The sequence below is a fragment of the Mercenaria mercenaria genome, chromosome 18 (assembly GCF_021730395.1).
Source record: "Mercenaria mercenaria strain notata chromosome 18, MADL_Memer_1, whole genome shotgun sequence".
Lineage (NCBI taxonomy): Eukaryota > Metazoa > Mollusca > Bivalvia > Venerida > Veneridae > Mercenaria > Mercenaria mercenaria.
The window spans coordinates 52,110,512-52,212,229 of NC_069378.1; the positions used below are offsets into that span (position 1 = coordinate 52,110,512).

Genomic DNA, 101,718 nt, shown 5'->3' on the forward strand with positions numbered 1-101,718 from the left:
GACTGATGCCAGTCTAAGAAAAGTCGAGCGTGCTGTCTTACGGACAGCTCTTGTTATATAAGCGTATACTACAAGCACCCACTCGTGAAAAAAAAAATCGGTCACTCTTTTTTGCTGGGGTATACGTATAAATCAACTTCTTGGAGATGAAAGAATGAAAACGACAAAAAAATTCCAATCTTATTTGATCTACAAGTTTCAATTATTTCATTAGCAGACCGATTTGCCAGGAAAAAATAACGTTTCTCAAATAATTGCACAAATCTTAGTTCCTCCCAGACTAATTACAATAAAGTTATGTAGCCCGAATTTATTGCGTTTCCTCTACAAGCACTCAGCACGAGTGCTTTGAGCTCGCAGCGGGATACGACTCCAGTACAAGTTTTGGGGATTCGGAAGATATTAACTAAAGGGTAAGTGTTATTTCAGACAGCCTTAGAACAACATCTACTGTAATCATTGTGGGAACAAATTGTCTCTCGTTACATTTCTATTCATTAAGGTATTAAATCATTTTTCGAAACCTGGATCCAACTTAAAATGATTTAATACCGGAAGCGGTATTTACATTTTTCTGCGAACAAATGCAGGGAGGATAAAAATTGCCAAGAAAATTAAGAGTTTTTGTTTTTCTCGTATGCGCCCGCTTAGCTCAATAGGGAAAGCGCAGATCTATGGGTCGCGTGTTCGATCCCCTGGCGGGTTATAATATGTTCTCAGTGACGATTTGATAAAAGACAATGTGTCTGAAATCATTCGTCCTCCGCCTCTGATTCATGTGGGGAAGTTGGTAGTTACTTGCGGAGAACAGGTTTGTACTGGTACAGACCCCAAGAACACTGGTTAGGTTATATTGTAATCACATGCTATTTGTTGAATAAAATATTTTTTTAAACCAAGAACACTGGTTAGGTTAACTGCCTGCCGTTACATAACTGAAACACTGTTGAAAAAAAACGGTGTTTAACCCAAAACAAACAAACGAAAATAAACACGACTATTTCGACGTCTAAGTTTAGTTGAAATGCATTAGTACTTCTAGTAACAATTACATTTTTCGTAACATCTACATATTTGTTTGAAGATTTATACAGTCTTACCTCGTTTCGCGAGACCACTGCAAATGCAGATATTTACCTCTTTACACAAAATACATTCTCTTTCCAAATACAGTCACACCTGTCTAATACAGTCAGCCAACGGAGCAACACAATCTGTCCGCTTAATGCAAGTGTTCGCTTTATAAAGGTGGGCGATAAGACAGGTTTAACTCTATATCAGCTTCTTAGGAAGGGACCTCTTCACTGCAATATGGGACAGGTCGCGCAAGGTGTGCATTTTGGACCAATTTTGCCTCAAAAGTTAGTGTCCTGAAACTGGAGTTTTACTCATTTTTATCATCAAAACAACGAAATCGGCTGGCTGAAAATGTCACATGATGATGTGCTAAGTATACTTAATACATTCACTCTACACTTTCCTGACATTTCTCTAAGTAGTATTTATATACTTTTGCACTGTTATCAACGCTTTGTGGACTTTTCAAATTTACTGTCCCCTGTCCCCATTACGGATGATATGTAAATACCCGATGTTTCGCAAAATGCTTGGTACGAAGATTTGCGTGTACGCCCAGTTTGACGTCCCACAAGGGTACAGCGCGCTATTTTTTTCATAAATTCCATATGAATGGTAAATCTGTCCAGCGCAACATTTTTCTCTATGGGAAATCTTAAGATTGCCGTTAACGGCTGTAGAATCCAAATATGTATAATAAATACCGGCTCGCATTCACTTCAAGGTCAGAAAAATGTCAGAGGATCTTCATAAGCTCATCATGATTGTGACTTCAGCAACAACAAATAACACGGAAATTAAATAGAAAATATCAATTTACTGCTCTTCAGAGCTAGAGAATAAAAGAAAATACAAAGAACAACCAGATGTTTTCGTCTTTTTGACAAGGCTGATTACCGAAACAAAACCAGTGTGCCAGTATATGCGGACGTGGTAAAAGGTTTCTTATATGAAATGAACAGTCAATGGACGTCTCCATCTGGAATGGTTGGAATGCCGAGACTACACCTTCCCAGCATCGAGTCTGTCGGCTGCTGGGAAAATTATCAATCGCCAAGCAATGAATTCTTGACAGAGATTCAGTAGAGATCGGAAATTGAACGCAAGTCCTGTTGTCAAAATTATTACATACTTATTTCAAAACTCCTGAAACGTCAATATTTTTCCATTTCATATAGGGTGTGTGACGTCGTTTGTCTCGCCAGTTTCATGTATGTCGTTCTTTAACGACGATAGTTTCAATTTCTCTCAGGCTTACTGACAAATTTGAATCATTGATAAAGTGATTTAAATGTCGATCTCTGTGCGTGTAATAAAATAATTATTAGATTTGCATCGACAAACTTTCGCGGAGGATATTGCGCTTCTAAAGTCTCGCAATAATTCCGCTGCAGAACTCGTGCATATTTCTCGATGTACAAATGTAATAACCTATAAATGTTAACCATTGTGCCACTGAATGCCTTTATATTGGGTGTAGAGTTCAAGCTAACTGGAGCCAGACATCTTTCCAGGCAACCGTGGCTACCTTTTGTCTCGAGGCTATGTCGAACATCTGGTGAATGAGCATTTTCATTCTCTTTTGCCAATTTTCACAGATCCAAGATTGCACTTATTGCCCTTTTCTTACATATCATACAACATCTAAACACCCATAAGGTTTGAAAGAACAATCTGTATAGTTTTCCCAACCCTTGCATCTAGATCTATTTAGCACTTGAAAGACATTCAAGTTTTAAAGTGGCGTGCTTCAGATGTTTCAAAGCTCTGAAAACACTTTCATTTGTTAATAATTGAAAAGTAAAAAATAAAAAAAAGTTTAAGTGTATCGTTTAATTATATTTATAAAAGCAAACACACATCCATAATGAAGGAAAGCTATCTACAACGTTGCTCACGCAGTAAAATCATATTGTAAGTAGACGATACTTAGCTGTATAAATATCTTCAAATAAAATATCGAGTTCATTAATTTTGGTATAATGTTTTATTTATTTATTTATTTATTTATTTATTTATTTATTTATTTATTTATTTATTTATTTATTTATTTATTTCTCATAGACTTCAATTACAATATTATGGCCTTTATGGCCTTCAATAAATTGAAACAAGTATATCTAATCAACAATCTTAGTTCGACCAAATTAATAGATGAAAAAACATATGAATAGAGATACTGAATTTGAGTATTTTTCGCGTGAAGGATATGACCCCCTGGTCACATCGCTGGCATTTCGGGAGAAAACAGTTATGAAACTGTTTTCAATACTCACCAAATGTAGCAAGGGGAGCGATGGCCTAGTGGTTAAGGTGTCGACCGCTCAACGCAGGGGTCGTAGGTTCGAGCCCTACTGGGTTCACGACTATGACTTCTCATATAACACCAGTATTGGATTTTCGAGGAAGCGGATTCGAGGGTGGTTCAGATAAGCTTAAAGCTCTCATCACAATCGAGCTAAAATGAATTAGCATAAACTAAGCTAAATATTAACAAAATGTGCAAACACATTTCAACGGTTCAATTTCGAAAAAAAAATCACTTCTGGGTTTGTTTACATCACTGACCACTCAGAACGGATTAAAATTAACCTTATTCGCAGGTATACGATACTTTTATTCCCAGTAGTTCGTTTACTGTACTTTTATGTTACGACGTTCAAATTTCATATCAGGTGTGTGATGCCGTTTTTGATGTCAGTTTCACATGCGTCGTCGCGTTCAAATGTTCTTTAACGAAGATTTTATTTTTTTATTTTTACGCAGGATCATGCACTAACCTATATTTCAACACGACCTTATTCATTTTCCTATTAAACAAAGAAGGCTGAATATTGTGTGTTTTATTCAACAATTCATTTTTCTGACGTCACAATTATTTCGTTATAGCGTCAAACGGCATAGCGCAATGTAGCGGCGCGCTGGGAAATATACCAAGGGAAAACAGGCAAATATTTGATTGATATCGTTTAGGATGTACTTAAAATCTTTGGTAACGTATTAGAATCGAAATATAATGTCGTTTAGATGCGTATTATTTTATCACTCTGGCTGCGCCCTCGTGATAGATTCCTATAATTCCTTCGCGTCTGACCTCCATACAACGATTTTCTTCAACGACAAATCACATTTCACAAATCTCATTTTGAGATACAAATCATTTCTAAATCAATTATGTTATGGTTTGTTAGTGTAGATGCATATGTTACGAAAAATATCATAGAATTTATATCGAGAAAGATCCACTTATTCTTTCGCGCAATATTTCTTCTGCAGACCTCGTGTAAATTTTCTTTATACAAATGGAAAAAAAAATCTTTAAACATGTATCTAAACGTAACTTGTATATTAAGCAGTTTTTATTTCCTCTTGCGAAGTCATACTTTTAAAGATATGAAGAAAGAAAAACAAAGAAAAGGCTTTAAACAGCACATGCGGTCTGCTCTAATCATACTTTTAATTTTTAGAAGATTTATAAGAAATTTTCAATTCAACATTTTGATGTCTAACATTTAATCCCTTCATTCCATTTTCTTTTTATCAGTCAATCTTTAAGATTATTATTTCATCCGTTTTTCCAATAGAGATATTACACATAGTGTTTAAACTGGAAAACTTCTAAGCTTTTCAGATCTTTTTGAAGTTTTTGAATAGGTTCTTTTATCTTAAAACTTAAAAGTTCCGTCTCTAAGTGATCGCTGACGCCGGCATAAACTAAACAGCGCTAATAGATATAGGTGGTTTAATTAACCATTATATTGCAAAGTACGGCCCTATTTTATAAGTAGGTGGGATTTTGAATTATAGCTTATTAAGCCAAGTGCTCATAGAATTGAATACCAACGACTGGTTCTGGATATGTTTTATATGAGAAAATGTTGAGAACGGCGGAAGCGAAAATGTTAACTAGAATTTAATTTTCAAAAAAAAAATGAAAGTAATAGGTTTTTGTGATATATTGTCATTCTAGTAATTACTGCAGTGATATACTCTATATATGAAATGTGTCTTGCTAATTCTGAAGTTAGTCAAGTGCCATTGAATTTTATTATATATATAATAATTATATGATTTAATTTGTATGAAGAAGATACACTGTACTGTACACGTTAATGAAATATCTATTCCGTAAGGTTATATTTACCTTGATTTTTGTTGTTGTTGTTGTTTTAGGTGGAATGGGGTGGGATGGAGTGCGGACTTTAACACGCTTTCTCCACAGCTGAATATAATTCTTTTCTTTTACTCACCAATAGTTCATATGCGGCTATAAACTGTAGGCCTATATTATTTAATGCCGTAATAAATTGTATTGTATTGTGTTGTGTTGTGTTGTGTTGTGTTGTGATGTGATGTGATGTGATGTGTTGTGTTGTGTTGGGTTGGGTTGGGTTGTATTGCATTGTATTGTATTGCATTGTATTGTATTGTGTTGTATTGTATTGTATTGTATTGGGATGTATTGTATTGTATTGTATTGTATTGTATTGTATTGTATTGTATTGTGTGTTGTGTGTTGTGTATTGTGTTGTGTTGTGTTGTGTTGTGTTGGTATGGGTATGGGTATGGGTATGGGTATGGGTATTGGTATTGGTATGGTATTGTATTGTATTGTATTTTTTGTGTATTTTGTATTGTGTATCGTATTGTATTGTGTATTGTATTGTAAAGTGTTGTATTGTAGTGTATTGTGTGTTGTGTTGTGTTGTGTTGTGTTGTGTTGTGTTGTATCGTATTGTATTGTATTGTATTGTATTGTATTGTATTGTATTGTATTGTATTGTATTGTATTGTGGCATAAGGCTTTATTGTCTTCAGTAAGACAACTACTTTAGGATCTGAAGTTTTATGCTTTATCTTTTGAATATTCGCGGTCAGCAGCATGTTTATGTAGATATTTCTAAATATACTCGGTACTTTTTGTCGAGATTTCAGTGAATTTCTCTGGTTTCCCTTAATCCATGCATGTATAATCGACATTTGTTATTCAAAAGCTGTTTATTCAAACAAGGTGCAAAGTGATATGATCAATGGCAATGCCTCTAAAAAACCACAGCATGGCTATCCTATCTGTAAAATAATACTGACCAGATATTCATTTGAGCCGTGCCATGAGAAAAACAACATAGTGGCTTTGCGACCAGCATGGATCCAGACCAGCCTGCGCATCCGCGCAGTCTGGTCAGGCTCCATGCTGTTCGCTAACAGTTTCTCCAATTCCAATAGGCTTTAAAAGCGAACAGCATGGAGCCTGACCAGACTGCGCGGATGCGCAGGCTGGTCTGGATCCATGCTGGTCGCACACCCACTATGTTGGTTTTCTCATGGCGCGGCTCATTTATTCACTTGTTGAAAGATTCCAACAATGTTGCACATTTGTTTTCCAGTCTGTCTGAGTAAATAATTTTTTATGTTTATTTTATTATTATTCTTTATGAACACAGCACTGTTTCTAAAAATAATATTAACATCTTAAATTTATCTTTAGTCAGCATAAAGTTACTGGAATTATAGCTGGAAAAACTATATAAAAAGGTTTTATGTACTGGATTTCTAGAATTATTTCCGATAAACTCGTATTTCATTAAAGTTTGTTCATATTTTTGCGCGCAGTTGTATATGAAATATACATCGAACAGCCATTGTGAAGTAAAGTATCTCCCCAATTGTCTGTTTACACAATAAAAGGATATTTCGCTTCAAATTTCTATCATTTCCCCTTCCTCTCTAGCACTTTTATTTAAAACAACAACAACAACAACAAAAAACCATAATATTATAGAAGGTATTTTATTTCTTTCAGTAAAAGGTTGAAACATTCTTCACCGAGAGAACACCATGCAGGTGTATTTTATCTTCAGCGTGATCATAAGTGAAAGTTAGAAAGATATCTTGACTTTACACAGCTTTTTTCTGCTCATTGATTTTTCCGTGGTAAATACCCCCATTAGTTTTAACAATTTATAGATTTGTATTATAGAAAACTATATTTTTCACTGTAAAGTTACCGTCTACATTTCACTGTAATATTTGAATTAATCACTTAAAACATTTAATAAATAATTTATATTTGTTCTTCACGTATTCCACTCATGACATTGGATTTTCTTACACTACATACCTAACAAAACGTCTAAAGCAACACTTGATATTTTGTCAATATATTCAAAACTACTGAAAGTAAACTTTTGAAATTTAAGATGTACTAGTATTCATTATTATTGACAGACTGAATTTTAGACATTTTCGCTATAAAATTTTAAGCGTTTTTCCTGGTTTTTTTTTCTCTCTCTCTTTTTTATTGTTGTTTCTGTTTTGATTTACAATCCCGCTTCTGTAAAGATAAGCTTAATGTGTAGGCTTTTGTTCTGATTTTGAATTACTTATATTGAAATTTCACCGTTTCGAGACATTTTATATTTTCTTAGACTGGGATCAATCGTGAGAGTCCTTTTAAAATAAGTATATTATCTGCCATAAAATCCTCCAGAAGAAAATTTACCATGTCTCTTATCTCTGACTCTAACTGTTGAGATGAGGCTAGAGAGAAAATGGTTTTCTTAGAAAATATCAGTGTTATCATAATGAAGAAAGAAATATACTGTATTATAGGTTACTTATCTCAACATACTTTGTAAGTCTAAATTTTTCATTGTGATTTTTTTAGATAAAAATAAGCATAACAATAATTATGACATGATTGAACTTTGTCAAAATTCTACAAGTATGCCAGCTTTTTGTTTCGAAATGCCCGGTCGTGTTGGTTCGGTTCAGTTCAGTCCTTTTCTGTGAGGTGCAGTAAAGTGCAGGTATATTCTGTATGATGCAGTGCAGCGCAAGTTAAATTAGTTCAGTTCAGTTTCTCTGGCTTATCTTACAGGAAGCGGCTGGTAATTTTTTACGGATCTGAAGCTTCCGAGTTCATACCCCGACCACTCCTATTGCGACGTGTCCTTAGGAGAAACACACAATCGCGACTGCGTTGGTCGATCCAGCAATAAATGGGTACCAGCAAATCGGTTGGGATATCGTATGGATTTAACTGTTTTTAAAATACGGTATAAGACCACTGAACTTGATTTAAGGGCTTGATCATTCGCTTGATTTCTGATAAGATAGCTGTATATTCACCCAGTAACTTTCGGAGTTATTACAGAAAATCGAGAGGTTGCTAACTCATACTTGTTCGTGTACACATACGCCGGGCAAATAATATTAATAAACGTACATAATTGTCTTTACAACTGTACGACTAGAATGTGCTGATCGATCCTACACGCACACGTATACATATATGAAATTTTGATTTGAGATTTGTTAAGAAGAAGTATACCTTATTCGGTCTTTGGAGAACCATGTACGTTTCAGTCCTAAGTGTTTTATCTTTAGTGCACACATATCTCATCATATAGTTTTCAGTAAAGTAGCCCAAACATAACCCTATTAAACGATCTTTCGAAATATGATAGGTTTGAAGTAAGGACTGTCGACCCCCAGAGTTAGCTTATAGAGAGATAATCTTACAATTGATAATTACCCTTAATTACTGGTTTGAGAAACATCAAGGAGGGACGAAATAACGCTAAAATGGCGAAGAACAATTAACAATGATACAAAACATTGATAGTTATTTCACATTTACGACAACAACAAAGGCCGCGGGTTGGACGTAAGATCTTGAAAAATGATGAGTTGATATCTAACAGATAAGCTGTCTTTAAGAATAAGATCGTATTTCTGGTTCAAGGGTTAATAAGGTCAAATAATTGACCATTATTGTCGACTTAAAATCAACAAAATAGTTATGAGTAAGACTTGTTCAATACATTAGTTGAATATAAAAGTCCTGTTTAATTCATCAATTTCATCTTGACCGTGTAGAGATTTTGTATGATACGTTTTTAAAGTAACTATCCAGCAGTGAGATTTCCAATGCTCACATTATGTTTCGCCAATGCTTGTGTTCATTTCGTATTTGGAATAAAGTTAAAAGATGTGTTCAGTTTATGATGCATTATAGTTCTCATACCAGCATAATTTTTTATCAAAGTATTAGCGAAAATGACAAGAACACGGTCAATTATACGCACATAGATTTTAAGTTTAGGCGATATTTGTTTCTCTTTCAAGTGAAAAGTCAATAGCTAGTCTTTTTTCTTTTGATAAACCGTATTTTCTCGTTCTTTAAAAAAACAACTTATATCTGATATCTTTAAAAAAAAAATGGACAGTTGCATGTTTCGATTTTCCTCAAATTTTGATGTATTTTTCAAAATATATTGTTCCAATAGTAAGAAAAAAAATATAAATGTTTTTTCAGAAATTTTGAATATTTTTTTTTAAGTGTTACGTTAGAAGTAAAGAGTATATAATTGTTGTACATAGTCAAAAATAAAGCATTTCTTTGGACCTGGATATTACAAATTATGCTTATGAAATGAATTACGTAATAACTTTTATCTTTTAGCTCCAGTGAGGTTTGAGCTCGCGCAATCGACACCGTCTGAAATTAATTCTATTTCTTCTTTTCAGATCTCAGATAAATTAAAGAAGTATTTTCAGTTTATACTCTCTAAAAATAGTCTGCTTTAGATCTACCGGAAAGGTGTAGCATTAAAAGGGAATTATTCTATAGACTTTTCACCTCACTGGACAAATGTTCTTATTCGTGCCCATCATATTGCGAAATAGGGGTCTTTGATATCTCGTTTTGATGCTGCTTTCTCCCTTTATACCTACAGGAAAAGCCAGAGACATTGAGCCGACTGCGTTAAGTGTTTTGAACCGTAGAATCAAAAAGGCGCCGTCAGATAAACTTTTTCATGTCGATCTACTTTACGGACGCGCTTTAAACGAAATAAAGATATCAAAGTGAAAGAATTTCCAGCAATTAAAACCAATTAGACGCAACAGATCATTATACGAAACGTTTGAATTTCAATGGGGCAACAATATCACACGATAAATTGCTCAGGGATATAATTTTCTGTCATAGAGGGGAGAAATAGTTTACTCCAACCTTTCATCTCCAACTCTTTTGAAGATCTATGAATAATTCTTTGAAATAAAGCTATCTGTTTTTAAGTTGCTTGATAATGAACTTAGAGCACCTTTTCTTGAAAAGAACAAACATGACTAAAATAATTTATGAATTTGCCTGATTCAAGTCGCAGGGAGGCCATGGTTTCCCTCCGCCTCTTTCCGCTCGTTCCTCAGTGTTCTGGACATAATTTAGTTTAGTTTAAACATATTTTTATTCCGAAAAGCATGAAATATTTACAATACAGCATTCCAGGAATTGGACAGAAAGCTATATTAGCTTACAGTTGTCCTCTCCTTATTACATAAAATTACATGTTTATTCATGGCACAATTATTTACCAGTTAATACAGTATTATATATAATACATGAAAAGATGATACATTTCAATAAACCAAAAAGTGCTTTTGTAAAGTACAATTAGAGTTTAAATATGAAAACATATTTCAGACATATAGCAATGAATTTGAATAGTAGAATTCAGAAACACTTTATATGAAATAGCAAGCAAATCTCGTTTAAAGAGATATTTGATACTGATTTAAATGGTAAGTGTAAAATGTAAATTAAACACCAAACTAAATTTTGAGTAGTAAAAAACTTAAACACTTAAAAGAAAAAGGATAAACGGATGAACGATAAGGATAAAGTGTGAAGAAAATAGCTGAATCAGTCAAATAATCAACATGTTTAGATAATGATAATGTTTAGATATGACGTGTATACATATACAGATGCAATTGTATTTTATGCAACATTACATCTTAACTAGCTATTGCTAAAATCGTTTTGTTTCTCTAATGTATTTTTGAACGGCATTAAAAATTATTATATTGGAATCGAGAGATAATGAAATATCACCGTTTAAGATAACATTAATAGAGGGGTTACAATGTTGGGAGATCGTAGTAAGTAGTTCAGGTCGAAGATCTGTGTATTTTGGACAAATTAGGAAATAGTGGTAAGAATTTTCTATTTCCCCGCAATCACACAAAGGAGAGTCGATAATATTTTTCTCAAATAAATCAGAGGAAAGAGAGCTGCAGTGAGTGCGTAATCTTGTGTGAAGGATCTGCAGTTTACGGTCACAAGAAAAGAAGAAGCTGGGGACAACTGGTAGGTCGTTATTTAGCATTCGTTTGAATGATGCAACCGTTGGAGCATTTTGTGTCTGAAGTGGGAGCGCATTGAAATCTCTGATAACAGAAGGCAAAAATGATTTGTAATAAAAGTCAGTATGTGTGAGGATGTTTTGCGTGTCGTTTGCATTCCTGAGTGGATAGCGATGCTCACTGCCAACTGACGAAGGGACAAGATCTGAAAGATACTGTGGGGTAAGATTGTTTTTCATTTTAAAAAAAAGAATAAGTTTGTGTTTGTATCGCCGTTTCTCCAAGGATTCTAAACCAACCTCTGTCATGAGTTTATCAATGGATACAAGTTTTATTGTTCCAGTAATTATTCTTGCCGCTTCCTGTTGAATTTGCTCAAGCTCTCGTTTTTCATTTTGTGTACAGTTATCAAATAATACATCTCCATACTCTAGAATTGGTCTTATAAAAGATATATATATGACTTCAAGTGATTTTCTATCAAGCTGAAATTTTAGTTTTTTCATAATATTGATTCTTTTCCAAGCCTTACTTTTAATGTATTCTATGTGTGTGGACCACCGCAGATCATGCGAGAGATTGATACCCAAGTGTTTATGATTACGGACTTCGTTTATTTGTATGCCTTGCATTCTGATTGGCTGATGATTAATATTTCTGTGAGTTTTACGTGATATCAGTAAGGATTCAGTTTTCGAAGGATTGAATTTTACCAACCATTTTTCTGCCCATGAAGTTATATTCTGTAGGTCCGAGTTTAAAATAGTTGAAGCAGTGATATGATCTTCTACTACAATGAAAAGGTTAGTATCATCAGCGAAGAGCCTAATATTCGCCTGGATATCTAGTACTATATCGTTTATATATATAAGAAAAAGTAAAGGCCCGAGAATTGACCCTTGTGGAACACCAGCTGTAATGAACTTTTCAGACGATTTACAACCAGGAAGAACAACTCTTTGTTTTCTATTATTAAGGTAAGAAGAAAACCAAGAAGAAACACGCCCGGAAATACCTACAGAATTCAGTTTGAAAATAAGTCCTTTGTGCCAGACACGATCGAAGGCCTTACTTATGTCACAAAATACAGCTCTGACCTCTTTACCGGAGTCAATAGCCTGTGCAAATAAGTTATAGATATATGTTAGTTGGTTGACAGTAGAGTCACCAGGAACAAAACCAGATTGCAAAGGAGTAAGAATATCATGTTCTCGAAGAAAGTTGAAAGTCTGTTTGAATACAATTCTTTCAAATACTTTATTGACAGTACTGATAAGGGATATAGGGCGATAGTTACTAACTAATGAAGGGTCGCCAGATTTGAAAAGAGGAGAAACATTTGCTTCCTTCCATGTGTCAGGAACCTGAGAGATCTGAATTGAATAGTTGAAGAGAGAGCTGAGAGGACTACTCAGTTCATGTGAAAGTTCACGAAGTATACGATTGTTAATTCCGTCTGGACCAGCTGCTTTCCCTAAAGGAAGTGACTTTAGTACCAATTCCACCTCGCTGGGAGTGATAGTAATGTCCTCCAGAGTTTGGTCAGAAATATCAGGCAAATCAGGGAGAATGGGGGCTCGTCTTTCATCAATTCGAGTCTGGGCAACGAAAAAGTCATTTAAGAGATTTGCCTTATCAGTGTCATTGAATATTATGTTATCGCCAGAGGAAAGTGGGGGTATAGAGACTGATGAAGGAGGTTTAATGAAGGATTTAAGACAGGTCCACCAACTCTTAGTGTTCCGATTTTCTTGTTTTAACTTTGCGGCTAGGTTGTCTATATGCTGTTTTTTTGCCTCGCGAATTTTAGAGGTAATTTGGTTTCTCAAATTTCGAAATCTTTCCCAGTGAAATGGTGAATTGGTGTGCTTTGCTTTTCGATAAAGACGTTTTCTTTTTCTAATAAGCAATCGCAATTCATTTTTAAACCAAGGTGGTTCATTTTCTCGTATTAGAACTTTTCTATTTGGAATACATTGTTTTGCTATGTTTGTAATTTCACTCGTTATATTGTTAGCATAAACATTAATATCATCATCTTTTTTAGATTCCCAATCAGTTTCTGAGGCTAATTGTCTGAGAAGACCATAATTCCCCTTTTCAAAAATCCAAACGTGACGATAAAAACATAACCTCTTTGGCTTTTTTAAGTTGAATAAGCAATAGATAGGACAATGGTAACGTACATCTTGAGGAAGAAAAGGATCGCCAACACCACTAGAATGGATAAGGTGTTTGCTTGAGGTGAAAATGAGGTCGATTATAGAGGTAGATGACTCAGTATAATGCGTAGGCGAATCTATAACCTGTTGCAGAGACAGTTGAGAACATATATCATGAACTTTTCTCAAGGCAGCAGTGTTCATTACGTTCAAGTTAAAATCGCCCATAATTAAGATATTTTCAATCCCCGTATCAATAGCTAGATGCATAGAATCAACAATCAAGGCGTGATGAACAGGGTCAGTATTAGGTGGTCTGTAAAAAAGTCCAAATAGAATATGCTTGTTGGAAAGTACAATTTCAATCCAGATACATTCAGTACCATTAATTTCAAGATCATGACGCCTTTTATAATGAATATATTCTTTAACATAAAGTATTACTCCACCGTAGTTGTCTGTGCGATCTTTTCTTTCGGGATTTGCAAACGAGTGAAGAATTAGATCAGAAGTTGGAATATGTGGGCCAAGCCAAGTTTCTGAGAAAGAGAGGATGTCAAAATCCCTCAGTTCGGTGTAGAGCGTGTCGAGTTTTGGAAACAAACTCTGAACGTTGTAGTGAACAAAAGAAAGGTTCCTAGAAAGATCAATATATTCACTATCAGTTGAGACAGATGATGTAGGTGACGTACTACAGTTACTGGATACAGGCCCTGGGTTTTTGTGGACATCCCCTGACAGAAGGATGATAGCAGAAATGTTCCAGAATTGAACAAAGGCAAAAAGCAGTATGATTGAACAGACAAGACGGAGCGAAAAGATAACATTAAAATGTTGATTCTTACTAGGTGGATGTAAACGGCGGTGAATAGGTAAAGATATTGTTTTGAAAGTCAAGTCGTTGTCGTAAATGCACAGCCTAATGCAAACAGGGACATAGGTGATGTAGGTGGATATGAATAATATCATTTGTAAAATAAGAAATCTAAACATGAAGTGAATACGAAAAACTCTCATGTTGGCTGAGGAAGACTGCTTAATCAATCTCATGTTATAGTTGACAGTAGGCACAGGAATTTGAAAATAACCAATATGAGAGAACATAGTAGTTGCAAATTACATGAAGCGATCCAGCAATGAATATGAAAAGTGTGCGCGTTCATCCGTGAGAAAAAGTATAAAAGAGAAGAAATGAGTAGGATTGAATTGAGAAACATTGTTTCTTGCGAAGATTTGGAGGTGAAATAGGTGCCATCAAATTGGTGATGAACGAATAGTGATGATAAAGTAAATGAGATGTTTTGTGAGAACAAAGGTTTTTAGATGTGTTACCGGCTATCAGAAATAACTATGAATATTCAATGAGCATCACGTGCTTAGCACTTATGTACAGTTTATATTTTACGCGAACTAGATAATTTATAAAAGTGTGTATATCGGTAGTCTACTCACAGTACTGCATGAAGATGATAGATAAGTAATAAACGCAATAAACATTTATGCATATCACTCATTCAATAGTGTTAAGTTTCTACTTTATATAAAAGTAAAAATATGTACTGAAACAGTCAACAATAACAGTTAACAATTACGCATATTTTGATCGACTTTTGAAAATAGACAAACAATAGTGATATAATTATAAGAAACTTGATCAACATATGAATAAAAGTGTCTTCGAAACAGTACTGCCAAAAATGCAATTAAAGTTTCGATATCGCATAGACGTCTTATTGTGATTGTAAATTCTGTAATAAGAACTATTTACAGCGAGCAAACAAAACTTTTCATACAAAACTGTACACAAGTAGTATATACATATTGAACACCATGCGTAAATAATTTTTAAATGGCAAAGGCTTCAAAAACCGATAAAAATTTCGAAATGGATCAAAATATTGTTAATATTATTGTGAATTGAGGCTCAGTTGTACTAGACAGAATATCAGTATATACAAATATACCTAGCGCGATCTTGGTTTAAAAACGATAAGATTTATATATTATAGTTTTATATGTCAGCTAAACATTTCAATGATATGACTAATTAGATATTGTAATTTATAAAACTATAGACAGGCGTCTCTTAGTATTAGATGTAGATGACTGACCGAAAGGTTCAAAGCCAAATAACGTTTATGCTAAAGCACTCATGCACTAGTGCTGTATATCTATTGATTTTATAAAACAACAAAGCAGTAAACAGTCAGCATTTACAATTAAGCAAGAACTGGCCAATACTTCAAAATGGACAAACATGTGAAAACGATCGTATAAAGAACTCCATCAACAAATAGACGCATTGACTTCGTGACAATAAGGTATAATTTTTTTCAAAAAAATATTCTAGAAAAGTAGTCTTGATGAGAACTAGTTACGAGTACGTTACTCTGCCTGAACACCTAAAATGAAAAATATTTTACGACGTGCAAACAAAATGAGTCATGATATCACTTAGACTTTAATAAATGTGTGCATACTGTTTATGGTATGCAGTACTTTACAACGTATAGCGAAAACAGGTAAATATGTGTCTACACCTTCAATGAAAATATTTTACTACGTACAAACAAAACGAGTCTTGATTTCACTCAGACTCAAATATGTTACACTATGTGCATACTTCTGCATACTGTTTATAATATGCAGTATTTTCGAACGTATAGCAAAAAAAAAAAAAAAAAAATACAGGTAATTATGCGTATACACCTAAAATGAAAATATTTTACCACGTACAAACAAAACTAGTCTTGATATCACTCAGACTCAAATATGTTACACTATGTGCCTACTTTTTATAATAAGCACTAATTTACAACGTGCAAACAAAAACACAGGTTAATATCTATCAACCAAGACCATTACACAAAACTTTACACAGGTAGATTATACATATATATCAAATAAAGCTCTAAGCGTATCAATCAATTATAACGGTCATGGTTTTGACCCAAAATTTAATGTTCCGTTACACATTGTGACTACGGTATGTATTTAAAAAGTTTCAACAACACTAACTTTTAGCAATGTTCAAAATGGACATAATTTAACGAATATTGTTCGGAAAAAAACACACACACACATCCCGAAAAGCCCACACGACTTGAGGTTCAAAAAAAATAACGGACACTTAATTTATCAATAGCTCAATTTAAATATCAGAAAACAGATGATAGATAAAATACACCTTTTGATTGACTTGCCGCGCAATGGTCAAAATGTTTTCTAAATAGTATTTTACTATATCTGACATCAGAAATTTATTTTCAAGGTTTCATTTTTATTTATTCTTTATTTATAAGCTTAGTAAACATGTGTTGAATATAGACTGATCATATGGATAGACGATTTATATAATACAAGAAGTCATGCAGTAACATACATTGTATCTACAATATGGCAAGGTCAACACGACCATTCCTGTAATCTTTCGCTATTCTTCTGTAACTTAATTTACATTGTTCTCCGACTAAAATTGCAAACAGTTTTCTGGAGAAGCCGCCCATACAGGTTTCCTGCGGTGACCATAAGTACGTTAAACACAAACTTTACACCAAACAAATGCAAGGACCGGATGGAGATTATTGAATTTGAGGATTCTTTTATTTTACACTACCAAGATCCACCCTGGCAGCAGCTATGTTACACAAATCCCACCGGGAAAAAATATTTTTAGTCGCTAAAGTTTTGCTACTATCATTATACTGAATCATTTTCACATTTGGGGTTGATGATCAAATAATTAAGAATAATATTTGTAAATTTCTTAAGACAGTAAATTGTTTTTGCTTACGCAAATATAAACAATCTTTTTTTTTATTTTGTTTCTTCTTATGAGAAATTTCAACCCTTTTTATTTCATACCATTTTTATAATTTTGGAATGTTTAGCCAAAAAGAAAAGTATATACTATTTATCTGTTTTAAAATAGATACATAGAAAAAATACATAAAGTTGAAGGTCTTAATAATCCAATTTTAATTTTTGAATTGAAAAAAAAAACTATATATGTAAACTGCATTTGATAAAAAGCTGTATCCTTTCAAAAATAGATAATTACTTTATTTTGTGTAACAGGTGTGTTTATTTTCATACCATCTTCATAATGATGACATATCCATTATAGCATCTTCCCATTTAAGGTAATTTCAATTTGTTTCCATCTTGATTAAATCCATTTGGCGCAGATGTGTGTTTTCATATATTTCATAGATATATAATTTAAATAATGAGGTCTTCAGCTATTTTCATATGTAACGATAATTTAATTTCAAATTTACTTTCATGTGAATTAAGTCGCTTTTATTTTACAGTCAGTTGTCGCATGCTTACATCAAACGGCTACTGGGCGGGTCCTATCACACATTATCTCACCTATCTCGGCCTTCCTTTCACTACTTACGTAATGGACAATTAGGAAAGACAGCTATCTCTTTAAATATCTGTCAGATATAAACAAGTAAATCCCCAAATACGGCTTTAACTTGACAACCATAGCTATTTATCAGTCGTCCATCTCAAAAAGGGGACCGCAGAAATCGGATATCTGTCGTGTAATGTCCGGCGGAGTGCACCAATCACATTCTAGTATCAGAGGAATCAGCCCGTTTGATGTATAAATCCAATTAATGCGACAGGTAAACACGCTCAAACGATCAAACGTATGTTTCGACCCACAGGGGCCAATGGAAATATTTTATCTTCGCAATAATGATTTTATATCATGATTATATTTCAACTTCTGTTAACGGCAGCCCTGAAGAGCCACTACCTCCATACAAAGGCATCAGTCTACGAGTAAGCAATCGAACCTCTCCACAACGACCACCTTTAATACAACTGACAATAAACAAATTTCTGTATCCTCAGCAGTGATGTTTTATGGAGGCCACATGTAAACATTTAATAAACGAACGCTTCTTTTTCCAGAGATATTTGTTGGTTTCTTATATTTCCTTTAAAAGATAAATAACAAATCTATGAATCATTAACTGAGCAGGGCCATGAGAAAACCAACATTATGATAGTGGTTTTGCGACCAGCATGGATCCAGACCAGCCTGTGCATCTGCGCAGTCTAGTCAGAATCCATGCTGTTCGCTTTCAAAGCCTGCTGCAATTAGAGAAACTGTTAGCAAACAGCATGGATCCTGACCAGACTGCGCGGATGCGCAAGCTGGTCTAGATCCATGCTGGTCGCAAACGCACTATGCTGGTTTTTACATGGCGCGGCTCAATTCTGGATTTGTCAATATAAAGAGGCGAGCATTTTATCGTATAAAAATGAGAGTATATGAGATAGAATTTAAAAAGATGTTCGTCCTGCAATCTATTTCATAAAAAGCACGTTGGGGTTAATATAGTACTTGGTGGTGAGATATTCTCAGCGCATAAATAAAATTGTCGCGTCGTTATTAAATCTATCTTAAAAAAATGAAATTTATGAAAGAAATTTTCAGGTCTCGTAATGATCTCTACTGTCACGGTGCAAAAGAAACGTTCTGGATCCCTTAGTAGTACATGTCAAATCGCTAAACATAACTCTGATGGTGGTGATGCCACCGAAAAAGTTACCAGATGAAATTTGTTTTGAATTCTAGAAGTGTGAAATATACACACTGATGAGAGAAATGTTGTCGAAAATACAAAAAAAAAAAGAAAACAAAAAAAAGTACCTCTTGCAATTTAATGTCGAGTTTATCATGCCATCTCGCTCTCTTATTTACTCTTTGGTAATACTTATACGTGACCGGTGGTCAGTCATAGTTCGACCATCTCTGAAGAGATGTCCGTCTCATATTTGACGATATAAAAAGTCGCGAAAAGTCAATCCATCATTGTTAGATTTTTAAATTTTAAACACAATTTTAATCATAAAATGTCGTTTGTTTTTGTCAGGATTTTTAATTTTCCCGGAATACGTACCAATCGTATGTTTGATTGCACACACACGCGCACGTGCACGCACGCACGAACGCAAATGTAGACTCTTTCATCTTTAAAATCACTTTTTCATTATAAGAAAGATTTATTCTGATTAAAATTTTATTATGAAATATGGGTTTCCCTTGATTATTTAAAACAATACCGATCGGCCATATCAATATCTAGAAAATCAGATAAAATCACAAGCCCCTGTGGGTTTAGATCGCGGTCTCCCAGAAAGGTACTTTACCCGATCCCTCCCCTTTGACAAGCTAAATAACTCCTCATAATAAGCCTTATTATATTTTTCAACACTTAACCTTAAAATATCTCTTTAAGCACATCGCGAAAAGATCTTAATTTCCTTTTAACAACAAATCTCTATTGAGCTCAATTGGTTAGCGGCAGACATCAAAGGCTCGTTATCGCGATTTTGATTGGTGGGCGGGAACTTCAAAGAGAAATAGTGAGGTAAAAGGTAATAGAAAAGCTACTGAGTATATAAACGTTGAAAACAGTCGGGTGGTGATGTGTAAATTACTTATTTATTACAATTAAGAGTAGAGAAAACGAAAATTACGAAGATTGTGTATTTATGAGAAGAAAATTCAAACTATTAGTGAAACTAATTTTATTTTTAAAAAGCGCTGCTGTTAACGTATTGAAACATTCAGAAAAAGGTGGAGATTAAGAGAGTTTAAAGGGGAAAAAAAGAAAAAAGACAGGACAGAATAACAAGAACTGTGGGATTATTTTATGGAAAGCAATACTGGGAAAGATTTATAATTATATGAAAGATGACGTCAGTTCTACAACCTCCGCAACATGTGTTTATGGTACGTATATATTTTCATTGCATTCAGTTGTACATTAATGGCTCTAAAAATCATATTAGTATTAAAATAAATAAAACGCTGTTATTTTATTAAAATAAGATTGATCCTTTAGATGCTTACAGAAAAAGTTAACTTACAGATCAAATAGTTATAAATCTTATAGACCATGTATTACAACAAAATCTTAGGGTTTTTTTGGGGTTTTTTTTGCAGTAAAGTAATTCTGCATCCTTAAGACCGCCTTGGTCAGAGGGGCGTAGGGATTGTCCTTGGGACAGGGGTAATGATAATGTCCGTATTCTTTAAAACTATAAAACATTTTTATAGAAAAATGTCATTTGCTATGTTTCCATTATGTCTGACATTTAAGATATACTGAAATTACGACAAAGAACGGAATATTATGTAATATGTAGCCTGTATGACACCAGTATTGTACTTAATGTTTCCTTTGAGAATCCTATTTTCATTATTTCACATTAGTGTTGATATTGTATTAGTATTGAAAATTCCGAATAAATGCAAAGGGTAGCCGGATAACTAAGATTTACAGCAGTTCATATATTTGGCACATTAACCAAGATTTATAGCTTTTAATATGGGCATTTAAGTTTAATTTGTTTACTTCTGTTGGAAAACAATTTCGGCAGCAAGGATATTAATAAGTAACATTAAAGATAAGATGGGATAAGTGTTTATTCTGGTTTTGGTGTTAATCGAAATACATTCTATACAGATTTTAAGAGTGTCTTTAAATCAACTGATGAACAGTGAGAAAGATTTTGTTAGAACATCATAATAGTAAATTTCCGTATCATAAACAAATATCGTTCGAAATTCTTATTCGACATTGAAGATAAAATGAAATGTTGCATGATATTACAAAACACTTGACAGCATAATGTTAAGTGAAGAATGTAGCAAGGAAAATAATGATTAAATGGCAAGTACGAAAAATAACCAATGATAAATATGCTTAATAAACCACAAAGAATACTTTAGTTTAACCAATTTAATATGTACAAAAGTGATTAAAAAATAAAATTTGCATCCGTTTCATAAGCACAAGAATCTGAAATACTTTAAATGAAAACGAACACGATGTGTCATGTCACTGATTCTCTTCAGATCACTGTCAATTTCTACAATTTACTTTACATTTGCTTACACATTTATTATTATTTATTTTTCATTAGTTATTGATGTATAATGCGGATCTGGAGGATATTCGTACACCTGTCCTCTTTCATTCATATAGTAAATAATATGAGAGACTTTTTCTTTTCTCATATTATTTGGTTTACAGTTTAAACGAAATAATACGAGAGAAGAAAAAGGTTTTTTTACTTAAACTGATTTTAGAAAATGCATACAAACACTGATGATCGTAAGAATAAGTGTCCATAAAAGGAACAAATTAAACAATTATGTTCTAGCTGCTCAGGGGTGCATTTCAACTACTCCACCTGTCAATGTAAACTTTGAAACTGTTGAACGTAATTTCAACAAGAACTTTAAATTTCAAGTAATTGAGTAACAAGCAATTATTAACACAGAATGGTTTACCAGTGAAGAAGATGTACACAACTATGACAGACAACTAAAAAAAGTAATGTAATTGGAGCGGTGATCTGATTAAGGTGCCGGCGCAACTTGGAAGTCGTGGTCGCGAACCTCTTTGGGTCAGGACCAAACCTTATATGGAATATTACTGGAATTTCAGGATGGCCAAAAAAGGCTTGGAAGTTTTCGTCACAGTCAAGCTAAAACAAATCAATATAAAGTAATGATTCAAAAATTAATTCAATTTTATTCAGAAAATATATTTTTTCCTCTCATGAATTTAAGTGACTTTTTGGAAAAAAAATGATGTATCTATGTGGAAAAAAAATGAAATCGGAATAAAAATCAGTGTTTAAAGTAATTCATATGTCAAAAAATTCTTTGATTAAAATGATTGATGTGTGTTAATATTACTTTAAGATTTTTTGTTGATTTATTTACAGTGAAAGTGACAATTTAAGATGGGGGTTCCCTTTCATCTTGTTTTATCATTTCTTCATCTCAATCAAATAATAAACTTGTTACGTTCGTCGGTCGAAACGACATTTTCAAAACGAGTACAAATGAGCCGCACCATGAGAAAACCAACATAGTACATTTGCAACCAGCATGGATCCAGACCAGCCTGCGCATCCGCGTAGTCTGGTCAGGACCCATGCTGTTCGCTAACGGTTTCTCTAACTGCGAGTTTGAAAGCGAACAGCATGGATCCTGACTAGACTGTGCGGATGCGCAGGCTGGTCTGGATTCATGCTGGTCGCAAATGCACTATGTTGGTTTTCTCATGGTGCGGCTCAAATGTTTCCATTGATTCATTTCGAATTACAATTTCCAATTCTAAGAGCTGTTTAAATATTGTATTGTAAATACTAGTACAGTTTTTTTTCATCTCTTTTAACATACCGAAAGATATGCTTATTCAAACTATAAAGCTGGAAACCTAAAACTTACTTGTTTTGAAAATACGAAGTATCTTACTTTTATTGCTATATATTATACATTTTTTGTCAAGACCGATAATCTTTCAGAGCGTAAGGATTGAAAAATGACACAAGTATTTCATCAAGTCGTGGATCATGTTAGAGCTTCCTGTAACAGCCTATGTTTGTTGAATCGAGCAAAATATCAAATACCATACAATTTGTATTTCATTTCAAACGTGTTGGACAATATATATTCAGTAGGGGTGGCATAGAATAATGATACAAAAAGCTTGTTACCAAAAGTTAAATGTTAACATTATTTTCAGAATTCTTTGAGTTTATAGGAGCGCATATATCGGTGTTTTATATTACTTTGAACATTTTCGTACTCTCCAGACGTTGTCCGCACCAGACATTGATGACTTGAATTTTTGTCTTCATTATATCATAAATTGCTAGAAAAGGACATATTAAATTATTTCAAGATAAGACTAAAAGTGTTCGCTACACTTAATGATATTATAAATCGTTAGGCCCTAAGCTTGTTATACATCTCCGCCTTTTATTCGGCCCATTTCTGTATTAAATACGGATTAAAACTTCAAAAGTGTGAAAGAAGATTTATTTCCTTTTACCCCAGGTATGTACCGGGGCGGTCTCTTTGAAGTCACTTTGATGTTCGCCGACATTTGAGTAATTACCACTCTTATATTTTTTGCAACAATTAACCTGGTCATTTGGTTTGTCCGTAGGGATGCTGATGTTTTTTGACCGATGAGTTGGAATTGATGCAGGAATGTTAATAGTAATTTTCAAAAAAAAGAAGGCAGAAAGAAATGACGACGGGGGAATAATGGGGTGCTTAAGATGTTTAAACTCTGGTATTATACAATAAATATTTGCGAAGTATTTAGACAGGTATTTGCCTAACAACTTAACATAGGGGAGGTGGGCATAGATTTTAAGGCTGTGGAAACCATTTTGTAAAAAAACCCCAATTTTTTTTTTAAATATCCGAAAATGGTAAAATGTTCGTTCTTTTTTTCTATAGTATTCTTTTTATATATCTTGCGAACGTCGGCAAAAGACAAATTCCTGACTAACTTAAAATGAATGGTTTTCTGCCCTTTAGATATAATATTCCTCATTTTTACTGAAATTTTGATAGCTGAAAATGGGTTGCTATATTGTAAATAAAAGGAACCGTACGAATGGGTATCTAATTACATTATTGAATATGAGGAATGAAAAAAAACTCTGTTTTGTCTAAAGGTCAAATAGTCTTCAAAGAAATGTATTACGTTTTACAAAAAAGGGTTAATTCATACAAAAGGAACTTGTGCTACCGTTAAATTACGTATTTCTCTACATATTGTATGTTAAAAGGTACACAAACGTGGAAGGAAGATTTTTTTATACAAGTTTTAAAAGCTATAGATTGGTATCATTACATATTTTCTTGGCTTTTGAAATCGGATGAAATGCAAACACATCTTCATATTGCCTAGCGGTTCTTGATTTATTATTTAAATATGTTTGTACTCATTTAACTTTATTACTCAGCCAAAAAACACATTTAAGCTTAATATAATTATTTCTTGATCGCTTTACGTGATAACGGCCGCCACATTACAAATAATGAATGATTTATTAACTTTATACCATCTTAGAATGTGTACAGAAAATGCATAAAATAATAAGAAACAAACACGATCATAGTGTTATATTTTCAAAGCAACAAAAACTGTAATAAATATCGATGAATAAATTATTATTTTAACGTGGGCTGCAATTTAAAGGAATGTGCGTATAGTAAAAGTATTACATAATAAAGAAAGAAAAAGTGTACTAAGCCGTAATTCTTCAAACTAGATTTTTATAAAAGCTACTATTTTATTTGTGTACTTGCTACACAATAGTTAACAATATTCCATTTTGCGCATTAACTATTAAGAACACACTACAATTTGTTAAGCAAGAAATAATTTAGAAACTAATTTCGCAGTGATTACCAATAAAACGTAAAACCCAGCAAATAAATATCAAAATTCGTGAGATACATCTCATTTGTATAGGTAATTACCCGCATCAACGTAAGGCTAATTACGACAGTCATAATGTAATTCATACGCCGTCTTGTCAAAATGTGAAAAAAAAAATACTAATGTTCGCGAGACACTTTGACCCCGTGGCAATAGGGCGGGTAATATGATAAAATAAGTGATTTTCATAATAAGTTACTTGTCAACTTCAATTAACCGGAGACTTCATTTCGTCCTTTAATAATCAGTCAAATGGAAATGTATTTCATTCATAAATCGTTATTTAGTTTCATGAAATGAATAAAATACAAACAATATGTACTTCTGATTGTTGTCATTTGCGCGATAGTTTTACAAATATACTGTTTTAACCTTCCTTTTTAGCTGCATATTTCTAATACTATCAGCTCTGCGTTCTGGGAGTCAAAACAAATGCATATGCGAAGTAATTCGTTTTGAAATCTTTTGCAAATTCGGCCACATTTGGAATGTTATTTGAACAGAGACAGAAGCATCTATATTTGGAAGTTTGTTTTAGCTTTATTAATTTTTTTCCAGAGAATGGTATAATGCATCTTGTTTTTTTTCTATTTCAGCAGCCAAACTTTGGTTTGGCAGCGCCTCTTCAGCAGCCGATGCATCAATTTCCGGTGCAGTGTCAGCGACAAATTCACAAGCCTGCGCCTACGCTACCCTACCCAGGCTGGGACCCAAACGTTCCAAGGAGAAACACTCTTGGAATTCCGGAGGCGCCGATGATGCCCGGGAACCATTTTCCCACCATGCAGATGCAGTTCACATCCCGGGAAGAATTTAAAGTTATGTCACCGGAAGTACCACGTGAACTTCAAATGCCGCAGACGAGCCAATTTTCTTACGAATACCACCAGTCACGTCTTATGCAGCAGACGATGATAGCCACTGGACGACATTTTCTTCCGCCACAAATTAGTGCAGCGACATTACCCCACCCAGTTCCTTCGCCGTTACAGTCACCGTCGCCAATGGTGTCGCCAATGGTACCGAAACAAGTATCACCGCCACCCGCGGCAGAAGCGGAAACGCAGTGGTGGAGCGTTGCAAAACAAACGGAAGTTAAATATCCAGTGCCACATCCACTTTTATTCAGTCACGGAAGTGCAACTGATAGACAATATCAGGCTCATTTGGCATCTTTTCTACAAAATATAAAACCGATCACGCCTGCTCGGCGTTGTCGGCGATGCAGATGCCCAAATTGCCAAAATCCAACGAACTCAGATCCTTCGAAAAAGAAAGTGCATGTGTGTCATTTTCCTGGATGTGAAAAGGTCTATGGGAAAACAAGTCACCTGAAAGCTCATCTTCGTTGGCATTCTGGTGAACGACCGTTTGTATGCAACTGGTTGTTTTGTGGTAAAAGCTTCACGCGCTCAGACGAATTACAGCGCCATCTGCGAACGCACACAGGCGAAAAACGGTTTGCTTGTCAAACTTGTGGTAAAAGGTTCATGCGCAGTGACCATCTTAGCAAGCACGCTAAAACGCATGAAACAAAACGTCAAAAAACAAAACAGGAAGGAGATTCAGATACGGAAAATACCGAAAACGTAAGCCCTGTGCCACGGACAAATACGGAAAGTGACGATGAAGAATCGGATATTGACGTAGAATTCGACGATTCGGATGTTTCCGATGTATGATAACAGTGTAGTTCATAGTGCTAAATTGATTTTAACAAATGCCCCAAGAACTTGTAAATTATTTCTGTGATTCTTTTTGTTCAACTTACTCCAGGATTAGTTACTGTACAGTATGTTTTAATACAATACTAAAATTATTTTCATACGGTTGGTACATTATACTAGTGCAGTAGACATACCTAGAGTTTAGATTCTAGCATGTTGTTAAATTGAAATTGTTATAAACTGTTGTATCAAAACTGTTAGAAGTGCTGTTCTTAATTCTAAAGAGAGTAAAACATGTGATATGCATAATGTCAATGATTAAATTAAAAGATACTGGTTACTGAAATTAAAATTATTTGCAATGAAAACCTCTTCCCCTTTTCATGTTCTTAGTGTCCAGTTGTGGGTTACACACCACTAGATTTTTGTTTCACATCGCGGTACCAGACTAGAAATATTAAGGCATCCGGTCCCTAAATAAGCAAGTTCTGTATGACAGTGCTATCAAAATATATCAAAATATTGATGACTGGTAAGATCATATAATTTTGGTATCATTTGAAAGTGTATTGTCTGCTGAAAAAGAAAATATATATTACATGACAAAAATATGCTACTGATTTTTTGAGTCGGCTAAAGGCTGAAAGCCTTTTGACGAGTCCTTGCTATCCAACGATTCTCTAAATGGACCAAATAACACATTGAAGGGATGTAGTTCCATTAGATTTCTCAAACTTCAAACAGTTCACTGCATGAATGAAGTTAAGTTGTGTCAATTCCCTTTGCTATGACCAATATACGATGTAATCTGTCATATTTATGACTTGTAATTGTGCAATACTCGAATGTAACTCATTAAGCATAAATGTGCATTTTAAGAATTGCGCAGGCTTACAAAGCTTGGGTAACATCCAGCGAAAGACAAAAAAATAGTTCCACAGGGCTCCAGATAAGATGCGTATTAGCGTAAATTACGTATAGAAATAATGCAAATACGCATGTCTAATAATTTCTAAGCGTATAAAAACGTATATAAAATTACAGAAACGCACACAATGCTTTTTTAAAAACAAAATCTGAATCGTCTGGATGCGTTAGGTAACATATCGGTCAGCCTTAATTCTCCCACATTGAACGTAAACACGCATCGTATGATTTCTATAAACTTTGCGTGGGTTGAATTTTGCAGTCAGTAAACGGATAAATTATCGGAAGAAGAAGCTCTTACTGGTTTGTTTAGTTACTACTGATATTAAAAATGATTTTAATTCTTATTTTTCGAGAAATAAACAAATCGGCGAAACATTAAATTGTATTTTCTTGTAGTTTTTGAAATCGAAAGTAGATCGTCTATGTTTGGCTGCTTTCACGAAACGAAACAACGTTTTTATGAAAAGATTTAAATTAGAGGTAATTTAACCGTAAACTTCAATGTCAGATACTGCCAATTGCTGCTAAATGTCTTCGTATCATCACAATTTGTAAAATATATTGTTCAAACTGGAGAAAAGTGTAATCGTATCCGGATATAATATTTTGGGTAAATATCGAGCTGTGTTATGAAATTTTAAGAAAAAAACCTAAAAACAAACTGAAACTGGTAGACTATACTGTCAGTACATCAATCATTAGCCGACTCAGGCCATTCAGGCCTTTGATTTTTTTTTACTTTCTTTAGTTTTCAGTGATATTCATTTTTTACATCAACAACAGAAATCCAGTCACTACAGTGTAACATTCATTAATTCGTAGTAACATAAAAAACATGACTAAAATGATTCTTGCATGATATTGATGGTCTGATTCTTGTATATTATTTATGGTCATCTTATTCACTAATTATTGTTCAGCAGACACAACTCTTTCAAATGCTACTCAAAACATGGGGCCGCCAGGTATCAAAATGTACCGATTTGTGGATCGGATACCTTAATATCTAAGCTAATATTTTTTCTACAGGAAGAAATTTTTGAGCCGCACCGTGAGAAAACCAACATAGTTGCTTTGCGACCAGCATGGATCCAGACCAGCCTGCGCATCTGCGCGCATTCCGGTCAAGATCCATGCTGTTCGCTAACAGTTTCTCTGATTGCTATAGGCCTTGAAAGCGAACAACATGGATCCTGGTCTGGATCCATCCTGGTCGCAAAGCCACTATGTTGGTTTTCTCATGGTGCGGCTCATTTGAAAACTCTTGAAATTTGAGTTTGTTTCATACCATCATAATCGACAACCACAGAATGTGTATTAAGCGGCTTCGTTTCTTGGTTTGCTATTTCATTTAATTGCCAGTATCTACTACAGCTACTACAAAATATTCTAATTTTAAGGTTTTTACGGTTGAAAAGAAATAAAAGCCCAACTAAACAAGATAGTATCTTGTAATACTTCAGGCGGTGTTCTTAGATCTTGGGTAATTATTTCTCAAGAATACTTAACGTTTATCAGTTATACGAAATAAGTGCTCGGAGGCAAAGCCAACAAAAAAATGTTTATTTTACTTGCAGTTAAAATATATCAGCAATATATTGAGTATTAAATGTTGCAATGCTGGTTATTTTTTGTCTTTTTGTTATCATTTCGGCATAATATTATCTAGTTTTTGCCATTACAACGGCTTACTCACTAACTGAATAAATTATAATTTTCCTTACTGCAATTCCGTAATACGGAAGTCTGAAGGTGGCATTTTTTTCTAAGTCAAGCACACGACTTAATCATATTTTAGAAAAAGCACCGGTTCTACTGTCTCGTGCAGTTAATGTATGGCAATTATTCAGACGACACCTCGAACCGTCATGAGATTTCCTACTTCCGGTATAAACACGTTTGAAAAATTTCTGCGGGTGAAGACGCAGGAACTAAAATACTCTTCCATATGGACAGAAACAGTTTAGTGATCTATTTTGACCAGTGTATAAATATATTTTTAATATCCGCGGATCCGCACCCATCAATTATCAGCGGATCCACAAGGGTAATGAATACCAGTTTCCTACAGGCAGGCATATATACATTTGAAGAAATTAATGATAAATAGTATGTTAAGGACGCATGCGCTGTTAACTCAACTTTATATGAATATCTTAACTCGAATTTTTAAATTGATGATGACTGTATTTTTTGTATTTTCTTTTAAAATGAAGTCGTCGATGTATTCCGTTACCCCAAATAAAATGACCCAGTGCACTGTGTATTTTGCCCATATTCCATTATAACAGCTGACCGACTGTTGCTTTGACATGATCATATCAAACACTAATAAGTATTCTTCATGTATCGGGCAATTTCGTGTCTCAGACAAAGATGAGAACTGTGTTAAATACGTCTTAAGGTAGTGGATGGTAATCAACAAACAAAAAGATGGTGATATACATGTCCTATAGTATAATAAAAGGGTCATTATAACAGTAGCTAGATCTGGGGTTTTGTATTCGGCTCTCGCGGGTTTTGCCAGGTTGGATCATACTCGGCGCTTGCGCGACTCGTGTGATTCGATCTGGCAAACTCCACCCGAACCGAATACAGCATTCCAGATCAAACTACTATTGTAATAACCCTATTATATTAGGACTTAAAATCATTAAGATGAAATAGATGACATGATGTATCGCCCCCAGAAGGACATCATAATGTTGGTTTTTAAAATAGAAACACTATTAAGTATCTGAAAATCATAAATGAATATCAATTAATTCAATTTCGGAATGTTTTTTTTTATATATTATACATAGTACAGCTACATAATGTTTTACTGTATGAAAAACGCATTAGGAATTGAAGACCGAGCGAGTATATTAACTAGTTAGTATGCCGAATCGCGAATCGCTTTATTATTTATTTCATGTGAAGGTGGTTTCTGTACTGAGAAAATAGTTGGCATTAATCTATGCGTATGCTTCTGCTATAACAAAAAAGGCAATAAAGCTCTACAAGAGGTCGAGTTTAATGTTTAAAATTTAAATACAGTTGAATGTTTAATATTCAGTCTAAAAATGCGGATTAAAATACATGTCGCCGATTTTTGTTTTCTTTTTTGCTTAAAAACGGATTTTCATAAAGAAGTATTGAATAAAGTTATTTTGTGAGTTCTAGATAAAACACACGTGTAGTCTTAAAATATGCAGGATACTAGTAGCTTTCTAAAGCGTTAGCCCCGCACTAAAATGAACTGTTGAATAATTTAAAGGAATTTAAATTTTACTTACATAGAATTCTGATGAGAGGTCGGTTTGAATACTATTGATACGTGATTTTTTTCATATTTGATATACAAGTACATATTTGCTTCTTTGATCTGAGGCATTACAGTAGTCTGTGATCAGTCACATGAGATAGCTCATAAGGTATAATTATGTCCCTTTTATCTCAGAGCCAAGACTGATGAAGTAAGAATATATAAGAGAATTATTAAAAAAAAAAAGATTATCCAGTCGGTAGCCAGACTAGCATTACAGCAGCACACGCACTAAAAAGTCAGTTTGAATACTATTGATACGTGACTTTTTTTTCATATTTGATATACACGTACATATTTGCTTCTTTGATCTGAGGCATTACAGCAGCCTGTGATCAGTCATAGGAGATAACTCCTGAGGCTATTGAAATTTTGTGCAATTATGTCCCTTTTCTCAGAGCCAAGACTGATGAAGTCAGAATATATACGGGAATTGTTTAAAAAAAAAAGATTATCTAGTCGCTAGCCAGACTTGCATTACAGTAGCACATGCGAAAATCTGCCCCACCCTTCCTTTGTCATCAAACAACACAACCGTCGTTAAGGCATAATAACATTTTTGTTGTTATTAAATCGGTATCTCCTTTTTTTTCATGAACACTTAAACATATTTCTCTAACTAAAAAGATCTTAGAGCATTTCAAATGCTTTTTATCGTTATAAATAATTTGCCAACATAAATGAAAAGAGACGAAAAAAGCTCCGTTAATAGAGATAGGAAAGATTTTGTTGATGATCAAAGATTTCGTAAACAATCGACAAACATTTATCCTTCAAAGTGTAAATATTTTTGTTCACAGGGTCCGTATTATCCGTAATAAAAACTGAGCAATATATTAAGGGTCTATTACGTCCGATGTAAAGATGAAAAGGCGCGCACAAATGATTTAAAATTAAAGTTATATAGCTTCTATCGTTTGAAGTTTCATGGGCTCTATTTGATTATAAGATTTTAACACTTTTAAAAGGAATTTGAGGATAAAGTTTGTCTTACTGCTTACACGATTATGTGGCTGTTTATAGTTATAGGCGGGATTAAACGTTTGAGGAGTAGCCGTAATCTCTCGTAGATAGGACGAGATTCCGCGGTGACCGGGGAGATTTGAGCGCGAGACCGGCACGTGATTTCTTAGCGGAAACATCTGTGCCCATTTAATCAATTTGTGTTTACCTGGTTTCAAAAAAGGTCGACTGAGCTGCCCGAAAACAACTGGAATAATGCAATTCATTTCATTTGAAAAAGCGTAGTATGACGGAGATTGCTGACACGTACGTTCACGCATACACGCAAATCTGAAAATAGTTTGCGGCAAAGGCAACGCTTACTGCGTAAGACCACATAGGTCTTTACATCAAGAATAAAAAAAAAAATAAGGCTGTGCTAATATTTTATTCAGTTTCCACAAAGGACAGACTACTGTTAGTATTTAACAAAATAAACACAAATTGTAAATATTTCAATTTTGTTTGGAATAAACTATGTTTAAACTAAACTAAAATAACCACGACCCGCGTAAAACTTCCGAATGAAGACTGGACTGATTGCTGGTAGTGGAGCGCTCTTGTTGAACACTTTCGTTTCAAAACTGTATCACCTACATTGCTAGCAGTCTGCACCAAATGGCAAATGAAAGCAACTAGAGAAAATATCTTCCAGCACATAAAACGGTCACAATTTGTCAAACAATTATATTCATGTACGCTTATAGGCCAAACCATCGTTGCTTTTACATGTCAACATGTGGCATCCATCAAAGCAGGGCTATCTGCCTATAATGACACACATGTATATAAAATGTATCTATCGAGTAATCCTTAATTTGACGTCACGTCACGTTACCTGCATGTTACCGACAAATGCCATTTTACTGACGTAGCACCGGGATACTGAAATAATTTCGACGGATCTTTATTCAGACCATAGCAGCTCTCAGATTATTCACTTGAATATACATAACCATCCTTCTCTTTTCAAAGTTTAGATAATCAGAGTTAAGATAAATTTCCGGAGGATTAGAAAGTAAGTAAATAAGAGAAATTTAACTCAAGAAAAAGATTGTATAGTTTCAAACAAGATGAAAATACTTTGTCAACTCGGGCCACTCGTTGTTATTAATCAATTATCGTTTAGATGGTGTTCAGTGTTTAACCGGGTAATAATTGTTATTTCTGTGTTTTTCTTTTTCAAGGAAAATGGAACAGTGTCTATAAGCGACCGAGGATTGTCTGACACATGTTAAACCTTGCTGATAATTTTTTTTTTACATTCTTGTTTATTATATATTTGGCGTACATTTTTAAATATAGACATTTTTTCTGTATAGGGAGTTCAGAGAGGTACATTTAAGTGGTTTCCAATTATTACAATTATGTATTTTTGTGCTTGAAAATCTAAATTTTAATCCATGGCTGCTTTCAATAATATAATGAAATCATGGATGCATTTTGGGAAAATTATAACAGTACGCATATTTCTACTGAGCGATTTCATGAAAAAAAATAAAACAAATGTTGTTGGAATGTATGTGCGCCACCGTCTCCTAAGAGAAAAAGTGGCTAAAAGCGATGGTTTACAGGTATATTTCTTGCTGTTGTTTTTTTTATTTTTATTTTTTGAAAGGTTATGAAAATTCTTTCTTGGTGCCATCAATAGTTTGTCCCATAATCAAAATCGTTACAATGCAGGCCTGTGGAAATTGAGTTACTATTATTAGTAATTCAACGTCGGCTCCACAACTCTCTGGTTGTATTTTACAAAATGAACGCAACCTGATCTAGTACAACATGCAGACCACCATCACTTCACTACCCCAGGAGACTAAACTTTCTTATTCCAACTTATCTACACAGAGTAGCCTTCTGCTCATAAGAACTAGTAATTCTCAAATTGATGATTTTCCCCAAAAATTCTTGATAAATCTTGTAAAAATAACTTAATTACTGTTAACATTGAAAGTCTAGATAAACCTTTTGATTATATAGAAGTACGTAGGGACATATCTTCTCTAAGTAGGAAAAAAGTGCCAGGGTACAATTTACTGAATGCAGATTTTTTGTTCATAGATACAAGGCAATTTATAACACGATTTTTGGTTAAAATTTTCATTAAAATCTGCATAGACGTAACATATCCAATGTCATGTATAGACTAACATATTGTCTGCAGCAATAATTGACCCAGGGAGTTGGATTGAGGTGTGTGTGTGTGGGGGGGGGGGGGGGGGGGGGGGGGGGGGGTATATTTCGCATAGTCTGAAGACGGCCAACAAGTAACAAAAGTATGGTTTGCGTCAAGGTCAAGTACGTGTAATTTATTACTTTAAACTCGTTCTTTAGTTAAAAAAAACGAAAATTAGAAAATTACGTGAGAAATACTAACCAAGAATGCGTTTCGTACAGTATTTCATTGGCAAAGACAATATAGATTCGAAAGTGTTCATTACCGAGTGACAGATTGTCAGTGGTGGCTGGACAAGAAATGTCATTTATGAACAATCGTCTTTTTAGTGTATAAATCGGACATGATAAAAGGTACATTGTAGGGGTTTGTTGTTTGAATTTCACTCCATGTACAGTAAGGTTCATAATTCACAGAGGCCATTTGTTTGTTTCAGAGTAAAATTGAAATATCTTTCTCCAATGAACACCAGATGCAATATTGTAATGAGTGACGTAGCCACGGGTGAAAATGCAAGATATGGTATTCACGAGTGGAAGATATTTCATCGTGCATGTAGAACAAACGAATTTTCTTTTTGTTTCACGTTTAGACTTAATTTTCCCACTTTTATTACACATTTTTCAGAGAATTATCGAAATATTAGAGTGAAGTATGTCTGGTATTTACACAGTGAAAAATATCACTGGTAAGAAATTGAAGGGGTCCGTGCAAAAATGTACCTATCTCCATTTTTGGTCAAAATGGCATTTATGGCATAAAAAAAGAAAATTCTGCACCTGATTAACTCCCCCAGCAGCGGATTCTTCTGTTTGAAAGTGGAAAAAATTGGTATTTCACGTATGCAACATTGGTTCTAACTCCACAATGAGTTGACATCAAGGAGTTAGGGCTTTGATGGCTGTTTTGGTTAATGAAAAGAACACAAGCCCAATGTAAATAGACTATATCCATAATTTTAAAAGTCATCAAGTATGTGAAATGAATATATTTCATTGACATATTTAGGCATAAATGATTTGCAAATCATAGTTTAAATGCAACAATGTTCCTAACTCCACGGACTTAGAACCTTTGTTGCATAACTCCACGGACTTAGAACCCTTGTTGCATAAACATAATCGACAAGATATAAATAGTGCAAAATAAACGACACTTTGTAATACGACTGTTTAAATAGAATACAATCCACAGCTGCAATTATTTTGGGAAATATCATATTTCACCAAAATTTTACAAAAATGCGTTTTCCCAACATTTTGACTAAATGGAGATAGGTACCTTTTTGCAGGGACCCCTTAAATTACAAGATTGGTAAATTAACCACTAAATTTAATCAAAACATGAAATAAAAGGACCTATAACCCAGACAGAGACTAATATGTAATATTTGAGCAATGTTGTTAATGCGATGAATGGTATGATGCGTTTCTTATTAAGTGTCTCTCGTATATTGCTAAGGATTGGCTTGCATTTTTATCTTCGGATAGCGCTTTCCATTCACGAATCACGGATAAAACAAATGAATCTTAGTATAATTGTGTATGGCGACATGATAATAGGGTATATTCGTGCTATTTCTACTTTAGTATCTGTTTCTCTGTGGTTATGTAATCAAATGAGAAAATGTCATTTTTGGTTTTAAAGAATAATGTAAGGTTTTGTTTCTTGTTTTCTGTTAGATGGTGCTTCCCATTTCAGGTCCGTAGATAGGTTGTTAATAGTTCATTTTGGATGGTGCGGTTGGGTTTATTATGCTTTCTGGAACTCAGTAGAGTTTCTGTTTGATAAGAATTAATTTTAGCCCAAAAATGCATTTTTCCGAGGTCTTTGATAAGTTGATTTATGGCGTCTTGTGGGTTGTCTTCTACCAGATATAAACTTGTTTAACACAAAGGCTCTGGATCTTGTTTTACGACGAAGAGAGACTTTCTACTTGCTACGCATTTTACTTAAAATACAGTTATACTATCTTAAAGTTTTGCGATCAATGAAAATGATGATGAAGTTTCTGGTTACTTTGTAAGGAGTGTTCTGAAAGTACCCAGGCGTTTGCCAGTATCTGGTCTGAAATATACATTCAAATATCATGTAAACTCTATGTACATAATAATAAACAAAGCAAAATCCATTCATGGTATGCAAAACTTTAACTTCATTTTCTCTGCAAAAACCAAATTTACCAAAAAGTACAAAAGTTTCGCTGTTTTGTAGCTCTACTTGCTTAAAACTGTATGTTGTAATTAAGATCACTCTTGCAAAAGTTTTCTATTCTCCCGTATGCTTTAAGCTCATAGTGAACTGAAACAGTACAATATGCTTGTTGTGTTGGTAAAACATAAATAAATACTCTTAAACAGGCTTTGCTTTATGTTTTCATTATATCTTGTCCATAATTAACACATATGAGCACTTGGCTAATATTTTTGTTTACTTAAAAAGGCACGAACACGTTTTCTTTTTCTCAATGGTTAGAAAACGATCCGTCATATTCGTCATATTCTAGCTTTCGTTCAGGAAGGTGTCTGGTGTCTTTCTTGTTTTCAGCTTTGTCTGTACACCAGATAGTCATGTGCGAACAAGAGGACTATTGATATGGCCCTAGAAGGGAGATCGTGGATGTATATAAAGAAGAGAAGACTAAGAACACTGCCCAAAGAGACACCAGATAAGACAGAGGAGACTTCTGGGATTGCACGATGAATGGCACAAAAGTCATGCTGTACGCCGTTCTAGAGGTTGAGGTTTAACTGAGACATGTCGTGGTGAAGATGGCGTATTTTAGAAGTTAACGGGAGAGACAAGTCAATGAAATATTTCTGTAGTTTGAAATAGTGGAATGGTGTTCATTCATGAAGACAGAGGAACCTACGGCAGTTTTCAGTCAAATGTTATTTGACATTAGACAACAGACAGTTTGAAGAATTTAGTATGCCTTTGTGTCAGCTCATCAACGGTAAATTTAAGATATTTTGAGATGTTTTCTGTAACAGATATACGCAGGCTACTGGTATTTTCATTTTATTTTTACTTTTAAAGAGAATTCCTATAGTATTTTTCCTTTCATAGAATTTTTTTAAATTCACATATATGATAGGAAACTTTGTGCTGAAAACAATGAACAAATAAAAACAATAGGTCACCAGGCTTGTTTTTGTGAAAAATTGTTTTGAACACACCCACTGTTGCTGACACTGACAGCGATTTTTCAACATTTTCATAATTTCCTGCTTTTTTATAAATACCAACCAAAATATACATCAAGACAGCACAATACGGCTTTTTTCTTTTTACAGATTTTATTATATACTTATTTGATATCATAGTCATATCTGTAATACTCTATCCTTACAATAATGGGTACAAATGAAATAAATATTGTTTCATATCTACTTTTGTGAACTTTTTTTTCAATGAAAAATACCCATAGTGAAGAATATTTTTTTTAATTTTGAAAAAACTCTTTCATAGAATTTTTTCCTGTTTTTCTTGTGTATAGATAATTGTATTGTGAGAATAAAAATGGCTAAAAATGTATGGGTCACCAGGCTAAATTTTATGTTAAGACCGCTAGAATACAACACCTGTTCGGACGGAAAATGGCGCGAACCTAGCCAAATTGATTACATGTATGTCTGCTAGAAGTTAAAAAAAAAGTTTAAAAAATTCTTAATTCTTTCTATAATTGAATACTAAATAATCTTGAAGATGATATTGTCTTATCAGTACTAAGTCAATTATCTTACATTATATGAACAACACTGTCTTTGTACTAAAATGCGATGTGAAAACACAACCACAAAAAGCAAGATATATGTCGGGCATGATACTTGTCAATACAACATAGCCAGTATCAACATTTGATTACTGATAAAACTTATCAAAAATGTTATTTCATTCAAGATTCCTCATATTTAAAATTGTCTGTAACATGTTTCAACAATTGTTGACTTCAGTTCAGTTTTCCAAAGAAAGTGTCGGCTGCGCAGAAAGATGCGCATAAAAAACTATAAGAATTCCCTTTAAGGACGTATGCTAGAATTTGGTGCGAAAATTTTCCCAATAACAGAATTTCTTCAAACTTTGGATATTGAAGGACAATCATCTAAGAAACAAAAAAAAAATGCAATAAAAATCATAGGTCACCGGATTCGAAAAAGAGTTATCTGCCCTTGAAAACGTCATTTCCCCCAAAAATGACGTTTTCAAGGGCAGATAACTCTTTTTCGAATCCGGTGACCTATGATTTTTATTGCATTTTTTTGTTTCTTAGATGATTGTCCTTCAATATCCAAAGTTTAAAGAAATTCTGTTATTGGGAAAATTTTCGCCCATCTCATATACAGGGAATTCTAGCATAAGCCTTTAAGTAAGAAGTATTGATCATATTCACTGGAAAACATATGTGAGAATTGCTCGTTTAGTGGTTCAGATATCTTCCTGTTGTTACATTTCATAGTGTCATGTAATTTTGACATTTCAGTAGAAAAAAATAAAACAGAATTATGTATTTGATAAAGTAAAACTCAAATTAAGCATAAACTGTTACAGCAATGTAATTTTGATGTGGTTTGCAGTAGGCAAATGTGAAATGAAGATACATGAACCCTATTTTTCTCTTCATTTTATGTCAGTTTTAACATTTAAAGATAATTCTTCAAAATTAAGGCTAAAATGGGCTAGGCTATGTTTAACAACAATGTAAACATAGTGCAGTGTATGTTATAGATTATAGATCCCCGAATAGTTATTAAAAATTATCAACTTGAGGTATACAGACACTAAATAGAAAATGGTGCAAAAAATGGTACTGTATAATGTGGGATTCAAATAGTTCTCAGTTTTTTTCTGTAAAGCTATTTTCCTTAGTTTCTTTGCAATTTTTTTCTGAAACCACAGAACAGATATGCGTTTGACATGTAGAAAGCATTTTCATAATGAAATGATATCATGACAGAATTTGTCAGGGAATCTTAGATTATACACTACCACTGCACTTTGTAGTCTCATTTTAGCTGATTTTACAGTTAGTGTGTTTGACTGAAAATATTTTTTCTGGAATCAAGCATGACCCCCCACATTCCTTACAATACTATACAATACAATACAATAAATTTTATTTCATATCATAACAAGAAACCTAAGCTCGAGAAAAGCTTTTACAACCGACTGCTATATTAAATGAACAAATAAAAGAGCCAGAAAGAAAAAAGCACACAATTATAAAGCCTTTTGATTTTTATTCAGCACTGTCAATATTGTTAAAAATGTAAGTTACAGACATATAGAATGTGCTATAATGTATGCTGCTGCCATTTGAAATTTGTCAATTTTATGTAGAATAAAGAAGGCCAGCTATTTAGTGTGTTAATGCCTTGATCGTGCAGCAGAGTTTTAGTGGCGACAAACCTATATCGTCATCCAATGAAATTCATCAACGTGTTGTGTTGGATGAAATCCGAGAAGTTCCAATCATAAAAATGGATTTTGCGAAAGTTTTACAGAGTTTTTTGTCTATCTTAAGTTTAATATTGTTAGATAATCGTGTATTTGGTAAGAATTTCATTACTATTACTGATATCTTGATATATGTCTTGTTTAAAGACGTTACTGATACTTAGTAAACGAGAAATGACAGTAAGCCGGTTGTCTATATTTCGGACAAAAATATTTTGGACAATAAAACACGTCGTGTCATTTATAGTGTTCATTAATCTACAAAATTATTGTATTTATTGATTGTTCTATTATTTAGTCTTGACATGTTCTGAATTGAAATTTCTGTTTAGGCTATGCCACTTTTTAGATGTAGTAGTCGCATTGCCAGTATTATAGAATTCAAGATACAAGAAACTATTTTATGTAGTTTTTGTAGAATTAACTAGGAAAATATTGCATTAGGTCATTGGTTTTTTACTCCAAAAAACTTATTTAAAACAAAATGAACAAGGTTAAAATGGCAGAAAGATAAGATAAAGATGTTTAAGGGAGGACACGCCCAATTTTAAATGGAAAGGCATGCCGTTTTTTTTCTTATTTCCACAACAGTCAAGCCAATTAGCTTCCTTATTCACAACACAGGTATGTCGATGGCATATCAGTTTTTAGCATCAGGTATATCACTGTCAGAAGACTGTTTTATTTGCATGTTGGTAAGTCTGCAACATTCAAGGCAGACCAATTTCAGAGACTTACATTTACTGTATGTCTGCCTCTTAAGTCTCAAGAAGTTAAGATCAAAGCTGTGGTGGAAATCGACTAAATTTAAACTAAACAATTTATTCAGCGCTATATAACCTTTTTGGGTTTGATAAAATATGACAGTGTCGTATATTTTGCGATAAAGTATGCTTTACGTAGTTTAGAATGACGGGAAAAGAAGTATAATAATATTTATTATACGAAATTATTCGCAAGGCCAGCTCACCATGTTAATAGAGGGAGGTTACTCGGAGCGGTGTCAGTAAACAATGTCGATCGCGTTATTTCTGTGTTTCAAATACTGTTTGCTTATTTTCTGCTTTCTTTTGCTGCCGATTTGGTAATTATTTTGTTTGTTTACTTTTATGGAAATATCGAAATCAGAACCGGTTCTTTACAAAACGGTATATACCGGTACTTTTCGAAGTGGTTATTCGGTACGGTACCGATACCGGGAACCGGTATCCAACACTAGATTTATAGTTTTACAACATACACAATTTTTTTTCACTAGTGTGGTTATATTTCACTAGGAAAACATTTATAAACAATGATTTAAAACGCCGAAATACAGATTCAAGTAAAAACATAGCATGTGAAACCTACTATAACACCTTCCGTATACATATTCAAAATTTGAAATGTAGAAACGTGTAACCAGTGAAATGCGCTGAACTTGATCTATCAATACACACACAGCTTTACATGACTGAGGTAGAAATTTAACGGTGTAGGCGGAAAACACGCTGACATATATGTTGTTTAAAAGTGTTTTGCCTACAAAATGGAGGTTTTATCATTAGTTTGGACATATTAAGATTGTATATGGAATGAGCTTTCCAGACATGTAATTTTTTAGTGTGAAAAATTGGGTTTAAATATGTATTTGAAGTCTCCAAATTAAGCAACGCGATTTATGTCACTGGTTATATATACATACTCTGACATAGAAGGAAAACTTTCCGCATTGTTTTGAATGGTAAGTGGGTTGTACGTGGAGGAGAGATATTAACATTTTCAAAAATTATCACAATAATGATGTTTAAGATAACAAAACAACAGACATTAAATAGAAACAAAACCGTTACCAACATGATGACCAACACTGCAAAAAACATAATATGGCATGGACATATCAGGTTTTTCAATGAAAGTAACAAATATTTTAATGAAATCCTGAACTTGCGAATAAAATGAATACACAGAAATCTTGTACCTGTAATCTTAATTACTTCATTATTACACTTTAATTCCATTATCTTTGGAATTCAATAAATCGGACATAAGTAATTTAACGCTGTCGCGTGTTGCACAGTTGATTTTTATCAAAGGGTGTCTTGCTACAAATTGCCAAATACTCCGTACTAAACACATGTAGATGTGACAAAAGGAAAAGCTTTTGTTACTCATGTCAAAAACACATTTTTTGGAATAACATGTGTTTTGCAAGTCTTAGCTGAAATATATGTGTAAAAAGAAAAAACAACATCATTTTTAGCTCATCTGATTATTTGAAAAAATAAAGATGAGTTATTGAATTTGTCATCACTTGATCAGCATTGGTGTTGGCGTTGCCTGGTTAAGTTTTATGTTTAGGTCAGCTTTTCTCCTAAACTATCAAAGGTATTGTTTTGAAACTTACAACACTTGTTCACCATCAATAGCTGACCCAGTACAGCAAGAAACATAACTCCATCCTCCTTTTTGCAAGAATTATGGCCCCTTTTGGACTTGAAAAATATCAGATTTCTTGGTTAAGTTTTATGTTTACTATTATTGTTTAGGTAAACTTTTCTTCTAAACTATAAAAGCTATTGCTTTGAAACTTGCAGCACTTGTTCACCATCATAAACTGACCCTGTACAGCAAAAATATAACTCCATCCTGCTTTTTGCAAGAAGTTTGGCCCCTTTTGGACTTAGAAAGTCAGATTTCTTGGTTTAGTTTTGTGTTTAGGTCAGCTTTTCTCCTAAACCAGGGTTTTCCCTGATGCACAAATCCTGCGTCATAGTCGCACTTTTCTGACAAATGACCCGTAAAAATAAATTCTGTGCGTCACAGTGGACACAATTTCTTGAAAATCTAAATCAGGCCAATTTTGTTTACAAAGAGCAATTTTCTGAAAAAGTACTTTCAGTTTCGTAATTATATGCAGACTGTGTCACCAATTTTCTACATTTCCGTCGATTCACATTCCACAAACTTAATGCCCAGTCTGATACTTTGACTGATTAACACTTTATAACATTTGTTATCACTGCTAACTACTACTACCAGCAGTACCAGTCTGCTGTTTACTAAAAAATATGGCTCAAAAGCAAAGCAATGCTGACGATGTTTATGACATCGTTGGAAGCAAGTACAAAAGGACCCAGTGGTTTAGATCTTCTGTTTCTACTATAACACTGCCTGGTAAAAAGTACTGAAACCTATTTTAGCACATAATATATAAAAGTCAAACATCAGCTGTTTTATCATTTTATTCAGTGACAAATATGAGGAAAGACTTCAATCTGTAAATAATCACTAGATATAAGTAAAAAAAAAGTTTTATTCAAAAAACTAATTTTAGTATATCTGTATGACCCCCAAAATTTGGAAATGACCCCCACATGTGAAACACTGGGGGTCACAATGACCCTCATTTTCAAAAGTCAAGGGAAAACACTGCTAAACTATCAAAGCTTTTGCTTTAAAACTTGCAACACTTGTTCACCACCATAAGCTGACCCTGTACAGCAAGAAACATAACTCTGTCTTGCTTTTTGCAAGAATTATGGCCCCTTTAAATGGCTTTTGGACTTGGAAAATATCAGATTTATTAGTTAAGTTTTATGTTAAGGTAAACTTTTCTCCTAAAACTATCAAAGCTATTGCTTTGAAACTTGCAACAGTTGTTTACCATCATAAGCTGACTCTGTACAGCAAGAAACATAACTCCGTCCTGCTTTTTGCAAGAATTATGGCCCTTTTTGGACTTAAAAAATCATGGTTAGGACAATATTTCTATTATACAGATACAAAAAAATCAGATGAGCATCTGCACCCGCAAGGCGATGCTCTTGTTTATAATTATAAGAGGAATATTTTTGACAAAATGGGGAAAACTTTTTGAGCTAGGAAATGATCCAGGTAATGATGGAAAAAGGTCCATTTTCTGTGTTATCTTTGAAATTCAATGTTTATTATGTTTTCAGGGTTTAATTACGATTATGTGACCTGTGGGTCTACACTTAAACTTTACAACTCCTATCACCATGTCAGATTGCATTCTCATGATGTCAAATATGGTTCTGGAAGTGGACAGCAGGTAACATTTATAATAAAAAAATTACATTCAATCAAGGAAAAGTAATAAAAAGATAACAAAAAGACAGCTGTTTAGGTTTTACAAACATAATTTATTATGTTTTGCATCTCTTTTATCCTTAAAGTAGATTTTTCTGTAATTTGCTTAAACTAGTAAGATTGTTCAACTGGTTTGTTACACTTGGAGTCATGGAAAAAAAACAACTACCGTATAGCGGGTTATTTCTGCAGTCAAAAAGATCTGCGTTTTGGTCCCAAAAATTGTGAAAGTAATTTCTGCGTATTTAATTTCTGCGTTTTCACATAAAAGGAAGTGAAGTTTCTGCGTTTTTTGATACCAAGGAGGAGGTATTTCCCCGTGATCGGACGTCGTGAGAATGAAAGCATATGAAAACAATAAACTAAATTACCAGTAACTGCTGTTAAGTAGCTTTGCTTTTAATGAATGCATTGTAGGGTATAATAACATGTGAATTGAAAATATATAAGTCCAACAACAATTGTACACACTAGAACTGCAAACTACGGTATCTGCAGAACGGTTACACAAGTATAAAGGTTACTCAGGTATAGTTCGGAAGATGTTCATAAGGGATTGATAAGAACAACTCAAGTGAAATTCACTCAGTTTATTACATTCACAAAAGAAATCAGACAAACAAACAAAAAAAAAAAAAGAAACGTTTTCTTAAGGATTAACAGTTAGGTGTTGACCATCACACCTAATTATATCATTATCGGTAATTGTTAGATGACGACGGTAATTTCAAATAATAAGACCATGCCATTGTGAACTTCGGATTACTGTGGGTAACATATCGTGAAACAACGTTGATGAAAACAATGCAGATTGTTTTGCGTTTTAAATTTTTGCTGGATGAATATTCTACTGGAAATATTTTTGCGATTTTACCGAGAGACCGCAGAAATGCAGAAATATTCCCCCCGTAGAAATAACCCGCTATACGGTATCATGATAGTCTAGAACAGATTTTGGGTCAGGCATAAACTTTAAAAGTTTAACACATGTCACAAAGTAATGGCGACACTTGTGACTGTATTAGCAATGTTTCTTGTAGAAATTAAGTATCAAGTGTTTAAAAATTGTTTTCAAAGTTACTGTTCTTAATCAATGGCAGTAGCCTCGAAATTCATATCTTAGTTGTCTGTTCTATACATTGTAGTTTTGTGTATTCTTGTTTTTCTTGCAGTCTGTGACAGCAGTAGAATCCTCAGATGATCATAACAGTTATTGGCAAGTAAAGGCGAAAACAGGAGCTCAGTGTATCAGAGGGTATGTAGTGTTTTGGGGTCTTATTTTTGCTCGTTTGTGACCATTTGCCAGGACAGTCTGATTTTAAGTTGTTTCCTTCTAGAGTTTAACTTATTTGTGGAAAATAGTTTTAGTATTAGAATTATTTATTTGATTCAGGGCAATTTTCCACCTTTAATTGAGTCCTGTCACCATTCCCCGCTAGCTGAAACAGAAACAGGTACTTGGGGAAGTGGCATCATTGAAAAAATAGTCCAGTGTCAAGGACTGAAATCAAGCTGCGTCATGGAGTTGAAACAATAAATTAAAATGATTAATCAGTTATGCTCGCAAGCATGATATATTCCTTTATCAAGGGGGTATGAGTTTTTTTGAAAAATTAAGTTAGATTTTGTACAGAATTGTTTTAACTTGCCCTTTTATATAGCATGTAAGCAGGTTTTTCAAAAACTGCCTGAGGCCAAATGGGTTTGATAAGTCACGCACATTTTTGGCATCATTAGTTTATCTCACAGACAAGATACATTACTCTACTTCTCTAGCACTTATTTTGTCAAAATTATGCTCAGTTATAAATTTAAATACTTCCAGGCAGCCAATAAAATGTGGACAAACTGTTCGATTAATGCATTTACAAACTAGAAGAAATTTACACAGTCATCATTTTCAATCCCCATTATCTCATAATTTAGAAGTCAGTGCCTTTGGTGAAGATGGAGAAGGGGATGAAGGTATGTAACTCTCATTTAGATCTTGTTTGTAGTTGTTTTCTTTGGTAATTATCTTCCCTTATTGAGTCAACATTTTCAGTCTTAGAAGTCAAAGCTGTTATAGGATGAAGGGAGGTAACTCTTGTCAGTATATTGTTAGAAATTGTTTAAATGGTTGATTCTCTCCCATTTCAGAGTTCATTATTAATCATGAATAAAAAAAATATGCCACATTAAAAAACACTCAGTAAGGTCAAGCTCCTGAACTCCCTGAGCTCCCTTAATTAATGTGGTCCCTGACTGTCTTCTTTGTCTTCTTTATGTTTGGATCTCTTAGACCAATTTTAAAATAGCTTTTTTTATACTGTAAAAAAGTTTTAAAATTCTGACTGTTTCTGTGACATCTCTCGTTATCGGTAGTTAAGTTGGTGGACCTGTGATGACAGTTGACATAAGGTTACACATTTTTTGTATGATTTTGTTTTTGGTTATTCAAGCTTGTATAGAAAGTCATGTGCTTGCAAGAGTTGCATTATTTTCTTTAGAATGCGTGTAGCTCTATGAGAATACATAATTGCAAGAAGTCGGCTGATTTCAGTTACTGTAACAGTTCCCTTACCTTTACTTCTAGGAATAAATGAGGGTTTAACAGAGATATACAAGTTATCAAAGATCTGTTCACCTAAGAGCTCTCCTGTTAAGTTTTTTTGTGCTACCAGGATATTATGAATAAGGCTTGCAGTATTAAATATTATTATGGAGGAAAAATTTCGTCATATAGTCTGCAAAAATTTATGTTAAATCTTTAGCCTGCTGGCGGCAATTGATTTTACCTTTGCGACCAGTGCAGACCAAGATCAGCCTGCACATCCGTGCAGTCTGATCATGGTCTGCACTGTTCGCTATTCAGTCAGTAAATTTTCAGTGAACACCCCTTCGAATAATAAATGGTATTGCCCATATTGAATGATGGACCAGTCTATTTTAGAAATTTAGCAGGCTAAGGGTTAAAGGGAGAGATTCAGGAGCTTAATGTGCCAGGGAAAAAAAACATACTCGGAGGCATCAAAGCTAATAATACTGGGTCTCAGCTTCTTAGACCAAGCACTAGATATACTGTCACCAATGATTTTTAACTTGAAGTCTGCTGGCGGGCAGTGAGTCTGCCTCCGCGACCAGTACAGACCAAGTCTGTGTAGGCTGATCATAATCTGCATTGTTCACTATTTAGTCAGTAAATTATCAGTAAAACACACCTTTGAATTATAAATGTTAGTTCCCAAATTGAATGATGGACCAGTCCATTTTAGAAATTTAGCAGACTTCAGGTTAATTGAATAAATGATAGTTGCTGAAAGTAATACTTCCAGTATTTGTTATTAACAGGAACAGGTTTCATGCATGCAGGTACAGTTTTATCAGCAGAGAGATTGTGATTTCATATCTGTATGAGTAATCAAACAGCACCAGTTGGTGTTAAATATTTGCTCAACTTTGTTCAGTAAATTAATCAAGTGACCCACTAATGGTTTTGAAGTTACACAATTTTGTTCCGAACTTCAGTGTTTATAGGAACTTGCATGTTGAATTTTCAGTGCCAATGCTATTTGATGTGAATTAATAATTAAGATTAGTTGAGGAGTAGTTCTTGTGGATACGGTGGTTGTGTTAATCCACAAAAACAAACACATATAATTCACAAAAGGGTCTCCATGGCTGAATGGTTAAAGTCACTGATTTTGTATCACTTGCCCCTCATTGGTGTGGGTTTGAGCCTCCCTTGGGGCTATGCATTCTTCATGTGAAGATTGGTGGTTCTACCCAGGTGCCCGTCTGTGAATAAATAATGAAGGGACTGGCACCTGTGGTCTTCCTCTACCATCAAAACTGGAAAGTAATCATATGGGCTGTGCCATGAGAAAACCAACATAGTGGCTTTGTGACCAGCATGGATCTAGACCAGCCTGCACATCTGCGCAGTCTGGTCAGGATCCATGCTATTCGCTAACAGTTTCTCTTATTGCAACAGGCTTTGAAAGCAAACAGCATGGATCCTGACCAGACTGCACGGATGCGCAGGCTGGTCTGGATCCATACTGGTCGCAAACGCACCATGTTGGTTTTTTCATTAGCGGCTCAGTTATGACCTAAATCAGTGCAACATTAACCCAACAAAAGAAAAAACAAAAAACAGTTCCAATACATTTTATTTTCAAAACATGATATCCACAAATTTAATTTCCCAATGAAATAGGAATTTTTGGGCAAAACCAAGAAATTTTATGTGTATAAAGTTAAACAATATCACAGAATACCTGAATTGCTTACTAAGTTATATTAACATACAAGTAGGAAATCTCAAACTCTCTGTTATTAAGTTTATAACTCAAATATGTACTGTGTCCAAAGAAAAAGGAAAAGGTTCTTAAATATATTTTGACTATGGTGGTATAAAGGTTTCTGTAGGCATCAAGTTCTGTATTTATAAGAAAACATGACCTTGATAAAGAAATCGTTCATTGAGCCTTATGTTTTTATTTCATTTGTGTAATTTTTTGTTGTTTTGAGTTTATTGTTCTTCATACACATGTAGGTTCTGGCTTAATTTTTTTTCATCTTGTATGGACCTTTTTGGTTAAGGTGAATGACTTAACAAATCACTTGCTCTCTCATCGATGTGTGCTTGTAAATCATTTGTGGGGAGTAGAATTTGTCATGTGAGGAAGCCACCCATCTAGCTAAAGGAAAGTAAGTAGATGGTTCTACCCAGGTGCCTGTACAAGTTTAAAAGAATGCCTAAAGGGGCACATCAGGTCTTCTTCTGACATAGATAAGTGGAAATATTGTCAGTGTGAATTTAAACCCAGCAAAAAACACAACAGATAATTAATTATATTTATTATATAACTTTAAACTACACTCCTAGATAGATTACATACCTTGAATTGAGTGGTTATTACTTTCATCATTGACAATTTGACAGAAAAAGGAGAAAGTGTTCTACCCAAAGATACACTTCAACACTATGGATATAATGGTGAAAATGAGCTCTGAGATTATAGTCTTCAGTTGGGTTGTGTTTATTATATGTCAGCCTTAAAGATTTAGATAATTTTGTGTTCCGAAAATCGCTGAACTTGTGTTATGTACTGTGAGACATTTTTCAGTGAGATGAATATAACCATTAAGCTAGGTTATAAAAGCACCAGTTGCTTACTTTAAGATATATTTTTTGCTGGTCAGATTTTTGAAGACTTTACCTAAAGAATCTCTGAAATACTGTTAAAAAGGTGTTAACCCTGAAACAAAACAAACAAAACCAAAGGAATCTTTGGTGTTATTTGGTTCATAGTTTATTCAAAACATTAAATTTTAAGCTGTTATCATGCATGGCACGATTGATTCTGTGTTTGCAACCAGTGTAGGTATTGATCAGCCTGCACCGACGTGCAGGCTGATCAAGATCTGCACTGTTTGCCATTCAGTCAGTTTATTTTCGATAAGAGCCCCTTTAGACAGTTAATGGTACTGTCCAGATTGAAAGATGGACTAGTTCATTATAGAAATTTAGAAGGGTAAGGGTTAATGTACATGCATGCTGTTCAATCTCATCTCATCTAATTTTAATTTTTTTGTACTGGTCAGAGTATTAAGCAAGTTATTTACTCGGTCCAGAAGATACGAAAGTTAAGTTGTATCCAAAACATCCAAGCTTTCTTGTCACTATTACAACTCCGCAAAACTGTAGAAAAATAAAAATTTTCTGTTTGTTGTTAGAAACTCTATGATCAAATGTTAAATATTTTTAGACCTTTTTATCTTAAACCACTTATTTCAGGAGATAACTGGTCAATAGTTTGCAGTGGGAAATTTTGGAGCCGTAAAGATAGAGTCAGGATAAAGAATGTGGTAACAGAATAGTAAGTAACATGTTACTATCCTGTTGGAATAAAGTGATAATACATATTGTTGTAACAGAATAGTAAGTACATTGTCCATATAAAGGATGTTGTACACTTGATTCTTCATCACATGATCTAGGTTTTGATTGCAGCACACCAGGACATGAGGCAAATTTCATGTTTTCTGTTCAAATGTTTTCAGGCTGTGCGTTTCTCTTTATTTGGAAATCCTGTACAGCTATAAAAGTAACAAAGCAACTGGCCTTCTATACAATTTACTGCCATTGCTAAGTGTGGCAACTTTGTTCAGCTGAATTGCAACCTTGTTGCTTGCCACTGATGGAGTATTTTCAAAAATTTTTGTTGGAGATGACTCGAAATTTTATATCAGTTTGACTATCAAAAATATATATACATGTAGTTGCGAAACGGTTGATATGAACAATCCGGTCACTTACACTGCTGATTCACCAATAGCTGCATGTGTTATTTCACTCTTAATTTAAGATGCTGTACATTGTACATTGAATTTCAATTTACCTGAATCATATAATTTTAGTTACCTTCATGTGTCGGGTGATACCTTTGGTCGTCCAATTAAAGGACAGCGTGAAGTTAGTGGATATGCATCACCAAATGATCTCAATTATTGGCAGGCAATGGAGGGAGTTTACGTGACCCCATCAGAGGACCCTCAAGGGACATACAGAGGAGATTTAAATGCACATCATCAAATGCATACAGAGCTTTGATCTTATTGACTTATTTCTAGGAATTTTACTCAAATTTTGTATCTTTTTTTCTCAATTTTACGAACAAGTTTTGTGTTTTGAGCTGTGTTTAAAGCACGGTGTTCTTTGCTTTTATTCACTGTAACAGCACATATTTTTGCTAGGTCAAAATTTCACGAATTTGAAATTTTGAGTATGTTCGCAAGGTTTAATATTCACGAAATTGTAAAAACAGTATTCTTCCTGAGTAAGAATTATACTAATGATGAATATTTATGCAAAGATTAATTTTCGCAATTTGTAGGACTTTACAAATATGGGAAAATTAAACCCTCGCAAAAATTTATGCTTTTACAGTATTGAAAGATTTTATTGTTGCCTCTAATTTTGCTAAATTTTATAACAATTTAAGACATGGGAAAGAATAGTTTAATACAGAAATAGTAGTAAACATTTTGCATGTTGTAAAAATATTGTTCATTTTCCAACTTGAGAAGTTGTATCTTTATCCGAAAACTATAATTTTGTAATGTGTCTCATTTTTTATGCTATGTTAAGTGTACAGTTGGGATAGTGTAATACTGACCATAAATATGTGAAAAAAGAACTTTAGTTATCAGTGAATGTGTTATAATTGGTACATACATGTACATTGTATAGGGATGTTTTTATTCCCATGGGAATCCTTATCTCAAATTTGCAAGTTTTATCAAAGATGTCTACAAATTTATTGTGAAAAAGTAAATACAATATAGGGGTCAAAAACTAATTGGTGTTAGTGTGGAAACCAGTCTGAAAATTTGACTTTGCCATTGGTCATTTCCAAGATTGTACTCGAGAACAGCCAATCAGCTGCTTGAGCTTTGCGACTGGTTTTCAATTTGAGTTTTATAATTGACACAAAAGTTTCTCATTGAAGAAAAGCTGATGCATTTCACATTATCATATTAAAATAAACTTTTCATGTTGGGAAAAGACTGCTTTTGGATTGAGGTATTTTCTCTGTATATTTCATTGAGAGAATAGATTTTTGTCAGCTTATTCACTAAGTTAGCTTGTATCTTAACAGCCACTGCAATTTCTTTGATTCAAATGCTTGGAAAAGTGGCCACTTGTTATGAAGAGCAGCTCTAGTTCCTTCTTTCCAAAGGCTTTGAATAGAGTGATGTATGTTTGGGATGATTTATCTGAGAATTTTTTTTTGTATGTTTTAAAGTTGAAAATTATATCCCAGCTGCAAAGTTAATGTATCATTTATGATGTATTTGATATATTTGTTGTGTTTTTAACGTGAAATTTGTGTTGTATGTTATTTCTCTTTTTTTGTCTTGTATAACATCTGAAAAATTTCATACAACAGGGATTGTACTGATTTTTCTCATTGTTTAATATCCACATGTGAAAACACGGGCTGTCATTAAAAGGTGTAACAACTGAAAGATATTGATAAAAAGTCAAATACAGAAGATACAACAGGAAGAAAAAATCGAAAAGATCTATTTGTGTTAATTTCAAAATATTAGAATCTTCCACTGGTTGTAGATGCGGATGGAAATGTCTGGCTTGAGGGTGACTGTTTCGGTGGTACGAGTGTCTGCCGAGTTATTGCAAAACAGTTACCCAGGAGCCTGCAATTTCCGTCCATACGCTCTTCCATTGATAGATTCTTTTTCTTGCATACCATATTCGAATAAAGACAGAAGAAAAAAAATGAAACGAGTGCTTTAATATAAGTACTATTTTGTTATAGTTTATGAATTTATACATTCATTCATAAATTGCTGTATGTGAGTCCTCTTACTCACTGGGGTTGTTTTCCTAGCAAAAATACTGCTGGTATTCAAGAAAGAACATTTCTTGCTTTTGAAGTAAAAAATATATGTATAAGGCAGCGGCAGTATAATATTGGTAAAAACTGAACTAAAGTCAGTTTAATCTTCTTTTGAAATTATCCTGTTTTAGTTTTTTTTAATTTCCCCTGTTCTGATTGATCAATATTTTGAAATTTCATGTAGATGACAGTGAATAAAATGTGTCAGTACATTGATTTCAATATAAACAGTGACAGATCAATGTAAAAGAAGGGACCAATTTGCTTTTGTTTCAAAGGTTTGAAATCCAATATAATATGTCTTGATGTAGTTAAAATTACTCTTTATAGTAGGTATTTAAGGTAGTGGACTCAAAGTGACATATTCCATTTAATTTCATATTTTGTTTTTTTAGCTCACATGTCACAAAGTGACAGTGTGAGCTTTTGTGATCGCGCAGCGTCCGTCGTCCGTGCGTAAACTTTTGCTTGTGACCTCTTTAGAGGTCACATTTTTCATGGGATCTTTATGAAAGTTGGTCAGAATGTTCATCTTGATGATATCTAGGTCAAGTTCTAAACTGGGTCACGTGCGGTCAAAAACTAGGTCAGTAGGTCTAAAAATAGAAAAACCTTGTGACCTCTCTAGATGCCATATTTTCAAAAGATCTTCATGAAAATTGGTCAGAATGTTTACCTTGATGATATCTAGGTCAAGTTTGAAACTGGGTCACGTGCCGTTAAAAACTAGGTCAGTAGGTCAAATAATAGAAAAACCTTGTGACCTCTCTAGATGCCATATTTTTCATGGGATCTGTATGAAAGTTGGTCTGAACGTTCATCTTGATGATATCTAGGTCAAGTTCGAAACTGGGTCAGCTGCGGTCAAACACTAGGTCATTAGGTCTAAAAATAGAAAAACCTTGTGACCTCTCTAGAGGTCATACTTTTGAATGGATCTTCATGAAAATTGGTCAAATGTTCACCTTGATAATATCTAGGTCAGGTTCGAAACTGGGTCACGTGCCATCAATAACTAGGTCAGTAGGTCAAATAATAAAAAAAACCTTGTGACCTCTGTAGAGGCCATATTTTTCATGGGATCTGTATGAAGGTTGGTCTGAATGTTCATCTTGATGATATCTAGGCCAAGTTCGAAACTGGGTCAACTGTGGTTAAAAACTAGGTCATTAGGTCTAAAAATAGAAAAACCTTTTGACCTCTCTAGAGGCCATATTTTTCACAAGATCTTCATGAAAATTGGTCAGAATGTTCACCTTGATGATATCTAGGTCAGGTTCGAAACTGGGTCATGTGCCTTTAAAAACTAGGTCAGTAGGTCAAATGATAGAAAAACCTTGTGACCTCTCTAGAGGCCATATTTTTCATGGGATCTGTATGAAAGTTGGTCTGATTGTTCATCTTGATGATATCTAGGTCAAGTTTGAAACTGGGTCAGTTGTGGTCAAAAACTAGGTCATTAGGTCTAAAAATAGAAAAACCTTGTGACCTCTCTAGAGGCCATACTTTTGAATGGTCAGAAGGTTCACCCTGATGATATCTAGGTCAAGTTTGAAACTGGGTCACGTGCCTAGGTCAGTAGGTCAAATAATGAAAAAACCTTGTGACCTCTGTAGAGGCCATATTTTTCATGGGATCTGTATGAAAGTTGGTCTGAATGTTCATCTTTATGATATCTAGGTCAGGTTCAAAACTGGGTCACATGAGCTCAAAAACTAGGTCACTATGTCAAATAATAGGAAAAAAACGACGTCACACTCAGTTCAAAACTGGGTCATGTTGGGACAGGTGAGCGATTCAGGACCATCATGGTCCTCTTGTTTTGCATTTTTGGCATGTTTCCATTGTTCATTCTAGCATACCAGATGTTTACCATAGTTCCCTGGTAGATCTATGTCTCGGGTACCTTGTCAAATATCTGATGAATGAGAATGCTTGTTGTTATTAAAATGTGATTTCCTGTTACAAAGGATAGTCAAAATAGCATACTAGAATATTAATGAAAAGAAGTTGCTGATTGTTAGTACCTACTACATATATATCATCATTATCTACCACCGTCTTGCAAAAAAGGGATTTCATATGTATTTGTGATAAAGTTAAAGAATTTGGTCATTAGATTTTATTTTTCTCGGGAGTCTTATAAATGTGTTATTTAAGAAGAATGTTTTATAGATTGGGACAAATATTACTTTCATGTTATGTTGCAAATAATAAAATATTTGTAAAGAACTTGCTTCCTGTTTTTTTGCATCAATTAAATCATCTTGGGGGTCAAAATCAAGGTGACTTGGTTTAGTACAGATGAAAGGATTTGACCCAAACACACAGAAAAGCACCAGTATGAAGTGAACTTGTGCATGTTAGGACATGAATATGCCATATATACATGGATTTGACAATACTGATATAATCCTTGTCAGACTTTCAAACGATTTGGACCAAACTTCCAGAAAATTATTGCTTTGAAATTTTTACCATATAAAGGTGTCTGAAATGAAGATGAAGAAACATAACTCGATCAAAGATAATTGTTAATATGTCTCCACTTAATACACCCAGTATGACATGTAATCACCAATGGCGGTTTTGGAAGTAGATAGGCATACGGTATAATAAGTTGTCTGCTGTATTAACTTGTCAGAACGTTTATGGCCATGTTATGCAGGTTCCACAACCAGTTGGATCGTCACTTACTTTGGAATTTCTGCCCTTGAATTGCTCAATATGCATAAATTGACAGTGTCAGGTCACGAAATTGGGTTATATTTGGGTCAGAATGTTTATAGGCATAATTTAATAAATTAGGATAATATCTTGGCCAAGATTAATAACTAGCCAGATAGTCCTAGTCATTCTTGCCTTATAGCCCTTGAATTTCGAGCAGCCATATTTTCTATCTGATCTACCTGAAACATGGGTAGAATGTTTCTTAGTGGAATCTAAATCAAATCTGAATGCGTGGCACCTGTCGGCAGAAACTATGTCACTAGGAGAAATCTGTTTGATACTCATGAGGTCACATTGCCCGGAACTCTGAAACTGTAAGGGTAAATTGTGATTTTGAAAATGCCAGTTTTATATAAGTCTATATTCAATGGGCATTATGCTATAAGTTTTTAAACATAGAAAAAATGTCATTACGTTGCATCTGGATACTCACGAAATACAATTAAAGTATCCATATTACATATAAAGTGCACTTAAAGCTAAATTAACGTTTAGGAAAATGAAAAAAAAATACATGCATTGAATTTGAAAAGCCAATCACGTGTTTTTAAAAAGGTACATGTTTATTAGAATCGAATTTCAAAAATACTACACACAGTTTATGTAAACATAAAATCAACATTTTATGTGTATTAAAAGTATTATGCATAAGGTTTAAAACAGTACATTTGAAGCTAAACACAGTAAAATGTCTACTGTCACTTGGCACTTCTGCTGCGTGACTGAATGATTTAATTAGATCTATGAACATAGCTGTATATACACAGTTTATTTATATATTTAGTAATTTAAAAAATAGATACAGAAATGAGGATTTTCTACATTTGAAGTACTAGTATGTACCTAATGAATTAAAAGATAAAACACTAGTGAAAAAAAGGCAATCTTTAAAAGGTTTTGGATACTCATCCCTTGCATTTGTAGCTATTTCAAATCAAAGCGAGGGGTCCTGTTGTCACTAGCACCAAGTGACTACTTGGACTGTTTATAAATGGCACGCCGATGGCCCTTTTACGCTTCCGTAGAATCAATCTTTATTACATGAACTTCATTTTGAAAATATTTCTGAAATGTCTTGGCCTGTAGCACTCAAATACGGATGTTTTTACATCCGAGGCATATAATGACACTTGCAGACAACATCAAATGGACCTTTTGAACGCTTTGACGAAGTTACAAAATACACAAAGTTACAAAATACAAAAAATTCTATATACCCTCGTTCCGTTACGGACCTCTGAGTACACGTGCATACATTTAGGCGGGGTGACCCCTGACTATACAGTAGACCAATGCAAATGCGACTTTCATTTTCAAGTTTAGCCTGGTTACTTTCATTTTCTTTACTTCCGGAAAAAGCCGAAGGTCGTCTGACGTTATTTTCTGTATTGTCAAAAACACGCATGCTTGGCGAGATTGCGTAAAAATGAGCTGGCAGTCCAAAGGATATGCGATATATATATTTAATTTATATGCCATGTATGCGTGAAAATTGTCTTGAATTTGATTACTTTATGAAGCATTTTAAATGCTGTACAACTGTATTGCAAGACATTCTAGGGGTTCACATTACCTTTAAATACTCAGAATTTGCCAAATTGAATTTAACTTAGATTATATTTATTCGCTTTCTCGGCTAACTAACTCAGCACATTGACAAAGTTACGCCCCTTTATTATGTTTTCGCCATATGCATATAATGTATGAAAATATAAACTACAGTATTTAAAAGTGGAAATGTAGCCATCTTAGCTAGAATATCGGTGTTTGGTTAAAATAATAACTTTTATAAGGTTGTGTGTGTGTGATCACTGATCACGACCACTGGACTTTGGAAATTAAATCGATGTACGACTACTACGAGGCTTCAAGTGGAGCATGGTAAGCAAGCTTGGATCATGTAAAGCGTTTGAGACAACCCCTCGGGCAAATTTCATTTTGGAAATTATACCTGACGGACCCGTTTTATTCATAACATATATATAATCTATACGTAGTTGTTCCAGAAGTAGAAGAAAGTATTTTAAAAAGGTCACCTGGTATTTTGTCTTACAATTTAATACAAATCAAAATTTAAATCTAGATCTAGATCTTCAAAAAAATTCTGCCGTTAAGATTTTAAAAACATTTTGAATGACATACAAAAATGTTTTCAAAATGGAAAGGAAAAAAGTTGGAATCACGTGCATCTAAGAGATTTATTAAGACAAAACGATTAAAACTAATGAATTTTGATCAGCATGCCCACTCATTTTTAAAGTTGAGGGTACATGTACCCCCTGCTTTTGCAAAATAGGGGTACACTTCAAAATTTGGGGGTACACTACATGGCAAATCTGAAAATTTTCTATTTAACTACTGAAATTTGTATATTACATGTTTTTTATGTTTGTTTTTTGTTGTTGTTTTCTTCATACAGAACTCTCGTGGGTGGGGTATAACAGATGAGATAATTTTAGAAAATGTAAAATGTTTTTCCAAAGTTAAGATAGGAAATTCTGAATCAAAACACCCCTCCCTATATTATACTAAATATAAATAATTTTTCAGCAAGGTTCATGTATTCCCAATTTCGTGAACGGAACACGATTCGTCCGAAATAACATACAGTCAACTGAAGACTGGTAAAATTCGTCCATCAATAATAAATGGCCAAACTATTACAGATATGCAATGTGTATCAAAATTGCAGTTAAATATCGAAAAATAAAATACTGTTAACCTTTTGCTGAGTTTATTAAAGCTAAAATGCCTTTTTGCGTTTCGTATCCATTCTTTTTTTGCACACGACCCGTATGACGTCCGACTAAAACATTTACCAAACCCCTCTATACAGCTGACAATTACGCCGAGAATTCGGTGATGGAAACGAAATTATAACGTTCGTGGACCGGATCTGCGTTTTAGACCATACCAAACAATTGGCAAGTGCGCGATGAAATAAACAGCGATATTGCAGCTGAACTAGAGTTCCGAATCTCTGCGTGCATGTACCCCCAATAAGTGATTTTTATGCGTGCATTTGATATTTTGTACGTGATTCACGTACTGCGGTGCGTGAATGGGCATGCTGTTGATATTTTTAATTTTAGTTCTTTGTGTTTTAGAATCTAATTTATATTTCCTACATAACATAAAGATCTGCATTGAAAACTTTATTTCCTTTTATTCCAATTGTAGCTTATCCTTATAGGGTCAGAAAATACCAGAACCAAACCTGAGATACTTTAATATATATTTGAAATTACCGACCCCTACTTCATTGTACATCTTACTAGAAAGTTTGAATCACAAAAACTCCAACGATTCTGTATTGTCCAGAAAAGTACCTTGATCATATCACAACTGCAAATTATTTAATAGCAAGATATTGCGACGCTGAAATTGTTAAGTTAAGCGTCTCAGTGAACTATAGATTTTGTATTTAATTTCTAGCAGACTCAGCTGTTAGATCTATTAGGTTTGCACTGGTTTCTTAGGCTGCCAGAGTATGGCTTAATTTAAACTTTCATTATTTCTTTGTAGATCTAGCTATAGGTGACACTATTCTAGGCGCATCTTTTTAATTTCCACTTGTGGTAAAACAACTCTTAATTTGAAATTTTCAATCGGCTAATCAGGTGGAAGTTTCTCTGAACAATTTGATCATTTTGGTTTCTTTTGATTTCACTCTGTGCATTGCATCTTTAAATTGCTAAGACAGAACAATTCGTTTCACCTTTCCAATGGATACGACTGGTGCGCCCTCGTGAAATAACTCCTTCGCATCTGAACTCCAAACAATGATTTATTCAGCGACAAATCACTAAATATGCTAAATGAGATATATTATTTCTTAAATATTTTCTGTACGCATTTAGACCTATTTTTACATGTATTATATTTATTTGGTTTTCTCTTTCATAGACCAAAGAAGCTGACGGAACGTTTTGATAACAGAAATGAGAAAAAGAAGACATAAAAAACCAATTACTCAGCATTTTACACGAGACATTCGTGAAAGTCGTATATATTTATGTGAGCTTTGTCTGAAAACATTTGATACTGGTACCGGGCTACGGAACCACAAGACTTTGCATATAAAGAAACCATTTGAAATAGTACCTAAAAGGATAATGCAAAACAGGCAACATTCAGTTTCGGACAGACTGTGTAATCTGGAAAAATTGGAATCATTCAAACTTCTTCGTGCATTGTTACAAAATGGTTTAAAGTCCAAGTTAATGAAAATGCTAGACAACAAACTAATGATGCGATTCATCAGTAAAAGTCAAAACAACGAAGTTCCTCTCAAACGGAAAAACTTAGGCAACATAAAGGTAACAGAGAATGTTTCAAACGATAGGAAGAAAAACTACAAATTTAGTTGTGCTGAATGTGGAAGACGATTTCTCTCAAAAGCTGCCTTGAAAATTCACTTAAACAGTCACTTTGGCATAAAAGCATTTAAGTGTCCAAAATGTGGACTTCGTCTTTCACAAAAGGGCGGATTGACCGTACATATGCGCATTCATACTGGCGAGAAGCCTTTCAAATGCAAATTTTGCGGTAAAGCATTCACGCAACCAGTATCACGTGAGCATATGTCAATACACACAGGAGAAAAGCTGTACAAGTGCGACATGTGTCCTGCTGCTTTTGGATCATCTACAGTTTTAAAAACTCACAAGATCTCAAAACATTCATTTCTCAGGCCATACCAGTGTGATATTTGCAAGAAAGACTTTGCTGACAAAGATTACATGAAAAAGCATAGAACTATTCATCGAGCTGTTAGACCTTATCCATGTACAAAGTGCGATAAATCATACATTACAAAGTCGTGCCTGACACGCCACCTGGTAACTCACACAGCCCAACGTCCTTACGTTTGCACCATTTGTCAAAAATCGTATAATAACTCCGGTGCGTTTGTTTACCACATGTCGACTCACAGAGGCGACAGGAAATACATCTGTGGAATTTGTGACCAGGAATTGGCATCCAAACAAAATCTCCAGAGTCACATGAAAATACATGCAAAGTTGAACATGAATAAGAGTTAATTTGCAGACAGATAAGCAATTACAAGTGAGTTTACGGATCATCATGCGCTTTCAAAGGAACATTTTTAGCTGTATTATTTGTTTGTTTGTTTGACGAAAGTATGAATATATCTGTTATTTATATTTCAAATGCAGTTATGTGATCCCTTTTTGCATAGTGAATATATATTTATAAATATATACAACTGCAACTAGATATCTCGAATTCCAAGGGATCGAACGATTTATTTCGGGATAACCGAAATTCGAGTTAAAATGATAATTTGTGTATGTGTTATCGGGACGGGACTTGTAAATACCACCGAGATAGCCAGAATTTTGAGATGCCGAGTTTCATTTGTATATATATGTTATTAAGCATATGTTCTCGCTTACCTAACCCCATATGATATTATTGTCTATGGGGTTGGAGTTTCTGATTGTACTATTGGAAGTTGATTTATATGATTTTAGTAGGTATTTAGTCCAAATGATATTATGTTGTTCGTACACGTTCGACAAATATTACTTTTTTATATGAAACAGTTTGAGTGTTATGGAGAAATAAAAAAAAATCATAGAATTTGTGCTGGGTGTATTTTCTTATACCCATAATAATAAGCATGTTGCAACTACTTGAAAATATTTATTGGCTTCATTTTGCAGATGTTTGTATTTATTACAACAGTTGCTAGTGTATGTATCAGTTTAATTCTCTTCCAGTCAGCGATTCGCATTTGTACCACGTGACCGTCCAATATACTTCCTTATTGGATTCAGTATACGACGCAGCAACTTCGGTTCTCATATGTTAACCAAAGGATGAAAACCGTTCACAAGATAAAAAGAATCGGCACGAAATTCAAGGTCAGTCAACGTTTGAAACAGCGTCCGTCTGTATGTATCTCCTTTTTGTACTACGAAAAATTAAGCATAGAATAAAAAGATCACATAACTTCGTCTTTGACAATACGGAATATAGAAACTTCGTCTTGTACAATACGGAATTTATTTGAACTCGTACACATTAGCGAACCTTGTTGGACACGCCTATAGATTCATCTAAGTAATAAAAAATATGTTGTATTTTTCGATTGGATACTCGTCCAAATACATCCCCAAGAAGCACAGCATAATGTTAATCATCATAATAATAAACAAATGGTTTCTAAGTCTTACTTCTGCCAGAAAAAAATATTCTCCATGAAAAACAGAAGTGCATGAAGAGTCTTCCTTTAAATTAATAAGCAAAACTTTAAATCTGAAAAGAAGGAAAATAGTTAACACATTTTACAGCTAATTTTGTTCTGCTTTATACACTATATATAATTGGATGACTAACGTTACTACAATCGATTAAAGTACATGTAGTATGGACCCGTAATGAATATAGTTATATCAATAGTTAACACATTAGATAAATCTAAATTTCTTCTGTTTTATACACTGAATATAATAGGGTTACTAACGTTACTACAATCGTATAAAGTAATGGACCCGTAATGAATATAGTTAAATCAATTAACTCATTATACAGCTAAATTTCTTCGGCTTTATATACTGTATATAATAGGGTAGTTTGTGTTCAGGCCGCATGTTTTGTTCATAAGAGATAACTCCTGAGGCTATTCAAATTTTGTATAAATATGTTCCTTTTCTTCTCAAAACATGATCAGAGCCAAAACCGATGAAGTCAGAATATATAAAAGAATATTTTTTTCTATAACTTAAAAAAGAAAAATAAAGATTATCTAGTCGGTAGCCAGACTAATAGACATTTGCGAATTAAGTCTACGTGGACTGTGGACACCTAAGACAATCGATTTTTCAAGGGGATCGTCTCAACATAATTTGATAGGAAAAATAGTTTATAACGGTAATAGTGTTTGGGTTATTATCTCATCACTATGCGGTAGGTGATATATATTTGGATGTGCCTGTTTTTAGCTCGACTTTTCGAAGAAAAAGTAGAGCTATTGCACTCAATCCGGCGTAGGCGTCGCTGTTGGTTAAAGTTTTTGATAAAGTCAAATATCTCTGTTATTATCAAAGATATTGACTTGAAACTTAAAATACTTATTTACTATCAACGTCTACACCAGGAAAAAAGAAATAATCCCTATAACTCTGGTTTGAATTTTGACTGAATTATGCCCCTTTTTAACTTTTTAACTTTTTTGGTTAAAGTTTTTGATGAAGTCAAATATCTATGTTACTATCAAAGCTATTGACTTGAAACTTAAAATACTTATTTACTGTCAAAGTCTACACTAAAAAAAAAACAACAATCCCCATAACTCTGATTTGCATTTTGACAGAAAAATGCCCCCTTTTAAATTAGAACTTTTGGTTAAGGTTTTTGATAAAGGCAAATATCTCTGCTACCATCAAAACTTGACTTGAAACTTAAAATAGTTATTTACTGTCGAAATCTACACCAGGAAAAACAATCCTCATAACTCTGATTTGAGATTTGACAGAATTATGTCCCTTTTTAACTTAGATCTTTTTAGTTAAAGATTTTGATAAAGTCAAATATCAGAGGATGGGAGCAAACGAATTTTACTGTTGAAGCCCTAAGGAAAAAGACAACAAAGGGGAGAAATTCCCCGAAAAACTCTAAGTCCACTAAATATCATTACCAGATGTCGAAATACACCTTAACTTTGCAGGTACCATCCATGTTGTACCAAAGAAAAGTAGTCTCGGTTTTTACTTACGGCCAATAATAGAAAAGTTACAAAAAAAACCTATTTATAGTAACATAAAAGGAAGTGATTCAATATAAAATATTGTAAGTGAACAAAAAAGGAATCTGCCAAATAAAAACAAGAGTACCGCAATGCAAAGCAACATAAACACAATGTCTTGTGACCTTTAACCTCTAAGTGTGACCTTTACCATGAAGCCAGCCATGTGCTCTGCACGTTGTCTCAATGTGGTGAACATTTGTGCCAAGTTTTTTTTAAAAACCCTTCAACAGTTCAAGGGTTACACATCGCACTCGAAACAAGGTTATATGACCTTTGCCCCTAAGTGTGACATTGATCTTGTAGCCAGCCATCCAAAACATGCGCTCTGATAGACATTTGTGCAATGTTTCTGTAAAACCCTTCAACAGATCAAGAATTACATAGTGGACACGAAACAAAGACACATGACCTCGACCCCTAAGTGTGACCTTTACCTTAAAGCGAGCCACCTGATACAGGCGCTCTGCACGTCGTCTTGATATGGAGAACATTTGTATCAAGTTTGTTTAAAATCCTTCGAGGGGTTACAGAGCGGAGTCGACACGAAATTGCTAACAGACAGACGGGCACACAGACAGACAGACAGATTTATATGGAAATAAGCCCTGCTAGAAATTTTTGTCAAGGCTTCATTTCAAAATTCTAGTCCAGATTTCAATGATAGTAGGAAGTGCTTGGTATAAAGCCTTGTTGAACAATCATTGGCACTTCCGCTCGAATATTGTTCTCTTAAAACTCTTTTTGGATAAAATGAGTAGCAACCTATGTACAGGTCCTGCCACCAAACAATTTTTCACTGATATATGATCCTTGATGTTTACACTAAAGTTCACACAACACCGTTAAATTTTTTCACATAACACCGTTAATAAATTTCATAATATTCAGTAACAAAATTATTACTTAACATCATTTTTTAGAAACTTAATGTAAATGTAAAGTGTCATTTTAGTATACATTTCATTTCGCTTTTGTGAAAAGGTAAATGGTTATATATATTTTTTTAATCAGTTTCGCATAAAAGTAATGTTCTGACCTTTATAGAAATCATATTCTAAAATATAAAGAATCAGCATCAGAATATAGAGATGACAGCGTCAATAATAGTAAGTATAGGCATGTTGGCGAGCGAAGCGAGCCGAAAAGAAAAGAATGGACATTCAAGGTATTTTGGTATAATGGAAAATGGAAGCTTTGCCGAAAAGGGAGTGCGATCGCACCCGTCGCACTCCTCCCTTCCCCCCGCTGGCTACGCCTTTGCAGTATATGTTTCTTTGTTGTAAGTTAACATTAACTTCCCCGTTTTATTTTCTCAGCAAGGGAGAAAAATCGTTTTTATAATATCTCTCAAGCATGATGAGTACTTTAATGTATAAGAGACTGTTGAGAAAATAATGTAAAAAAGAGGATAACTTGTTTAAGCATATAATTGTAGTCACTGAAAATGAAATGCACGGTTTCTACCACTTTCATCCACTAGGGATACACATTTTGATAGTTAAAAAATCTCTACACTAGCTTAAAGTGAACTTCAGATGATCATCAAACTGTAATTACATGATCTCCGAACAGTCTAATTTCAATATGCACAGTTAATGGGTTTGACTTGTCACTATGCTAAAGCAACTTACAAATAGTTTGTTCGTTACATTTTTACATTTTCCGTGAAAAACAGCAACAATTACTTGCTGAGAACAGGTTAACTTGTATCGGTAAACAATCCAGGAACACTGCTTAGGCCAACTGCCTGCCGCTACATAACAGAAATACCGTAAAAAAAAAAACAAAAAACAAAAACGGCGCTTACCGAAACAAACCAATAAGTGAATAAATATGTTTGAAACGCTCCCTAGACAGTCCGCATTTGATGTTCACAGTCAGACTTCACATAAACCGACAATGTCTAATAGGGTGACTAACATTACTACAATCGATTGAAGTAACGGACCCGTAATGAATATATAGTTATATCAATAGTTAACACATTTCTTCTGCTTTATAAACTGTATATAATAGGGTGACTAACGTTACTACAATCGTATAAAGTAACGGATCGTAATGAATACAGTTAAATCTCCGTGCAATTACGCATTCTGCATATAGACTTTCGACAATATCCGTCTTGTGGCTTATACGAATTTGTTCAGCAGCCGGAGATTGCCGAAGTATATCAAGCGATTTCGTAGTCTCACGTAATTTGCCGATTGTCATCACGGGCCAATTTCCTTTATACTTAGCACGCACGAAATCACTTTATTTCATATTCATATTGAAATTACTAAGCAAATTTAAGTATTTTCTAACCTTGAAATTATTCACCGAATTTTACAGCAGTAAAGGGACGCTTTAAATAAAACTTGACAGAATCGTGCAGAGAACGCAACGATATATATACTTTAAATATTCTACTCCCCCCACCCCTTACAAAAAAAACAAAAAAAAAACAAAAAACAAAAAAACAAAAACAAACAACAACAAAAAAAAAACAACATTTGTCTGTGCAGGTCGACAGATATCTAGTCTGGCATGTCCTCATCGAACCTTAACTTCCTAATAAGAAGTTTATTAGGTGAATTTAACAAGTTTTAAATTGATAAGGACTTTTAGGGTCACAAACAGTAACACAGTTTGCGGGGCTAGATACACCACTCTTTCCGTTTTAAAAACTAATGTATCTTTCATCAAAATAATCGAATCATTATAAAAATGTTGATCTGTGACCTATCGAGGGTTGAGATAGAAATTAACTGCCCCTAAAGAGAGTGAATATTTTAAAATGATTCCATATTCTGTTTAATATTATGCTATAATTTATTCATTGATGATAGGACTGTTTTATGTCTATTTAAAATCCTCTGTTTCCATTTTTCCCGTAAAAGGTTGAAAATACTACAATTGACTACTTAGACCACCTCGCTATTAACTTTTTCACGTAAAAGGTTGTAAATACTACGATTCGCTACTTAGACCACCTCGCTATTTAATTTAACACTATTTTAGGAAAGTCCCATAAATGGTCTTAACAGAGGTGTAATAACAGAAATTATACTATATAGGAACTATATTGCAGAAAAAACACCAGACCATTAGTCGTGATGAAAAATATTGTCATTGGAAATATGTATGAAAATAAACATCGTGTTAGACGAGTTATAATAATTTAAACCTATATTTGTGAGGCTAAATAGTGTCGGCACCGAATATCCTTATCTCTTCAAATTATTATTGACGTATCTTCAGTTATAGTGTCTGAAATAAAGTACAGTTTGTGTAAATGATAATTAGTTATTAATATGTCACTAAGAACATTACAATAAAATTACAATAGTTTTCTGAAATCTTTTGAGGATTTATTAAAATTTCACATCACACGGAATTATCGTCATAGGAAACCTTCATAGCACACCCGAGCCATACGATTTCATACCGCACGCGACGTTTTACAATGGGTAAGAATCCGTTTTCTTATTTACAATGTGTGATGCTAATAAAAACAATTTATGACAAAAATATTTTAAGAAACGAATGTCTTTTAAATTTCATAAAAGTATATAAGATCCTAATTTCATATTCAAAAACATGAACAATTACTTCATAACAGTTTTTGTAAACATGTAATTAATAAGTAATTTGTATGAACAGTACTATGCATTAGGTTTAAGATAGTACAGACTGTATACATGTATAGATAAACTCTGTATAAATGTGTACTTACATTTAAAAACTGGCTGTTTTTTTAGACAATTATCTGTTACTGCATAATGATTGCAGCTTTATACGCAAACTTAATTTATGTATTTAGTGCAGTTAAATATATTTCATGCGAATCTTATACAATTTATGTAAATATCTATCTATAAGATATTTAACTGAAAGATGGCCATTAGATATCTTAAAAATATACTCTTGTTTAAATTTTCAGGATCAAAAGCATTGACACGGGTATTCCTCATGCAATCTATTTTCACCACATCACTTATTTTAGCAGGTAAGCCTACTAATTATACTACCCCTTCAATCTGACTAAAGTACATCTCCTATTACGCTATGCATAGGATCTGACAACGAGCTATTGATAGCCTCGTTCTGACGACCCTTCCGCTAGCCAATCAAAAGCTAACTTACAACGTACTGAGTATGACAGATCATTGTCATTGATGAATGTTTTAGCACTAATTCATGTTTGATCCAGTTAAGCCACACCCAATGCTTATATTTTGATTTGTCACTGGCAGTATCGGTGTAGGCACTACCAATGCATAAACGCCCATTTTCAAGTGTGCCGTGTATAGTCTATACTACATAACAGAACCTGATTGATCATCCCCATTGCATTTAACTATGTTTACCCTTCATATCGCAATTTTAGTTGTCACTTATCCAAAAAATGTCGGAGTGCTATCTGAAAAGTTTGTTATGTTATGCAGACGATATAAATATTAAAAACTATGTTCCCTATGGGAAATTCGCGTTCCCGTGTATGTCATATGGGAAAGCAAAACCCCATGGGGAAGTTGTTTCCCATGGGAAATGTCCGCATTCCCATAATAGAAAACGCCCTTTCCCTTGCTACCGTCAGTTTTTCTTTACTTGTCATTGCTTTAAAGATGTAGCAAAAATGTATGGAATAAATAAGGTAACATAAACCCTTTATTTTGACGCATAAGACATTTGCTTTAGTGTACAGAATATACTTGCTTTTACCCACTTATTCGCGTGGCAAAAAGAAACTGGCGTCAATTTTAAGCTGCAGTGTCATAGCACAGCTACTGATTGGCCACCCTTACCACACAGATTTCTAAGTTAATTAATCTGCGCATAGTCGGACTAGTACCGTTGTACTACTGAGCAAATTTCTTTTTTTTTTTTTTGTTATTTGATTTCTATTTTTCCAAATCTAATAAACATATTCCAATACCTAAAATCTTATTTGCTACACTTAGACAATAAGAGTGATCATCCCACTTTGGACAGTGATAAGTCGCCATATTTTGTGCTAATTAGTTCCATATGACGTTAGACTGATTTTCATTTCCATCTTTGGTAGCGTAACTTGATTGATCTCAGTTGTTGACTCCTCCTGTTTGCAAATACTAATAAACTTTGATAATGTGGCAGTTGAGTCCAATAAGTCCAGGGATGTTCAAAGATAATCCGTCATAGATCTATTGTAAAGCAAATATTGGATTTACCTGTATTGGAAAATAAACAGTGTCAATTGGATTTAGGTCAACTGCCACATTATCAAAGTTTATTAGTACGTCTGTATTTCATTCGGAGTGTAATATAGCATTTGTTCCAGGTTGTCTATTTCAGATGCACCGTTAGATTGTTTTAGTTGTACAGATATCACCAGTGTAGATGATTGTCACACTACAAAGACATGCTTACCTTCACAGGTATGGACATAACTATTATTGTTTACATACTCTTGAAGACTTCAAGCGTCGCAAAATTTCTTTATTATAAAGGGAGATGATTTATGTCCATTACCTATAAACAGGGTAAGTACACTAAGGCACTTCTTTTAATACATATATTTAATAGAAGCAATTATAACAGCACAAAGGTTTTTCATTCATGTTGGTATTCCCATAAACCAATACGAATTGTCTCCCAATAAACAAAAAAGTATCTTTGAAAATGATATTGTTTGCGTATGGAAACCGTTTATCTATGTATTGTCAATTTAACAAAAACATGTTGTTTTTTTTTTTTTTGTTTTTTTTTTTTTTTAAACTTCAAACCTAGTTACATTGGTTTTGCTTTCAGTCCGAGAGACATTTTGCTGGTATAAAATCTACAAAAAAAAAAAAAAATAAATAAAGTTTACAAAACAAACTATATTTATATCATTCACTTGAGTGTTCTGCCACTTTGCACTTTTTTATATTTAATTGCGTCTTGGAATATGTGAAGATACACTTACTAAATTTCTCGGTTTGGCGATATATATGCAGATATATACGAGTATCGATGTAAACTGCGGGGACCATTTTTCGATGATCTAGTGTAAAGATTTTACAGGGAGATGATATGATAGTTTATACATATTTATTGTCAAATAGTTTTACTTTATCTCAAACTGGCTGATATATTTTTCTAGTCGTGTTATACAGAAAAATACACGCAAGATGGCAACGCTGTCTTTACCTTGGGTTGCAAAGAAAAAGTGGTAAGAATTTTGAATACTTATGAATAACACAATTTGGATTGTTTTTCTTTCTTTCTTCTAGAAGGAAATATAAAGAACTCTCCCTAGTTGGTCTTTGCTTTGAAACTATCCCACTTTGTAATTTTGATATATGTAATGGTAAAAGTTATTGTACGCTAAAATTGCCTGGGGGCTTCCGTGGCCGAGTGGTTAAGGTCGCTGATTTCAAATCACTTGTCCCTCATCGATGTGGGTTCGAGCCTCACTCGGGGCGTTGAATTCTTCATGTGAGGAAACCATCCAGCTGGCTTACGGAAGGTCGGTGGTTCTTCCCGATGAAATAATGCACGAAAAGAAGAACAATTGCCTGGTGAAATTAATTTCCATTTTGCTTCCATTTTGCTGAGAGACATCTTTGCTTTTATATTTTAATATTTGTCAGGGGCATTCTTGAAGGTGCCACGAGGAGGTAACGATGTGATTATACTTATTTGCTGGAATGTAAGAACTTCGAAGCTTATTTTACGTCATTGCGCAGTTTTACGCTAAGGTATTGTTGTGAACAAACGCGTAAGGCAGCTTACCGCATACACCAATTCATTTCAATTAATATTGATATGTTCCCGTGTGATAAATACATGTTACACAAATTCGGTTTCAGTTTTGTCAAGGATTGGATGTGACTCACTTATTTGGTCGTAGAGAAACTAGCTGTACACAATGCTGTGCTCTACATGGATGTAACAAGTACCTATGTCCTCTGAGATTTACCGCCGCTCCACCTCCAGGTAACATTTTAGTTTACTTTAACAAGGACAAAAATCCTACAGAAACAAAAACATTTCAAGAATACCCCAAAATTTATGGGAAACAATATGACTGCAATTTCTATCCTGTGGCTGAATCCCAATTGCTTCGGTACAACCAGCCTTTCATACACAATTCTTTGCAGTTGGTGGTAACTATGGCAATTAGTGTGCCGATTTTTAATTCAATTTAGATGAATTTTGTTTTTGGCAAACTTCGAGCATCTAAGTGCATCTTGTTTCGCTTACGCCTGCCCGCTTAACTCAAACGGGAGAGCGCAGATCTACGGATTTCGGGGTCGTGAGTTCGAGCCCCGGGCAAGGCGTATGTTCTCCGTGACAATTTGATAAAAGACATTGCGTCTGAAATCATTTGTCCTCCACCTTTGATTCATGTGGGGAAGTTGGCAGTTACTTGCAGAGAACAGGTTTGTACTGGTACAGAATCCAAGAACACTAGTGAGGTTAACTACCCGCCGTTGCAAAGCAGAAATACTGTTGAAAAACGGCGTTAAAACCAAAACAAACAAACGAATCTTGTTTGACTTTTACAAGACTGAATTCATTTAGTACATGTGCAATTACTGGTACATGTACTGCAAGAGAATAGCCGAAACTCTCTCCTTCCAGTTGACGGGGCGTGGTCAGACTGGGGTCCATGGGAAAGATGCAGCTCAACCTGCGGCATTGGACTACAGTCAAGATACCGGAAGTGTGACAACCCGCCACCTGCATCAAATGGCAGACTATGCTTAGGAGACGCTAAAGACGTGGGTCTGTGTAATATACCCTGTACTGGTTAGTATTTTAGTAAACACTTACTGAATGTAGTTCTTACTTTTTCGAGATCTTAATGACCTTGTTATGAAATTACAAATTAAGGTAATTGTTAACGTTTGTGATAAAAACCTTTGTCCTTTAATGAAAAGGTCAGTTAGTATTAAGAACAATATACTGTAACTTTTAGTGGCCATTGGAGTCATAGTTTTAGTCTGAATTAATGGATATTTCTTGGAAATATAAATATGATTTTTAAAATCAAATTTAGGGGAAATTTATTTGTTCATTTGGATATAATGTCTTGGACTCACGAAATGTAGTCCAATACGAGTAGTAATCTTTTTAAGTACTTTATTGTTTTTTCGCAAATTATGCAAAAACAATAGCTGACACTAATGGTGACAAATGCCCCGCAGCGCCTTGACCTTTGACCTGGTGACACCAAAGTCAGTAGGGGTTTTGTACTCAATAAGCACTATCAGCATGTGAAGTTTGAAGGTCCTGGGTTTAGTGGTTCGCGAGTAAAGTGCCTTCATGCAAAAAGTTAACGTTGTGACGAACGAACGAACGGACGGACAGTTGAAAATAAGATTTGTATAGAGTCTGCAAGATTCAGGTAATAATGTTTGTTAAAAGTCTGTATTTCAATTTATTTAGATCCCGTATTCTCGACGAAGACGACCAAAATTGCAACTTCCGTTACAACTACGGTAACAACGTCACGTTACAATGACGGCGTTACATCTACGTCAAAATACTTCACAAACGATCTCACACAAGCTCGTAAAATCACAGACATTTTTCATTTCTCTTCAAATTAATTGAGATCAGGCTGTTATTTTTAGTCCGTTGGAATAGTAGAGTCTATTTAATGTTGATATTCTTTCACAAAAGAGTGCCGCATACTGACTTACGGAAATGCTGATGGTTTTACCCAAGTGGCCGTACATGTTTCTGAAACGATGCACAGAGATGCACCTGTGGTCTATCACCATCATCAAAAGCTTTTAACAGTCGCCATATAGCCTAATTTGTGCTGCTGTGACTTAGCCCAGAAAAAAAAATAATCCAGCTTAAACCAGTGCTATGACCAGTGCTCAAATAATTGGGGATGTTGCACATTTATACCTTTCATTACCTCCCTTGAACATGACTGGGTAAACGCGAGTCTGTTATTGATTTGCTTAACTGCGTCATGTGCTTCCAAAGGATCTAGGTACTGATTATTTAATTGCGTTGCTATAATGCTTGTTTACATTATTCACTGTAGCGCACTTGTTTAGCAGTGTGATGGATATTCAGTTAAAGCTGGGTATCTCGAATTCCAGGGGATCGAGATAATTGGAATTCGACATAAAATGATATTTTGTGCATATTCGAGATAGCCAGAATGTTTAGATAAGCGCGTTCGAGATAAGAGCACAAGAAAAATTTACGTTGCTGTTTTGATGTTATTAAACATCGACTTTTTTTTAAAACTTGTATTTTCATTTTCTTAACTTACTTTTTTTTTCAAAGCTGGTGAGTGTAATGATTTGATAGACTGCTCAGGGTATTACAGACCAGAAGCATGCAATGGTATATACAGTCCGTGGGCGCATCGATATTGTCCAGCTCATTGTGGGTTTTGCCCAAGTAAGTTACCATTTCAATAATTATAATAAAAGGTAATTTGCATATCTGCTGTGGCCCAATGGATAAGGCACCTTCCCTGCAATCAGGAGGTCGAAGGTTCGAGCGCTGTCAGAAGTGGGTCTTGTTACTGAAGAGAGACCGGTTGGTGAGTCTCCAGCTAGTTAAATAATGGTTACCGATTGCCTATCTGCCTGGTGCCTGGCATTGAAAAATAGAAATCGGGAAGTAACGCTGTTCAATGTATGTAGGTGTCTTATAAGCGAAATTGGCTGGCCCTTTCAGTAGAGGTGACACAAAAATAAACAAACACTTTACTTTACTTTACTTTTACTTGCTTTATTGTCGTTAACGTTTCATGTAGTGAAAGTAGCACTATGATAATATCACAGAGAACATAGTCGTGATGAAAGTTTTTCCAGCAATGTTTTAGATAGATAGATAGATTTATTTCAACATAAAATGTCCAGTTACATGGCAAGTATGGCATTAATACATACAACAAACAATAAACGATGTATGAATTGATATAGCCATGTCAATCCACATTATATGTCAAGGATAACAAAAAAAAAAAGAGTTAAAAGAAACTCCAATGTGGTCCTTGAGATGTAGTATTGTATGACATAGGAAGATATCAATGAACGAGAATTATTCTGAGTTGCCATGAAACATTAAGACCAGACTATCTATCTGAACATACTGAAAACTTACTTAAAATATTTAAAGCAAATGAAAAAAAATTAAACATTTAAATGACTAGACTATCTATCTGAACAACTTGAAAACTTACTAGAAGAAAAAAAAATGTTTTATAGCAGCACTTTCGTTATCGCAAATAATTGAGCCGTGCCATGAGAAAACCAACATAGTGGGTTTGCGACCAGCATGGATCCAGACCAGCCTGCGCATCCGCGCAGTCTGGTCAGGATCCATGCTGTTCGCTTTTAAAGCCTATAGCAATCAGAGAAACTGTTAGCGAACAGCATGTATCCTGCCAGACTGCGCGGATGCGCAGGCTGGTCTGTTTCCATGCTGGTCGCAAACCCACTGTGTTGGTTTTCTCATGGCGCGGTTCAATTAATGATAGGAAACCATGTCCGAGTGATTAAAATATCTGGCTTCGAAAAACTTTCCCCTAACCATGTACCGAAATTCGCTTAGAGTGTGGAAGTTTGTCTGCAAAGCCAACAGAAAGGAAAAGGAATATTTATCTCCAATATTTATACTTTTGTTATCAGCTGAGGCCTAAACTTAGAGCATATTCAATTTTTTCCATGAATATTCAGTTTCATAAGTAAGGGTTTATTTTCTATTTGATGACAAAACCCCCATACTTATGAAACTTCATGAATATCCTCCTTTTTGCCCATCAAATCTTTTTATTCTAATCGGAAAGTTTTATTGAAGATTAATTTCAAATGCTGTAGATAAGAACAGTATCGAAAATAGAAAACTGAATATTGTCTTTTACGCTAGTTTTATATATATTCAGCTGTTTCAACGCCTCCCTGTATAGATACGATAGACAATTGTAAGGAGTACCAATCAGACGTCTGTACCAATCAAGCATTTTGGCAATGGCGAGAATCACATTGTAGAAAATACTGCGGTCTATGTTAGTTCATTTGACATCTCAACAATGCAGGTGTTTTGACATTTTTGAAAATTACTTTGACATTGTTTTATGTATCTTTAAAGAAATAAATGATGTTCATTGGCAATATATTTTCCTTTCTTCATCACGGCCTGTATAATGATAGCATTTTTGTTTGAAAACGACGAAAAAGGCTCAAGCTTTCTTGCAATATGGATGTTTTACCTTGCTTTCTGTGCAATAAGTAGTTGGAAAGCTGAAAACCAGCTACATTGTAACCTATCGAAATTAGCCCTAAGAGACCCTTTCTTAATAAATGTTGTTTGCTGTGGATGGTATACTTCAGAATATGTTCTATACAATGTTTCGACATGGATTGTAGTCACAAGTTATTGAATGTTTACTAGACCTGTGAGAAGTACAGGAAGGACGCCTGCTGAAGAAAATAATACTATTTTATTCAAAACCAGGATTCCTGTCACAAAATGGTGTAGTTGTTTTTTTTTTATTAATTTGGCCTAGGAGTATATTAACGTTACGACTGTTCAAAGTTAAGTCATAGCCTCAGATCTTTCACGGTTATATTGAACAGTAGCATACTAAATGGGCTGCTGACCAGCCTTACCAAAATCTGAAGTTGAGTTTATTATGGTAAGAAGCTAATATACTCCTTCTCTATATGACGTTAAGTGACTTAGAGACATATAGTGGCTTTATTGTATATCATATTTTTGCTTTATCGTGGATGGAGATATATTAACGTTTTTTTTTCTAAACTCTTGGTTGCTGAACAAGGCTGCTTTTTCTTTGCGAGTAAATACCAAAACTAATGTACTATGCTAAGACCATAACAGTGGCATAAAGCTTGATGGAACTGCCGAATTCTTGATAAGTGAAGGTAAAGTGTTGACAAAATGTTTTTATATTTACTGATCCATTAGCATTATAGAATCAATTCAATTTTACTTTATTTTTACTTAGTTCTGCTAAGGCTGGTGCTAGGGGCACGAGTGGTTTTGCGTATACCATTACCTTGAACAGATTCGTTCAAACCAAGTCTTCATTTAGTTTACTTTGTTGTGGTATATACTTTCAAAGTTAATAACACATTATGCCTTACTTTGTTTTTGAAGAAAAATGATTTTCAGACAGAAAGTAATATAGAAAACATTTGTCTTTGCTGAAACAATTTATAATTGCAATTTTATTCAAAATAAACTTATACAATAATGTAGTAGTTCCTGGCGTTATCGACGAACGCTCCATTCTCAATCTTGACAATTTCAGGAAGTCCATTACATTTTTGGATCGCAATCTGGAAGAACGTAAACAGTTTGAGAAAAGTGCATGATTAAAAAATAATATTACAATGTAACGGTAATTTATGCATACATTGTAAAACAACACCGCAAATTAGTCCAACTTTATATTTGTGACAGACAATCTAATCGTCTTAACTTAGAAGGACCAAAAAAAAAAAATGGAGGATACATCACAGTACACAGTCATGTAAAGTTATTGGTTTTATCGCGTGGTCATATTGCTGTGAAGACGCGGTAAACGTTAATCGTGTACAGTACATAGGTTTAATTCACCAGAAAATTCGTAATGTTGGAAATTGTTTGATGATTTTTATATAAATCAGTTACGAATTGAATTCTCTTTTGATAGATGTAATTTGTATTTGAGTTCATCTCATATTCTGTACAAAATCAGCATTTAAACCCAAATCGGCAGCGATGACAATTTCATCGTGAATTCCCTCCACTATTTTGGCCTTTCGTTGTTTGATGCAAGTGGAGATATTGTCCATAAGAAAAATGACTGAATATTTTTCTATTCTATTTCGGCATCCTTCGGTCATAACAGAAAACTGGTTTTTCTGCCGGAGAATGCCGAAATCACATACGGAGTTTGCGTATTCGAACGGAAAATTCCGATTTTCATTGCGAGTCAGCTGTTACCTTTAAAGGTTTCACAAATCATTATTTTGTGAATTATAAATTATTTTAACTATTTATTGTACATTTTACTTACTTTGATACCACTGTTATAACATCCCAAAAATATGCCAGACTGAGCGCCAAGAGGAGTGTAACTGTCACCGTCGAATGTTGATATTGGTGTGTATGTGGGTATTAATTGTGTACTTGACTCACAGTCCGCCATCACCTTAGATGGATGAAATTAATCCGGATAAATATACACTGTGTATATATAAATTGTGTTGCAATTCCTGCCGACTTTTGTTGTATGATATATAAGGCCATAGCTCCTAGTTAACTGACCATAACTGCACGAACAATTGCAGAAAATAAGCAAATATTCGGCAATTAATTGCAGTTTTTGGACATGAATTATATAGAGTTGTTTAGCTTAAATACAACAGGACTTTTTAATACCGTTGTGTTTATTCGTAAAAGTCGTTGTTTTACTACAAAAGTTGGCTTATAGGCGTAAAATATAAGCGGTATTTTCAAATAATATCTACATAAACATTGACAAAATCGCTATGGAACTCACATTGGCTCCTTTTGTCCACGTCACCGGTGACGCAATATTGCATGTAGACAGAACATACGCGTCATCAGACCCGCCAGCGCTTGCATTACAATAGCTGGAATTTGGATGTATTGCTTTCAAGGACTTCGCAATGTCCTCTACAACTGCAAGTTTGTTACATGCAAATTCTGGAAATTTAAAACATATTTAATGACTCAATGCAAAGATAGTGCAAATATTCTGAACAATGCTGGTTCTTGACCGCTATAAAGTGAAACATTGCTGTCCTGGGGTTAGATCTATTCAAAAACCCACCCTCCCCATGAATAACTTATTTTAGATGATTTACACAAGTACTCCTGAGGCAATATCAGAATACTAGTAATTTGACCTTATCTGGGTCCCTGTCTTTTTCTAATTTAAGAATGGTAACTTTGAAAATGGTTTTGTGTTGATGCTTCGCCCTTTCTATTTATTCCTAGTCATGTTTTGTCAGCTTATTTCATGATATCTTTACTGCACATGTTTATGTTTGATATTATATAAGCGACTACTTATGTAAGTCACCGGTTCATAGTGTGTGTTATTGACCAGTCTGTAGTTCAACACTGTACTGAAGTCTAAACTTCAAGGACAAAACTATGAAAATTTATTTCTGATGTCATGTAATACAACACTAAAACACTGGCATGTCGGTCAATAGTCAAAACTATTGGCCCTCGGTCCTTCAGACTATAATCTTTTAAAAGCTTCTGTCTGTACTGTAAATGACAAACCAACTACACATACAAGCTTGTGTCTTGTATACAAAATATTTTGTCTTTAAGGGTTAGAACAATAGTATCCCTGCTGAAATGTTTGTACTTTAACAACTGAAATATTATCATTATTTATCAAACGATTATCTGGCTAACGATTGAAATAACACCAATGTTTGCATAACGACTAAATTATTATCAACGTCTGTTTATCAATTGAAATTTCATCAGTGTTTCTGTAATAATTGAAACATATTCAATGTCTGTCCATTGACTGAAATACCATTATGTCTGTCTAACGATAAAATTCATCAATGGGTATCTAACAGTAGAAACATAATGACTGTTTGTCTAACAAATGAAATATCACCAATGTCTGTCTAACGATTAAACCATCATCAGTGTCTATCTAACAAGTGATAAATAATCAATGTCTATCGAACAATTGAAATATCTGTCTATCTAGTCATTTAAATATCATCAATGTCTGTCTAACAATGGAAATATCATCAGTGCCTGTCTAACAACTGACACATTGTCAATGTCTGTCTAACAACTGAAATATCATCAATGTCTATGTTACAATTTAAATATCATCAATGTCTGTCTAATAATGGAAATATCGTCAATGTCTGTCCAACAATTGAAATATTATCAATGGCTAACAATTGAAATCATTAGAAATATCATCAATGTCTGTCTATCAAAGGAAATATCTTCAATGTATTTCTATCAGTTACTGAAGAACATATTAAGGATATAGTTTACAGTGACCTAGTTACCTAGTTAAATGACGTTTTATAGTAATATGTCAAATTGTTACAAAGCAACGTGAACTGTCTTCATTTAATATGACTGCATGCTACAGTGCAACAATATATATATAATTTGAATACATGAACATTTTATAAAATACAGTAAAACTAGTATTTGAATACATGAAGACTTTGCAAAATGATTGATCCAGGGGCAATGCAGGAGACAGACAAAGTATTCCAGTAATACTTGGCGGTATTTATAAGCATTGAAAATATCTCCTTACTAATTGTCGGGGTTGTTCGCTGTGTTGATATAACTGTAGTTGATGAATGAGTTACTTTTACCGACGAAGCAGAAGCAGGCGTAGGAGTTGCGGGTGTGGATGAAGGCGTGGACACCGCTGACGTGGGATCATTTGTTGCAGTTGTGGGTGTGGATGAAGGCGTGGTCACCGCTGAAGTGGGAGCTTTCGTTGCAGTTGTGGGTGCGGATGAAGGCGTGGACACCGCTGACGTGGGAACTTTCATTGCAGTTGTGGGTGTGGATGAAGGCGTGTTCACCGCTGACGTGGGAGCTTTCGTTGCAGTTGTTGAGGTTACTGGCAAAGTTGGGGAAGTAACTGAAACAACAAAGAAAGTTTTAAATTCAGAAACTGTTTGTCTTGCTGATTCAGGTTTACTTCTACACCTTCAGTAGAGTGATTTTAACAAAGGCATACCAACATGATGGAGGAATTCGCATAAACTTCAAGTCATTGTTCAAAATCGCTTTTACATCATTATGAAAACAAGTCGTTATTTGAAAGCTTATGGACGCTGGTTGTCCATTTACAAGGTGTTTGGTACGCACGGCCTGGCAGTATATTACAATAATTCACTGTATATCTACTTAAGGGATCAAATAAGATTTACAATTAAATCGTAAACAGAGGTACACTTCCGTTTGTTTGTTTTGTTTTTAGCTCACCAGGTGAGATATTGTGATCGTTCGATGTCCGGCGTCTGTCTGTCTGTCTGTCGTTTGTCTACATTTAGCTTTTTTATGTAATAGAGGCTGTATTTTTCAACTTATCTTCATGAAATTTTGTCAGATTGATTATCTTGATAAAATCTAGGCCGAGTTTAAAAATGGGTCATCTAGGGTCAAAAACTAGGTCACTAGGTAAAATCAAATAAAAACATTTTGTATGTAATAGGGGCTGCATTTTACACTGGATCTTCATGAAAGTTGATCAGAATATCTTTCTAAATGATATCTAGGTGGAGTTTGAATATGGGTCATCTAGGATCAAAAACTAGGTCACCCGGTCAAATTAAAGAAAAACCTTGTGTACACAATAGGGGTTGCATTTTACTTTACACACGATATTCATACAATTTAGTTAGAATGATTGCCTTGATGAAATCTAGATTAATTCAGAATATGGATCGTTTGTGGTCAAAAACGAAGTCACTAGGTCAAATCAAAGAAAAATACCATATTTTTCAATTGATCTTCATGAAATTTGGTCAGAATGATAATGTTGATAAAAGTAAGGTCAAGTTTGAATATGGGTCATCTGGGGTCAAAAACTAGGTCGCTAGGACAAATCAAAGAAAAACGTTTTTATGCGATAGAGGCTGTATTTTTTCAATTGAGGTTGATGAAATTTGGTCAGAATAATTACCTTGATCAAATCTAGGTCAAGTTCGAATGTAGGCCATCTTGGCTCAAAAACTAGGAGTTAAGTTGAAGAAAATACTTGTTTACACTTAAGAGACCAAATATTTGATTCAATCTTAATGAAAATTGGTCAGAACATTTGTTTCCATGAAATCACTAGGTAAAACATGTTTACACTTTTATGGTGTGTTTCTCAGGTGAGCGACTAGGGCATATTGGCCCTCTTGTTTTAAATAAGGGACTAAAGGCTATGTGGTGGTTTTGATTGATATATTGCTGTACATAGTCAAAACATGTAGATTTAGTTCAAGAAATATAGATATATAAAAACCATTTAGTAAACGAATGGAAGTTTTAGCTTTAAAGCTCTAATACAAGGTACATCACGATATATTAATAAAATTAAGCAACTTTTACCGATGATGTCCTTACTTGCGTATGTTTTTAACCAGATCTATTTAGTTGACATTAAACACTTTTCGAAATTGAATTCGCTTAACTGTTAAAGGGGTTTGTTAATGGAACTTTCCCGTTTCAGTATTTGGCGTTTACAAATAATTTCATGATTTTTTGTTTATTTCAGTGATATGATTGCAGATATCTTTCTCCAGCCCAGCTTTGCTTGTCTCTCCCAAATAACGAGCAGATTGGTGAGAAAGTCTTCATGAAGACTTCCGAACCTGTTTATTTTAAAAGCGGAAACTTCCGCGAGGCTTTAATTTCGCTATATTCGGGAGGCCCTACATCTCACGAAAATTAATCCTCACGTAAATATTCACCATCAGTATAATTCAAATTAAAAATGGCACCATGTTCACAATTTCGCGAGTATTAAACATATAAAACATACTAGAAACTTCGAATCCGCAAAATTTAAACCCAGCGAAAATATGTGCTTTTACAGTAGCATAGGAACATAAAGCATGTGCTTGATCGATCCAGGTACTCCTAGTTTGTGAAGATCTACTTACTTTTCGAACAAACACACTATCTACTTACTTTTCGAACAAACACACTATTTACTTACTTTTCGAACAAACACACTATTTACTTACTTTTCGAATAAACACACTATCTACTTACTTTTCGAACAAACAAACTATCTACTTATCTTTCGAACAAACACACTATTTACTTACTTTTCGAACAAATACACTTTCTACTTACTTTTCGAACAAAAAATTTACTTACTTTTCAAACATATCTACTTACTTTTCGAACAAGCACACTATTTATTTACTTTTCAAACAAACACACTATCTACTTACTTTTCGAAAAAACACACTCTATACTTACTTTTCGAACAAACACAGCCGTCAGAATCATCTGTTGGATACTGAACTGAAATAAACATCAATTTATGAAGTATCTTTTATCAATAAATAATTACGTGAATATTTAATTAGATATCTGAATTTTCTGTAAAGTTAAGGCCACACGGCACCTTCTGTATAATCAGTGATCATGAAATTGTGCCAGTTGGGCTCCAGGTAACTTCAGTGTGAAGAGCTTTAAACTTCCATTGTTAAATCTTTGGCAACTGTAGTAAAGAACTTTTTGAAATGTTTTCGGCATTATATCAAGTGTATTCTAATAAATGATCGGGCTCATAAAAATACAGAGCAATTTTGAAGTACCGCCCTATTGTTCATTTCGGCATATGAAATCTGACATTATTTAAATGAGCATTATGGAAGTCTTTTCGTTTTTGAATACATGTGACATGTGGAACTGAAGTATAAAATACACCATCTAGAGTATTTCCACACTATCAATGTATATTTTAAATCTCAACAATTGTTCCAATCGTTGTATATTTACATTATTGAAAAAAGATTTTGTATTTGAAGACTATCTTCGTAATATTACTAATGATGACTTGAGAAAACAGTTCTTAAGATTGTCATTTCATAACTTTTGTATAGAAAGTGTCAGATATAATGGTACAGAAAGAGAAAATAGACTACGTATATTGTGTAATCAAAAGGCAATTGAATCGGGATATCGTTTTATGTTATGTTGTGACAAATTCAGAACAGTTCGTAGAAAATACTTTAGAAACATATCTTGGCCTTTTATACAGAAATTTAACTCGCTTATGTCGACAAAAAGCAAAAGTTTGCAAATAAAAATATCTAGATATATTAAAGAAAATGTAAATTTCTAATAGAAATATCTAGATGTATTAAAGAAAATGCAAATTTCTTTATTTTAAAAAGAAAAATGCTCTGGAAAGTTTAATTGTTTTGTTACCGTATATTGTAATAATGCGTATATAAATATTAAGTATCCATTACCATTTGTGTACGTATAAGTGTCTTTGCCATAGTATTTTGTGTTTGTAAATGGCCAAAGGCAAATTGTTTGCTGATTATGCCAATAAACTTGAAACTTGAAATGAAGATGTTCAAATTAATGGATATCATAGACTGCATATGTACCAGATACATCATGTATGTAAGTTTCAAGTTATAATCCTATCATAACAGTAAAAATGAAAATACATAAAGGGAGGTAAATATGCAAATTATCATCCTGTCAACACGCAAACAAATAGGGGTAGTGGTTGTCGATTGATGCGGGTATACATACATTCAACCCGTATAAGGGCAACGCCATGAGTATGCCTGTTTCAATGCCGTAGTCCGTATATTGCAATTTTATTTGACATATTTTTCCAGATGATGTTAACGTGTTTTAGCTCCGTTTCAATATTTGCGACAAATCTTGTATACACATAACTAGATCTACTTGTATTGTATTATACTTACTCGCTGCCGTAACTATCAAGTCCTTTGTACAGTCAACCCATTGTTCACACTGGCGGTACATGTTGTGCCATGAGCAGTAGTTCTGCACGCTTTCCAGTTTGGTCCATACTGTAGCGGTATCAGAACGTGTAAGTATGAAAAACAAAGCCTTACCAGTATAGAGGAACATGTGATCTCAAATGATGCTTAGCATAGACAAATTGGCTTTATATGAAGTAAGTGGTTGCTGGGTAATATTTCGGGAAGAAATGGTGCTACAGTATACTACCGGTAATTTGAGATTTCTGTAAAGCCCCGCTGAATTCTAGACAATTGTTTATGCGAAATACTCTTTGCCAATGTTACTAATGTTGAATAATCAAAGGGCAATTAGTCAGTGAAAAATCATCTGAACAAAATATGAAGACACATATCCTCAAGGAATTTTAGCTTCCTGCTTAGTTTCTTTTAATTCCAGCGAGTGTTTGCTGAGGAATCCTCAGGACAAGACACTAGGATGTAGTATACAAGAGTTGAATCATCAAAAGGGAAATTAGAATAATCTGTCCGGAACATAAAGACAATATGTGCATCCCTTGGAAGAGAAGCTTTCCTTTGAAGCTGTGCTAAACTATGTAAAGCGCCTTTGAACGTGAAATTGATCATGAAAAAGGCGCTATATAAATCTGGTATAATAATATTATAATAATAAATAAAAGCGCTTGCTGAGAAATACCCCGGAAAAGAATTTAAGTATGGACGAAATGACTAATTAAGTGGCGATATTTATGCTTCCCCTTCGAGAAGCAAGAAAAGTTATAAATATACTTACAATAGTCATGATTCTGGCACCCTTTTGCGCGAATGTTTGAAAACAGGTCAGCTTCGATGTCTAAAAGATGTTAACATGGCAAATGATAACCAAGGTCATGGCAGGCAAAACGAATAAATGATAAGTTTAAGTAATTTTGAACATAACGCATTTCATTTTTGGAAAACTCTGTAAAAATGTGTACAAGCCATTTGCGTTTTTCAAATTTATTGTTTTACTACCGCCTCGGTAGCCTAGTGGTAGAGCGTCCGCTTCGAGAGCGGGAGGTCGTGGGTTCGATCCCCGGCCGCGTCATACCAAAGACGTAAAAATGGTACTAGCAGCTTCCTCGCTTGGCACTCAGCATTAAGGGGATAGTGCTAGGACTGGTCAGCCCGGTGTCAGTATAATGTGACTGGGTGGGGTATCATGCCACGTGACTACGGCGTGATATTCCAGTGAGGCAGCAATATAAAGTTGAGCATTGGGCTCACTGCTATAAGTTGACACCGTCGTTTATATGACTGAAAAATTGTTGAAAAAGACGTTAAACCCGAACACACACACACACACACACACACACACACACACACACACATAAATATCAGCATGAGTTTTCTTCGAAACTTTATTTGACAAGATCACACTAACATACTTAGGTTAATTTTTTAATGCATTTGTAATACAACGATAGAAAATGCGTCATTTCTATCATCGATAGAAAGGAAATAGAGGATATTTGTTTGTTTGCAGCGAGATATCGAAATATTATCATCACCGATAAGGGAGACAATTGAATATTTTCACGAAGGCGGAGCCTGAGTGAAAATATCAGAATTGTCTCCCTTATCGGTGATGATATATTTCGATATCTCACTGCAAACAAACAAATTTTCTTTTTATTTTATGCTAGTTTGTGAAGATCAACGAGTTTTCCGTTTATTACGTGCATAAATGTTCATATAAATCCAATATTTCATGACGAAATTCGGATTTAATTAAGCTACCGTGTTACATATGATACATCCGCTAAATTACCATGGACACTTAGGCACATTAATATCGAATATTGGTGATTAGGTTCATTAAATCAACACGACGCCATTTTGTTTTTAAAAACAAAAACTGCATTTAAATATTTTTTGTAAAAAATACACAATCCGCGGCTAACAGAGTCATTGACAATTGCCGGTATATAAGTAGAAGCATATTTAAACTTTTCGGGTCAACCAGACAGTTCGTTGAATAACCGGAAGCTTGCTTTGTTTACCAAAACACACGCAGAAGGTCAGATTAAAAAAACAACACGAAAAATCTAAATAACTGTGGAATATGCGTAAAATCAGGCTGCAGAATTAAATATCATCATGGATTCAATAGAAATAGCTAGGAAATATTGATCTAGGAGCTGCATAGCATAACAAAATGGATGGAAGTTGGAACACAACTGGCTGGGCTTGGAGTTGGAGTGGGAAAGTACTTCGACGAAAATGCTGGCATATTACGTAAGGTTGAGTTGATGTCTTGTGATAATTAACTAAGACAACAACCAACTAAATGTGCTGTCGCCAGTAAAATCTACCACACGATAGTGAACCAATGGGAAAAAAGTAGAGGAAACACACATATATCTGTAGATTCTAGCTACACATGATTCATGAATGGCAAGGCCTAGCAACCAAGCTGACAAAAGTAACATTATTTCTTTTGCAAATTTAATTATAGCTAGCCTGTTCTATGTAGGATTGTCTAGCAGTTCATGACTCGTGTATGGCTTGAGTATTAGTATAATCCAGTAATTTTAAAGGCAGCAAAGGGAGGTAATTAAAGAATATATTTCAAGGAAGATAATTTATCTGGTAAAAAAAGAAGTTCGGCACTGTGAGTGATATCGATTTATATCTCACTGCTATTTTCCAGTATTTCACCAATAAGCTTAAATAAAGTCCGTATTTTGGCTTTTGTTTATCCACTTACCACGGTAGGTGCCGCTTGTGCGGTGTAAGCAGTCGAAAACGCTATCATTGACTGTTGAAACATGAAATAAAAGATAGCAAGTTATTCAGCTAAATATTTGAAAACGGAGAGTGGTAAAGCTCGCATTTAAGCATCGTTTTTGAGAGATATCGTAGATTTTAAGATATTTTAAGAGTTAATATCAGGTTACAAATAGCGTATAAATCATCATCTACACTCGCGACTTCTGATAAGGTTTGTGATTACATGAAAGTTTAGAAGACTAGTTTTAACCTTATAATACATGTATATGCATTATGGATATTCAAAAATAAAAGTCAGATATAAACATGCAGCTTATTGGAAGCATCTAAAACATTAAGCTTTCCTTAGAAGATTCAAGTCAGTGAATATTTCGTTAGTTAGAATAAGATATGAAATTTATCTATTATATTGACTTATTTTGATACGATACGTACTTAAATACAATAAACAAGAGGACCAGTACGGCCCTACATCTCTCATTGGAATTCACAGCTCAAACTGAGAGTCATCCAAAAACACTTATGTCAGATTATTTTGAAATGTGGGCTTGTACCAGCTATTTTTTCTCCTTATATTGCTTACAAGACTTATTATTACTGATTTAATGTACAAAGTGAAAACATTTTTTTGATAAGTGATTTCTTGCTGTTCAAAGTGAATTTACCTCTGAAACAGAAGGGGGACAGTGTTTGACATCTCCAGAAATGCTGAGTTACATGAGGTTAAAGTTCTCTATTTTGCCTTTACTCTTTACATTTTACATATTGTGAAAGAAATGTAGGTAGGTTTTACTTCTGCCCCAATGTCATTTTTGAAAGTGAGCAAAATTTAAAACAGTCCCATATCACTCGACCTTAATTTTTCAATGTTTACGAGTGGTACATTATATTTCATTAGTTTTTCTCAGTATTTCATTACAAAGTAAATACTAAAATAATAAAAATACAAGTTGCTTTATCTGAAATGATCTATTCGATTCGAGAAGAGTTTGTCGGCAAGCGGCCCGGCAAATCCACGAGTCGCTGTAATAATTGGCCTTTCTGACATAAGCCGCCATGCTGTTGTTTGTTTATTTGTCTTGTTGGTCGATGCATTTAACGTTTATCCGTCTTGTCGGTCGATGAATGTAATGTTTACCCGTGTTAAAATAGCAGTTCGGTGGTTTTGTATGCACTAGTTTATAAAACTGTGTCAGGTAATGAATATTAAATAACGAAAGTAGTCCGAAAACATTCAAAATAAAAGATTTACTATAAAACGAGTTTGTTTTGTTTTTTGGCTGTCCGTATTTATTTGTGCAATACAAACCATATTTGTACAGAATTTATACACATATTTAATAAATTTTTAAGATCTTACACGTTCGGTGTATTGGACGGTTGACAAGATGACGTCGTTCATTGCAAGTACAATGGGATACACCCTGTGACGTCGCATACTTGTCTGAAAAAACACATAGAAATAGAGATAAATCGTCGAGATAAGCGCGGTTAAGAAGTAAATACTTGTATGAAACAGCCACTACTTTCAGACTGAATTGGTCGGTAATGAGCAAATTTACCTTGTAAAGTCGACTTGATACTCCCGTTTCATAAGCATCGTCAGAGAAAACATGCATTTTTGATTTTAACTGTAAGTACGCATTTTTTTTCAGGTAACTGCCTGACATAAAAAGAAGAAAACAACGCTTATATGAGATTGCGAAGAACAAAGTGTCGTATTTTCTTCTTTTGACCAGTGAAGAGTTATACATTTGATTATTATCTGTCGACCTGATATAAATTACGACAAAATATTTACAATTTTGGCAAAATATACTTACCATTCAAGTGTTTTTGAATTCTCTCTCGGCATGCTGGAGCCCTTACTTGAAGGTCATCAAGATAGTGCCACACTAAAACGTACCAAGAGGATTGTGATAACGTTAGATGTGATATGCGTTTCATAGCATACAGATGTCAAGGAGGCTTTGAACAAATTGATAAAGGTTAGCATAGCCCCAGGCGTTCATGATTTTGAAAAGGGGGGATGTAATAGAACAAAATTAACTAGATAGTAATATTTACTTTTTGAATCCATATCAAACCTTGTAAAATATGGTCGAAAACAGGATTTCACAAGATATTGATATATATTATGTTCATAATCGAACATGTGGCAGCCACAGATTATTATTGTCATGCATGAGCTTTTATTATATACCTATATAAACTTTGTCAAAAATAGCGCGTTTAATTCACAGGCAAATCTGAATAGGCGGGAAAAATCCGTATTGTACCTTTTGTATTGTATGTTGACAAACTACTTTCATTTGATATGCATAGCCTGGCACTGTTCTATAAATAGCGCACATAAAAACTACACTCAGAACTATTTTAACATCGATAAACATTAAAAATTTCGTTCGATAACAGGACAGCAAACAAGGTGGAGGTACATAATAAAAGGGTCATTATAACAGTAGCTTGATCTGGGATTTTGTATTCGGCTCTTGCGCATCTCGTGTGATCCGACTTGGCAAAATCCACTTAGGCCGAATACAGCTTAGGTCAATCAAGCTACTGTTATGATAACCCTATTTTATCTTATTAATTTGGTTAGCGATCAACGTATCATTATGACTACTGTCCAACAAACATGTAGGTTTCAGTATTGCAAAGTATCTTTACACTTGTATAACAAGGATATTAAAAAGTTAGCTGTGGATATTAAGTCGTTATCAGACAATGCGCGCATGCGCCTTGAGTGATCTGGCCGAGAGCCAATACGCCAAGATCAAGCTATTGATACAATGATCCTTTCATTATATCCTTTTATTTCTGTTTTCATTTTAGCAGAAACAAAGGACTACTTCAACTGGGTCATGAATAGTAGCGAAGGTAGTCCGGGTTCCGGGTACAGTACTAATACGAATTCGGACAGCCACATAATGCAATGTGGGTTAGATACCTGTCAATTCGTATTCATTTGTGAAATAAAAGCGATAATTCTACAGAATATTCTTTATGCATATAATAAAAAAAAAAACCGTTGAATATTTCCAACCTGAATTCGCACTCAAACATCCTTCCGTCTCTGCAAGCTGCTGTAGCTCTGAAAAAGTTAAAAAAGCACTTCATTTAAACTCTGTATCAAACGTATCATTTAATCTGTTATTAAACGTTTTATCTAAACTGTTTATTGAACGTGCCATCTAAACCATTATTGAACGTGTCGTCTAAGCTCTTTTTTAATTGTGTCATCTATTACTTTATTAAACGTTTTATTTAACGTGCCATCTAAACTCTTTATTAAACGTTTTTGTTAAACATGTCATTTAAACCCTTTATTGAACGTGCCATCTAATCTCTTTATCGAACGTGCCATCTAAACTCATTATTGACATGTCGTCTACAACCTTATAAAATCTGTCATCTAAAAGCACGCTAACGTATTTTTACACACTTGAAAGTGGCATTATTTCTCAGGACTTTATATTTTTGAACCTCTATGTATTCGAATCTTTTATCTATAAAGAAGTCTTTTGATACATGTAGGTTACTATCTTGTAAGCATCAGTAACTAAACGTCAATCATATGTTTCATGCTCATACTAAACTACTTGCTATTGAAACTGTCGTAATGATGAAATTTATACTTTATCTAAAAATAACTTACTATTGAAACTGTCGTAATGATGACAATTATACATGCATTTTAAATAACTTACTGTTGAAACTGTCGTAATGATGACATCTATATTTTATCTAAAACTAACTTAGGATTGAAACTGTCGTAATGATGACATTTATACTTTTATCTAAAAATAACTTACTATTGAAACTGTCGTAATGATGACATTTGTACTTTATCTAAAAATAACTTACTGCTAAAACTGTCGTAATAATGCAATTTATACTTTTATCTTAAAATAACTAACTATTGAAACTGTTGTAATGATGACAATTATACATTCATCTAAAATAACTTACTGTTGAAACTGTCGTAATGATGACATCTATATTTTATCTAAAAATAACTTACGATTGAAACTGTCGTAATAATGACATTTACACTTTTATCTAAAAATAACTTACTATTGAAACTGTCGTAATGATGGCATTTATCATTGTCATGTCCCTGGTGACTATTGACATGCGTAGGTGCATCTAAAACGTAAATATTTGGAAAAAATTGCACTGCTTTGATCTTTCAAAATACAATTTCATAATAACGCCGATTCTGAAACTGCAGTTTATACATTTGCGTTCAATGATTTGGGCATATTCAAATGATGGTAAATATTTTACTATCCTTCATTCATTTTGTTTCGATAGAAATGGTACTGATTAAGTCCATATTATTTTTTGAAGTTCTAAGACATTGCGAGTCATCTCTGTATGGAATTGAAACATTCATTACTATTTGGTATTTTTGCCATATAATTATCATATACCATTAGAGGAAATGCTTTGTTATTTTCCCGGGATTGTTACTGCAATTACGGTCACGTTTATATAACACCTTGTACATTCGTCGTCTCGATTATTATGATCCTAGTACGTTTGCTGGTCAGATGGACTATATTGTTTAAGTAAGTATTTTAAGAGCGTTTTTGAGCTGGGCACTTGATATTACGTCTTACCTGTTATCATGTTACTTTTTGTCTAACCTTAGTTTTTCGACCAAATCGGCAGGATACAAACGCCAAAATCACTCCCTGTATTTCCTTTTTTTGCGTACGAAGTACTCCATTATATTTAAATCAAATATAGAAGTTTAATATTAAAATATTTTTAAACTGTGTTTATTTTTAGCATGTATATAGGGCCATTTGATATCTGATTTTGTCATTTGGTGGTGCTTGACGTTTCTCACACAGAAGTTTCGTCAAGGCTGGTATAATCTCATTAAACTGTTGTCAATGACGTACCTGTGCATATACAGTGATCCGTAAGGTGTTCAAATGTGTCTGAAAAAGAATTTGCTTTGTGAACAAATGTTTCAGAAGTTGTCTAAGAAAGGGTAAAACAGGAGTATATTTTGGTGGTACAAGATGCGTTTTAAAATTTTACCAAAGTATTAAAGCGACAGGTTAACTGATAAACAATTTTTATTTAAATAGCGTTAGAAATTACCGTAATGACAAGTAACTGTTTCTAAAAAGGTCAAAGCAGAAAACAATGCATTAGAGTACTGCTTTTAAACGAAATGTATTTCATTTTGATGAAATATCATTTTGTTTTTTAAGAAGTTGTGAGGCATTTGTCAATTTGGATGGGCACTGATTTTACTGGTAAGTAAATGTGGAAATATTGTTAAATCTACTTACACTTTAGATGAACTATTATATCTTTTTGGCAAGAATTATTGCCAATGCCGTTTGTAGTAATGCTTCTAAGCGCAGACCAAACTAAAATGTATGTATCAACATAATCAAAACACGTTAAAAAGGGAGTACTTGAGATTCCGTGAAACCTATACACGTACGCCTGCATGTAGAACACATATATTCATATTCATGATGATAAGCATTCGTTGAGAAACGTAAATGAAGTTGCTCTCAAAACGTAAGTTTAAATCTTGAAATATTATGTTTAGGTTTTACAAGTTAATCGAGTGAACATTGAAATATTCTGTTCTCTATATAAAGTAATAAGCACATGTTGTGAATTGCTTTCTATATATAAAGTCTACACAATCAAACTTCAAATTTACATTCTAAAGAACAGTGTGAACACATGGAATCGAGAGGCATGTTCTTAATTTTGAAATAAACGATTCTAGGAAATAAAGAATGAAATTCTGTACCTGAACACGTACTTCGATTTCTGAGCTGATATACAAGTGATTAAAAACTAATCACGGGTTTCACGTGCACTACACACAAATGTTTCTTTTACATGTTTTTAATCATAAAAATACTCGATCACTATATAATTGTACTTGCGACTTTGACTAAAATCTGTATCAAATTTATCAGAAGAAACGAAATGCTCAAAATAGGTTAGCAACAGAAAAAATACTTTAAATCTTTAACTATTTGAGACTGGTAGAACACTTCTAATTTACTCCTTATGGCCCAAACAGAATCGACGAAAAAACTGTACTTTCATTTATAGCAAAATAACAGCTAAAAAGGCGGCATAGTTCATATCCTTATCACCCATATAACAGGGTGAGCAAATAATTATTTTTTTGTAATTATGTTTTTAAGTTCAACAATATTTAATTTATTTTTCTTTAAGAAAGCTCGATTATTCATTAGCTCGTTTGGGACAAGTTAATCATACATGAGGTAATTCGGGAATATTTTTGGAGCATATAAAGGTTCTCTTTGGCCATCACATTTTTTTCCTTTACTAACATAGCTTATTTCTGGATTATTGCTTGTTCTGCATTTCATATGGGTCATTTTCAACTACTATGCACGCTCTTCTTTGAAAGTTAAAACACACGGAGGTTCAAACTAGATTATCTACTTCAAAATATGTTAATAATTTCTATTACATACCTGAGTGATGTGTTCTGCAAGCCATATGGTAATTATTCGAATACGGGGACTCAAAAAACTGGTAGTACATGTCTAAAAAATAAGTGTTCTTGTATGTAAATGATTGCTAGATATAAAGAAATAGTTTGGCTATCGTTAATTCAGGTGAGGTATGTCTCTGTTTTCCTCAAATGATTTGTTTGGATTGTTTATTAATTAAACAACATTTATTCGTTACATGTTTGAGTCCTAACTAAAGTAAAGGAACTAGCGTGGGAGCCATCTGGTCATCTGGTTTAGTCGTGTAATGGCGGACAGGTTTTCGAACACTAATTTTTCGCTGGGCATGGCAACAGAGGTCTAAAGTAAAGCTAGTTTTCTTTTTAAATTTCATTGTTGATGTATTTTTGACATTTTGCTAGGAAAAATGGGACAGCAGGTTGTATTTGGTGAGGCGAAGCTGAATTTAAGTATGAGTAGTACTTCCGGGTAACAGCAGTGTGATTTTGATGTGCTTCTACAGTAAGCAAATGTGACAAGAGAAATCTCTCTTAGAAGATATATGACCCCTACTTTTCATTTCATTTTATATCAGTTTTATTATAACTCTTTAAAATGAGGTAAGGATTTGTTCTCTGAAATGGGTTTAGCTATGTTTGGTAGCTCTTTAAAAATGCCAGTTTTATATAGAACATATAGGGAAAACTATTTACCTGTTTGTAACCTTAAATTAAGACTACAATATTTGCTTTAGTTAATCGCTCATACATCTAAAATAAACCGTCTTTTTATAGAAGTTTTATTTTAGTATGTGCCTCGATGGAAGCAGCAACATGTTTAATATGAACAAATGCGTCATAGGTAGGTAGGTAGGTAGGTAGGTAGATAGATAGGTAGATAGATTGTGGTACAATAGACAATATATCATAAAACATGTACAAATTCAATGTCAACATAATAATAATAAAAGTGCAATTGCAGATGACATATAATAAATGCCATTATTATAGCAGGATAAAACAAAAAAAGGCCTTCTTATTTTCATTGTGGTCCTTAAGATATAAAAATGAAGATAAGGACAAACATCTCTTACAATTTATCATAGTGCAGTACGTAATCGTGTACTTACTTCTGTACTCTCCAGAATTATACAGACAATGGTCCCTTAAAGGTGCTATCCCTGTAAAATACATTACTTGATTTTATATTATTTCATAACGTATTACCTCTAGTTATAGAAGTTATAACATCGGTGATGCATTTCAAAGGTTATAAGGTGTAGCGCCCAACTATTCATTTCACAGATCAGAAATTATAACTCATAACAATATATTTCTAAGGTTACAAACTGTACCGCATAAGAATATTTTTGTTAAGTTTGTAAAATAATAACACAATCATAACAATTAAATAAAATTACACTTAATAATACATTTTTAAGATTACAAGTTATGATATTCATTAATATATTACTGCGAATATAGAATAAAACAGTACATTTTTGATATTACAAATTTTAACACTAAGCAATACATTTTATCTTAGATCACAAGTATAAATACTCCACGAGTGCAATAATTTATAACTTATGAAATGAACTGTTGAGGGGTTTAACATGTCTGTTGTATTTTTGAAAGTGTATAGTTAAGTATGATACTTGTCTGAAAAATGAAGGTGTAATTATTTGCAAACTGAGAAATGTATTGTTGGATGTTGTGGCTTGTAACCTTTGAAATATGATCAATACATTTTGAAAATAAAGTTATCATACCCAAAATTTATTTCACAGATTAAAAGTTATCTTACTCTGCAATATTTGTTACACGTTCTATATAGTCAGTAGAAAATAGTTTTCTAGACTTATTGTTATGTACACTATGTTACGAATATTACGTCTGGGCATATCTTACTGTCACTGTTACTACTTTTTATTACAAGAACAAGTAAATTCAGCTCAGCTACTTTTCATTATAAGAACAGACCATTTCGGTCGAACGTTACTACATTTCGTTACAAGATCACGTCCATTCATGTCGAACGTTACTACATTTCGTTACAAGATCACGTCCATTCAGGTCGAACGTTACTACATTTCGTTACAAGATCACGTCCATTCAGGTCGAATGTCACTACATTTCGTTACAAGAAAAGAAAGTCCATACAAGTTAAAGGTTACTACATTTCGTCACAAGTCTATTTAGGTCAACCTTCACTAACATTTATTACATACACACGTCTATTCAGGTCAAATTTAACTGTGATTACAGGAACAAGATTATTCAAGTCGAACTTAACTACTTTTCATTACAAGACCAAGTCCAGGCAGACTGAACCTTACCACATTTCGTAACAAGAACGAACAATTACTTTCGTTATTATGAGCTATTTTTATGAATTAAAGTAACATGGTCAGTCGTTCTTTTGACAATCTTAACAAACGCAGATGCTCTACCACATACTATTTCGATACAAATAAACAACGAAATTAAATTGTAACTGTATTACCGTCTACAGGCCACATGTAATACTGCTGCAGTTTGTTCGCTCCTTGACAATGACAATTGTTTGGCGTAGAGGAATGCTTGCCAAAGTGGTCTAAAATTATACAATAACACAATATTGTACATTAAGAAAAAAAAAACTGTAAAATATTAATTTCGTACCCAAATTGATATAGACGTGGAGAAAGACAAAAGTGAGATCGGACCTAAATTTATCTAGAAATAGTAGAATAGCATCGACTCAAAGTGATCAAGAAAAAGAGTAGTAATGTCAAACCAAACATTATCTGTCGTATCTAAAGTGACTTAGAAACAGAAAAAGAAATATCATTTCGAAAGTGATCTAGAAACAGATAAAGAAATATCGTTTCGAAAGTGATCTAGAAACAGAAAAAGAAATATCGTTTCTAAAGTTATCTAGAAACAGAAAAGTAATATCGTTTTTAAAGTGATCTAGAAACAGAAAAAGAAATATCATTTCGAAAGTGATCTAGAAACAGATAAAGAAATATCGTTTCTAAGTGATCTAGAAACAGAAAAAGAAATATCGTTTCCAAAGTGATCTAGAAACAGAAAAGTAATATCGTTCCTAAAGTGATCTAGAAATAGAAAAAGAAATATCGTTTCTAAAGTGATCTAGAAACAGAAAAGTAATATCGTTTCTAAACATGCTAAAGTGATCTAGAAACAGAAAAAGTAATATCGTTCCTAAAGTGATCTAGAAACAGAAAAGTATAATATCGCTCCTAAAGTGATATTGAAACAGAAAAAGAAATATCGTTTCTAAAGTGTTCTAGAAACAGAAAAGTAATATCGTTTCTAAAGTGATCTAGAAATAGAAAAAGAAATATCGTTTCTAAAGTGATCTAGAAACAGAAAAGTAATAACGTAGATAAACTGATCTACATATAGAACAGTAAAATTATTATTTAGAAATGTGTTTGATTGTAACATTATAAATTATAAACCGTAATATGGCATTTTAGCTAGCCAACCGTGATAGTTAGTCAAAAGATAATAGGTAAGGGTAGTTTTCTCGGAAGCACAAAGAACCGCAAACACAGCCTCAGAGCCACGCATTTGCAAAGTAGGCCCATAACAAAAAGCTGCAAAAATATTATAGACGGATTGCTTCAAAAAATCCAACAAATACATATTGATATTATGCCAAATGTAGAAAAAGGGGGAAGGAGAAAGGGGGCGGGGGTGGGGGGCTGAAGGGGAAAGTGGAACAAGGAAGAATATTCAGTACGGAATGGTACGTTACTTAATTGTAGTTATTTTTACCACAACGTAAACCACAGCAGCGCAGACAGTCATGTACAAAAGACAGACAGACACACACACACGCACACACATAACTAACGTACATAGATAAACAGACAAGTAAGAAATAACGACACAGTCGCCAAGACACACACATATAAAAGCACATAAACGCACACACGTAAGCAGGAAAAAAGTCCTTATTGATTTTATCAAATATATCTATAAATTATTGATGGATTTAAAGATATGCAAACGGAGTTCACAAATTGTTTTGTTTCATTTAGTTTAATAAAATATCTTTGTAAATCCGATCAGATCAAGTTTATTTCCGACGTTCAGATGGTATATATTTTTGTACGGTATCAAACTTTTGAAAAGCAGACAATAAAGTTAAACTTCAAACAGCAGCTGTGTTATCAGGGTGAAATAATGTTTTAATTCTTCAAACAACCATGCATCCTCCCAACCCATCCTTTACGTTAGGTAACTAACCTGCTAGGATTTGTAATGCGTGAATCCTACATCATTCCAACCCATCCTATAAGTAAGTTAACTTACCTGCTAGGAGATGTATTTAATGGATCCCACTAGAGCCCGACCCATTTTGTATGTTAATTAATTTACCCGATAGGAGATGTATAAAATTAATCCTATATCTTCCCTACCAATCCTGTAAGTTAATAAACTTAATACCCGTTATGACTTGTACTACATGAATCCTACATCCTACATCCTTCCGACATATCCTGTACGTTTATTAACTTAATACCCGTTTTGACTTGTATGAAATGAATCCAAACATACTTCAGACACATCCTGCAATTTAATCAATTTACCTGCTAGGCATGGAAGTTGATATACCCGCCAGTAGAAGTCTTAAATGAATCCTACATCTCCCCGACCCATCCTGTAAGTTAGCTAACTTTATACCCGTTATGACTTGTAGTACATGAATCCTACATCCTTCCGACATATCCTGCAAATCAATTAACTTACCTGCTAGGATATACATTAAATAAATCCTACATCATTCCGACCAATCCTGTATGTTTGTTACCTTACCAACTAGGCGGCTAGGAGATGTACTACAGGAATCCTACATCACCCCGGCAAATCCTGTTTGTGAATTAATTTACACGCTAGGAGATGTATTAAATGAATCCAACATCCTTCCGACACATCCAGCAAGTTACAAAACTTATCTGCTAGGAGATGTTTTACATAAATTCTAAATCCTTCTGACATATCTTGCAAGTTAATTAACTTACCTACTAGGAATTAATTTTCCCGCCAGGAGATGTTTTAAATAAATCCTACATCATCCATCCGGTGTGTCAAATAATTTACCCGCTTGGAGATGAATTAAATGAATCTAACATTTTCCCAACACATCATGTAAGTTGATTAACTTACCTACTAGGAGATGAACTGCAGGAACAATATATAGTCCCGACCAATTCTGTTAGTTATCTTATCCGCTAGTTTTTGTATAACACGAACCCTACACCCTCCCCCCCCCCCCGCCCCCCACACACACACCCGTCCCATCACAGAAGTTAATTAACTCAACAGCTACGATTTGTATAACATGAACGCTTCATCCTCCCGTTCCATCATTTAAGTTAATTAACTTAACCGCTATGATTTGTATAACATAAATCCTACATTCTCCCGTCCCATCATGTAAGTTAATAAACTTAAACGCTATGATTTATATAACATGAATCCTACATCCTCTCGACCATGTAAGCTAATTTACTTACCCGTTAGTAAATGTACTAATTGAAACCTGCATCATTAATAAACTTACCTGCAAGGAGATTTATCAAATGAATCCTACAGTCTCCATCCCTTTCCCGTAAGGTAATTGCCGTAAGCAGATTGAAAACTGAAATAATTACCAATATTTTTTATATAATGCAGCTGATTCTTTACGAAACAAAGTCAACATTCCCAGCAATCATAACTCTTTCTTGCCAAAAGCGGAGGAAAACAAGTTTATCCTGTCAAGATATCACCTTTTATCCTGCCACAACACTTTCATTTGAATGCCCGGTTAGCACAGGTCTATGACTTAAATTGCAACGAACTCTAACTGTACGGTAAGGATTAATGTTTTGAACATTAAACAATCGTGTTTAATCCCAGCGAGCAACGGTTAGAGAAAATTTCAATTTACAGAATGGATGATTTGTGTATCTAAAATCAATTTTTATGAAATATTTTGCTCTAAGAAGTTCCTAGAAAAGGCGACTTCTGAAGTGAATACTGTTATACGAAGGTCGAGATGGTTTTTCTGTAAAGAATGACCTTGTATTCTTTCTGTATAATTTTGTTTATATATAGGCTCAACAAGTTTTTTTTAAATCATGTGACCCGACAGTAATATAAGAACTACCTGAATCTGCTTGCATACATGTATCGTTTTTCATTAGGTTAGCAAGGGCTGAAAGTATAAATATGGGTATATGAATAGAAGCAGATATCATAAAAATGTGCTTATAAAACAAACAATATAAAAGTACCAGTTATGCAATATGCATGAAATAGTTCAAAAACTTATTTGGAGAAAACAATACGATAAAGTCAAATGAGTTACTGCATATCATACATAGTCTTTAAATTGATGCCCTGTGGATATACAGTACCTAAAATGTGCATCCAAAATATTTCCTTCAGCAGTCTGTCCATCTTATCATTAACTCAGTCAATGAGCATAAAATTAAAACCAGAATAGTACTGTTGAAATGAATAGCTACATTAGTTGAAATATCTGGATGAACAAAATTGTTGATGTACAACCTATGGCTATTCATGCGGCGAGAAGTTTGCTGGTTAGTTTCACCAATTTACCGTTCGTCCGACGAGAAGGTTGCTGGCTAGTTTCAACAATTTACCGTTCATGCGGCGAGAAGTTTGCTGGTTAGTTTCACCAATTTACCGTTCATGCGATGAGAAGTTTGCTGGTTAGTTTCACCAATTTACCGTTCATGAGATGAGACGTTTACTGGCTAGTTTCACCAATTTACCGTTCATCCGACGAGAAGGTTGCTGGCTAGTTTCACCAATTTACCGTTCATGCGGCGAGAAATTTGCTGGCTAGGATCATCAATTTACCGTTCATGCGACGAGAAGTTTACTGGCTAGTTTCACCAATATACCGTTCATGCGACAAGAAGGTTGCTGGCTAGTTTCACCAATTTACCGTTCACGCGACGAGAAGTTTGCTGGCCAGTTTCACCAATTTACCGTTCATGCGGCGAGAAGTTTGCTGACTAGTTTCACGAATTTACCGTACATTACGTTTTGTACACGTTATTGGATATATAATATTATTACTAGTACAGTCTACATTATGCTTCATTTTGTAAGTAGTACAATGTTGTGAGCTACTGAAACTGTCACTTTCACAAAGTGTTAAACAATGTATAAATTTTGGTCTTTTACATTACAAGATCTGAACTTGGGATATTTATTACAATGTAGTAGACAAATATATTGTTTTAACTAATATAGTTTTAGAAATTTTTAGGACGTCTAAATGCCATAACTTGCTTACATTTATACTGTTCTTTTACAGCAGGGTTACTTGACAGGCTTATAAGACAATGCTTGCGAAATGCTCTAATCAGTATTGTACTAGTCGACATACAGTCGCCCTGGAAATGAAGTACAAGATTTTCAGCAGCTTACTGTTATATTCTGCATAGTTTGTACAGTGACTGTAATCGGTCCCTGCAAATGGAAAAAAGGAAAAAATAACATTGATTTAAAAACTTACTAGTTAAAGTGGAGGTCAATATGGAAATATCTCATTGTTACATCTAAACTTGCATTCACATATCTGCACAGTCTTATTAAACGTAATGTTATTCTAAGGTCATAAAACTTCAATGCATGTGTTTTACGGATGAATTAGCAACGTCCTTGACCTTGTAACTTGAGACAATAGGAATAAAGTTCTCGTGTACATCTGATCGCTCGAGAATTAACCTTACCAAAACAATAAATCAAGAAACAAGAAAATCGTTTAAAAATCGTTAAAAAATAAAAATTTGTTGAAAGAGAATTTATGGCCAAATAATTAGTCGAAACCAATAAATAGTGATGGTGTAAAAAACATTTAATGAAAGTTAAGTAAATAACATTACCGCCCCAGGCTACTCCAAGCACTTCTGCTAACAGGACAAATGCCACAACTAAAAAATAAATAATATTCCCTTAAATATCTTAAGACTTTAAAAAATATTTCATACTATACGAATGATATCATGGTATGGAAAGAAATTATTTATAAAAAAAACTTCTCCAAAAGTGCCGACAGCTTGGTGTGGAGACGTATAAATTTAATTTATCAAAAGTAAAATACGCACTGAATGTTGTTTATTTGTGCTGTTTGTACTATCTTAATATTTACTGTTATCATCAATTAAAAAAGCCGAAAGTGTGTGGCTACTTCTTCCTTACCAGTGTAAAAAGAGTCAGGATTCTATATAGAGCGAGAGCCAAAGTGAAGTATATGATAGTACCACCAGAATGATGGATTTTTCTTTCTAGACAAGGCCCTAGAATGGATCGCTGCATTCTAATGCTTTCCCTTCTCAGCTGTTGGTTCGCGTTTAGGGAGTAGAATTCTTTCGTCTGAAGACGCCATGCCATCCAACTGCGTTCGGGAAGTCGCTTCTTTTACTCATGTGGGCGGGCGCCCGTGTCTGAATTATTTCGAGACAAGCGCAAAAGGTTTTCCGCCACCGTCAAAACTGGAAAGTTGCCACATGACTTAGACTGTGACCGTCAAAGCTGGAAAGTTGCCATAAGACCTACACTGTGCCGGTGGAGTCAAATGCAAACGAAACTCTTTACTTGGATCATGATTTTGAACATTTAAAAATGTAATGACCAAATAATCAATAAATAGAACTAACGAATACATACCTTCAACCTTCATGATGAGCAAAATAATGTAGTCTTAATTTCAAGAAACCTTTTAAACACAACGATAAGAAGTCAATGTCATTTTAATTAAAGACTTTATGTTTACTTTATTCATTCCGATAAAAATGAAACGTGACGATCATGGTGACTTTGCCATTTTTTGATGTAAATAGAATAAATGTCATGATGTGGACGTGACTTACTTGCTTGAAAGGTATGTTAACAAAGGACGTCTCCGACTGATGCCAAACGTTATTGTTTCCAGTTTACCCAGTGCGCAAAAATTTGATTCCTTCTGTAACATCTCATATTTGCAACGCATTTCCTAGTCTGTATATTTGTTTTACACATTTTAATGTTACCCAGTCCTGAACCAGATTTTTAGCTCACCTGAGCACGAAGTGCTCAAAGGTGAGCTTTATTGATCACCCTGTGTCCGGCGTCCGTCGTCGTCCGTCGTCCGTCCCTCCGTCGTCAACAATTTGACTGTTAACACTCTAGAGGTCACATTTTTGGCCCAATCTTAATGAAACTTAGTCAGAATGTTACCCTCGATAAAATCTTGGACGAGTTCGATATTGGGTCATCTGGGTTCAAAAACTAGGTCACGAGGTCAAATCAAAGGAAAAGCTTGTTAACACTCTAGAGGTCACAATTTTGGCCCAATCTTAATGAAACTTGGTCAGAATGTTACCCTGAATAAAATCTTGGACCAGTTTGATATTGGGTCATCTGGGGTCAAGATCTAGGTCACCAGGTCAAATCAAAGGAAAAGCTTGTTAACACTCTAGAGGTCACAATTTTGACCCAATCTTAATGAAACTTGGCCAGAGTGTTATCCTTAATAAAGTCTTGGACAAGTTTGATACTGGGTCATCTGGGGTCAAAAACTAGGTCACCAGGTCAAATCAAAGGAAAATCTTTTTAACTCTGTAGAGGCCGCATTTATGATATATCTTCATGAAACTTGGTCAGAATGTTAAACTTGATGATCCTAAGGTCAATTTCGAATCTGGGTCATGTAGGATCAAAAACTAGGTCACCCGGTCAAATCAAAGGAAAAGCTAATTAACACTGTAGAGGCCACATTTATGACCGTATCTTAATGAAACTTGGTCAGAATGTTTATCTTGGTGATCTTTAGGTCAAGTTTAAATCTGGGTCAGCTGGGATCAAAAACTTGGTCACTAGGTCAAATCAAAGGAAAAGCTTGTTAACACTCTAGAGGCCACATTTATGACTGTATCTTCATGAAACTTAGTCAGAATGTTAAACTTGATGATCTTTAGGTCAAATTTGAATCTGGGTCATGTTGGGTCAAAAACTAGGTCATGGAGTCAAATAAAAGGAAAAGCTTGTTAACACTCTAGAGGCAACATTTATGACTGTATCTTCATGAAACTTAGTCAGAATGTTAAACTTGATGATCTTTAGGTCAAGTTCGAATCTGGGTCATGTTGGGTCAAAAACTAGGCCACGGGATCAAATCAAAGGAAAAGCTTGTTAACACTCTAGAGGCCACATTTATGTCTGTATCTTCATGAAACTTAGTCAGAATGTTAAACTTGATGATCTTTAGGTCAAGTTCGAATCTGGTTCATGTTGGGTCAAAAACTAGGTCACGGGGTCAAATCAAAGGAAAAGCTTGTTAACACTCTTGAGGCCACATTTATGACTGTATCTTCGTGAAACTTAGTCAGAATGTTAATCTTGATGATCTTTAGGTCAGGTTCGAATCTGGGTCATGTCGGGTCAAAAACTAGGTCACTAGGTCAAATCAAAAGAATAGCTAGTTAACACTTTAGAGGCCACATTTATGACCATATCTTAATGAAACTTGGTCAGAATGTTAATCTTGTTGATCTTTAGGTCAATAGGTCAGGTGAGCGATACAGGGCCTTCGTGGCCCTCTTGTTTAAAGATTATTTTAACGTTTTTTCATAAAATTCTGTTTAAAGGACTATACATACGTACATAAACCTATGTTGAACCGACTAAATTAACCTAATTTTTGACGGGCAATACATGAACTCTGTTCAAAGGACAATATTCACCTCATTGTAACCACAGGTGTTTGAAGCTAAATCAATAAAAAGTATATGAA

General features: G+C 34.1%; 4 protein-coding genes across 5 annotated transcripts; 3 read left to right on the forward strand and 1 right to left on the reverse strand.

Moving 5' to 3' along the window:
• Nucleotides 1-19,799: 19,799 nt before the first annotated feature.
• On the forward strand, nt 19,800-60,043 carry LOC123539417 (zinc finger protein 585A-like). The gene is made up of 7 exons (XM_053529853.1): nt 19,800-20,151; nt 25,276-26,355; nt 44,483-44,565; nt 45,136-45,275; nt 49,093-49,174; nt 49,716-49,892; nt 58,377-60,043. The coding sequence occupies exons 1-7, from the start codon at nt 20,113-20,115 to the stop codon at nt 59,491-59,493; spliced, it is 2,718 nt and encodes a 905-aa protein (XP_053385828.1). The 5' UTR covers nt 19,800-20,112; the 3' UTR covers nt 59,494-60,043.
• LOC123539419 (stromal cell-derived factor 2-like) lies at nt 39,192-53,950 on the forward strand. The gene is made up of 6 exons (XM_045323997.2): nt 39,192-39,314; nt 43,160-43,272; nt 44,483-44,565; nt 45,136-45,275; nt 49,093-49,174; nt 49,716-53,950. Exons 1-6 carry the CDS (start codon nt 39,242-39,244, stop codon nt 49,906-49,908), a joined length of 684 nt encoding a protein of 227 aa, XP_045179932.2. The 5' UTR covers nt 39,192-39,241; the 3' UTR covers nt 49,909-53,950.
• Nucleotides 60,044-65,305: 5,262 nt separating the features above from the next.
• LOC123538910 (thrombospondin-1-like) lies at nt 65,306-73,315 on the forward strand. 2 transcript variants are annotated; one of them, XM_045323319.2, is made up of 9 exons: nt 65,317-65,674; nt 66,148-66,213; nt 67,542-67,624; nt 68,332-68,400; nt 69,041-69,167; nt 69,816-69,983; nt 70,623-70,748; nt 71,484-71,600; nt 73,093-73,315. In XM_045323319.2, exons 1-9 carry the CDS (start codon nt 65,671-65,673, stop codon nt 73,218-73,220), a joined length of 888 nt encoding a protein of 295 aa, XP_045179254.1. In that variant the 5' UTR covers nt 65,317-65,670; the 3' UTR covers nt 73,221-73,315. The 2 variants fall into 2 exon arrangements, with proteins under 2 accessions (XP_045179255.1, XP_045179254.1); XM_045323320.2 differs by lacking the exon at nt 70,623-70,748 and having other exon boundaries at nt 65,306-65,674.
• Nucleotides 73,316-74,364: 1,049 nt separating this feature from the next.
• LOC123539058 (uncharacterized) lies at nt 74,365-99,734 on the reverse strand. The gene is made up of 22 exons (XM_045323530.2): nt 99,615-99,734; nt 98,831-98,878; nt 98,373-98,414; nt 97,078-97,125; nt 96,490-96,567; nt 93,415-93,504; nt 92,039-92,089; nt 90,931-91,002; nt 89,749-89,829; nt 89,350-89,388; nt 88,514-88,585; nt 87,483-87,530; nt 86,260-86,331; nt 85,797-85,880; nt 84,414-84,464; nt 82,458-82,517; nt 81,647-81,754; nt 80,172-80,216; nt 77,497-77,832; nt 75,718-75,884; nt 75,232-75,366; nt 74,365-74,509 (listed from the first exon to the last, which is right to left on the reverse strand). Exons 1-22 carry the CDS (start codon nt 99,625-99,627, stop codon nt 74,414-74,416), a joined length of 1,836 nt encoding a protein of 611 aa, XP_045179465.2. The 5' UTR covers nt 99,628-99,734; the 3' UTR covers nt 74,365-74,413.
• Nucleotides 99,735-101,718: the final 1,984 nt, after the last annotated feature.

Coding starts and splice junctions, on each gene's coding strand:
- LOC123539419 (XM_045323997.2), top strand. CDS start 39,242: ATGGATTTTGCGAAAGTTTTACAGAGTTTTTTGTCTATCTTAAGTTTA. Junction 39,315..43,159: donor GTTAGATAATCGTGTATTTG/GTAAGAATTTCA, acceptor TTATGTTTTCAG/GGTTTAATTACGATTATGTG. Junction 49,175..49,715: donor AAGAATGTGGTAACAGAATA/GTAAGTAACATG, acceptor ATATAATTTTAG/TTACCTTCATGTGTCGGGTG.
- LOC123538910 (XM_045323319.2), top strand. Junction 66,214..67,541: donor CACATCACTTATTTTAGCAG/GTAAGCCTACTA, acceptor TGTCTATTTCAG/ATGCACCGTTAGATTGTTTT. Junction 69,168..69,815: donor TACCGCCGCTCCACCTCCAG/GTAACATTTTAG, acceptor CTCTCCTTCCAG/TTGACGGGGCGTGGTCAGAC.
- LOC123539058 (XM_045323530.2), bottom strand. Junction 91,003..92,038: donor TAATTCTGGAGAGTACAGAA/GTAAGTACACGA, acceptor CTTATTTTTTAG/ACATGTACTACCAGTTTTTT. Junction 75,367..75,717: donor CGTGGACAAAAGGAGCCAAT/GTGAGTTCCATA, acceptor CATCCATCTAAG/GTGATGGCGGACTGTGAGTC.
- LOC123539417 (XM_053529853.1), top strand. CDS start 20,113: ATGACGTCAGTTCTACAACCTCCGCAACATGTGTTTATG. Junction 26,356..44,482: donor ACGATTCGGATGTTTCCGAT/GTATGATAACAG, acceptor TTTTTCTTGCAG/TCTGTGACAGCAGTAGAATC. Junction 44,566..45,135: donor GGAGCTCAGTGTATCAGAGG/GTATGTAGTGTT, acceptor AAATACTTCCAG/GCAGCCAATAAAATGTGGAC.